Below are 144,179 nucleotides of genomic sequence, written 5' to 3' on the forward strand. Positions count from 1 at the left end.
TTTCCACTCTAAAATAAAAGTTTTTTGTCAAGATATAATGGAAAAATTTCTGGTAGCCCTTCCATTTCAAATTAAAGGCCCTACACTATTGAACAACTATCTCCTTTAACATTCTTTTATATCTCTAACCATTACAAAACTAAGACATTGAGACTGTATTTTAATCTTATGTCTAATAGTTTTTAACTGCCTTTAGCCGTGCATTACTCTTTCCAAACAAAGATGGCACGGATACTAAGATGAATGGTATCAATGAACGATCAGATGAACAGGTTTAATTTTCCCAACATAAAAAACCAAACAATAGACCTTCATGCCCGAGAACCTTGACTATGCCGAAACTTCAGTGTGAGGACCAGTCTTTTTGCGATCACACGATTCACCTGGCAGAGGTTGGTATGGAGTACATATACTTATTCTTTTTGTGACTATGAAACGGATAACCATTTAATCAATAACTCGAGTATATATACCGTATTTTAGAGTCGTGAAAAATCGGTAAATTCTGTTGACATATTTGGTTTGACATTAGCTGATACGATTACGTTATAAGGCCGTTCTGACTTGTGTAAATTTTCGTCTAAACGTTAATACATGTATCCCAAATTTTCTAGAAGGATTCATAAAGATAAGTAGATTATGGACTGCATAAAACATATACATATAATACCTTGAGCATTAGATTATTATCACTCAGTTGAATAATCTAACAATCGTTGCGCATCACATTGTTTGGCTGCAGATAGAATATTAAATAATAAATCATGAAATCAAACCATGTAAAGTCTGAATCCTATCGGATGTACGATAGTGTGTCCACAAAGTCAGGCCACACTTATAATTAATTGTAGATACTCTATGATTCTACCGCAGGTCTATGAAATAAATGTATTAAAACAGTTGTTCGTAAGGTTTTGTTTTAATTAGCTACGTTACGAACTGTTCTCATCTGTGTCTAACTTTATTACGCTTAGAGCCATAATAGCAAATTTGTAAAAGTTGAGTATATTTTGCGAGTAGCAAAGTTTTATACTGTGATTTCAGAGCAGCGTGAGTATCGTCAAGTATTTCAGCAATACCCTTCGGACAGATGCAGCATTTTTTTATGAGTTAAGAAGTTCAAAGAAACAGACACGATATTGGACACAAAGCGGGCAGGTAAAGCTAAAAACAAAATATCAAACCGTTTAAAATATTCAAAATAGTTTTGTAATACGTACAAAAATGTCTGAGCGGTAACATGGACGTGAGTTTACAAAAGCTTAAAAAAACTTTAGTGGTTTAAAACCCCAACTATTGCATGCTCTGAAGCCAGATGACAGTTTAAAGAGTTATGACTTTGCTGTTGTTATTCTGTATGGAAATTGATTAAATAATAATTTTATAAACCGATTTGTTTTTTGTTTTGAGGCTTACGCTTGTTTATAAATGGGAATTGTCGTGACGTTCGTATATTGAACACGTAAAGCAACAAATCAGAGTTGCGACTGAATCAGTTACCCCTAGAAGTTCTAATCAAAATATTTGAGGTAATCTAAGTTTGCTTGGACGTCTATAGGGCGATTCATGATGCTCATGTTGAGCTCAGATAAACTGACGCAAATTTGATTAAATTACCATTGAATCCTATGTTACTCTCACTCTTGGGCTGTATATACTTTCGTATAATGTTATTTAAAAGTATAACATGACTTTATGCGCACATTGTATCTCTAAGTAAACGTCGTAAGTAACACCACTTCGGGTACTGTTATATATAAATATAAATTATATATATATATATATACATTTTTTACCAATTTAAAGTTTTCTTGGGTTTATAATCATTATTATAGATTTATAACTACCGATAAAATTCTCTATTCTAAAAGGTTAAGCAAAGTTCCGCTGAAATTTAAGATTCACCTCGCATAGTATTAGAGTTAAGCATAATAATAAAGATATGCATAGCATACGATAAATGTATGGTTTTAAAATTCTTAAGTCTTTAATAACTAAATATGGTATACTACACTCAATAGTACGTACTAAGTAAAATAGTTATAAATCTGTAACAATGATTATAAATCCAAGAAAAATTTAAATTGGTAAGAAATTACACGTTTGTCAAGGAATCATTATGTTCCATGAGTAAGGATGCAGGTAGAACATAATTAAATGAATGTTTAAACAAACACTATGCGTGACTACATTCTTACACCATGTTCACACACAATCAGATACATAACTTTGTGATGAAGCTATTCAGTTAATTAAAAAGCTGGAAAATAAAAGTTTAACCTGTGATAAATAATTATATATTTTTGCACAAATCTTGATTTTTTTAAATTCAGAAGTTAGTCCTTTAATCCTTATCTAAAGATCTCATATATTAGATAACCGACTTTTAGATTCGATTCACGTAAACAATATACCTTGAGAAAACGTAATATATACAGAGTGTTAAATAAACCACTATATCATACTTCATGATTTGATTTAGCAGGTAGAAAAGGAATATACTTATATACTCCTAATTATTATGAATAAAAGAAATAAACAAATAAAACCAAATTTAAAGATCGATTAGGAAAATACGTATGCATTGCATAAAAATGTATAAAGAATGTACACAATGACAACAATTATCTAGTAATCTTATGAAATAAATGGAACAATCAGATGATTAGGAAACAATAGTTAAATTGCATTAATATATTTATGTGTATTTTAAGTAAGACATAACATTTAGTCGAACCTATACTGGTCAGTTATTATTAGTTATAGAGAAATAAGCTTGGTATCAACATTTCCAGTTAAAGTAACCCATATTTTATTATTATTATAAATTTTATTGAAATATTTTGTTTTGAATGTTCATAGTTTGAATATTTAATATGGTCGCCATTTTGATGCCCGATAGAACTATGCTTAAAACATTTTTCAAAAAAGCATCAATAAATTATACTAAAAGTATTGCAAAAGGTTTAACTTCATATACTTATGTAATTGAACTATACTATTTTCTCCTAAAATATAACTAGATAGACGGATTGTAAAATATGCAAGGTAAGACATATAGTAATATTTTACATTACATTTCTTACTAGTTTTGTCCTGCAAAATCAAATGGTGAAGTTTTGTAGGGTAATTTATGGACATTCTGTATTTTCGGAACATAACTATCGATCTCGAAATACTGGGTCATATTATAATATTACATCAGATGATTTTAACTATGCAATGTAGTGGGGATTCCAAGTTTGATAAAAGAGCTGTATTTTACCAATAATGCTGAAATGTCGTTAATGCTAACTGTAGATAAACTTCCTTGCATATGGGTCATTAACAAATTCTATAAACATATTTTTGTTTAAGCCCCGACGTGGTTTTTGTATTTGCATTCTAATAAGAGAAAAAACAGATTAGTTTCTTTGTACTTATAAGAGTAATAATTAGAGTAATATATTACTTGAAATAATATTATCACTTAAGTATTCTACAATTTTAATATTATCCACTTAATTTTAATATGATATGAGTCATTGGGATGATTTCTTTGCTGCCAATGTTCTTTTTATTTAGTAAATAGATATTTGGATTAATTTAAATGTAACCACAGGTTAATTGAAGAAAGGCTGAAGATCACTGCATGTTACAATATATAACCAATATTTATATTTGTTGTTGTTAAACTTAAAGTATTTAACTTTAATTTATATTTAAAGTTAAGTTTTAAGATGGAGATAAAAATATTATTTACCTATAGAACAAAAACTTATGTTTCCGAAATGAGAAAGTAAAGCACTGATTCTATGGCGTAGGGAAACATCCATATTAGACGGAAGCAGTACAAACAAGAAAATAAATATTTTTTAAATCGATTATTTAGTACTAGAACTTATTATTTGAATACTGCACTAAGCGGAATTATAAAAAGAATTACCTGAACTCCCACAGTCGCTTTCATAATTATTTAATTTATAGCCATTGCTGCGTTTCATGAAACATACTTCTAAGAGTAAAACAACGTTGTATTCAATTTCGGTATATAATAATATTGTTTGCAGAATGTAAAATTATCTTACCTCTTTCAAAGATTGCTATAAAAGCACGAACTGACGTGAATCTGCACCCATTATTCAGTGTGCAGCTGAGAGACTAACAGATTACGTGAAGTGATTGGTATAAAAGTGGTTAAAACTATTACAAATAGGTACTACTTCTTTTGCAAAAAATTTATATTTGGATAGGCGAATCCCCTTTTAACCCATATTATGCTTATCCTAACGGGAAATTAGAATGTCCATGGATCTTATTAAACAGAATAAAGGAAAGTGTCAAAACAATGTAAGGTCTAAGGTACTGTTGAACAGTGATACTGTCACAGACAGGATTTGAATGTGCGCTTTCTATAAATCAGGTCCAATTTCCGATGTTAGTAAACTTATCGCGATCGTACTGTTTTGGTTAAAACTAGATTAATAAATATAATTTTAAAGTAAGGACATTATTTTTCATGTATTCCTTTTTGACCTTGTTATCAAGAAGATTTGAAATAAAACAAATGTGTTAAACTGGATTTGAATATAAAATAAAAATAAGTTTAGGAAACAAGAATTCTTGCAATAAAGGGAATTATAAATATAAAAAATCGCACAGTATAGAATTAGGGATTTGGAAGAGTCATTTCAGACTATCGGTAGCGCATACAAGAGTAAGTTTCTGATTACAGATGAACAAACCTACCAGAATCCATTAAAAATAAAATGTAGTTTTTTGAGAAATTAATGCGTCTCGATAATACATTTTTTGTTGTTGCTTTTTTAAAAATTTAAACATCGAATTTCAAGTAACTTACTAATGAGTTTTGATGAAGGAACTTTGATATAACGGAATTGCCAATAACTTATCTTTGCTACTGCCATTGTCTTAACATTTTACGTAAGTTTAAATTTAAAGTTGGATGAAACTAATGAGTAATTCTGATTTGATCCAGCATTGACTCTACCATGACAATGCCATGGTTTCCTGCAGTGCTTCTCGTGCTCGTTCTAATCCTGCTAGTAGTCTACCTACAGTTCCGGTGGCGCTACAGACATATCCTGGCAACCGCTTCCCAGCTGCCTTGTCCTCCGACATTACCTTTGCTGGGAAACATCCCCTTGCTTCTCTCCTCTAGTGACAGATTCAGTGAGTATCCTCAATTGTAAAGTTAAATGAAGAACCCTAACTGGGTTATCCAAATATTTATTTTTGTATAAGTGTACATTTAATTAATAGAGATGAAAAATATGATTTAATTAAATAACTAAAGTGTATAGTTCTGACATGTGAAAGTAATAGGGACTGATCCAATAGCCTAAGAAAATATCCATTAATATTATACGGAAAGAGTAAAACAATGAAGAGAATTAGAGATTTAAAAATAAATCATTAACATATTACTGGTACTTCTTATTTAAATATTACATGAAACCGAAGTATTAAAAGAATTACCTGCCACCATCTAAAACATTACCCTTTACACTTTTATGTAATCTATACATAGTGAAATTTATGCTACCCGATGATAAATTTCTTAAAAAGTAGGTCTAAGTATAAAACAAAGTTGTATGCACTTCTGGTCTATAATGCTATTATTATGAGAATGGGGCTTTTGCAAATCAATAAAGTCTCAGGATTTATGACAAGATATAACCATCATCTCAAAGCAAAAAAGCTTAATTTTCAAGCCACTAGTGCTACATGATTCTTATACTTCAAGGTACCATGCAGTACGACCCATAAGAACCTCTCCAACGACACCACAAGAACTACAAGTGCAGGTGCAGGTGATTAAATTTGATTTGTTTTCGTGGAAAACCTTATGAGTTAACTTTATTCTATGTTCAGATTTAAACCGTTTCATAAAAACCAAACCTCTGCCACCTCAAACGTTGTCTGTAACTATTCATTGAGCTCATGGCTACTTTGGTTTGAGACCAATAGTGTCATCGGTCCGTGAAAGGTCGTTTACGAATATATGGAAAAGGTAAAGGGGAAATGCTGATTCCTGGGGCTCCTCAAGATTGTTAAATTTCCAGAGAGATTGAAAAGTACTATCATAATTATTTATATAAGATTCTTTGAGTGAAATGTTACTTTTTTATGGAATACTTAGGTTTATTTTAGGTGTAATAAAATTTGAAAAAGGCACAATCCATTCCTTGTTAGCTGAATGGAATTACTTTTTGTACCATACGTAGTAAATAGGTTACTGAATTTCACCACTTAACGTTTTTTGAAATGAAATTCAAACAAAATTCTCTGGCAACAAAATACGATTTAAACAATAATTCTTGGAGAATAAATCCACAGTAAATAGATTTTAATTATATACAGTTAAAATGACATACACTTAAAACAGAATAATAGTCCATATGGAAAGAAAGGCAACAATCAAGAGCAGTGCCAATACTAATACATAACAATAACAGAAGTATAAATCAATATGAAATTAGATAACAGTATCGAACAAAAGTTGAAGGTACAATAAAACGGATGCAGCATAGAAGCTCCAGAGTGTGGTAACGGTATCTACAGAAATGCAGGTGCCAGATCGTCGGTTTGTCAATTTGGAGAATCTTAGTGCTTCTGGTAGACAGTTTCCGCTGGTATGCAGGTCACTGCTTCCGGTTGTAACGCTAATGACGTCAGCACCCCTCCACTTTGCCCACTGCCAATCACTGTCACTGCACGTTTGCTCAGATGATTGCTAGGTTAGTCACAGTTACTTGGGCCATACACATCAGAACGTATATTTAGGAAATTGTCTAATTACAGTGATAATGCTGTAAACAGTGTTTACAAGTAAAGCATTATAGTTTAACTTAAACAGTGCACATTGAACATAAAATTACTTATTAAATAAAAGAATTAAAACTGTGCTGAATTCTGAAATCAGTCTGTGCTGCCAATCTCACATTATAAAGCTTGAGTGCCAAGGACGTTGGGATATATTAAACGTATGACAAAATTCCAGGGCTCCTCTAGAGTTGAAGAAACCTCCATAAAAAAGAAAAAAATCATAAACAAATCAAGATTTATAAAATATATAAATCAACAATAACAAAATATTAATAAAGAACTGTTAATCCAGTACAAGACATTGTTGAATAACAAGCCTGAACTTTAGTCACATGCACAAAGGTAACTTTGTATCACTACAGTGGTTTTATTAATTAATATACAAGCTGGTGAGAACTAAAGCTGATATAAATATTGGGTACGCACATTATTATTCTTAAATTTTAGTGTTCCGCTAATTAAAATATATAGACCGTGAGTTCGTGTATTAGTATTTAGAGACACTGTGTAACAGAGGGAATGTAGTTAAGGATAATTTAAAAAACAGTTCGTATTTCAATGTTTATTGGCGTTAGTATTGTATTTTATACACATTGAATTAGATGGTATTGACAGAAGACCACGGAGCCGAGGAAGAGGATTTAGGATCGAAGTACAGCACAGTGATATTAAGAACAATTTACAAAGGAGGTGAACAGGTTAATGAATATTACCAAAATGTTAGGTGTCCTATCGTTATGATAAGTCTTATTCCTGTGAGTCAGTAAGAACTCGTGTTAACGACAATGAACTCTAATACGGCTACCTTAGCCAAGAACAAATACTCCATTTCAAAACTTAATTTTAAATCGTTGACATTCAATTAAAAATAGTTCTTTTTCGTAACTTTCAGTATGTATCAAGGATATACCTTACAATACTCCTTAAAATTTAAGGAACAAGGCATTTATAGGTATATGTCAGATCTTTGACCTCCAAATGAGAAGACACCTTTGTATGGCCAGTTATACGGTCAACTCAGTCATCAGCTGCAGACCAGATTAGTTTAGGTAAACGAATTTCAACAATACAGAAACACAAACGTGCATGATGGATTTTATAAAATAGAAATTATTACTACGAGCCTTAGTTATATATTATTTTAATATTCTTTAAAAATGTTTTACTAAAGGGATAACACGCTACATATTACTCAAGTGAGGAGCAAGCAGTGGTCTAGTTTCGTTTCTATGCAATGGGAAATGTTTTATTTCTTTGAGCGCTCGACAGTTTTCGTATATTTGTTAATATAAAGGGAAAGAACCCATCCATTATGAACAATTCACAGTGTAGATGTACTACGTCCGGACTGTTAAAGAAAAACTAGAAACACCTAATTTGTAATGTTTTTCAAATAAGCAACTTGGTTTATAGTATCTAATGATCTAGGTGTGACCAAAAATCATGAACTAAACTACTGGTAGCGTAAAGAGAAGTGTGATAAGGGTTTCCTAAATATTTGCCAGGCAATTTATAATGGAATTCTAGTGTGTTTTACGAGGGAATCCGTCTTATAAGGTTTAAATCAAATTACTAGGTTGATGTTAATCAACTATTTTGAATGTAATCAAAATTAATTATTTCTGTTTAGGTAGCCCATATTGGTTGAAACCTGCATTGTTTTACATTTTAACATCCCTCTTCATTTTATGAAAATACATAAAAAAATAGTCCAGATAAAATAAAAAAGTGAGCGTTTATGCCCTCTTGACTTTAACAAATAGTGAAAACAGTTGCGTTTTCTACCATTTTGTTAATACTAAAACCTAACTGTAATAATATTTGTCTGCTTTATAGTGGGATTTTATTCAATTAGATTGTATTTTATACCTAGATTTGGGGAAAGTGTATCGTATGTTAATACGGCATATCATGATATTTTATATACAATGATTGTTGATAGTAGTAGGCTATATTGTTTATCCATCATAGATATTCGGTTTCGATAATTTGCTTCGAACTTTATTCCTTGTTTCCGCTTTCTATATTTTTACATGATTATAATTTAGGTCTCTATTTATTGTTGCAGGTTCGTCAAAGAATATATTTAGGAGCGTGGAAAAGTTCAAGGGCCTATTCTGCATATGGGTCGGGCCATTTCCTCTTTTCGTTGTAAAAGATCCTGCTAATGCTCAGGTAAATTTGCAATGAATTCGCTTATCAACTCTTATATTCGTGTTATAATCCCACAATTTCATGTTTGTTTCTATTTTGTGAGGATTGTTCTTTTGTTATATATAAATTGTTTTACGAGTAAACGTTTATTGTTTTTAAACTACGCATATTGAACGAAATTAGACATTTTTTAGCTATATGTGGCACGTGTTTCGAGTAATTCCTAGAATTAAGAAACCTGATTTTCAAGAAATTCAGACTAATTATTCATCTTGTTCAGAAAAATATCATTAGCTAATATTTGTGGAGGTATACTAAATACCGCATGTCTGCTTCATATATGTGTACAGTTGTATAAAATACATGACAAAAACATGGAATGGTTAGTACAAGTTTGTAATTACATATGTTACAAACGGGATACATGAAACTATGCCGAAGCTTAAAACGTTAAAACATCTAAAAACTATTCATTGCCAACTAAAATTTGAAAAAGATATCATTAGTTAACACATTTAAAACTCTCATGAGTAAAGTATACTCTGTTTAATATACTATAGATGCAAGTAATTAGTTTAAATTAACACAATAACTTTACAAAATAAACTTTCAACCATTTGAGTTTTTGAAATTTTAGCAGATTAGTGAAATATTTTTAGTCAGGCTACTCATTATTATTACTAGATTTAAGAAAAATAATTTGCAGAGTATATTTGTTTAGTTTCGGTGAAATCATTATATTCGTAAACTTTTGAATATTGAATCTTTACATTGACGGTGACCGGAGTAAAAAGTCATCTGTCAATATTGTTTAACATTGCAAATAGGACCAAACCTGTTGGTCACATTAGTAGGTTACTTTTAAAGAAGTGAAATAGTAAAAGTTTGTCAAGGAAATATATATTAGTTTTTTTTACCTGTAAGATAGGCTGAGCTTTAACGAAGCCTCTCACTCATGAGCTGAAAAAATTCCTTTGCGTCAGTCTACCTATCTGTTCGTTTGTCCGTTAGGACAATATCTCTAAAACCAACTGACCTATTAGACTTGAAACTTTGCAGGAATTTACATATGATGAATGTGAGTTTTATGGTAGTGAGTTTAACTCTATAGTATCATTAGTAGGTCTTTATTATTGGTCTTATGAGTAACCATAAGAAAGGTAGATAAAGTAATTTATAAAAACATGTCTAAAGTAATGTAGGATTTTATCACACTTTCATTCATAGAGTAAAATATAATATAATACACTAGAGTAAATGTCAAAATTCAAAGACAGTATTTTAGTTCAGTGGACCTTACGTTGTAGCCCACTTACTAGTTTACCAAAATTTTTATTTAAGTACTGCTATAAAACCAATCTCATTGAACAAAAATGTGAATACATATATAATTATAACCATTAAATGTTTTATCTGTTTCAGATCATTCTTAATAGCTCTGGTACGATAGAAAGAGATGATATGTATTCACTGTTTAGAACATTTTTGGGCAACGGCCTTCTTTCAGCTCCAGGTAAGTTAAGCCGTGCACCAATTGTTACTATTTTCATGTAAGCTTTCATTCTAACTGTAGTGAATGTTCATTCATATAGAATGTTTATATTTATTTGATGTTTAAAGGATTCTTAGGAAGTGAAAATTTATCGTCAAAAATGTTTGTAAGGTGTGATAATAAAACCCAACCTATCTAAAGATAGTGATGTTAAGGTTTCCATGAAAATTATTTATAAATATCTGACCCCAATTACATCATAAAATATTTTCGCAAAGAAATATTTTGGAAGAATTCGTACTAACCAATACAATAAAATATTTCTTTAATAGCGGCTATTCGCGAAGCAAAATATTTAACTCGACGAAACCCTGACGTAGAACCATAGTTTTAATATTTTTTACTATTTAGGGTATTTTTTATAATTATGTTGTATGCTTCTAATTTTCTCAATACCTCTCCAGTTCTTTTGCGAAAAGAAGTAAAAAAGTGTCTTGGAAATCTTAAATTAATTGTACTTCTAAATAAGTTTTGACAATAAGTGTTTTTACTAGTTATTACGATTTCTAATTAGTGGACGTAAATAAATTTAAATCGGACACAACTTTGCGGAATTGTGAACCCAATAAATACCGTAATTCTAATATATTCAGACTGAACTTGGTACAAAGGAAATATTGGTATATATCCTGATTTAGTTTGTTACCCAGTAAAAATAACCGAAATAAGTTTTGTCAATGGTGACCATCCTCATTAGAAGAAAACTTTTACCTCAATCAATTTAATGTAGATCCAAATAAAAAACGAACTAATTTTATGATATTTTATGTTGAATATGAATGAGTTTCATACATTTTAATAAAACTGTAGATCATTTACAAAATTGTGTTATATATTTTTAATCAAAACAAAGTATAGGTATAGTTCTGCACTTCTTTATGTTAAGCTTTTGTTCTAAATTGTTATAAAAACCAATTTTGATCAAATTATTATATGAATTTGTGTTTTTTCATCGAGTAATGTAATTTGTTTTAATTTATAGAGATGTAAAAATTTTTGCATTTAACTCAACTTTTTAGGAACTTTTTCTTTTATAATACTCCATTTAGTTGAATTATATCTTTAAAAATGTATATTTTACCCTATTTTAATCGAAATTTTTATTCGATATACTTCTTGCAAAGAATGAAATATTTAAAAGCTTATTTACGACATAGATAAAACGTATAGCATGGTTGGACTGTATAGACCTCGTATGAGACAAAACATTCATGGTAAGGTTATGGAGCCACTCCAAGTGTCTATATTATGAAAACGTCAAAACCAACAGTTTATTATTTTCATATAATTATTTTGTTACAAAATGAGGATTATAAAGAATATTTATCATATATTACAGCTCATATATGGAAGAAATACAGAAAGCTGATAAACCCCGTTATGCACGCTTCTAATGTGGAAAACTTCCTTCCGGTGTTCAATGACGTCGGGAGAAAGTTGACAGAAAGGTTTGCTGCCAGCACTGCACCATCTGATCACTCAGACGATATTTTTGACTTAGCTTTGGATGCTACAACGAGTATGTTTTTATGTTTTATTATATAATTTAATAGTTTCTTTAGATATTGGTGAGATTTATATAATAATTCAGGCATAAAAAGCTGGCATTTCATTTCAAAAGGTATTTTTAACTTTTGAACTGAAAATAGATTTCATTAGACAAAGTTAAACATATGTAACAAGTTTAAGGTCTATAGGACTTTTATAACAATGTAAGGCAATGTGCGGACAAAGAAACCCCGATTCTATTTTAAAAAAACGCCCTGTTGTGTCTAATAATTTTAGTTATTATATTATACAAGAACATGCGTTTAAAATCTTTTTAATGTTTTCTTGACTTATTAAGATACGCAAAGGTTGTATATTCGATTGATGGACTGTCCCTAAGTAACTTGCTCTGAAATATTAGTAATTAGCGAGTATAATGAAAACTTTTGTATGTATACACTGCACCATTGTTTCAGAAAACTAGGTATAATAAAGAGATTTTATTTAAAGAATTTGAAATCACTATCTTGATGTTTTGGTTAGTTGCTGTATGTGGAATAATTCTTTCATTGTGGTAAGAAATAACATTCAGACACTGAAAAATTTATCTACGTCACTTAATAATTAGTTCCGGTACTATAAACGCTCCACACAATGAATCATTTAAATACTACAATTTTATGAGGGATTTAATTGTAAAATAATTTGCTAAAGATATTCTACAATTAAGTGTCCGAAACAACACCACTTTATAGCACCTTCAGTAAAATTTCATTAATACAATTCTGGAAAAATGGTGAAGAAATATTTAGTATTAGTATTAGTAGTAAATTATTAATAGTACATTTCTAAATAGACGTGTGGTACTAAATATTTCTTCAGCTCCATACGTCCATTTATAAATGTACTATTGGTGATCCTTAACAATTTACATAACTTCTTATGATATGCAGTTAAAAATGTGTTTAGAAAATAGCGATGTATTAGCATAGGAAGGAAGAATCCTAATAACCATAGGAATTTTAAATTGATAAGCAATGGATTAACTGACTATTTCGCTTTAGATTATGATGAACCTCCAAAGACATTTTGTGTATACGTTATGTTGGAATATTAAATTTTCTTCAATATGATGGATTCAATGCTCCATCAGGATAATAAAAAAAAGGTATGATTGCAAATGAAATTTTATGTTAAATATCACATCAAATTAATTATGTTCAAGGGTGTTACAGTAAAACGTTCTCTTTCAATAAGTTACATAACTGACAAATTTAGAGTTCTATTTATTACATTTCACCATTTCGTAATTTAAATATTTATGTCAAGTTTCATGTACGACTCATATTGTCATAGAATATCTCCAAAGAGAAAGTTGTAGATTTGTAAATTGAACTTTTTAATTACAATGGATTGAAGTATTGTACTTCATTTTGTATGATTTAATTAATGATAGAATATGTTGAATATGTCAAATGATAGTATTTTTATATGAAGAACATATCCAGAATAAAAGATGGACTATTGAATATGGCAACCAAAAGTAAATATTTATACGCTAATATTGCCAGTTATGGCCGGAATAATAGAGAGATGCATACCATAGTATTCCTAGTTCATTTCACATTTGTTGATGTGAAATATACTACTTTATTACTAAAAATATAATATTTTCTATTAACGAGGTAATCCCAGTTAGAGTTTTAGAATTTTTTATGTTTTTCAGGAACAGTTATTTCAAAAAGCCGGTATACTGACGAAACAAAGAAGGAAGTAAAATATTTAATACCTAGGTAAGACTTTACAGAATACAACGTAATATTTATTTAATAGTAATATTTATACTCAATTGATTGAGACTTCTTATGCCATGTTATTGCCAAATAAAGTTACTGAAGCATTAGTTTTATTCTAGAGGGTAGGTCGCGTAACAGGCTGGATAGGATGTATTCATCATTTTAAGTCTTATTTCGTTCTTGAGATCTGTGGACAAATACATATAATAAACATATATTTCTTACAAACACCTGGTAGACAACTAACCTTGTGTCAGAATACTATGTGAGGCTTCAAGTGACAAAATGCGTTGGATGGAAATCGACCCTCATAGATTTATATATAAATGAAGTCTTGTGTATATTTAAATCAAATAGGTAATTCATTTCTCAAGATTTGTTATGGATACTTATTCTAAATGTGTTACTATGTAATATGATAAAAGTGGAATGATTTTTCTCAGTTTCTTTACACATTTAATCATTCTGGGATTTGTCGTTCCCATCATGATTACACATAAGACCAAATGTTTGCCAACACTCGCATTGAATGGTATACACTTTGTACTAATTTCGCATAAGTTGCTCTGTTTGCTCAGTAATAGTGTTACGATCTTTTATCAAACAGGATTTAGGAATTGGTTGAATTTGCAAACATACTTCTTGTGCAAAATATAGAGATGTTTATGATGACCTTTTGTTGGAGGGTGGCGCATATCCCAACGCATACACTTCCGCTTAGAAGAAAATGTACTTCCGCTGAGGGTGCGTGTATTCTCCTACCTAGACCTTAAGTTATATTGTTAGATGGTTATATTGGTAAGTATAACATTTAAATGAATAAAACATTACAACATTTGCAAGAGAAATCAGTGATAGTGTTATAACTCTTTTAGCCGTAATGGTGGGTCATTTAGGATATAATTATTCCTTAGATATATTTTACCAACCTATTTTGGGTTATTCAAATCCTTGTGAACAGGTCTATCTCGTTTCTGAAAACGTTGTCATTAGATACAACAACTCGGAAAAATGAGGTAATTAGGTGATTTATACATATATTTATCCACATTTATGTTTATTGTCAAGCTGTGTTTAATCAGATTTGAGGTGAAAAATATCACTACATAATTAGTGAAAGTTATATCTTATTAATATACTGGTACAGGTTGATGTATAGCTTATTCATGTTTATGTTTACGTTAATTGTCTTGTTTTTAAATGATTCACGGTAAAAGCTTTAGAAAACAACGTGGACCTCAGACGTTTTAAACGAACTTTCAATACTGTAACGTCAATGCTTATCTCACTTATTGACTCAGTGACTCAGGACCGCAGATTACAACAAATAGTTCTTGTACTAGAGACTCCAGGCCAGTAGGCATAGTTCCTAAAGTCTGCGGCATGGTTTTATTGATGCACAAAGATTGGATAGAAATGTATTGTATCATTGTTGTCACTAGTTTAGTACCTTTGATGAAGAAGAAGAAGACAACTTTAAGAATGTGAAATATTTTATTAGTATATAAGTATTTACTTTATTAAACTTATATACAAAAGATCTCTTGAAATGATAGATCTCAATAGTTTTGTTTAAATTTTGTTGCCAGAGTCGGAGGAATGTTCATCTTGCGACTATTCAAGGTTTGGCTACATGTTGACTGGCTCTTCAGATTATTGTACCGGAAAGAGTTAAAGGAGATCTTCAAAAAGTACGATTATCTCATGGACATAATCAACAAGGTAGGTAATATTAGGTCTGGGAAATCAAATATTAGTGATTTAGGAACAAATTATTAGACATAGATGTAGCAGTAAAACTGATGATATCGATGTAGCAAAGTTATTTGTTCCAAGGCGTGTTTACTTCAGACCAGTTTATACCTTTCAGTAGAACATATTCTGGGTACAACAAATAACTGATGTGTCACTTTAGTCTGGGCTACAATGGATATCCAGACTGGGCTACATTTCTAACTGCAATGTCAAAATATTGCTATGATAGTGTGGATATTCCTTAGTATTGAAGACTATGGAAAAAGACCTAACCAACCCTTCTTCAAATGTGATATGGTTGATATATATTACCAGCTTTATCCCTTCCTATGGGATCTTGACAGTGGACTTTACCACGCTTATAATTTCGAAAGTAAGTTGTAGGATACGCAAAGTACAATAAAGGTTTGTCGTAAATTAACAAAAATATGTTATTTGTGAACATTAAATAAACAGGTGACTGAAAAACTAAAACTCCATTTTAAAGAAACGAAAATGTACGTTTTATTTTTACTTATAAAATTTATATAATACCTGATAATTTTGCCTGTATATACATTGTTTTGTAAAGGGTCAAATCTAAAAATAGAATAATATCTTAAGTATGCTTATACTTAGTTTAGTTTTTGTTTATTTTTTTACTATTAATATCCCAAAAATATACATTCGAATCCAATTAGTTGGTTCTACTTTTTAGGTGTAAAACCATTATTGTACTAAATAACAACTGTTTGAGCAGTCTTGGCATATCATAAGGGAATATTGCAGATAGCCTATTTAACGGTTTGAAAAATGTAATATTTTAATATTTGTTTGTAGCAAATGCCTATAAAATAGAGCAATTGCAAGAAACAGGAAACATACTGAAACCTAATTTAGGAGATTAAGCAGTCATGTTTCTATCTTCACCGTCATGCCACTACTCGCCAACATTTATTATATTAAAATGTTATGATAAATGTGATTTTAAGATAAAGAATACGCATTTACCTGTATTGGGATATGCTAAGCACAGAGGGGTATTTGTTTCTTCGATAACTGAAATAAAGTTAAAAGCATACTCTAATATACAGGGTGATTCATGAAGTTCTCCCCCCACTTCTACAGCACTTTGTACTAGTAAAAATAATGAAAAAATGTTATATAAACATAGGTCCGAAAACGCTTCGATAGCGAGTTACAGCTAGCGAAAGATTTCGCCTGAATTCCTGGGTAAAGAGTAAAATAAAGCCATACTGAACTTTTGGAAAGGTTAATTAAGTAAGAAAATATCATGGATTCTTATGTATTTTTACCTGATAAAGCTAATAAAATAGGTTTCAGAACTGTACCTGTAGTAGTTTTTTAGGGATTCCAGGGTTAAATGCAAAAAATTGGGGCACGAAACAATGTTTTTTTAAGTTTGATGTACAATAACTTTGTTAAATTGGTAATAAATACATAAAATCAACAAACATTAATTGTAGAGAATTTAATTCTGAGAAAATTGATATAATCAAAGTCTAAAATAAAACAGAAATAAGTAACCAAAAAATCGATTTTAATTCAGTATAATACATTACTAGCTGTAAAGAAATACCTTACTGTATTTAGTTAAAATAAAACAAAAACAAAATGTTTGTTCCTTAATGATGAGATAAATTGAGAAAACAAGATTTAACTGTTAAATAAATTTGTTTGTAAATAAAAATATCATGTTTTATTACGTTGTATTTTTTTTTAAATAAAAATTTATATCAAATGTTCGAAAATAAATGAAGCAAACATTTTCCCATTATTGTTTATTAATCATCGAAATGCAGTTTTTTGTTTTATTAATTTCTAAGTTGGTAACGCACGAATAATAGCTGATTCAACAATGGTATTCTGTACTGTTTACGTTAGAACTGTGTATTAGTGGTGTTTTGCAAGCTACAGCAGGAGATCGGGTTCTGTGAAATTCGTGTTATTAAATGCAATTTTTTTCTGTGAGTTATAATTCGATTGTTTATTCAGCGAAAAAATGCCTTACTTATTTACATCAGAGGAATACGCTGATATGGTTTTTATTTTGGGTTACTGTAATGGTAATGCTAGAGCTGCTGTAGAAGAATATGAACTACGTTTACCCTAATAGGAGGATTCCAGATACCAAAACAATTTCAGGAACTTTTCCTACTCTTCGGGAAACAGGATCACTACCAAGTACTAGAACCAATTATGAACGAGCTGTCCAACTTGATGATGATATTGTTATTAATGCTGTTCATCGCGCAGTCCAGGTGTAAGTACATGACGTATTTCTAGGCGGATAGGAGTTTCGCAGTCAACGGTGTGGAGGTCACTTAATCGAAACAAAATTTTATCCGTTTCATAAACAAAAGGTTCAACATCTACAGCTAGGGGATGGTCCGCTTCGCTTGGAGTTTTGCAACTTTTTGAATATTAATAATCAACTCTACAAGCGTATTTTGTTTACGGATGAGGCACAATTCACTCGGGATGGTGTCAATAACTTGCACAAATGAACACATGGGCAGAAGAAAATCCACATGAGGTAGTGGAACAGAACTTTCAACACCGATTTAGCGTCAATGTCTGGTGTGGCCTTTTGCACAATCGGCTGATTGGACCTTTCATATTACCTGGATGCTGAGTTCTATTTGCATTTCCTTCAAGAAGAGTTGCCGCAGCTGTTAGGAATGTTCCTTTACATCTCAGACAAAATTTGTAGTTCCAGCATGACGGAGCACCTCCCCACTTTTCACGTTGCCGTTTCTGCTTACTTAAATCATCAATTTCCTGGATACTGGATTGGTCGTGGAGGGCCTCACCCACCACCAAGATCACCAGATCTATCTCCATTGGATTATTGCATCTGGGGATGGATGAAAGACATTCTATACAAGACAAAAGTGAATTCTCATGATGAATTAATTGCCCATATTATGGATTCGGCTGTGCAGATACAGGGAAGTCCTGAAAAATTAAGAAGAAACACAACAAAAGCAATACACAAACGTGCTGCAAAATGTATTGATAATGATGGCCTCATTTTTCGAACATCTATTATAAAAAGGTGCGTACGGTTGGCCCAACCTGATTAATTTTGCTTAAAACTAGTAATGTATTATACTGAATAAAATCGATATTTTGGTACTTATTTCTGTTTTATTTTAGACTTTGATTATATCAATTTTCTCAGAATTAAATTCTCTACAATTAATGTTTGTTGATTTTATGTATTTATTACCAATTTAAACAAAGTTATTGTACATCAAACTTAAAAAAAACATTGTTTCGTGCCCCAATTTTTTTGCATTTAAAACCCTGAATCCCTCAAAAAATACTACAGGTACAGTTCTGAAACCTATTTTATTAGCTTTTATCAGGTAAAAATACATAAGAATCCATGATATTTCTTACTTAATTAACCTTTCCAAAAGTTTCAGTATGGCTTTATTTTACTCTTTACCCAGGAATTCAGGTGAAATCTTTCGCTAGCTTGTAACTCGCTAACGGAAGCGTTTTCGGACCTATGTTTATATAACATTTTTTCATTATTTTTACTAGTACAAAGTGCTGTAGAAGTGGGGGGAGAACTTCATGAATCACCCTGTATATATGAGCAAGATACGCATACACAATAAACAATAGTAAGCGAGACCGAAATCAAAGATGAAAACGTTGAACAAACTTCATCTAAGAGGAATACATTTTATAATTTTACGAAACACCGTAATGGGTAAGCGCAAATATTTACTTTATCCTCCTATTCAATTATTAGACTTTTTGTCTCAAAATACAATTAAGTTAAAATTCCACACTCTTTACTCGTGTACCTTTTAGCAGCACAATTATCCCTTTCTCGCACATTTGCCCATCATTAGTTTGTTATGTCTCGACTGAACTCATCCCAGCCCTTCCAGTTAATGGTATATTTGTGGTATACCAAAGATTTTTGACGTATGCTGGTTTTTCTGCAAACGTGGATTGTAAAGTCCTATAATTATTTATAGAAATGATAGTATACTAGTTAATACAATTTTTTACAGTTATTTTAAATCGCTTTAGGTCACGCGTGTAAGGTAAATTACAATATTATTAGTAATAAAATCTGTAATTATTATATATAAATTAATAAAATAAAAACATTTAAAGTGTACTGTTTAATAGTTAGAAATTCTCCTTTTCGAGTTGTTGTTATTATCAATAATCAGACCTGAAAATTGAAAATGGATTCATATAAATTATGCATTTTTTATACAACACTATGCCAATTTTTCTTTGCAGGGATGGAAAGAGGAAGATAATATCCGAAGAGGGATTGCAAGTCCAGATCAAAGTATTGAGCGTGAGTTATAAGAGATTGTAAATAGTTTTTAAGATAAATGAAGTATTCTAGTGAATAAAATTATTGTAGTATTTCCTAAAATAATGATGCAATCGTACAAAATTAAGATTAAAAGAAAACAATTAACAGAAAAACGTCTTTTTAAGCTTGTAAGCCAAAAGTTGTGTAACAGAAAAGGTAAAAATGAAAAAAGTCGAACTATGTTCTGTTGCTGAAATTGAAGCAAAACAGATTTATATAAATTAGTATAACGTCAGACAAACTTTTACATTTATAGAAAATGAAATATATTTTATTTAAATAATCATGGACGGTAACGAACATGATATGTGTAACACCATTTACGCGTAGCCTAAAGATAATACTTTATTAAGAGGCCGAATTTAACGTAAGGTACTTCGTAACGGAAGTATAAATCAACATTTTTAAATCACTTGCCTTACTACAATACCATATTACAGACACTTTAATTTTGTAAATGGTAGAAAGTAGCAATGGAAAACCCAAAGTAATTATTACTGTTTTCATTATGCATACGATGTATATGGGTATATGCAATTTAACGCGAGTTTGTGAACAAGATAACCGCCGTAATTTTTAATCTATCTTGACTAAACTTGAATCGCAAAAAGTACTTGCATACAGCTTGGACGAGTGCGATAGTTAGTCTAAATCAATAAACAGTTTTAAGATAGCGGCCATTCGCATTCGATCAAAAGTTTTGACAAACTTTTATTCTTTTCCTTATTCATATTTAATAAGGTTTCAAGACGGTGGCCATTCAATGTTTGGGAAATATATTATTATATCTCATAGTGAAAAACAAAAAGTGTTTAAAAATTCTCATGTCATTTAAAATTATGTTTGTTATTGCGCGTTTTTGTTTCTGGAAATATTTCTAGAAAGCTTGCGCACCATGTTTTAAGTAGTATAAAACATTACAGGAATATTTTCGTGCACAGATAGTACTTAAAAATAGCTTGTTTAAGTACGTTAGCCAGTCTTAATTCATCTGTGCTCGCTGAAATCATTTATGAACAACGGCTAGTTCGTGCTCTGTACTATCAAGACGTAGTATTAAATTGGGGTCATATGGGTTATTAAACACTAATTATCAGCAAAACCTAATTGTGCCAGCCATAAACATTTAAGAACTGTCAGCTCGGCTAGTTAGTGCTCTGTACTATCAAGACGTAGTAGGAAATCGGGCTCATATGGATTAATAAAGAGTAATTATCAGTAAAACCTAATTGTGCCAGCCTTAAACATTTAGGAAGAGTCCGCCCGGCTAGTTAGTGCTCTGTACTATCAAGACGTAGTAGGAAATTGGGCTCATATGGATTAATGAAGAGTAATTATCAGCAAAACCTAATTGTGCCAGCCGTAAACATTTAAGAACAGTCAGCTCGGCTAGTTAGTGCTCTGTACTATCAAGACGTAGTAGGAAATTCGGCTCATATGGATTAATAAAGAGTAATTATCAGTAAAACCTAACTGTGCTAGCCGTAAACATTTAGGAACAGTCCGCCCGGCTAGTTAGTGCTCTGTACTATCAAGACGTACTAGGAAATTGTGCTCATGTGGGTTATTAAACACTAATTATCAGCAAAACCTAACTGTGCTAGCCCTAAACATTTAGGAACAGTCCGCCCGGCTAACTACTTCTCTGTACGTCGGACGTACAGCAAAATATAGTACATTTTTTAAACAGCCTTTGTACAGTTTAACCTTGTAAATTTATCTATAAACCATTTCTTGATCCATGGATATACAATTTAATAAATACTAAAATTTCTCTTCGGTTATTAAACACTAATAATCAGCAAAACTATTATATTAAACTTAGTAACAAATCGCCCAATCACAACCGGTTGTTAATAAGTAGACGAAAATAGGCCTTTTCTCCAACAAAAAGCAAATAAGTTTATGTTTGTGCATTTGTCTTCATTGAGTAAGAATTAAATGTTTTATTGATAATTTATGTATAGTTGTTGTTTATAGTACGTGTTGCACACATTAATAGCAATCATTAAGAGAGAAGAATAGCCTTGACGATAGCCTTGACTCTAAGAGCATTGTTGCTATACAAAACAATGAGACAGAATGTTAACAACCATCAAGTACGAAATATTGTTTCATAGAAAGCATTTTAGTTAATAATAATAACCCACGGGCAAGAATGAAATTAAGCATTAGCATGTGATAATAGCTATAGTCAATTGTTAACATATAATATTAATATAATAATCGAAATATTATGACCTTAACAACTAACTGTAATAAATGTTTGGTAATAGCACTAACAATACCCTGATTTATTAAAGTATTCGATTAAAATTTCTGAGTAATAAATAGAAAGCTTTCCGGAAATATAAAAAAATGAGAAAACACATTTTATACTCTTATATTGCAGGTAGCTACTCTGCTGAAAAGTATGATGAAAATTTATAAAATGATACACAACTATTATACTAAATCTAAGCAATCTCGTGGAAGAACTAAAGGAAGTTCCATGGATATCAGTGCACCCAAGAAAAGTTTTTAACAAAAAGCGCAATGTTCACTTCTGCTGTAGTGTATTCCATCAATAAGTAACGAAGAGAACTGCTTTTATAATGAGCTTATTAACAATAGCTAGATTTAACTTGTAAATATTTCATGAGTAGGTTTGACTTACTATGAGGGGAAAAACGAGCATGGTGGGATGTGGTATGTATAACGGTTCGAGTTACCAAGTTTAACACAGTAATTTTGATGTTAAACAAAGATTTCATTCCTTGGTATACCTCAAAGGCTTAGTAAAATATAATGTTATAAACTCAAACTCAAATAAATTTATTTTCAAAAACAAATTTCCAACACTTGTACATGTTAATGCATGAAAATTGACAGCACATAGAACAAAGTCTGTGCGTGCTGTCCAGTTCAAATCTAGAATGTACAAAGTATTAATAATAAAATAAGAAATGCTATGTGTTAATGAAAAATAAATAAATAAAAACAGAAATGAACTAAAGGAAACTTTAAATAAAAAATAAAAACTTGACAGTCTATACATAATTTAAAGTATAACATTTAATCAAAATCACACAAGAATTTCTAGAATAAAACACGGCACGCATTCAAATAAAACACGGTAAAAACAAATGAAGATGGACAAACAAAAAATACATTATCTCAGAGACGATGACGCACGGATGACAGTAATGAGTGGAAGTTAATGACTGTATCGGTAAAGTTAGTAATAGCAATGATTTCGTTGTTTTCATTGGTAACGGTAAGTGGGGGAGAGGAGGGCCTCAGCACCGTCCGGACCGATCATACGAAGCCAGGCAGTGACCAGCCGCTTGAAGCCACTAACAGGATCGTCCTGCAGGTCCCTTATCACAGAGGGCAAGTGTCTGTACAGTGTGTTGGCGACATAGTATGCGTTAGTGAATTTAATAGACAGTTTAATTAAAGGGACCTGCAAGCCCACACTCACAGCGTTTCTTGTAGGGTAACTGTGAACAATAGGGGTGAGGACGGCATCTTTATGAGAGTAGGTGTAGACCAGTAAAGTCCTAATAAATAACTGCCTAATTGTAAAAATATCAGTCTCCATAAATAACAGAGTAGATGAATATTGTCTTTGTTTATTAAAAGCTGCTTTTATTATTGATTTTTGAATAACATTTAATGGTTCTAATGTAGTTTTGTAGGCCCCTCCCCATGCGATGATACCGTATTGTAAAATGGACTGTACATACGCAAAGTAAACTGTTTTTAACTCATTATAATATAGAGTTTGGCCTAATTCACGAAATATACAGTATAGATTAATTTCCTTAATTTGGACTTTATACAATTAACGTGAGGTTCCCACTTGAGTTTTGCATCAATAATTACACCGAGATACTTGTACTGGTCCACCCTCTCTATCAGCTGGCAATCACATGCAGTATTGAGAGAGTCACCGCACGAGTGCAGCAGCATTTAGTGAATTTTCGTTAAAGCTATTCACTAAGTCTGTATTAATATAGTTGAATTACTTTATTATAGTTCATTATTTGTATAAATTTATGAAAGAATAGATGTAAATTAGTTAACAAATCTATAAATTTGATAACTCACTTTACCTCTTTACATTCAAATGTACAAATCCTCATCGTGGTAGAGGGTTACTCACCGTGTCCTGGATACGGATACAAAGTCAAGGTTTTCTTGATAACGCTCCTGAGTAGGAAAAAGCAGAGTTGCTAGCAGACTAAAATTATTGGAATAATGCTACTCCTATTATATCAAAGTAGGCAGTATCTGCGAAAGACAAGCCTGTAAGTGGTATTGGGCCGATGCAGGCTTGCTCTGAAGAAGATAAAATATCTATATAGATGATCAGTCCAGATATTCTTATAATAAATCTAAGTAACATGAACATTACGGATATCCCATTCGCTTGAAGAAACTATATCACATCGTACGAGACACATCATTGCAAACCTAGCCATATGGGCAATTACCACACCCCACTTCCCCCTCACCGTGTGGCGTTGCCACGTTGTCATATCAGCTAATTCTCAGTATGAGGTCATTTGACATCATCGTTCCGGTTATTTACATCCATTTTGATCTCCGGCATTCGATTATTTCGTATGTTTTTATTTCTTTTTCACCATCTGCGCCGCAGTGTAAACACGTGTTAATTTAAATCGTGAAGGCAAAGGATTCAAGAAGATAGATGAGAAGTTAAGATGAGCATTAACGATCGCTAGATTGTTAAATTCAATAGTTTATTCAATCACTAGTTATTGGTCCGTTACAGCTGGCAACACTGCGCCACAACCCAGGCTTGCATTGGCATGTCTCGTACTATAACTTACTCAGACATTAATCCAAGAAACGTTTCAGATCGGAGATGTGCCAATTCCTAATTTTCTTTCCACTCTGGTCTTGAAGTTGGTATATGACTCTTGAAAGTTACACATTCTTTTTAAGTGTTCATAATTGTAATAGTTTTTACGCTATTAAACTTTAAACTTTTCAACCGTATTATAATAAATCAAACGTAATGCAACAATCCAACGTTTGCTTTCATTTTTATCTGGCACTGCAACAACACTAATTGTATTAAATGAAAATCTTAGCTTTATCTTGGTTAAAGATCGTTACTGTTTAAAACTTTGATTGTAAATTTAACATTTTTGAACCTAGTATATAATGTACTAAGACTAATCCCCAAAAAAATACCGGACAGTTCAGACACTCTGTATAATATTTTATCGAATAAACTTAAACCTTTTTAGGTTTGCCTGGAATAAACCTAGTGGATGTAGCTTTTGACAATCTCCCGATGACATCAGAGGACCACGACTGGAAGGACGAGTTTTGCACCTTAGTAGCAGCCGTAAGTAAAATATATTGGTCATAATGCGTTATACTTATAATATACTTATGTTATAATTCGGTAGAAATAGCAAACAAATATGGTTTTTTATATGAACTTCCTACTGATTTGCGAAACACCAAGGGGTTTAAAATCGGTTAGAGTGAGAAAAATCATTTAAGAATTTTGAAAAATTTATGTTTTAACTTAAACTTAAGAGTTTTTAATTGATCGTGTTTTTATAATGTCATTATAATAGGGTTTTATTGTAATAGTGTACTTAGGTTTTTCCTATATTCTGATGTGCAATTTTCGTAGGGAACATATAAATAAATAAATAAACCTATATATTTGTATTTTAATAATCGGAGCAACAAGGAAAACTTCTAAATATACTTAATTCAAACCAGAAATGCTCTTACACGTTCAAAACATGATATAGGGGTCAGGAAAAACTGTGATCCTCTTAACGAAGAACACTGGATTTATAAGAGTATATACCTGATGTATGCCTACATACGATTAAAAAATTTAATATGGCTCCATATTATTACATTATAAGTGATTTTGACTAGTTCTTATGCATTTTTCAATACAGAAGTCCCACATACATAATTCATACAGAGGACTGAGAAGCCAGTAAAAAGACATAAATTTTGGCATATGATGAAATACTTATATTTAATATGAAATCACGCTTGATTTCAACATAATCGCTCATAAGGCTTTGTTTAACAGAATTATTTTTGTTTTCCACACTGTAGTCTTTGGATCGTTGAAACATGTTAGTGTTTGTTCTCTGTTATTTCTTAAGCCACTGCTAAATGCCACATATTAATTTCAAATAACTGCCCCAGTTTCGAGTACTATATGTGAAATAATAAATAACTTTATTCATTAAGATTAGTTTTATAACTACGATTAAAAATATTATAGTCAATTGATCAAACGGTTTAAATTCGTCAATGGCGAAATCCGGAGTAAAAAGTTAGATCGTCTCTTTGTATTTCTTATCTGCATCCCTACAGTTCTAAAAATTAAATTATGACTAATTTAACAAAAAGTCTGTTTATTAACATATGCTGCCTTCTAGAAGTTTGGAAATGATGCAAGAGCCTCGCAGAGAATTAGGTTGGTGAGGTGAAAGAAGTGTACCAGCCCTGATGAGGGCTGTCAAGACGGCCGCAATCAACGGGCATGATAGTAGCAAGACGTTAACAATCCATGCAAACAATAATAAGACACACTCAACCAACCCCTGATCAGACTGCCTTCCTGCTGCCTTAATCCTTTACTTTCACACATATGTAGACTTAATAGTTATTATGTCGTGTATCAAATATTTAGAGCTCGATAAAACACATAAAATAAGACCAATAAACCATAATTTCCGTATAAATTATAAGTAAGTTTAAATATTACATGAACTACAATTCATATTGGTTAGGGGTATTTACATCAATATCTTTTTGCCTCTGAAGAATGGATAGAGATGTTTAACCCTTACTACGCATATTACGGGAAATCTAGCGCGGTGTAAGTGACTCCACGCGTATTACGGTAAAGGTCGCGCGGTGTAAGTGACTCCACGCGTATTACAGTAAAGCTCGCACGGTGTAAGTGACTCCACGCGTATTACAGTAAAGCTCGCACGGTGTAAGTGACTCCACGCGTATTACGGTAAAGGTCGCGCGGTGTAAGTGACTCCACGCGTATTACGGGAAATCTCGCGCGGTGTATGTGACTTCACGTGTATTACGGTAAATCTAGCGCGGTGTAAGTGACTCCACGCGTATTACGGGAGATCTAGCGCGGTGTATGTGACTTCACGTGTATTACGGTAAATCTAGCGCGGTGTAGGTGACTCCACGCGTATTATGGTAAATCTCGTAATGGAAGTTTTTATTTTTTGTCGTGAACAATAGTTCGTAAAACTGCTGATAGAATGGGGTAGAATGTCAACCGAAACTCAGACAAAGACTACGCTCTATTCATTGTTCTCGGCCACCCGTTACCGATCCAAAACCGGTTGTCATTGCAACTGAACGCCATTCTGACCTGCAGACTGGCGCGTCTTACGGGATTTCCCGCGTGGTGAGGGCGACAGTGCTGTTCACGAGACCTGCGCTTAAGCTTCTTCCTGTGTTGAGTTCCGTGTTTTAAGTTATTTCTGAACATATTTTACAGTTATATTATTACTTCAAAAATTGTGACTTCAATTTGAAACATTTCATGCTTCGAAGTGTTTCATTCATAAAACTTGGTTCATTTTTGAAGTTGGTAAATTCTATGGTTTTTTTTTGCTATACATAAATAATCTGTAAAAATAAAAAAGTCTAAAATAATCCTTTTTATGTTTTTTCTTCCGCTAATAACTTCAGAGATATTAAATCAAATCGAACTTTAAACAAATTAAAAATTTATTTTTTATGCTATAAAACGCTGGGTTAAAATATAGGAATTTGTATTCAGCGCTATGGGGATTAATAAACGCATTCAAATTTCCTATATAATACTGAACTGCTTAATATTTTGTGTTCTAGGGGACCGACACTGTTCATGAGTCTTTGTGTTTTCTGCTGGTGACATTAGGGCACCATCCAGAAGTCCAGGTAACAATTCCCTATTTTGTTATTTTGTATTTTATACAGATTTATAGAAGTATAAAATCTTGTAAGCCTAGTCTCTCCGCATCAATATTTGTTAAAAACAGCAAAACATGCTGAATGTTTGGTATATGGCTCGTATCCCGGTGCGTAAACAAATTGGCTTAGACCGAAATATTTCAAGAGTACAATTAATATTGTGGAGACAATGGTTCGATATGGTATGGTACGAAAAACATTAATGTTCTTATAAAATGGTCCTGTTTTTCATAGAATACACGGTTATATTTTAGTATAAAATGGAAAATTATTCGCTGCAAATCTTATTATAATGTGACGTAAATCTTAAATCTAAATGAGTCGCTAACACGGTATGCCCTTTATTAAATTATGTAAATATATAAAACCATATTGAGAACGTAGACCGGGACGGCATTACCTCTAATATTGCCACGACTTAATAATGGTTTAATGGGGACTTAACCACAGATCATACTAATGGGTGTTTGGCGGTTGGATGGGTTAGGTAACCAGTGGGATAAACTAACAAGGGGTCAAGCTAGTTAGGAAATGATTACGAGAGGTTTGTATTGATCAGGGGATTAATAAGTAATTTCTCAGTTGTTTTCATGTTATCATTATGTAGAGTGTCCTTAGGCACGAATATATAAGGGTTATACAAATATACATCTTATAGCACACTGGCAGGGAAGTAGACTACATGTGTGTCTGTCACTTTAAAATAGTATATTGAAAACGCAGTTATTGGCTTTAGGGTGGTATAGTCAATTCCATAATCTTGATGCAGTATTTGTACATGAATTCGAAAGAATATGAGGTACCAAGCACAACACAAATCTAAAAATAATTTATTACGAAAATATCTTTGAAAAGCTTAACTTTAGTTTCATTATGTACAGATTCATTGTAAAAACAGTTCAAAATAAAATGTATGCTGTAATTGTGAAATTTCTCCAGTATAGATAATTTAATATTATTCCATAGTGCTAAATGATAAAAAATAATGATAAATTAACATAGCGTGTTTAATTAAATCTAATGGATTGTATATGGCTTAAAACATAGTTTCATGCATATTCAATAATCATGCAAAGTTTTGCAATGCGTTTACTCGTGTATCTGCTGTGTATCTGAAACGTCACAAATACTTTTACGACTGCCATATTGAAATCATATCAGATATTGGTAAGTGTGAACGAACAAATCAATCATAAGCAAAATGAGAATTAGAAACGCCTATTCAGCCCTGCCCCTCTATTTTAGTAGGTCAGCTGTAACTATTCTCTTTTTAAAATAATGAGCAGCCACCTTTTTTAGCAACTAAAAGTGTAACTGGTAAAATTATGTATAGTTGACCTTTGGTATATACTATGTAAAATGTGAGGTACTAATTGGACATGCACTTACGTGTGACAAAATAAACTGTTCTTTAATTATTCCCTTTATCACCGATGTAAAAATTTATTAAGGTTTTCTTATTTAATGTATTATTCATTAAATGTTTATAAAAGTAATTTTGCTAACTTTCTTAACAGTCAGATGCTTAGTAAAAAAACGTTATTCATATTTGATACGTACGGAGCATATGGGCATGTACCAGGATCATTATTGGCGTACGAGAAGTCTTGAAGTTGGCACATATGAGACAACATTGTCTTTTCTAGTCTATTCCTCTCCATACGCCATTTCTCAATGGTCAATGATAAGTAAGAATAGGAAAACTTCATAGCAATACAATTAGTGAAGACTTTAGTGGTATAATTTGTATAAGCTGAATATATAGGCCATAAGGGTTACGCCATATTGTTATATACTTTGTTTGTTATATATTGCAAACATATCTGAGTACCAGTCACCAATTGATTGTGATACCACAGGCCTGTTTTTTTGTGTTTAGGACAGTATCTTTGAGGAGATACAGAGAGTTATGGGTGACCTTGACCGTGACGTCACTGTTGCTGACGTCAGCGCCATGACCTACCTGAACCAGGTCATCCTAGAGAGCATCAGACTTCATGGGAGCATCTCAGCAATTATGAGAAAGGCAACACAGGATACAAAATTGCGTGAGTAAGAGTGTTAAAACATTTAATTTAGTCTATTTTCATTGAGTAGTGTTCACTGTAATGTTTTTAAATGCAGTTAAACACTCCTACTATAGCAGGATCAAAGTAAAACTAGTCTAATCCCTTTGTATTGTTTATTTCGACAGTATTCGACATTAGAGAGAGGTTATAAGTCGATTATGGTACCAAATTTTTAGAAAACTCCATTTTGAAATCAACACAGAAGAATGGAGAAAGCTTTAGAAGTATTCATTGATATGTAGGTGAGAATTTTGACATAAGAAGCACAGATAAAATCTTAACATACATGTAGATTTTAAAATGCGTAAATCATTACAAAAGTATTTTTAATCAATAATGTGTACAGTTGATCATTCAATAACTCACCTAATTTTTATCCTGACAGTGACAAAAAGGGATTATAGGTGAATAGTACCGTTGAAGAGAGAGAGAGAGAGAGGGGAGAGAGAGAGAGAAAGAGAGAGAGAGAGAGAGAGAGAGAGAGAGAGAGAGAGAGAGAGAGAGAGGAGAGAGAGAGAGAGAGAGAGAGACCGCGCGCTGAGTGGATCGGATCGGTTCGTCGCCTCCACTCCATACATGAGCAGTGGGTGGGCACAGTGACCTTTCTCAATAGTCTATTAAGTTTTAATTTATATTTTCAAGAACGAATAACCTTATAAGGAGTTTTCGCTACGCAGTGAAGGAGCTGAGCTTCAGAAGTCACAACTTGTGGTAATACTCGTGACGACTGAAATTGTATTCATAATTATTAACTGTTTAATTTTGTTTATAAACTCCTGCTTCAATATATAGACAATATGTTTATTACTCGTATAGAGTATAAGAACGTGGTAGTTTTGTTATATGGCTAGTTTTAAGGTTATAAATATTTTATTTTTTTTAATACTCGAGTGTTTTATTTAAGCAAACCCGTAACAATACGATACAAATTAAGAATGCATTCAATAACCAATATTACACTTTACAGCTGGATGCACGCTGCCGGCCGGAAGTCGCATATTAATAGCACTCCAAGCAATGGGTTATGATAAAGAACAGTTCCCAAATCCGAAACAGTTTCTGCCTGAACGGTTCTCTCCAGAGAAGCAAAAGGAACGACACAACTACTCTTTCGTGCCGTTCAGTGCTGGTCCTCGTAACTGTATAGGTATAATTAATTTATTATTTTACTGTTAAATTTTAAATGTACGATAATATTATTATAAGTTGATGTTAATATACCCAGTTATTCAAAAGTGTACTAGAAATTCACTAGTGGAATAGTCATCTTAATTATGGTGAAAACCAAAGGATCACTGATAGTTTAGGTTCCAGTAATTTAACACGAAAGCTGCTCAGAGAGTATTCTATCTATTTATTAGTTACATAGCATGTTCTTATAAAGTTTTATTTAAATTTAAAAAAATACGCGGGCTTTAATTAAATTAAGTAAAAAATGGTTTTGGCATTATTGTTTGGAGTAACATTTAGAACATTAAACACAAACTTGAACTTGTCATTAAGTAAATGAATTATATTTATAAGGTATCATGGAAGCAAAATGTCATGGAAAATTATATTTCTAATTTGTAACGTACAATCATTTTCTTAATAATTTTTTTTAGAGAAAATTAGAGTTAAGTATACAATATCAAAATAAAGGTTCTCTTATCTAATATACATGGGGTAATATATTCCACATTCAATGGTGTTTCTTTCAATGGTTTATTATTTTACTAATACCATCTTTATAAAATTTTTTAGGAGTTTTTCATTCATTAGATAACGCCATCCGTGGTAGTAAGATAGTAATAACGAAGTATTTGTCTAATGTAAATCATTACTGTAAAACCAATATAAATATATATATATATATATATATATATATATATATATATATATATGTGTATAAATATTAAACGTAAGGGCTCTGTGGTGTAATGGTATCACATTCATCCGGCAAGTGAGAGATCGGGGTTCGACTCCCGGCGGAGCAAGTACTTTTCGTGATTCAATGTTTATTGAAATTAAATATGGCTATTGCCTCTTATACAATTGAATGTAAATAAAAGTCGTTTGACAGGTATTTGGTCTTCCGATAATTTGTTAGTTTGCTTATTTAAACGCATATGTAACAGATATGGCCAAATACAAAATAACTAAATCGTAAAAAGTAAGGTCTTTGTGGTGTAATGGTAATGTATTAAGTTTACAAGAAACCTTAGGAGAATGTTAAGAATTATTCAAGTGTTATTATATTAGCATTGTGGTTAAACTAAACTATATTCTTCACTATAATTAATCTTAACCTATCTATTACACCTTTAACATTTTTTCTTATATTTATTGATATGAGTAGTGGAAAACGTATTCCTTAGGTTTAGGGAAATTGAGGTTGGTTGACCGTAACCGAGGGCTGGGAATTTTATATTTACTTGCATTTATAATTTTTTTGCTAACTAAACTATACACGTAACATGTTTAAGTGACAGATCCGGGTTCGACTCCCGACGGAGCAAGTACTTTTTGTGATTCAATGTTTTTTTTATTATATACATATAGTTATATTTTGTAAGTTGTATTTTGCAATGGTTTTATTGCAACTTTACGTTAAATTGATGTAATAATGACACACCACATAACAATGCCGATTGTTCGTGTGTGTACTATATTCAGTATACTTAGTATCAAATGTATGGGTTTGGTCTAGGAGCCTTGTGTTGTTAGTAGGAGAAACTTAGTTTTGTTGGAGTGTGGACGGAATTAGTGCCTATAAGTATAGTACATATATTTCTTTATTTATGTAATATACTCTCCCACTATTTGTCCTTGTAATATTGCTCTATAACAGATATTATTGTATCCCCAGGGAAGTCGTACGCAATGATCATGATGAAGACAGTCCTGGTCCATATCCTGCGCCGTCTGCGGGTTACGTCACATACTAATTTGTCAGATATCAAGTACGAAATGAAGGTCGTGATGCACCACAAGTCTCCACTCCTAGTCTCGTTCCATTCAAGATAAACAAGATTTGATTCAGTCTTAAACGTGGGATTCATACCACTACTCAAGATCAATGGTTTTCATACGTCTTAAATTACCATGGAGCGTTCTCAGAAACTCTAAATTAAAAGGAAAACTCCTTAGTAATACTGGTATACGTTAGTTTTTAATCGTACATTCACATGTGCTATTCATATTTTAATAAAATACAATTGGAATAGTATATAAGTTTGAATTTATTACAAAAAAGCTGCTTAATTCACAGAATAATAATATATTCGTCAAGTGATTCTTGAGTAAAGTTCTTTTTAAAGGGCCTACTCATAATGAATCAAGACCTCACCATACTTTCAAGGTCTTGAGTTGGAATAAACTTGTGTGGTTTGTACTGTCAACGTCCTCAGTAATATCTTGTATGATTGGCCTACCATTAGTAAGTTACAAATATACTTATATGAACACTTAAATTTATTTACGTTAGATTGGTTTGGGTTAGGTTGGGTTTGATTGTGTTATGTTAGTTAAGGTTAATATTGTGGGGCATGTGGCGTAATTTAGCCAATACGGTATAGGGTGCTTATTATATTCTTAGATAAATCTAAGAATATTCTAATGATAACAGATAACATCAGTACAAGTGTTAGCCTGCTCGTGATAATCTGTTTGTAGCACATTCATTATTTATTTCTGATAATCATTAAACTTCCGTAGTATATATATTTAAACGTCACTACGTCGGCAAGTATTTATCATTAATACACAATATATCAGTAAATGCACTAAATTTTGTCCCGCATCTCTATAAAATATTTCTACATGTAATCCAACTAGATTGATATCCCTAAAAACATAAGTATAAAAGATTTTTTATCTATACCTACTATATCAAATCGTCACTATAAACGCCTACTCAACATAGCCCAGTAATCTGCATAGATTCTTCACAAATGGTTATGAATGTCTTCTTAACAGACGATACATGAACGACAAAATATAACCTAGCGGAAGTAAGTGGTCAATTATAATTATACAGATCGTTATCTGTGTACCCTACCTTTTATCGTTAGGCTATGGTGGATACCAAATTGCTTCCGAGTAAGATATTACTTAGATCGCTGACATACGTAAAGAGCGAACCATTCTGAGCTCTGACATTAATTTCGTTTCCTTACTTATTATGTTTAAACGGCTTCTTAAAATCTGTTGTGTGGCTAGGTTTGATTGAACAATTTTAAGTATCTAATATTTACCCTTAGCATATTTTATTACACTAGGATAGAAATATCGTGGCTTAGAAACATGAACAGCACACGAAACTCAACCTTGAATATTTCCTACCATACTTCAATTACTAATTATCGTTGGAAGAAAATTGCATCTCTGAAAAGTTTCCAACTTCTTCCTCCATGCCATGTTTCAAAGAATTCCTTAAATAGTGTAATTTGGAACAGTGATAAAAACTGGGAAGCTTCTCAGAGCATTTATGAAATATTTTATAGTCACTAAGAAGTTAAAATCTCTGCACTCACTTCCGTGTCATTGTACTAGGACGTATCCCATATATATTAGAACTATGCATTATTCATAACGATACGTTAGTTACCATTTGTTAGGTAAAGAAGACCATTAGAAAATCTACATCCTTGCAACTTATTGAGTCCTATCACTCCATGTTGTATAGCAAAAGACTTCTACAAGATCATTTTTTGGAACACTCGGAAAAACTAACATTTACCCTACATGATTTATAAATATAATTTTACATCCTGCAATCTGTCCTGTCCCATTGGCTGTGGACGGATTACCCCAAAACCAAACTCGAAAATTATGTATCCATTTCTGAGGTAAGTAATAGTGTTAGTAGTTTTAAGAAAACTTTATCTCTGCAATTTGGTTTGTTTGGCTTTTTATGTGTCATAACACATGCAGCTTCCAATAAGATACTTTGATTTATTTACTCGCATTGATCTAATGATAAAAACCGTGTAGGATCACTTGGGGCCTTAGTTTATAAAGAAATAACAAAAATGGTTCAATAGTTTAAAAAAATATTGGTGAACAAACTTAACAAAGATACATAGAAACAGATTGAATTTTATAACCTTCTTATTATTGCATTCGGTTAATAACTATTAGAAGATTAGATTAGAAGTCTGTTTATTTTGCAAAGTTTGTGACACTGCAATGTAAAAGTTTTCTTAAGATTACAATGTAATTTTGATTTAGCTATTTATCTCCATAAAGTCCATGCTGAATCTTCTGTTCCATTAGATTTAATCATTTCGAGTAACGCAGATAAGACATACACTTTTTAGCAAAATATTTTGGATTTTCCACTCTAGAAGAAACTAAGACAGAAATTTCAAGAAACTACGGGTTTTAAGAATGTAAACGGAAGTGGAGGTGTGATGCTTACATTTACTAAGCATAATGCTTCGTGCTGTATTGGAGGATTAACTTGTAGGGTCAGGGCGGGGCTGTGTTGACACAGCTGATGAACTTGGACTATTACTGCTTCCTGTAGGGCGGTGCCTCGCTCGTTATGTTCACTAATGGAGGAGGCGTACTTAGGAACGGTGAGAGATGTACTGACACAGTTATTAATCTTATAGTAGAAACAATGTACCAGAAGACTATCCATAATTTTATAATAAATGGTTTCCACCCTGAGCTGGTTCAGTAACTAGTTGTATGGTTGTAAATCAACGTGACAAATGGATTTCTAGTTTCCCTGCACGGTAAGGTGTTTCTTATTTCGCGATAGCCAATATCATAAAATCTCGGACTTACTTCAGCAACTCAAGAAAATATATATTACTGTGAGTGTGTGAAAATTAGCTTTTAATTCTGGTTTCCGAATATTCATAAATATTGAAAAAATCTGGATAGTGTGAATCTTTCTTCATGGTGTAAAAAGTCCGGTACAGGCTTTATAATTCCTAAACAACCACAGGTAAAGCAATAAAAGTTGGTACGTAATTACTATACCTAAGTTTCTGAAGTAACTACCTTTTTTCATGACAGGAAAATGGCTCGCAAGGAGTCAGAAGAACATCTTAAATGAGAGTATAGGTCGAGTAGTATATCGAATTAAGGGTTTAATGAATGGTTAAACTCCACTCAGGTTAATGTACACACTGATGATGGTTGAATACCAAAACATGTGTCTGCGAATGAAATAATTTTAATAAGTGTTTTATTTCACCATTCATTAAAATTATACAAAGATGTGAAAAGTAATTTGGAGTTAATAACACCAAACATTAAAGATATTTATTATTATAGTACAATGATATAAACCTGGCTTCACAAAGTCCAGTCTTTAAAGATTTATTCTGGTTTAAAGTTTAACACTTTTACAATATAGGTCCTGTTCTAAATGGTTAAGTATTCTTTTCTTGGCTTAAAGTTGTGAAATGTATACTTAGTAAATGAATAGTGGACTCAAGAAATAGTGTTTAGGGTAGTTATTGACTTTAAATCCAATAGAGAATGGTCTACAAGTTCAGAAAATAATTTAACGTAACGTATAATGTTTTAAAGAGTGAACCTTTTGGAGTCGAATTTGTGGCATTGTACTCTAATAATAAAGTTACTTCAATAAGTAGATTTGTACGTCCATGTACGTAATGATGTAACAAGTTTTATTGCTTTAGCTCTAATCTATCGGGAATGATCAAGCCCACCTTTTTTACACACTGAATAATGCTATATGAGGTTTTTGTAATTATAAAAAACATTATTTACGAAGCAAAATAAACTAAAATAGCTATTATTTTCTACTGAAGGTGTCTAGTTAACATAAATTGATCAAATAGAAAAATATTCACCTCTAAATATTAATTTACAAGATGTATTTTATTTTCTTAGTATGGTGCTGAATACTGTTAATGTATAATCATAGAAAAAAATATGCCCAATCATCCCAGAATTCAATTCCTTGTGTAAGGTAGTAATAATTTACGTAATATTTACTGTTAACCTGTATCCATTTGCAATGATATTACATAATATCCTTTACTAAGCTCGTTTCACAATAAATGTAAATAACCGTCTTCAAGCGAGGCTGCAACATGTTAGTCAGGTGAAAGTGATGTTTGAGCCTATAACAAAATTATTATTTATGTTTGCTAAATGTTGTAGTTTATGAAATGTCAGATCTCTAATTGTTGAAATTATTACCGGAAAGGCTGTATGAGATTTGTCCACTATTAAATAAAATATGATTTGCCTTGAACCCGTCAACATTCAAGAAGCCTTAGAAACAAGCTTTGTTCATTATAACCATACAATGTAGAGTTTGGTGAATATAATTAAACTGCCGTAAATAAAAATTTAAATTAATTCAATAACAATTCAATAACAAATGTGTTTAGAATAGTCGATAATAAACTTTTGTCTTCCCAAATATATTGAATTAACATATGTTATTACTATTCTAAGAAAGACTTTTTAAAGGTTCTAATAAGTGTCTGGAGTGTAACGAGTCCTTGCTCGTAAGCCCCCATGGTGCATATATAGAATATGTCGATTATCACGAGATAACGAGTTTAGCAACGTCGAGCGTGGCTGCTGCTGGTATGGGTGACATCTGATAAATCCTCTTGCAGCAACCCACCTGCCCGATACGATACTACCAATGTTGGTGGTGGTTCAGAAGTTACCTTTAATCGGTTGGTCCCCAGGTTAAGTGATAGAGCGGGGCCTCTTAGACTTCTTTGCCTGGTAAAATAATGCGTTACTTTTACTTTACATCCTTCTGTGCTGAACATGAAAACTTTTTACTGTGTTAATTTTGACACAAAACGGTTCATATAGGTAAACATACAGAAAATCTTTTTATTTGATATTTTGTATTTTATTTTACAATAAAACATGTCGGAAAATGTCATGTCCTTAAGAGCGTAAAGGAAATGTATGCCAGTCATTACAAATATCTTCAGGATAGATCACGCTCATTCACTTGGTATCAATGAACGGATATTCAATCCCGTACACTTCCGCAGCTATGATGACCATCTTATTAAATTATTGCAGCTGACTTAGACAAACTTATTTTTAATTATTTTATGATGGGTCAATTCAAACTAAGTTAGGAAATTAACATTTTTCTTTTAAAGGATTACTTAAGATACCTCCCCGTTAACAGAAATAGTAAACAAATACCTCCACAAGGAATTACATGCAATTAAAGGATAATATTAAGACCTTTTAATTAGGGCTGATTAAAAATTGGGTATAAATTAAAATGTGGACTCGTTATACAGTGATTGTGATGTTTTTTTTTACTTAATTGTAACAAAAATTTAAATTTTCATGAAATACAGTGTGGCGCAAAAAGAACGCGTTCATTTTAAAATGCTGTAAGAAACTTTTTCAAATAACCTCAAATGTTAACACAAAAAAAGCAGTCAGCAAACAACCCGATTTGAGAATCTGACATTATGAATTGAAAAGCACTTAATTTGTTTTAATAACGTCGGAAAGATGGTGTCCTTCTGCGTTAATATATAGTAAATGTCTCTCCCCAAAGGTTTTCATAACTGTTGTCAAAAGTATCCTGTGATACAGAATTTCTTCAAATATTGCAGCCTTTAAATGTGCGATTTAACTTAAATTGAACTCATAGTTAATACTGATATGAGTTTTATGACAATATTTTTTGAATTTCATGTGACCCCATAAGAAGAAGTCGCACAGCGTTGGATCTGGCGACCGTGGAGGCTAATGGAGATCGCCGAAACGTAAAATCACGTGATTAGGAAGCATTTCTCTAACGACTTCCGTAGATGAATTGATGGTGTGGGCTGTATTTCTGTCCTGTTAAACCCATTTTATGACGAACTGATTCCCAAAGCTGCAAAAATGTACCTAGCATTTCCACATTACGCGCAGAGTTAAATTTGACAGTTGTAACACCCTCTTAAAAAAGTAAGGTCCAACAATTCCAATTTTTTTAAACACAGACAAAACAGTAACTTTAAGACTGCAGTAATATATTTTGGATTTCTTGTGGGTTGTTAGCTGCTTAATAGTGATAATTCTGAATGATTACAGATCCATTCAAATGGAGTGAGCTTCATCACTCATTAAAGAGCATTATCATTTGCAACGACATCAATCACTATCTCACAAAAATACCTTCCTTGATAAAAATCGATATTGTAAGGTTTACTGCATCATTGCTACTAAAGGTGGACACTCTATTCTACAAAATGTCATCGCTCAGTAGCCAATGACTGCTCCACTCCACTGCTCAAATCCATGTGTTCATTTTGCACCACCCTGCATAATTTTAGAAAACAAAATTTTTCTAGTATTCTTTCCTCAGAAAATTAAATTTCTGAATGAAAAAGTAAAAATAATGTCTTCTAGTGAACTATTAAATTTTCATATCTTTATCTTCAACAGTTGATCACTTGGCTTGATTGTGACATGTCATTAAATCATGCTTCAGATACAAACCACTATTTTAATAATAATAAAATATCCCTTCTGGCTTAACCGGAAGAAATGTAGATTTCAATGAGGCTGTCATGTAAAGATGTTAAACTGAATATTCCCGCAACGTTGAATACTAGTTAAAGCTTTGTACGCTCTCTATCTGGAAACCATAATATATGTAAATTGAATTGAATTGATTTATTTAGATCCAATTGGTCTTACATAGATTAGGCCCCGCTAAGAAGGGCACTACTTATTAGCATGTTGTTGCATCAATATTTTACGAGTACAAGTGGTAGCTCTACGGTAATGGAACTTAAGTACCATTATTAGAAGTGTAAAAAATATAAAAAAAAACAGTCTTACTAGTTAAGACCATGATTCCCTTCACAAACTTTACAATTATATAACACAATAATGATTTATTAATTTTATATAATTTATGTATTCAAACAAACTGCTGCAAATAAAATATTTATCAATTGAGTATTACTGCATTCAATTTATTTATGTAATTTTCTGCCTCTCCTGTCTATTCTAAACTATTCACTGCGTATGGAAAATATATAATAATAATAATAATAATAATTCTTTATTGATGCTAACAAAACAGATATAAATCCAATACCATTGCAGCATTTAATACAATAATTTTACAATATTATATTATTAAAGCTCGTACATATAAATTATTTTCAGCAATATTAATAAATAAAGCATACATTCAGTAATATATTATTGAAGACATTTTAAACAAATGGTAACACAATATAAGAATGAATTTATAAATAAAATTAGGACATAGTCAAACCAAGCAAAATTTAAATTAGTTTTCTAAAAAATTTCAATATTATTGTAAACAACAAATTCTTGTAAATTAATAGTATAACTTTAAGTTATCCAATGTTGATTCAAAATACAATTCAAAAGCTTATTCAACATACAAATCAGGTAAAATCACTCCAATTCTGCTGACAAAAAGAAGCCAAGGTCGACGAGCATAAATCAATGTTTTGAGGTAGAGTATTACCCAGCCGCATCATAACATTGACAGGAGCGTGAGCCCCGAGACTGGTGCGTGCACTGAATAACGCTTGGACTCTGGACACGGGCCGAGGCACAAGGAAGTTAAGTTGAGATAGGAGTTCACACAATCTATGCGACCATTCATTAAACTTGTGTAAGAAGACAAGCATACCCAAGTTCCTGCGTTTATGGAGGCTGTGAATGTCAAAAAGCGATAGTAATTGAGAATAAGGTATTAAAAAAGTGTACACTCCAGAGCTTTTGAAATACAAGAACCTCAAGAACTTCATTTGAATATGTTCAATCATATGAGACAGGTAATGTTGATGAGGTACCAAAACACTAAATCCAAATTCCAATTTAGACCAAATCAGAGAATAGTATAGAAGTTTGAATGTGTCAATATGTCTAATGAAAACTGTCAGATCTACATACAAATCCCAGGGTTCTATAAGGCCGATTTGCATGATTCAATGATGTGTTGAGAAAAGTACAATTTTTCATCAAAGATCACTCCAAGATCTTTAATTTGGGATTTTTGAGATAAGAAGTTATGTCCAATATGATAGCGAAAATCAATAGATCTCTGGATACGCCTGGTGTACCGCACCACTTCGCACTTATTAACATTAAATTGCAAATTATTCTGACTCCAAACCACCAGGCGATCCAGGTCACTCTGACGCCTAATACAGTCACCTAGAGAGTTAATTTCATGAAATATTTTTCATATCGTCGGCATAAAGAAGAATCCGACTATTTTGAACACAACTAACGACATCGTTAATAAATAACAGAAACAATAATGGACCCAAATTTGAACCCTGAGGTACACCCGATTGGACTAAAAAACTCTTCAGATAAACAATCAGAATATTTTACCTGTTGTCTTCTATTGTGAAGGTACGATGAAAAGAACTGTACCAGGTCGTTTGAAAACCCAAAGTGATTCAACTTGTTTAGCAACTTTAAATGATTAACCTTATCAAAAGCTTTCGAGAAATCTGTATAAATAACATCTACCTGGCCTCCCTTGTCTAAGGAAGAAATGCAAAACTTTGTAAAACTAAGAAGATTGGAATTAATTGATTTTCCTGGGAAAAAACCCATGTTGATTGGGAGATGGGAGTGATATGAGTTTTTACATGATTAAAAATTCAGTTGTACAAAATTGACTCAAATATTTTGGCTGGTGTTGAAAGAAGAGCTACTGGTCTATAATTTTTTATATCATTTTTTGGAACCCTTTTTGAAGATTGGAACGACCTTTGTCAGTTTCCAGCGTTGAGGGAAAACATTGTGAGATAGTGACAAATTAAAAATATGGTGTAGAGGTTTAATTAGAAAATCCGAACAACCTTTAAATATGAAGGAAGAATGCCGTCTGGACCAAAAGATTGCTTTGATTTAAGTTTTTTAATAGCGTGAGAAATTTCACTCTCAGATATGTTGGTAACAGTAAGACAGCTGATATCAGAAGGGTCAGGTGAACTGAGCGCACCGCTTTATCAGTTGATCCAAGGTCAGAGTTGAAGAATCATAGACGGACTTGAAATACGCTGCAAAATGCCTTCGTTATCTCCTCATTCCCCTCCACCTCCGCCCCGTCCAGTGTCATTGGATGATACACAATTATCATTCAACCTTAACTTCCTTAAATTACTCCAAAAAAGATAAGGGATTATTTTACTACATTATCTTCTAAGTGTGAAGGTGTAATTAAAAAAATCATTTTTAATTAATTGTTTGATTCGGCTCTGACTTGTTTATATTCGTTCAACACATCAATGCACCTCAATCTTTTATACAATCTTCGTTTTTTTTTTTCTTTTGTCCTTATACTTTTAATTGTATTGTAAGAAAACCAGATAGGAAATTTACTTTTCTTATGTTGTGAAAGTGGAACACTCTTATCAATTGTCGAGTACAGAATATTATAAAATGAATCCACACTATTTTCCACATTGCAGCTATTCATAAACAGATTCCCAATTAATATTTTCAAATGAATAATAAAGTTGTAAAAAAATTAGCTCTTTTGAAATTATATTGATTTTTTCTGTTTGCGAAATGGAAATGGTACTGATATCCATTTTTTATACCAGTGAGTAACTCAGCCGTTCTTTGTTTTACATTATAATTCAAATACAGCACAAAAAAATTTAAAAAACAAACAAAAGATAAGCAAAGCCTACAAGAAATTTATTTTAATCATTTTAGATTAACTGTGTATTGTAACTAAAGATAAGGGAAAAACTCATTGCCCCCCATAATTTAATGATTGGGAATGCACATACCGGATGTTAACACACGTTGTATATTGTTCTCCTTGTGATGCAAAATAATCTACCGAAATAAAGAAAAGCTATTATCTATGTATTCTGTGTAATATAGGTTAAGTCCGAGTGTTTCTGTGTAAAATAATAATCAACTTGAAATTCAACTTAGTTCGTGTGTGTTATTGTGATGCCTGTCTGAATACATAACATCATATACGTATAAAACATTGGCCTCAACATTGTCACACAATGATTTCATTGTAATTTTATAAAGGTAAGTAGGACAAAGTTTACTATATTTACACCATTATTTAAACAGTGTTGTTAATCATTATATTTATTTACAGTGAGTGTTTAACTATGATGTCATATTTGCTACATATTTGATACTGTATAATAGATACATCCATTGAATATATCAAGTTAGTAGGATGTACTTATTTTAATGTACAAAACTTAACACCTTACAGCTATAGTACACAATAACAAAACTAAACCATTGTTCAGTCTTTGTTCACAGCTAACAGGCATCCTCTGAGTTTTAATAAAATAAGTTATAAATTAAACAATATACCCAAAAAATCTCCCAGGAATTACATGATTAGGGCGATTGCAATAGCCTGGATTCTACGAAATCTACATAAAATATTTTCCATATTCTTCCTGGCTGTATAATTTTTTTATATTAATGGCCTGTAACAAAAATGTTCAAAATTCAAACATAAATTAGTTCATGTAAAGACTGATTTCACAACTTTAATCAAACGAGTTTTAAAATAAAAAAACGCAGGGTTTATACAAGGCTATGCACTGCATTTTTTATACGAAATCTGATTTAGGAACTGGTTATCTATATGTTTATTAACAATTCAACTTAAAAACCACTTAGCACATTTCGTTTACTTACCACTTGGTTTCAACAGCTATTTGCCGTTCCTTTTACTGACATATCGGGGTCCCTTGTCAATAAAAGCTTTGGCCTGAAACGCACTTGATTAACGCACAGGCACTATCTCTTACAACACCAACATATTTAATGCAGAACACTCTTGAAGGACATAATACACAGGAGTTTAGATTGTGTAATGATAAAGACCCGTAAAGACCGATTCTAATCAACCAACTCCTACACATTAAATTGTTGAATGTATGTATCTTTAATTCGTTTGATTAAAGTTGTGAAATCAGTCTTTACATGAATACAGACTATTTAAATATGAACCAATTAAAGATAATCCAGGATCTGTAGACTTTAATAATATTTTTAATCTTGGATTGTAACCGAGTTACTGGGGCAATGAACTACTTTAAATCCTTCCCTCACAACATTAGTTCATTTACCACATCGTATAGATATTCACATGAATATAAGATGTAAAAGTACTAGAGTGTACGAAATTTCGTTACAAGATCAACTTGGATGATATACTTATCTACAAAGGCCGTAAATAATGAATTATGGCACAGAAATAAAAATTGAACTAACAAAAGATAACGATACTGTACACTAATTACTGTATAGCTGTACGACTTTCTGTATATTCTTTTAGTTGTTTGACAGTGATGTCTCTACTGATATTTAGGAATAAAAAAATAGAGAAGGTAAGATAATAATCTATTTATATTTTTAAACTTTGATTCTCTCCCATTTCAACCTCCTTTAATACTAGCATGGCCGGACATTTACCATTTCATGTAGATATTCACATGAATATAAGATGTAAAAGTGATAGAGTGTACAACATTTCGTTACAAGATCAACGTGGATGATATACTTATTTATAAATCCGTAAATAATTAATTGTGCCTCAATCCCACCTTGTGGAAATATAGTTTCGTGAAAAATCTCAAGTTTACAGTTCAATTTCTTCTCAAGATATCTTGGGGATGGACAAAGACACAGGATAAAATGTTGCCGGGCCCCTAAGTAATAGGCATTGGTGCCTCTCAGTAAATAAAATGAAACAATTTTACAATGCACCTTAGAAATATTTCTGAGTTTAAAACTTTTTGAATTGTTAATATTCTTGCAAATGTAAGTTTTATACCAGTTTTTTCTATTTAATAGTGTTCCATATATTTGTTATTCATAATCTGAAATATATACATAATATACTTTGAGGACATGAGTGTCCAGTATATTTAGTATTTCTTATTTACGAGAAAATTCATAAGAATATTTTATGGTGTAAAGTAAAAATATATTAATGAAACACGAAACCGTGGCTTCGTTTTTGTAATGTAGTGATAGACAGAACATATTAACAAGGTATTTTATGGAACGTGAGGTAACGGTAAAGTACTGTTCATTAGACCATGTTCGAAGTTGCTTTTAAACTACTTTCCACCGGAACAAGCACTTCGATTTTCCAGTTTTTTTTTTTTATTCCTTAACAAAACAATATACTTCTTTATCTTTAACAGTGGTCTTCTTTAATACTCATATTGACATTTCACATAAATCTCGGATTTTTCTGTCATACTTATCTGCATAGGGTCACTAACATCACTTCCACTCAATTATAAGTTTTACATCTTGTGTTTCTCCATAAACAGGTCTGGGTTCCTTGAAAACCTTGAACTGATGGTTAAAATTAATGGTACAAGAACCAGTCTCTCAGTGGCTGCGCGAGTGAATTGACATACCAGGTACGTGTACCTTTTACAAATGTTTTACACACTGCTTGCTTATTCATGAATGAAGTATTTTTTATACATTTTTTTGTTTGTTTATGTAATAAGGTTTGTTTTTCTCAAATTTAAAACCTGATATACAAATTCATAACACGTAACTAGTATTTACTTTCCACGTGGGAGGTCTTGCACATAAGTCATTCACCTTTTCTGCATTTCAACGAAATAAAAAACAAATTATTTGGTTTATTTGTTGTTGATCAGGAAAATTGTGTTATTTACTCGTTCCTGAATGCCTTCTTAAATTTAAAGGACCAAGTCAAGGTAATTACTTATTTCATTAATACCTGTTTAAACAGAATTGCCTCAGAAAATGCTTTCGTAGTCACCCTCACTTAAAAAGCTACGAATAAAAAATTGCTGCATTGCAGTTTAACTACAGATAAGATACAATATACCTTAGAAGTAAAAGACCTTATTCCTACGAAATGATTAGTTGGTTAACAAACTTCACTATCCATATGCTCTAATTTATTGGACGCATATATATGTAAGTATTCTGCTTAATAATTGCAAATACAGAGATTTTTATCCAATGTCAAAAACTTATAGTAAACATATATACTTATATACAAATTACTCGGTCACTTATAACCTGGTTTAAATTCCTATTAGCTAATAATTATGGTGGAGCTATGTTCTGAATTTTCAAAACACATTATAATATAAAAAGGTAGAATGTAAAGGACTTAATTATAAAATACCATCTTATAAACAAAAATATCTTTAAAGGATCTGTTCAAAGAACCCACAAATTTCCATTCAGCGGTCTCGGTTTGCTAATGGAAGGAGATCAGACGTCGTGGGAAACAAAGAAGCCTCTTAATTACGAATGCTTTGTCAACTAATGCTTATTAAATACCTATCAATCCCCAATCTTATTATGAGAAATTTCATATTCTATTTTCTGAAATCAAAAAGATTCACCTGAGTTTCCAAACAATTGCTCAATATGAATAAATGTTTATGACGAATTGTCAGTAGTTCTCAGTTACAGTATGTTTTAGAAGCTACGTATGAATGTGTGTTAAAATATTTTTTGGTATCTGGATAAATTAACGTCACTTTCAATTTATAAATATGGTTGCATCAAGCGACTGTTTGTAAATAAAATTAAAAAGTACCTTTAAAACATCTTTAAGTAAAATATTAAAATAGTTTCATACCTCATGTTGTTTGACAGTAGTTTATCTGCCAATTTTATGTATAAAGCAGAAATTACTTTACTGATATTTTTTCTTCATAAGACTTTATGTGATAATTTTCAGACCAGCAATACTGAGTTAATAACTAGAATTTTTCTATGGATTTTTTTTGGAGTCGTAAGCACACAAAAAGGTTTAAGGTTAGGTTTTTAGGTTTAAAATTGTTATTGCAGTTCCTAAACCCCAATATTTGCAAATTTGTACTATTTGTTTAGTTATTTTAACATACACTTTGCACATGAATGTATTTAAATATAGTAATATTCCTAAAATTCCTAAATTAGTATTGTCAGGATTCCTTAGAAGTTAAGTGCCGAGAAGAACGAAATAACTTTGAATCCTACACTAAAAGTAATTGTGTTTGGTAAAATGAGTAAAAAATGGTACAATATGATAATATGAGCTTTAAATTGACAGAGAAAACAATATAACTTTCTTTTGCCTAGGTATGAAGTTCCCAGCACTTCCGGCACTACTCATTCTGATCTCTTTTCTCCTTCTTGTGGTAGTTTATGTACGGTTCCGGTTGCGCTACAGACAAGTTCTGGCTATCGCCACCAAGCTACCCTGTCCTCCGACTTGGCCTGTCCTGGGCAACCTCCCTTCGCTTCTCTTATATGGTGTAAATGTCAGTAAGTGGCTTGAACTATTTAACAAGAAAAACGTTCATTACTTTATTTTGGGATAACACACGGCATCCCAAAGTTTAAGACGATATATTTAAAATGACCCAGATTTTAATATTAGCAGTTTATCCTCAGCTTCCCTCACAATTTCCCCACCACCATTTTTTTTATATTTAAAGCCATTGTAATTTACTATGGTATATCTATTATTTGCCCTATAGATAAGTATTGTATTATGAAACATCAGCTGTGACTTATTTATTCACTGTTTATTATTCAGTTAAAGTCTTTATTCCTTGCTTATATTTTCTAGTTAGTTTAGTAATTGAAGTTTTGTAAATAGTTATACAATTTTACGTCTCAAGAATACGCTGAGGTATACCAATATGTAAAAAGAGTTTACCAATATATAGTTTTTTTTTTAGTATGAAGAGCGGATCTGAGAAACCTATTTTATGAATAAAATGTATACTTTCGACCATTTTAATTTTCTTATCTAAGATGCTTCCTTCTGTTAAAAGGCATCTATATGGGGTTCTTAACAGTCTTTAAGTTTTTAGTTTCAGTTGCAAATTAATTTGACTTTGATATCTGCATTATTGTACTGACTTACCACTGCATAATTAATATGTGCAAAACTGAGTTACAAATACATTTTTTCTCTAACTATTAATTTTCTTACCTGGGTATATTCTTACTCCGTGCTCGTCATTGGCTACAGAAAAGGTTGAAACGAGAAGTGTTATTACTGTCTTGCTTACAGTGAGTTTAAAAGCCTATAAATGTAAACAAGTAGATTATTTAAAATGTTTAAATGTATGTTTATGCTATCACGAAAAAAAATGTTCAAACAGAACATTGATTACATTTAACAGGCTATTTCTACTAATAATATTCGTTTGCTGTAATGCAACATTAAGGGACAAGAAAAGATTTTTCTCTGCTCTAGAGACCATTGGAGAGTATACCGCATGCATTCTGAAATAAAATTAAGACCTGTAAGTAAACCAAGGACTAAGAAAATCCACGTGGAATGTCGGTAAGATCGGTACAGTAGTTTTTACGTGATTGAGTAACGTACACGAACACTCATACAGAAACCATTAGATTGTTTATAATTATATATATATATATATATTATATATATAATTATATGTATATATATGTATATATACTATATATATATATATACATATATTATAAACAATCTAATGTCTATTATAAACAATCTATATATATATATAGAAATAATATTGTTTATAATATACATTATATTGTTGAAATAATATTTATATTATTGAATGAGCAATACCCGTATTATGGCTATCCAGAATAGCAACGGTAAAATCATGGAATAATCAATTTTGTAAATAGACTTCAGTAAACTTGAGTGACATTTAAGACGAAATATTTGTTGGATTGGTTGAGAAAACTTTCGTTATAGTCCATTTATCTGTTTATACTCCCCTGTATCCAATTCTTCCTGCAGAGAGAAGAGATAATACAATGATGGTACATGTCAGTCATGTCAGCAAAGCAATTAGGTCAATATCTATAGTTCTGTTTTAATTTTTGTAGGCCCATGATGGAGACGGATTCCGTCAACCTCTCCTACACTCTAAAAATCTCACCTAAACTTTTTATCACATTGAAATACCTCGGAAAAATAATATAAATGTTTACTTTTTGGGTAGTGTTAATCTAATAATTTACGTGTGTAATAATGTATTGTAATAACAAAAAATATGGAGCAAAATACGATTTTTGTTGAAAACTTTACCTTCTTTCACTTTAACTCAACATTATTTCAAAAGAAATAACAGCAACAAAAATCCTCATACAGCATTTATTTTATGTTAAACAATTTAACCGACATAAAAATTGAGCATTCTAAGTTAATAATCAAAGGAGTAAATATCTTTTTTTTTAACTCTTAAGAAATCGGTTGTTACTTATTATTTTTAGATATTCAAATACTGTATGATAATATAGGTACTGGTCGTGAATACTGATTAGGATTCGTTTGTAACATAATTCCTACTTAGGTAACCCCACGTCAAATATAATGATGGGCATGTTCCTTTGTGAAATTAGGTTAACCTTTATGTAACTTAACATTCCGCAGGATATCTTGGGTTCGACTTCATCTGTAGACTTGAAATGTGGAATTCTAACTGATATCCATCAGTCAGTGGACTTGGAGGTTTTCTCTATTGCCTAACTGGGTGCTGTAATCATTAATTTTCTGCCAGATGGCCTGTCTATTCAAGGACATCTCGAGAATGAAATGAGCTATAAATATTTATGCAATTTCAGCGAGGTCCGTACGCGAAACGTGGTATAGTGTACTCCTGTCTAATCTTAAAAATACCTGACTTTGAGCTGAAATCAATGGGAGTAGTCTATTCAATTTCTATTAAAAACCTAGTTCTATGAAACTTAGTGCAATTAAATTTAGAAGCATTGTATAAGTATGAAACTGCATTTTAAACCTCCATTTTAAACGCGTATAAATTCCTTCTTAATCCAACAGAAGTGGCAATTCAAAATACAGATATATGGCAATACACTTCATATAAATCGACCAAAGGATGTGTCCTAATGTAGTTATAATTGAACATATATATATATATATATATATATATATATATATATATACATTAAATTGTGTAAATGGCAATAGCCTTATTTAATTTCAATACAAATTTAATCACAAAAAGTACTTGCTCCGCCGGGAGTCGAACCCGAATCTCTCACTTGCCGGGTGAATGTGCTACCATTACACCACAGAGCGCTTACTTTTTCCGATTCAATTATTTTGTATCTCTCACATATGCGTTTAAATAAGCAAACTAACATATGATCGGAAGACTAAATACCGGTCAAATGACTTTAATTTACATTAAATTGTATAAATGGCAATAGCCTTATTTAATTTCAATAAATATTGAATCAAAAAAAGTATATATATATATATATATATATATATATATATATATAATTTCAATAAATATTGAATCGCAAAAAGTACTTGCTCCGCCGGGACTCGAACCCGGATCTCTCACTTGCCGGGTGAATGTGCTACCATTACACCACAGAGCCCTCACTTTTTACGATTCAATTATTTTGTATTTGGCCGTTTCTTTCACATATGTGTTTAAATAACCAAACTAACATATGATCGGAAGACCAAATACCTGTCAAATGACTTCTGTTTACATTCATTAAATTTGTATAAGTGGCAATAGCCTAATTTAATTTCAATAAATATTGAATCGCAAAAAGTATATATATATATGTGTGTGTATATGTATATATCGCTTTGTCTAGGGCACACAAATTTAAAACCATATTAATTATGTAAAATATTTTGGGAAAATTACAACAGAAACTGTTGTCAGTTACTAGTATATATAACTCTAATTGAGTAGGGTTGCGATTCTTGATAAAAGGTAAAAATATATTTATAGTGCAAATATATACTTTATTATTTCTTGCATTTGAATACATGGTTTTTCACTCTCCACACTCTATTTTCACTGTTTTCTATATTCCACTTGTCAATTTCTCATCTGAAAAGTCTCAGTTTTGTCTTAAACAGACTAAAATACGCTATATTATGTTTTCTGTTTAAAAATTAGTAAATTACAAGCATATGTTTTTATAATTAAGTAAGTTTAAATTTAGGTCAGATTGAAGTAAATCCAATAAGCACCATTACGATGCAAATTTTATATAGTTATAGTAGTAGAAAATGAAGGGTGCCATACTCAATAATCGAGTCTATTACAAACTAAATTTGTTTACCATTAGGAATGGAAGCATGAACCCTCCCTGAGAATTAGCAAATATTTAAACTAAATAATTGAGTATTAATGTACCTGTATATAGACACATGAAATTTGCTTTTAATATCAACTTCAAATAACTTAAAACTGGTTCTATACCATATTCCCCAAAGAAGTCCTGGCCTGTGTTTCTCAGATCTTGTCGTTACTCCATTACTCCTCCATAACTTCCATTCCTTCCACACAAATATGTTATACAGGGTGTTCATTGGTGTCACAGGGTATTAGTTGCCGTTTCAAAATGTTGGCTTTGCGTACGGGGGTGAGCTACCCCATTTTGAAAATATTTTTTTGTTCTCTCAATTACTACTATACACTCCCGTTTACAGAATTTGATTCTTGGGCTATACGTCTTGCAGTTTTCAAATTAGTACCCTGTATACGCTTTCCAGTCTACTAATCTAGTCTAAGTTTAGGTATAATAAATACATACTGTTAATAAAAATCCATATCCTTAAACTGTTAATAACACAAATATTATAGGCTGATTTCGTGCAGAGGTAATTTAATAATTTATAATATTTTTGCTGTGAATAAAATAGTTACATTGCTGAGTGTTAGTGTAGCCTGTCACTCCAAGGGCTGGAACACTCTTTATCTATATGTGTCTGTCTGTCCATAAGATATCTTGGGAACGTATTATATTATAGTTGAAAATTTTTATAAAGCTTAATTTATATATAAGAAATATTGAGAACCATGATCGTAATCAAAGTGGCTTGAACATTTTTACATTAGTCTTAGGGATAACCATGATGATAGCAAAGAAATTTCAACATAAATAATTGTAAAATAAGACAAATTTACAAAACTATTTGACATGTGGATAGTAACGCATTTAGGTTATATATAATAAACTTTACATTTGAAATTTCCATGCCATCTGTTATGCATACTCACAACTTGTTTCTAGGTATCATATCAGGTTACTTTAGGTGGTAAGAGGTTAAGTGAACAGAAATAAGAAATTCAGCTTCATGGACATGCAATGAGTGTCTCAGGAATAGAGTGTGGTTTCTGGACTATGTAAGTTAGAATTTGGCTTTCGTTTTGTAGTTGAGTTACAATGAATCACAGCCATTACTGTTTTACAGGTTCCTCCAAAAATATACTGAGAATTGCAGAAAAGTTTAAAGGCATTTTCTGTGTCTGGATTGGCCCAGTTCCAATGTTTGTCGTAAAAGATCCTGCGGACGTTCAGGTGAGCATATTATTGTATTTGTTTAAGCAAAAGACTAAAACTGAGTAAATACTTAGCCATAACATGTAGTCTGTATTTATATCTTAGTTTAAGCACTTTATGCATGTATGATTTTATACAGTAAGTAATAACAGCATTTTTCACAAACCAGTTGTAATAATTTATTTACATTATTGTGTACACAGAATCTGTATAGATTGATATATTTTAGCAGCCACTGTTTAGAACACGGTACGTACAATAAAGGTTCTTTAAAAATGATTACAATTACTAATCCACTCAATCGCTTTGTAAAAATTTTAAATTAAGTTTCTCGTGCATTTCACAAATAATGTTAGGACGGAATTAATTTTTATTTATTAGTTTTTTATACATTTATATTTAAAACTTCCGGGTATTAAATCCCCCGAAATATAGAAGTGAAAAATAGATTTTTTTCCTTCTATTCAACACAGTGATTAGTATATACAGTATATGCATATATGCCTTATTGAAATATATATATTTAAATAAGGCAATTGCCATTTATACAATTTAATGTATATATATATATATATATATATATATATAAAGTTTACCATATATATGTATATATACATATATATGGTAAACTTTCATTTAATGTTATAACTTAACAACAGTAACTGATACTGTATTAATGACTACCCTATTATTTACTGGATTTTATGGTTCATTCTCCCTCTGGACAATCAGCAATGGGCAATCAGAATCTTGAGTAATTATACAACTTATGTTTGGGTTTTGCATACTATCCGAAATGAATAGTAAAAGGCGTTTGAATTTCTTTTTTTAAATTTACATATGTCATCCAATCTGAAAAAATTAAAAGATAAACACTATTCACAAGGTTGGGCTGGTCTGTTTTAAATTACTATGTTTTTCATATGGACATGAGTGTACGTTCAATCAACTTCCAATTCTATATATTACGTGAGAATCTTATTATAATGAAGACATAATTAACTAAATAACTTGCATCTTTATAAAGGAACTACAAGTAGACTTTGTAATAACAAAAAAAAACATGTGATTATTAATTCCACATGAGACGGAAAACCTCCACAGTAAGACGAGTACATTATAATAATAATGAGAAATAAGTAAATATAACGAATAAACAATAATATTAAGACATTATTTAATATATAAAATTATTTATTAGTAACGTAATATCCAATAGAATATTAAAATATAATTAATATCACAACCTTAAAGATGAGAGTGAATACTGTCATTCATAATTCTATCGTTAAAGGACATTAAGACCTAATGAGTGTAAAGACCAGAGAATTTTAAGAAGTTTAAAGCCTTAAATGAATGAGAGACGAATTTGGCCATATAATCTATGGGTAAAACATAAATCTTTATGATTGTATGAAAGAAGCAAGAAATAAGTAGCCGGAGATGTTATGTGATTAATCTTAAGTGAACGCAATTTTAACCAGAATGGATTTATTGGCTGCAACAGTATGACGGAGATTGAGATTTCTGGTGGAATTGTTACAATAGATTATCTTACGTTATGAGGGATTCAATGGAAAAAGATGGTTAACCAGCCTTAGAATACGTAGGCTACATAGACTTAAGACTAAATATTGACACTGTTTTGTATAGAAAAAGTAGTGTTTCACTTTTAAGTAAGTTCAAGCCAAAATTTTAATTTAGTATTGTTTTAATTATTATTTGGATAATTATGTTAAATTTTGCTTATATTTCTATGCTCGTGTTCTCTTCTCTGTTTAAAAAAATAATGACAGCAATTATGTCAATAACGACACAAAACATTGGAATACTGCAATTTTATTATTGGTAACGACTATACATATTAAGTTGACAGATGTACAGTTGTAACTGAATACTAACAGCAATGGCGGTCTGAATTGTTTCAGATCATTTTAAATAGTTCCGCAACACTGGAAAGAAACGATAGATACGTAAGTTTTAAAACATTCATGGGCAATGGACTTCTGTCAGCACCAGGTGAGGAGATATTATTCTTATAATGTAAGGTTTGATTTTATCACCATTAGTTTATTTCTATTCAAGTATAATAATGTTTACAAAAACTCGCTTAATATGTAACATTTAACAATCCATAAGGGACCATTTTATCATAAAAAACTTATATATTTTTTTAAATATTCTGAGTAAGCCTTGTTTCTATTAATACAATCTTATAGTGAACTATTGTAGACATATGTTGTCTTATGCTAGTTTACTGGTAACTGAAAATAATATATAATGTTATTTATTGCTTATAATGTAACCATAAAAATGTTATTTTTGTTTCACAGTTAGTATCTGGAAGAAGTACCGGAAGGTAATAAATCCCATCATGCGGCCTTCTAATGTGGAACACTTCCTTCCTGTCTTCAATGACGTCGGTAGAAAGTTGTCAGATAAGTTTTCTGTCAGCTCTCCTCCTACTGACCGCTCGGATGAAATTTTTGACATGGCTTTGGATGCTATCATAAGTATGTCTTAACATATAAAGTCTGATATGCGCTGTTGTATAAATTATGTAGTTGACTTGTTAGGCATAAATGCTTGACCACATAAATATACGTAATTTCTCTGTTTAAAATATTATTAACGAAAATGAAATATACAAGTAGTCAACAAAATTAAAAAAAGTTAAACAATATTGTTTATTTAAGACTCTTGGAGCAATTTCAAAAATTTTAAATATTACTAAATGTTAATAAAAATAATAATTTTCCAAATTGTTAATTTTTTGGACGAAGCCATTCAAAATGTTACCTGATTCGTTAAAAAAAACCATTTGGAAAATTATTGTTTCTATTAACATTTAGTCGTATTGTTTATAATTATATTTTACAAGTAAAGTATGTTTTAATATGCTACGCAATTGAATATATTGTTCCAAAAACCACTAGAATTAAAATAATTTGTCACTGTATGACTAAAGTATGCTTAAATATACCACAGTTTAGCGCTGTGGCCTGTTTTAATTTATTTCCAAAGTTACGAATTGTGTGTGTGTGTGTGTGTGTGTGTGTGTGTGTGGGTGTGTGTATGTGTTTTATTATGTGAGAAATAAAAGAGATTAACTTGTTTTGATGGCAATGTTTGAAAAATTAATTTCAATGAACAGATAAAAACCATTGATGCAATCGATAAGAAGTCTAAGCTCTTTGTTTAATTTGTTTCAGGAACTGCTATTTCAAAGAAGGACTTTCCTAACGAAACAAAGAGAGATGTAAAATATCTTATCCATAGGTATGTTTAGAGATCATATAAGTAAATAAATCATTATTGTTTTAGCTATTATTTATCAGTTATTAAGGTATGAAATAGACCACAGCAAAGTATTACGTTAAGGGCATAGATTTTTAGTTAACCTTCATAATTTCCTATTTAGAGGAATACTTATCTTCTGTGTTATAAAGATGACATAGAAAGTATATAAAGGATGGTTTTCGTGGTGCTTTGCAGTTTGACTGATGGGTTGAAGCTTTGACAGAGTCTCAATGCCACAGTCTTGACTGCTTAGATGGGTTTTGCTTCTGCTTCTTTGTAATTCCGAGTTCGGAATACGTTCATCTTCTTAGAGTTAAAACCACCTGCCAACAAACAAGAAAATTATAGTCAATATGAAGGAAATATTTCGATGTCAAGTTCCGAGCCGGCTGTTACGTATCAGACGATTTGCTCTTCTCCCACATCTATGAAGAATATTATATGCATAATTAAGCTAGAATTATACCTATTAACAAATTGAAGCTTTTAACTTTATGGTAAGGTCGTACCTGTTATTTTTGTATTACAGTAATGTTGAATTTTCCTTTAATATTCTTTGATCTGATCTTGAACCATGATTGATTCTTGTATATTGTGGTATGTTGTATATTGATAGATCTTTGTTTGTTTGATGAAAATTAGTTCATAACAAAAACGATTTAATGACTAAAGAGTTGCAGAAATTACAGATACTACACCAAAATATTTGTAGTATGGGGAGTAATTTTGATGGCGTCTTCGCTGAAATAAATGGTAGAGGTTTGCATTCAGAAATAATAGTATTGTCATTAATATGGATTAACGAAAATGAAATAAAGTTTTACAATATTCGTAACTTCACAAATTACATACAACCTATCGGAGATCAAAGATCTAGTGGTATTGCTATATTTATTATGTCGGGCATTGAATCAATAAGTTTTGATATTGTTAACATTATTTCAGATGATATGTTAAAATTAGAAGTTTAATTGCAATATACAGCCTGCAAAGTTGTAGTAAAGAACTTTTTGAACAAAATTAACTCATATTTTGTGGACAACCATAGCTTTAATAATAAGAGGAATGTTTTTTTACTGGTGACTTAAATCTTAATTTACTTAATAATGACAAAACTATTGACAAATACAATACTTTTCTTTTCCCAAATGGGTTGAAGTGTTTAATAAAAGAACCAACTAGAATTAAAAGGAAAACATTGAAAATTGTACACAAGCTATTTACACACAAATAAGTTTAAATTTAAAAAAGATTACATTAATCACCTTATTGATATACAAATACATTTTTTTACCCATATCTTAAACAAATAAAACATTATTTTAAGCGGCTAGGTTTATTGCAGTGGTATTGCCACAATTGAATTTTAAATAGGGGATTTTATGTGCATGAAAAATCTTTCTTGTCCAAAATGTTTGATGTTGGAGAAGGATCATCTTCAGAGGCTTTGCTTTTGAGGCCCTGCTTATTTATAATAAATGTTATTGAATAAATATACTTATATGTATATTTACTAGAATTATTGTATTACATTTAAACTTGTATAAAGTGTTTATGTTTTATTCATGATAATCTGCGATATTGTATAGTTTGATTGCAGTATTAGGTTTATAAATTGATGTTATTACCATCTGTTTTTGATAAGTTTGTATTAGATTACTTTAGTTGTGATTGATTGTAAATACTTTCAAAAGTAAATAAATTCTTCATTAAATCAGGATTTTCCTGGACAGTAGTTTAAACTTTGATAACTGGAGAATTGTTACAGTGTCATCTATAAGACATTGATGGCAATTCTGTTCAGTTAGACCAATCTGTTGGATTATCAGTTAGACCAATCTGTTAGAGTAAATTAATAAGACAATGTATGCGTAGTTTGTATCACTTTTGTCTGACTGTCTTAGATTCCATCTGTAGAAAATAACCTGTGTAATAATTAGTTTTAGCTAACTAAAACATATTTCATAACTCAAAACTTTTTACGCAATTAATTGTAGGCTCGAAATTGAGAAAATAATCTCGTTTTAAAGATATAATCAATACACATCTAACTTAATTTTTGGATTTTCTGTTAAAGAGTTGTTGTTGAAGTATTTTTTAGTATTGTATAATTGTAGTAAGTCTAAGTAAAACTAAAATATATGGTAGCGTACACCTGACTTACAAATTTTATCAAAATTTTCTTTGAGCTCCTGACTTTAAAATGATATTGAGTAACCATTATGTTGTTAGTGTACCAGATATACTCATGGCACGTATATTCAAGATTTGGCTGCAAATAGACTGGTTGTTCAAGTTATTATACAGAAAAGAGTTAAAGTTGATTTTTGAAAAGTTGGAAAATCTCTTGGATACAGTGAATAAGGTTAGTGGTACAGTATTATGTTTTAACACTAAAAACTTAACTAAATAGTTTAATAGTTAAATATTTAGACATACAAATATATTACATTATAAAATATGAATTAATTAAAATTTCTCAGTCGCATGAAAGTTTGAAATGAGGACCATAACTTTTTAAGTCATCCATAGCAAATTTATGAAGTTGACTAAACTCAAGACACACTTTGAAAAATATAACTAATAATCATACCAATTATGTCTGTAAGGAGCAATAGGATAGCATTTAATGTCAGTATTATTCACTTCCTGGGACTAGACTGTGTATTAAGTATTTTTGTTGTATCACCAAATATAAACAAAAAAGGATACAGCGTAACGTTTCGATCCCACATTAAATTTAAAATTAAGCGTCTGTAACCCAAAGTCACATCGGTATACATGTATCAAGCCCTATCATAATTAAGCATGATGAGATTGGTGTTTTGAGAGTAAGGATATTAATACTTTGTGCCGAGGTAAAACTGTGAGCTACATCTGAGAGTAGGGCAGAGAAACTTAATTTTTATATTAAGATTTATATTGATTATCTTTATGCCATAAAATGCAACATTATACAATTAATGCACTGCGCTAATCTGACCCTGAAGTTTCGTTCACCTTTTTCCAGCATAGTGACCGGAATGTTAGCGATAACTTGAAGAATGTTGTTACTCAGCTGAGCCAGGGTCATGGGACGATCATTAAAAATCTGTTATTTGAAATAGCTCCTATAAAAATAGCTCCCCAAGGGGATAAATCAGACAGCGGTTCTGTCCAACGGAGATAAAATATTATGGTGGTAAGATGTTTCGGGAAGTTTTGCCGCTATAGACAAGCATGCTGTTTCTCCATCCTGCTAGAACAAGATTTCTCCTACATTCACCCCATGGAAAGTCAGCAAGAAAATCTCTTAAATCATAGTCTTAATCCTCCAAAACCACCAGTTCGTTTTATGAAAAATAACGATGGTATAATAATATTTTCTACACCAATTATGTGAAGTTCCTTACCCATGGAACAATAGAATGACTGCCAGAAACACAACCACACGGCGCAATATTGGAACGGGTATGGAATTCACATTGCATATCGATTATTGAACGTCCGTTTGTAAAGTATGCTTCAACAGCAAACGCGTACTCTACCTATAAATAAGAGAAAATTGTTTCAATAAATTAGAAGGTTACAGCATAGGGAGTCTGCGTAAAGACTACCTGATAAATTTAAAAAAACAAACATTTTACGACTATAGGCCTTCAGCGGAGCCAGCCTCTTATCATACAACACAGAAAGAAACCATTTACAAGCACTTTAAGCTCCTTTACTAAAATAAGACCATATAAAACTGTTCTAAAACTTAAAATTGCGTAATATATAAACACATGTATAAAAAACTTTGATCAGAGCTAAAAAGAGAATAAATTAATAAAGATAGTAGAAAAATAACAATTTAAAATAACTTGCTTTGCTTTCTGCCATATTAGTTGCAGTTTATTTAAAAAGTTGATCCTTGATAAAAATAGCAATAATATTTCTGACCCTATTAAAAGAAACAGTAATTGTGTTTTAAATGTAAATAAAATTAAATAAATCATTTGATAAAAGGAATATTTTTGAATACATCTGATTTCTAGAGGCTTTCAAATTACATACATAAAATATTTCTTAAATTACATAATATAGACTAAATTGCTATGACTATATAAAAAACACCCTGGTTGTTTTTCTGCGTTTTTATTATTTTGTTGTAATAATTAGAATAACATTTTACCTATTATTATTTAGCATAAAATATAATAAATAATAAAAAGTTCTTCAACTAACTCCCACCTGTGTTACCAAGAATGCTTTAATATCTACTTAAAACCCTATCCATTGAAATAATTCATAAAATCTTCCTTACACGGTATGGATAAGCCTAACCATATCTTTCTTAGTCTTGAAAATATGGAGCAAACGGTCACAGAAGCAATGCATATTCTATAGCATCTCAGTTATATAGTGAACATTAAAAATTTGGGCACATCAGCCAAGTTTCGTAGTCGAAGGTTAATAAGCTAAGATCTGGTTTTGATAACCCACGAAATAACTTAGATGCTATTGTTATCGGTCAGGAAAGCCCTATCGTTATCAAGTTGGATATCAAGTGTAACATACTGTACTCCACCTATATATACTCTATGTAACTAGATTAAACTGAGTGGATCAACACTCTTACGAGCCGCTCTCATGCATGAGTATGTTCCTACACCCATTTTCCCCACAACAGCAGACGCTTCACGACACCCAATTCAAATAAGCAAATTCCTCTGCCCCACCTAAGGACAAATATCTTTTCAAGTGCTGACATTGCATTATATTTAAAATTACGGGAAAGCACCTTTCCCCTTGCCATAGCTGGGCACTTTATAAGAAATAAATAAACGAAATGATAGAATATGTACAGATTATACATTTTCACAACACATTTAAAACATGTATTTTCTTGCAGAGAGTGAAGGCTGAAGGCGAAATTCGAACTAGAGTTCCAGAGTCAGATGAAATTAGTACACGTAAGTTATTTGTTAGTAGTAAACTATATTTATTATACGCTAATAGTTGTATTAGGGTTAATGTCAAGTATCACAGATTATTAAATCATTATAGTTCTATCAACAGCTGATTTCAGTGTTGTTTGTTGGTTATAATTTATTATTTAAAAATATTATCTTCTTGATTTTGCAATGTAATTTATATGAAGAGTAAGCGGCAACAGATAACATAATATGATTGAAAAAAACCTACATAAACGTTTGATCCACATATTTCAACTAAAAAAGAAGTCCTTTTTGTGAAATTAGCTCAAATTAAGGTATAATATACGAGATCGACCCGCACGAGAAAATATTGTTAAATGGCGCCAATTAATTCTACTAAGTTTTGATATCAAACATTTTAGAATTAAAATAAATTGATACGAAGGGCAGTTTTCAGAAAAATAAGTTGACAGCCTATTTTATTTTCAATATACATTGCTATTTATTACTCTTTGTACGTACCCGAAGGTAAAGAAGGTGCTTCATTAGTAAGCACGAATGAAAACGAAAATTATGGTTGCCTGTAAAGTCGGTTTTACGGGCGAAGATTTTACGTGACAACGTCTTTTTCTCGGTAGAATATTTATTGATATGAATATTATTAAATTGCATAATAGGAACAAGGAATTGAATGAAAATAAGAATTGCACAAATTTTAACTATAGAAATATATTTTGTTTACTAAAACATTGTACATAATTTGAAATTAATTAAAATCTGTTATTGTAAATGGTAAAGTTGAATAAAACATTTACTAAAATTGGAATTTGAAATTCTTGCTAAACACAGTTAAATTCTAACTCCGCGCGTGGTGATTGGTCGGTTTAGTTCGTTTGTTTGGTCGCACTGTTATGACAGGTTAGAGGTTATAATTTGTTATTTTAAATGTTTGACTAGCAATACGCGCTGTTTCTTCTCAATCGACTGAATTACGATTGATTGCAGAGTGATTTAAACTAATAATTTACTTAACACTATCAACATTTGTCAATAGTATGACATAACCTATAAACTCAGTTTCTCAACTTTTGTGTCAATCTAACAATTAATCAATCAATCATAGTTTACGATAATGAAATATCAGTGTACAATTATTTACCTTTATTGTTGTAGTTGTTGTAAATGACGAATCTAAGCACTCCACATTTTCACGAATAAACATAGTTATCTGCTTTATCCCGTGCGGCGGACCCACAGTTATCTGCTTTATCCCGTGCGGCGGACCCACAGTTATCTGCTTTATCCCGTGCGGCGGACCCACTGGACGGGCATCGTAACGTTACCGGGCGTTACACTTTTTCATGAGTGACTCCGAGCCGCAACCTAATTTAAGACGTTGTCACGTCAAAAATATATTTAATATAAGGTATGCATATTAATTAGTCATACATTTCAGTTTCTTTTCAAGAGAAAAGAATCAAATAGAAACGTTGTATGTAGCCTAATTAATTCCAATTGATCAAACAGTTATTTTTTCTTTCAGGGATGTCTGGATTAACGCTAATGGATGTAATTTGTGACAATCTGCCGGTTATAAGAGAAGATCATAATTGGAGAGACGAAGTCATGACATTGTTAGCAACCGTAAGTACAATAAATAATATAATTTCGTACACACTGATTGTTTGTTGGTATACAAAACAAATATGACTAGATTCAATCCTATCCATTGAATATCCATAGCAGTTAAACTTTATTACATCAAAGGAACATGATAACTTCTATTATAACAATAGCAGTTATCTTTGGCTTAACACGCTATTAGATTTGAATAACAAGTACGTAATAGGCATATACATTTTAAATGGATTAATGAAGAATTCGGAAATAAGGGAAAATTACTGGAAAATATTCTAACCTCTTGATCAATTTCAGAATAACTCTCTTAACTCAACGATCAATGTTTTTCGGTTTTGAAGTCAAACAATGAAATAGTTTTATAAGTACCAACAAAATACACAATGTTCGATGGAACATGCCATAGAACATGTCCACTTTCGATTCTTGCAAACTTTTTCCAGTCTGAATAATTCTCTGAGCCAAAGTAGAGTTTGACTGATGATGCAATAAAAAAACTGAGAGGTCTTCTGAAAGTGCAGCCTGTCCACCTCGGTGGTTATTTAAAAATATTTAAGTTACTCTGTCCCAGAACGTAAAATATTCATGTAACATTAAAATTAGGCACGAACACACACACACACACACACACACACACACACACACACACACACACACACACACAGAGACAGACAAGCGCGCGCGTGAGCGAGAGAGAGATTTACTTTCTGTAGATAACCTAATAGAACCATCTGTGACGATGGTTTGGTAAGGAAATACTACACTTAAGTTTAAACAAGCACAAAATTATCTTTTTAAGTCCTCGTCAACTAGGTAGAGACTAACCTTCTTATTTACAAAAAGTACCGTAAAGCTATAAAAAATGGGAAAAATACTTATTTAATTTAAAAAAGTTGTTAGTCCGTAAAAAAATTCACTTGCAGATTCCATGTTGTTATTTATAAATAACAGCTGATATTACACTGTAATATTAGTGTAATGGTCAATTTTTTTTTATTATAGGCGACCTAATGCATAAAATATCTTATGTTAATTCAACAAGCACTAAAGAGGAAATCTTAAAACCAAATTACTTTAATATTGTCAGTGATTGTTTTATTTTAGCGTCAAATAATTTGAAGTAAAAGGCAGGGTTTGCATTCAGTACCATTATTTTTAATCCAATGAAATTTGCATACTATTAGATTTGTTGAGTATTCCTTAGCTTCATATATCAAACCCTGTTTATTATTAAACGAAATATTGATGGAAGAAATAATTTAGTTACTCCTTTTCCAAATCATCTTTCTAGGAATAGTAAATCCACATAAGCTTATAACCATTCCTGTACTGCAGGTCTTCTCACCCTTGTTGAAACATCATAGTTCTATACCTTTTAATTAGGATGTTTTAAAGAAATGGAATTGAATCATAGGTATATTAAAATTCAATCTTGACCTTATTGCAATATTGTGAACTTACTTAAAATATACAATTTAAAACTGCTCTATATAGATTCTGGAGATAGATACAGATTTATTATAGCAATATAATTTGGTACGTCCACCATTATATATTTTTAGTCAGTAAGTAATTACCTGTTACAGGAGGCATATATTTCACAGCCTCCCTCTTGTATGTATCCTAAGTGAACAATAACATCAACCATGTTGCTTAATATTTGATATCGTATTGTTCTGTTCCAGGGAACAGATACTATTGTTGGCTCATTGTCTTTTCTACTTGTCACCCTAGGAAATTACCCAGAAGTCCAGGTAATGTTTAAAAATATGGTATATTTTCCTAGATTACTTATTTTGTAAAATAAAATGTGTCAATAAACGTTTAAAACAATGTTTAATATACAAATATTTACTTTTACACAAACACACACACACACACACAACAGTAATTTGCAGAGGTATATATGTAAAATTGTCCTTAATTGTGATTTTATCTAAAGCTTTTAAGAAAACACGGTCCTAACATACTGTAAAAAAAGTTTATGTACCTCTCCTAATTTGAATGCAGTATAAGCGCCGGTGCCGAAAACCGGTTTTCAATCGTACCAGTGGCCCTCCAGAAACTCATCAACTGAGTGGAATGCCTTAGACAACCAATATCCGTTTCAGACTATCTTTTAACTGGCTGATTTTGGTGATATTTTCAGTACACTCTGGATTTCGGTTGATTAATTTGACACCAGTCTGCAATGGCAGCCTTTAAAAGGCTACCGTTCTTTGCTGTTACGTTCTGTAATTGTCCCTGCCCCTAGTCTCATGGTGATGGAAGTGTCTCGCTTGTGCCATAGCACACTTCGACCAGAAATAGATTGTCACCTGAAAGATGTAATAAAGACTAGGCAAAGTCATTAACTCGAGCTCTCTGATGACACGAAATGCTTCTCTAAATTTTAGTTTTCGTAATACTCTGATAGCTTTCTTCTGGAGCCTAAACAATCTGCCTAATTTATATTTAGCACAACTCTCTCAAACTGCAATTCTATAAGAAAGGTCTGGGTAAATAAGCCCATAATAGGCCATTATTAATACATCAGCTAAGCAATATTTGGCAAGGTTACGCAAGGCGTAAAATCCCGATGTAACCCTGCTACAGACTTTTGGAATTTGGTCGTTCCAGGCAAGACCGCGATCAAGGATCAGTCCTAGGAACATTGTGGATTCTGTTTCTTCCAGGATGATCTGATCAATCATTACCGCTGGTCGAATAATAATCTCCTTTTGTTTCAAACAAAAATAAAAGTATCTAGATTTTGAACTATTTGTTCCAAGATTCATATAAGAAAATCCATGAATGCAAGTATTTAAATCAAAAAAAGTTTTAATTTATATTTCTTACTTTGATTTTGCTTGAAAACATCAAAGTAAGATCATCATCTACATAACGAATAATCTTTTTATTCTGAATCAATCATTTCAGTTGTACATTCAATAAATCCAGAACAGGCTTAAGAAATCATCCCTGAAAGATTTCATGGGTAATTTGTGCTTTTTCAGATACAGCATCCGCAATTTGTACATACTGGCCTCTTCTCTTAAGGTATTAGGTTATCCATCGGTGCGGCATACCGCGGCAACGGCGTATGTAATATAAATAATTTTGCATTAAAATATTAACTAGCAGTTAACTGCGAATTCGCTCGAAATTTCCTGTTGAAAAACAGAACTCTATATTCACATATTCTTTTTATATAACATTCTAAGCAAGTGAGATAATTGATAGTCACTCAAAGCTATTCCAATCTCCTGATCCATTTTAGATTTAATTTTAAACAGCAGTGTTTTGGGACTTGAAGCCGTAGATGAAAACAGTGGTTATTAGATTAATATTCTCTTCCATCATTCCATTATAATTTATTGAATTGCTCCGAAGATTTCAGTAACAATTGACATATTTAATGCCAGTGAGGAGGTATCCTTAAGGCGATGAATAGCAACTAATTATAGAATGCATGATTGGGTTCTGTGCATAAGAATGGAAGTAAGCTTATCTTAGATATACTCGTAAATTATGTTAGTGTCCATGTTTAACAACTTAAAATGATAAGGAAGACTGCTAAAGACCTTTATTTTAGGCTCTGCGTGTGAGTACTTCTGATAATTAATAATTATATTTATATTTTTACGCCGTTATATTATATTTTATTATATAATTATACTTTCTACGCCGTTGTTGGGTTTTTTTTTGCATGATCAAGAAAATATGCAAGAAAGTGAAGACTTATACTCATTGTAGTTTAATCCGGTCTGAGGTACTTCTATTATAATTGTGTATACATACACAGGTCTGAGAAGATATCTAAGTTTGGTTTTTAAAAGTCTTTAAATCTGTAGCAAAAGCTAAATGGTAACATAATCTTTAGTTTCTGCATTACACTACTGATCAAGCGTTCTATACTTATTATTTACTAAGAATTTCAGTTTAAAGTACATTTTACCAAAACTTACAATTTTATTATCTAAGTCACCTATAAAAGTAATTAAAGTAAATATTTAAATGAGAAGAGATTTTTATGTTTCTCTATGCTTTTAATACTATAAATATCATCAATATATTTTACATGGTACATAAGATTATTAAATATATAATTGTGTTATAATATAACATAGAACAGTCAAATACTTTTTGACAGATTCTTTTAATAAATAAAGTATCTTTGCTGCAATGCACTTCTTCTGAAAATGTTCACAACCTTATCACCAGCCCTGATGTCGTAAGGAAAAGTGCCGGTTTGTAACGGCACTAAAACTCCTTTCGACAAGGTATGACGAGGGAAAAGCTATTGTATTGTTGTTGTATACAAGATGTTGTCGGTGGATTACGCAGTGAATAGCTGTAAGTCCTGGTATAATTCTTTTGAGAAGACTTATAAACCCACGATATCGCCCGGCCATTGCAGGAGCTCCGTCTGTTGCCACTGAAATAATCTTTGTAAATGGAATCGATTTTTCCGTAAAAAAATTACTCAGAACATTAAATATTGATTCGCCTTTAGTGTAAGTCTCCAAAGTTCTGGCAAATAGCAATCCTTCGTGAATTTCTTCCTCCATATTAAATCGGACATATGCCAATAATAATGCTTCAGTACCGGGTAACGTTGACTCGTCAAGTTGTATAGAAAAATGAGTTTTTTGCAGATGATCGCATGAAAAACTTTAGATATCAGAGCTCATTTCATCAATGCGTCTTTGAACAGTATTGTTACTTAATGGAATTCTTTTTAGTACGTCAAATGGAGATTTGTGCAAAAACGTTTTTAAAACCTCTTCAACAGCGGGTAAAATTAATTGTTCTCCGATAGTGTGCGGTTTTCCATATTTTGCTATAAATAATGAGATATTTTAAGATGCCCGCAAGCCATCATCGTTACTTTGAGATGTTGAAACGAACATAATGTGCATAGTGGGTCTCTTTTCATATTTTTCCTTCAATGTTTGAAAACATTTTAAATATTTATATATTTTATAAGTATGACACCTTTTTAGATGATATTCGAGCTTTGATGGTTTCATAGAGTCATTGCTCAAAACTTTGTTGCATAATAGGTACATGAGCAATTGTTTGTCTACCTCCGATGGAACAAAACCATATTTCAAATAATCGACACTATATTTTCATTTTTTCTTTGCTGTAGCCATGTTTCGTGTCAGTTACCTTACCTGTAAATAAATGTTTTAGTAAACAAGTTTTTTTCTCAATGTAGGTATCACACCGCAGCCTTTGTCAGCACACGGAAATAGATTTACGGCTTGGAAAGGGGCCAACTATTAAACCACTAAGACAAATACAGACGTTTTCACAAAACTGTATCAATTTTAAAGTACCTAATTTACCACTAACTTTTAATAGTACAAATAAAAATTGGTTTACTCAGTATCGAATACTGATCATATTTGTGCAGGAAAGAAATAAAAGTCGAAATCCAAAAATTTTCCATAAAAACGATAACTAACATTTCATCAAATCAATAAGTTCACGCACTCCGTGTATTTGCGTATTTTCTTGTCTGCGGCTTCATTGTTAAAACGGGACAAACCGGCATCGAAGCTCTAGCCCCGCCCTTTTCCCGTTGCCCGCGCACCGCTCGCTCTTTCCGAAAAGGAATAGTTTTGATAGAATAGTTATTTCAAAATGATTGTGAAATTACTGTTTTATATAGAATTAGTAGTTATTTGCAAGAAAAATTACAAAATTAATTGCTATTGCTTATTCGGCCTTTTTAGAGAGGCAGTGCTTCTCTCGCGAAAAAAAAAATCAATTGAATAAAACGTGCTGTGTTTATCTTCAAATCGAAAGAGGACAATTAAAATATCTGTAAGTTCCTAAGTTACCTATATATACAAGCAGTTGTGATTAACCGGCTAGTACACGTAAACAAAATACTTAAGTACTATAACAAAAAAAGGTAGGCCTATGTACTTACTTTCCTCCGGCACTAACAAACACTGATATAAATTTTCTCACACCTATTTTCGAAATTCCGGAAAACAAATGAATGAGTTTGCCTTTGGCATCAAGTATTTATAGTGGTGATTAAGTTCATGCCTGAACAAGCATTAAGCATTGTCGGGGGGATAGCGCTTTGCAAGTCTGTACATGTACACGAAATTGTATACGTAATATCGAATACGCAAGTTTGGGCAAGTAACAGTCGCTTGCCTTATTAAAATATTATCTGCTTAGTTAGGTACTTAAAACAATATAGGTAGGCCCTTATTAAAAACTATGCTTACATTTTTGCTCTTTACTATCAAAAGCAGATAATTTTTCGTGGACCCCCATTAATATCTTATGGACCCCCATTTTTTGTTCACGACTACGTACACCCCCAGCAAGTCTCCCGTGGACCCCTGTGGGTCCACCTGGACCACTTTAGGAATCACTGTTTTATATGGAAACGTATATATCCTCGACAGGAGCAGTAATGCATCTGTTACATCATCCGATCAATCGCATATTTGAATTATTTTATCCCGTTCTTATCTTTTCTGACATATTGGTTTCACATATTCTCCTTGAATAAAGGAGTTTTAAGTCCTTTAACAGCTCAAAGTTATTGCAATTCTTATGGTGTGGATTGTATTCCATTTAAAAGAGGTAAATTTATTTTCCCTGGTGCTGTTCCAGGATCATAAAATTATTGACTCACTCATAATCAGGTTCTAGTGTAGGACTAGTTACAGGTGAAAAGTTTAAAGCTGGAAAAACTGTTATGTTGACAAAGTAACAGCCAAATAAAACGTCTAACTTTTAAAACAAGGATAAACAAGCAATAATTTGTTTGTCTAATGACCAGATGTAGCACAAGCAGATCAACCAATAAAATAAATATAAATTCACTGTATTATGTAGTTTTGGTCTAGATGATATAAAAACAATTTCACCTTTTCTTAGAAATATTCAGAAATAGATCAAATTTATCATTCTTTCTTGTCTTGAAGATCATTTTAAAGTCCTCCCTGCTGTAAATTATAACTGTTTTCAGTCAAGAGGCAAATGTGGTCCATTAAAGGCATCTATCATGTATTTTTATAAATATAGTTATTTAAAACTTATGATTCATATTTTATTAATTGCATTATTTATTTATGTATAAATCTGCGTTCAGGATAAGATAATAGAGGAGATACAGGGAGTGATGGGAGATATGGACCGTGACGTCACCGTTACTGACGTTAACGCCATGACGTACCTGAACCAGGTAATCCTGGAGAGCATCAGATTGCACGGTAGCGTTTCTGCAATATCGAGGAAGGCAACGAAGGAAATTAAGTTATGTAAGTGGAACTATAGTGACTAGAATTATACATATTTGTATCTGTATGTACATTGTAAAAATATATACTATACTATCATAAAAGTTAACTAACCTTTTCTCAAAAGTCAAAGTAAACAGAATAATCAACAAATTAACTATTGCTATATGAGAATAAATAGGAAATTTAATTATTCTATTTGAAAAATGTACAAAATATTTCTTTCTGTAAATTGTAAAAAAATAACATGTTATATATTAATGTATATAATGTATATTATGATGATCTATAGCCGAGTGCACACTACCCGCTGGAAGTCGAATAGTATTGGTGCTCCTAACCATGGGTTATGACAAAGAACGGTTTCCTGACCCTGAACAGTTCCTACCTGAACGGTTCTCTCCAGAAAAACAAAAAGAACGACACAACTACTCTTTCCTGCCATTCGGCGGTGGTCCCCGCAACTGTATAGGTATGCTGCCATTGATTATATTTTAACAACACACTTTAGTAGTTTAAGTTCATACTGTTATATCTATTTCAATTAAGTTTCAAAGCTTTATCTCATCGGCCTTTAAGGCAGAAAATCACTCGAATAACTGTAATGTGATAACAATTTTTAGAAAAAATTTAAGATTCTTTAGAAATTATTCTAAATTAATCTAGAATTTTGGAATATAATTTTTTGTATAATTTTTTTTTAAATTTAGAATTAAATTATTCTACTCTTTAACTTCACCCCTCCACTCTTTAAATCCCTGCTATTTAGAAATTTCAGATTTAAGGTATGCCGATAATGGTAATAGCCGTGTCCTCTCTTTCCAACTGTACTTCTCAAAAACTCCAATACTTATAACGAAGTTTTCTCGAGTGAGGATTTTGACTTACGTCTCTCTGAAAGCCTACGAGTCTTTCGGTTGTAGTCTAACAGAATATTGTACTCAATAGTGGCCTCTCTTGAAACCAGGTCCATGGCTTGCCACCCTGGAAATATTAAACCCTTAAAGCTTTAGTGTATTTACTTAACACATTGAGTTAATCCGTAAAGTTTAAATAAAAAATCTAAAAAGATGTATTTTAAATAATATAATGAACCGGTAATGAGCAGTTGAAATTTTCAAAGTTAAAAAACTAAGGTACGGGAATGGAAACAAATTATTTTGAAAACATTTGCATTGATTTGAATTGAATTTAGTGATAAGTGAATACCTTGAACCAAGCAAGTGCAGGACATTGATATTTTAGAAGGAATGCAGAGTCTCACCATTAAGAATTACTTAAGTATATACTAAGGTGATAATGGCTTATTTTGCGTAACGTGTTCAACGATTCACAAGAAGATTATGGGGTAGAGATACCCCAATTGGCATATTTTATATCAGGAACGCTTCGAATACAGTTTCAAAATAAGATTACTGCTACTCACTTGTAGAGTAAAAAAAAATATATCCGCCGATATCTTTAAAAATACATAACCATACTACATCCAAATAAATTAATGTAGCTACTTAAAATTTGACTAAAATATAATTAATTTGTAGTTATTTGCCCAAAAATGAGAAATATAACATTTCTTACAAAATCTAAAAAATTGCCTAAAAAAGCAACGTTCTTAATTACAATCAAACGTGCACAATTTTATGCTTAAATATATATGTGAAATAACTTTCATTCAAACAATAATTCATTTTATAAGTTTTATAAATATACTAATTAGAATTTGTTTGTCATAAACATTTATCTTACGACGAATATAATAATAATAATCTTTAAACATGATTTTACTAGACATTTCATAAAAAGAATAGACTTAAAAAGGAATTGTAATTAGAATTCTGAGTTTGAAATAGTAAAGTTATCTTCTATAAATTTTTGATGATTACAACATATTGATAATCCGTATATGAAAACTCTCTTCAAACTGGATTGAGAAATAACTTATATGTATGGGTTGTTCAAACGAAAGGAAATAGTTTTTTCAAAGGTTTAATAAATGTTACAGTAGAGAGAGAAGGTACCATTAGCTCTTCTAGGGGCAATGTCAGTGGTCTGTCCAAAAACTGACGAGAGGTTCGGTTGAACAAGGGCTGAGACAAAATGTACGTATTATTATGGTAAACCAAAAATCCCCCACATTCTTTATATATAACTTTCAAATTTAAAAAAATTTAAATTCTGCTCTTTTAAAAACTGTTAAATATGTCATACTCAGATATTGTTGTGTTTTTAGGGAAGACCTATGCAATGGTCATGATGAAGACAGTCCTGGTGCATGTGCTGAGACGGCTGCGAGTGAAGTCACACACTAAAATGTCTGAACATACAGTACGAACTGAGGGTGGTGATACACCAGAGCTTTCCACTCCTGGTCACCTTCCATCCTAGATAAGCAAGCGTACACTTCTATGTTTTACTTGAGAACATGTCCCATTGAAACTGGATGGTCTTCGAACATCTTTACTTATTTTAAATCGCTCATGAATTATAAATGTGGGTAAACTATTAAATGTAGGCTACTTGTTTTTATAGTGTCAGCATTAATTTACAAAACCCTACCATGTTTACAAAGATTTTGCAGAGTGAGCTAGGGATAATCCCTTTCTTTCTCTTATATCTTATACCTTGTCATCCAAATTGTATGCACAATGAAGGGATTTTGGGAACCATAGGAGATTCAGCAAATGTTAAAAGTACAAAGTTTTGCGTAACAACAAGATAATAAAATCAATGTGGTTAACTTAACTATTGGTTGCGTCCTCATATTTTTATATATTTATACATTCTTAAACAGCTGATCGTAAAATTTGTACAGCTTTACCGACCCTACAATTATTGCAATAAAAATCCTTTTATTAAAAATGATTGGAGTATATAGTGTGAGCTGATACCAAAAAATAAGTGCAGTGAAACATCAGGTTTACCAACCATCTGACTAATAGAATAAAATTTATTTTTAAATTGCCATACAAAAGCGGGTTTTTATCATTTATTTGATGAATACCTCAAGGAAAATATTTTAAATTTGTATTTTTGAAAATCATAGAAAATATTCTTTATTTTAAATTAAAAAAAATGATTTGTTGAGTTTGCAATGTTTTAAATATAAGTACTATTAAGAGAACTGTGAAAGTTTAGACATTTAGACTTAAATACCGTTGTTTAGCTCAGCGAGTGAACGACGCAACCAATATTTGATTCAATCAAACTGATTTGTTGGTCTTGTTATTACTCACAACTTTGCCCATTTAATAGTTGCTGTATCTTTTACGATTTCCAAGATCCCTTCAGTGTGCATAAAATTTGGAACTATATATGGAATTATATATATGTATATATAATATCCATATACCGTGTGTTCCAAATTTTACACAAATACCAATATATATATATATATATATATATATATATATATGTGTGTGTGTGTGTGTGTGTGTGTGTGTGTGTGTGTGTGTGTGTGTGTGTGTGTAAAACTTGTGCTTTTTGTGCTTTATTTAATTCTTCAAGATTATATTAAAAATAATACGGTTTTATTTTGTGCTAAATCCTTATTTTGAAGGGAAATAACTAAATAAACTTTTACGAGTATCTTGTTTCTACTTAGGTGGTCAAACCATATTATAGGGAATTCAAATAATAGGTTTAACATTTCATCCAGATTACTTATACTCTGGTTAAATGTGATGAGATCATATAAAAGGCAGAAATGTCGAGTTAGAACTAATGTAACTCCTCTAAATCACTGTCAGTAAATACTTTTCACGTATCTTATGCATAGAAATTAATTTTAACGGGAAACTTTTTAGCAATTTTGACTCTCTAGGATATAAACTATCAAGAACTATCGCACAAAAGAACGGAGGACGGACAGACGGGAAACGACATGGCTCTGTGTTGATCCTGAAATTATGATATTTATAGATACTACTACAAAGTCCAACCCTGCATGTTATGCAGGACAACATAAACTAGTATCTTCTTGTACTTTTACATGTATGGAAAGTCGTTATCAGAGAGCACAAATCCTCTTCAAACATTACTTTGGCACAAATTATAATTAGTCTGTGTAATTTGGACACACGGGACTAAGAGAGTAAGTCCTTGTTTACTCTGACACCGGGTTTACATCCTCGGGATAAAATACACAGTAAAAATGCAAATGGAGTCTTAAAAACAGATAAGGGTTTGCGATGTTATATGAGGCAATGCATTACTTTATTTTATCAGTTTTGAAAAATGTATTCTATTTTGTTTAGAAATTGAGATAAAACCAAGCATCTATTTGGTTCACTATGACTTGAGTAAGATAATAATGAATTTTTAGATTTTAATATATTTTTGATACGCGCCTTTATAACGTTATACAAATAAATAAAGAGAAGATAAAAAAGTATATAATTATTTTCACACTTTTGATTCACTCGTATTTTAACACTCGTATTTTAACCTCCTTTAACGATAGAAATGGTTTCCTATAGGAAATGTCCATATAGATTTAAAGAAAAAAAAGATAGTGTGTGTATATGTATATTGCTCAATTCTTTTCGAATCGACTATAAAATCGAATTAACACTAAGTGAACATGTTTTAAAGTGTTATTCGCAACATCGTATTTTAAATTAATAATTATACACATTTATTTAAAATTGTTTCAAATATAATTTCATAGCTCGGACAATAAATCCAAATGTGACTTTATTGTAGCATCATATTTACTTTCGATCAGCCTTTATTTTACCAAAAGTATACAACTCTTTTTGTTTTGAATATAAAACTTATTTACATACAACACTAAATAAAAAGTCTAGCAATCATTCAAAACTAAAGGTTCTTCTTGTAATAAAAAATTCTAGTAACATTTTTCCACAGAATACGAGGTGACAAAATCTCTTACTTTTAAATCTTCTTTACAAATTTTTAATCAATCAAGTAATATCAAACAAGTAAAATATTCAATAAATTGCTATTTAAATTTACTTTAAAAAAGAATTAAAATTGAAATTACTTAAAATATATACTTGTGAAAACTGCAAAAAAAAACTATTAAAATATATCAGATGTACTCAAAAAACGTCAAACTTCCATAAGGTTACAAATCCAAAATTTAAAATTACTTCGGAATTCTTCTGAAACCAAACCGTTACATTACATTAAACATTAAATCGCATTGACATACATTAAACAGACACTTCTTACTTTAACATCAAAAACTTATGCGGCTAGAAGACGAATGGAGTTATCTAGTATCATCATTGGACAGCTAGACTACCTCTCCTTTTTCTTCGTCTCATTCTGACACTCTTTATTTAACAATAGAAGCCCGGGTGGGATTTAATAAACAGTGCTTTGACCAAATTTTAATCTTCGCATACCTGTTGTGTTTTTATGTTGGTGGCTGTGGGTACGTATTTTGCAGGTGAGGAGTAAGGATATACAGATTGGAATAATTAGTTTTTATTTACTATAAAAATATACATGTGTCTTCTTCTCTCGATTTAGATGCACGCTAGACAACAAAACACAAGATAACCAACAAGATAAATTCATGATCATGCTATCTTTATATAGATATAATTTATTGCTTAATTATTAACCCTTTTACAACAATAGCTATAAACAACGATTGTGGACACGTTATTGGTTATAATTATACGAGAAAATAACATTTACTTCAATGCAATTTACTTAACTTATAATGTAGTCCATATATGACTACAACGCTTGAGGATAGTTTTGAAATTATCATTTTGTCCCTTTATCGCTTAAAGTCACATTTTAACTTTATATCACTTTTGCTTATCGTCTGACAATATAACTTACCTGCAAGAGAAATAGATATAAGAAAGGGGATATATTGATCATGAAGTCTATTTTTTTCTTTTTCAGTTTTAATTGTTACACGTAGCTTTCTTGATAGTAGCTCCATTTTATCATAAGGTGTATATGAGCTGATTTAAGATATCGAGGCGAAGTACTAGCCGTACTGTAGTTTCTGTGAACTATCTCCATTCCATTTTTATATGAAGTGTGCATCTTATGTTGTATCGATATATCTGTGTTATATCGGGTTATTTGTACTCCTGATTATTTGATGTTGGGTTTTAAATCACGATGGTATTTTTTAGACATATACGGTTTTAATGTATTTTATAAAACCTTGAAGAAGACTGTATGTATATTCAGTTCTCGAAGCCTTGCGTTGTATATCTGCTGTAACGTATAACGATGACAAATGGCTAAAAAAACTCTTATAATTTTTTAATTATTCACAATCTGTGTGGAACATTATTACAAACAGTTCAAAGATTGTTAAATATGTTAACCTAACAACACTAAACAAATACTGGAACTATTTCACTTATATAATGGAGAACACTCAATTAAAATAACTCATACAATATAGGAGTGTTACTTTTTTTAAACCAGAGGACCGGTTCAAACTACAAGAAATTGTAATATTAACCGAGTAGATTTTCAACTAAATCAAATATTACCATGAATTATTACTTACAAAATGTATACGTCCATTAATTATAAGAATAACAAAAATGGTTAGTTCAAAAAATTTACGGTAAGTACACAAAAGTGTAACAGCCTCACTAAATTGTTTTCTTTGTCCACAGAAAGTTTCATTCACAACATTAAAGTTGTTACTCGTGCTCTGAATGATGTCAGTTCTCAAAAGGTGCAACCAAGACAAAGAAAGCGCTTTGGATACTGCCCAACTAAGAACCTTGGCTAAGGGAGTAGTAGTAGAATACCCATTAGTTCAGGAGTAGTAGATAAATCTAATGCCACCTAGCGTACTGTGCGCCATCGCACCACGTTAGTTTTAAATTTGAAATTTGACTAAAATCCACTAAGCATAAATACTTGTTGGACCAATTCCAGAACGCTGTGGACTTGAACAAAGATAGAATCAAGAATTGTATACATTCTTAGACGGCGAGTAGTATCCAGGAAACACGAGGTCGGAACAGCAAGGGCAAATCTCAATAGTCACGCTATACTTTATATCCAGATATAAACTCTGAACTTTCAACAAGGGCGTCATCTGAATTTCAGTTGGCACAACTGAATATAGTAATAATTTCTTAAGATAATCGTCATTTACAAAACTATTAAAATTGGGAAAATTGAACCCTATAACGTGGCGTTCTAAGAAAAGAAGTGTTTTATGAATGGGAAAGGAATTAAAGTCTGCCTTTTTAACTGACCACCAGATTTATTACATCATTTTCCTGCGTCAAAAATGACTTCTGTTGCACTTCAGTAGTTTGAGTGAATATTTTTATTTACCACGGTTATTACAAAATTTCCTAACAGAAAAATTTGAGAAAATAAAAAAAAAACAACGGGACATATTATGTGTTAACATTGAAAAAAAGCCATTATAAGATTTACATGTTACAAAAAAGTACTTACGAGTTGCTATAGGAATAATACTACATGATTGGAATACTAAATTCGTATATCTGATTATATAGATTTATCCACACAATATGTCGAGAACCCATCGGGCTAATTTAAAATATTGATCAAACGCTTCATTTATACATTTAAAACAATAATATCAAAGTTTTACATGTTCGTAATATTTGGCTGATTGCAAAAGAGGGTTGTAAATCATAAAGATATACAGAAGATAAGGTGAATTGTAGATTTTTAATGCTGTAAAAAAACTTCATTTAAGGGGTTTTCCATATGAAGTTCATATTAAACGTCGTCGTAGGTCAATAAACAACCAGTTTTATGATTGGATGTTCGGATATCGGATATAAATGGTTATAAAGTATACTGAATTTCATAATTGTATGTCTATGTATTAGTACAAAAACACGGTGCAACTAAAAATACCCCCACACATACAAGAGAGCACATTTACCAAAGCATTTTTAAATTTAGTACATACGAAGATAGTAATGTTATCATGGATGAATATTTAAATATGTTTAACGAATATCCGTATAAACGAGATTCAGAGGACAAAAAGACTATTTAAAGTTCTAAAACTTACTTCAGCAAGCACTGAAAACAAAGTTACTTGAATAGAGAACTTTTAATTCAAACGCAACACCTTCATTAACTCAATGTTTTGAAATAGCTTTCTTGAAACTTTCAATGGAGTTGATGCCCTAAAGCAGAAAACAATATTTGAATTGTTAATGTTCGCTATAATGGAGGAGCAGCGTATTTAAGTAACTGTCGTGAGTAAATATTTGAGAGCGTAATACCTCTAGGCCACGCCGTGAATGCAGATTACTTCATATTATAATATGGTAAAATGATTTACTCTGTATTTTATACAAAATTACCTTCTGTTGTTTCCTGTGAAATTCCAAACTTAACTCTTACAGTTATACTTTTATTTTTATTCCTAATTCTCTTTAAATATTTTTAAATACTTAAAAATATTATCTATGTGATATTTCTCATAATATACATAATATAAAGTTATGAAAGTACTTTTAAGCTGTTATTACAAAATAATATATCATTTTGAGAGTTAATACAAATTTTCTTATTTTTGCGTTATAAAATTGTTTTTTCCAATTTAGGGTTGAAATGCATATGTTTAATTCCATCATGTGTAGTTATACAAATAAGTATGTAGCATGAAAGGATTTAATTTATTGCAATAACAATATATTTTCATCACTCTTTGTACTATTACGATTAACTAAAAAGGTTTCCTACACACAGTTTCCTACTTTTATAACTAAAGTAGAGGTTTTTATGTACACAGAAATGTATCAGTTTCAGTTATATGCGTTCAGTGAACACATAAATCTTAGATACTTACATCAAATACTTCTGATAATTGTAAATGTTTAAACTATCGCTTTTAATACTAATGTCAAGAAAATGTAATTTTGAAACTCTAAACGTTTCACACAAGGTTATTAAATTCAAAAAAATAAAGTTAAAAGTCGGCAGATTATATTATTTTATTTTTAAACACTTTCATATACAACAGTATTATTAGTTAAAATATTTAAAACTAAACTCTGAGTTGATTTGACTTTTGATAGAACGCCAAATGGTTAGAACTCAGGATAGTAATTATGAATACATTAATAAAGTAATGTATCGGAATACATTCACTGTCAATCAATTTACCTGCACAAGCAAAAGTTTTAACATCTGAAATCGAAAAGTAAATGTTTCTCTAACAATCTTATAACTTGTATTCAAATTTAGCAAGTCAATACTTTTTACTATCAACATATGAATTTAAAATGGGGGTTATATATTTCTCTCTACGCTCGTAAGTTTTCAATTTAATATGTATATTATTATAAATTCTTTATTTGAATTCAAAATCCTTTGACTATTGGTAAAATTTATAATGATCTCATTATGATGAATTTGTTGATAAAGAATCATTTAGTTGATTTATACAAACCTTTTCTAGGAGTTTGTTTCTACTTCTTTGCGCTTAGTCTAAAACCATCAACTCTTTGATGTATCCCTTTATATGCCCGAATATTATGTTTAGATTGAGATGAATTTCATGAAATTTTAGACATATTGCTTTAAGATAGGAAAATGTTTTTGAAAAGTAATCGATTTATTATTTGTTGTTCTTACTGGATCAGGAAACAATGCCTCGAGGAATGAATAATCTTGTGATAGACTAATATTTTATAATGTTAAATTCTACATATTACGGAAGGTGACAGAGATTTTCCAAAATTGTTTACCATTCACTGATAATATTATAAAACTTTAAACTAGCTAAATAACAAATTATGTTAAAGTTTTTAAAACGTTGGTCTATTTCGGATACACAGTTACCACACAAAACTTATATATTACTGTTTTTGAATCGCTGAATGACAATCTTAAAAACCTTTCATAATTTTTCTATCATCTAAAACTACTTGTATTATTTCTTAGGCGTTCTTAATATTTATGACCTGCTATTAAATATTAATGAGGAGCTGCAACAAACGAATTTATTTATTTCTATTTATCTGCCTGTCTGTATTCATGACTTCTAGAAAGTTAAACATTAGCTTTGAAATTTTCCATGAAGCTTCATTTCTTAAAAAAAAACCGTGAGATCAACGATGTTGCATATTACTTCATAGAATTAGTAAAGGGTAAGCGGACACTTTTACATTAGTCTCAAGGATAACTTTGATGGTAAGGAGAAAATCTTTGAATAAAATTAATTGTGAACAGACGGAATATATTCATATCCTGAGCTTTTAACATCTGACATATTGACATATTTAGTCTAAGTACCAAAATAAAACAAAGTTAAGTCAAGAAATTTTGCACTTTTACAACTTAGGAAAATATTTGTTTGTAGCACGTAGTTTTATAATTTATATGTTCCTATAAATCATAGTTTATAAAAATGTTTTTGTAAATTATTCAATACAATTTATGAAATGATTTATTGCCAAAGAATTGATGAAGACAATTGATCCTCTAATAAGGAAGTGAAAATGGTTTAAATGGCCTAAAATTCTAGTGTAAAATAAAAGAAGCAAACACGTCTAAACTGATCCATTCCACAGGAGAGATTAAATAGGATTGAACAATGTGAAGGAGATCCTGCTACGCGCGCAGGCGGGAATCTGCCAGGAAGCTTAACTTGTGTGTTCGATGTGGCAGAAGGGCTTTACTCTAATCTTATAAAATAAACGAAAAACTCCAATTTAAGTTTACGTTCCTCCTAACTGGGCAATTTTCTTTTCCTGTCTTTACAAATAAATTGAATAATTTTTATGTCATAGAACTTTCATACCATTAAAATTTAGTTTAGCTTATTATTCAATTTGTAATATAACATGGAGTTTCACTCCCTTGTTGAATTAAGTAATAATAAATTATATTTAGTAGGAGTATTTTATCCGCTATTTAAATATTTGGCGTAATCGATGAAAGAATAACAATAGTTTAATTTTTTTTATTATGGTTAACTGCATATTGTCTTCTGACTTATGTAGCCAGTGAAGAGAATAAACTTATATTAGAAACGGTTTAGATATCTGAAGTATAATGTGACTTAAGTTTAATACTTGAATTAATTAATGGAAACCTATGCCAGGGATAATTGTCTAACACGTTTAATCGATCATATTACAAGGAAAATATAATATTCCATATAATTTTTTAATGTTCTGCGTCGGTCTATCTCACTGGAAAGAGATAAGTTCTGAGCTAATATTGCGCTGTTCTGGTGTGCAAATATTTGCAATGAAAACATAGCCATAACCGAGCTCAAACAGAAACCCACTGTGGACAATATTCGTGCCGTTCGTTATCTGTCGTTTATTGTCTGTCCATCAGTGATTTAACAAAGCAAAACCGGTGTTTCAATAATAACCGATTGACGGATCACAGCTTTGATAAGAATTATAGCTGCCGCTAACAATGGTTAAAGCGTTTATTTACCGAAATAAAACTGTTCCATTTCCATTTCTTTGTATTAACAGTTATAATAAAGGGCAAGTAATTTGTTATACTTGCCTCATTATTAACACGGATTTCCTTCACAGAGAATCCTGATATTATATATTTCTTGGTAATTGAACCTAAATATCTTCCTTATTTCACACTCGAAGTTAGGGCTATCTTGTCTGCTATTACGGATGGACCAACGGATTAAGGGTGACTTCCTGACTACCACCAATGACAGGACAGGCGGGCTGTTTGCAAGGACAGGAATCCAAACAGCAGTTACGCTCGAAATTGCTTCACTCGGATACCGATAGACTGCGCATTGCCAAAAATACAAAAAGTTTCGTCAAACACTTTACTTCCTCATTATTATAATATAAGGTCTTACTTAAAAAACATCGCTAAGGTGATGATGCATTTTTTCGCAAAAATTTGTATCTTTATTCTGTGAAGTCTCTCGTGAGCACGTAATGCTTGCAAGTCAGCACTAGTTTCCTACCATTTATAGGTATAAATAGACATTACTTATACCCAAACTTCAAAATTTTTCACAATTACGTACAGGTGACAAGATATTCTTTGTCATTGGCTTGGTTTGGTAATAGGACTTTGGAAGTTTTACACATTAACATGTTAAAACTCAACAGTGAAGAGAGAAAGCTAACAGGTGTTTAAAAAAAGAAGCAGGGTTCAAGCGAGGAATTAAACCAGAGCGAAAATCTAAGTATGGCGGAATAAATTCAAGGAACGGACAAACTAATTACACTGTTAAATGAACGATGGTCTCGTGTACAAAATACAAATGGACCAACTAATCAAGAGTAATTTATAATACCTCATGTAGCGTGGGAGTTATTTCCCAAATGATGTTTTCATTGTTTATGTTTCAATTGTGATGGTGGAAACAAATGTTCAATTATTCAAATTTGATTAGTGAACAATGTGTTTTTATTGTACCGTGGAGCATAGCTAGTAACACAAACGCTTACAGCAATCATCGCTAGGCCTGATAATCGTACACGTCATCATGTGAGTTTATTAATATTGCCTGCTGGTTTACGAGTTGACATTTTCACATAAATCTTCTTGTTCCCTTTCTACACTTAATTTAACTTGAGTTCCTTAGGCGTTTCTCTAGCCACCTGATACGAGTGTAGTTTACGGGATTGAACGGCGAGAGATTCATTGATGCAAATTGTGATGTCTTGAGCAAAATTCCTAGTCAGCTTTCAGGCACTTACGTTTGAGACTTATATTTTTGTTTAAAAATCTCCTAATATCATCGTATTTAGAACTGAATTTTCTGTTGCCCGGACCTAGATGACATGGTTTCCCAACTGAAAACAAGCATCGAACATATTTACACTGAATTCATCAAAGTAAATTACCATGGAAACTTTTAAACGAAAATATTCCGTATCTTAATTTTTAGATATGGTACTTTAAGAGGCTATCAAATGATTCCAGTGAGAATACTGGAATAAATCATATACGGCGTTTTAACACGTTTCTTTTTATTTTAAATCTTCATTTTTATTCTCTATCTCTACAGCTTGAGCTTTAAGGGCTTTAAGGGCGTACACGCATTGTTTGGATATCAGCAATTTCGGGACGAGTTAGCTCTAGCGTCTTGCAGATCCTAGTTGGCTAGGGTTTCAGTTTTTATAATGGTTAGGGTGAACTATAAGATATATATAATATATCACCACTTTTTGTGATTCAATGTTTATTGAAATTAAATAAGGCTATTGCCATTTATACAATTTAATGTAAATAAAAGTCGTTTGATAGGTGTTTGGTCTCCCGATCATATGTTAGTTTGCTTATTTAAACGCATATGTGACAGATACGGCTAAATAAAAAATAATTTAATCGGAAAAAGTAAGCGCTCTGTGGTGTAATGGTAGCACATTCACCCGGCAAGTGAGAGATCCGGGTTCGACTCCCGCCAGAGCTAGTACTTTTTGTGATTCAATGTTTATTGAAATTATATATATATATATATATATATATATATATATATATATATATATATTATATATATAAAACAATAATAAGCACTTTGTTAATTTTGAACAGTGCCCACGGTGTTGTGTTCTTCGTAACAATAAATCGCTATATTTGTAAACTTTGCTATCTACTGTAAGAGTACAATATATTACGAGGAATAAATGAGTTACCTCTCACAAAGTTATATCTCAGTGAAATATGACGATTTGAAGTGACAGTTCTTGGAGACATCAGTCATTTCACTCCTGTCACCTTATTTTTCTCATCATTTCAGGAAAAGGAGTGAATAAAAGTAGTTACTTATATACGTTGCTCATTACTTTTACTATGTTTTTTTAATACACCATATCATTTGTCAAGTCATAATAAATAAATAATTTCAATTAGGTCTATTTTGTTAAAACAGCAAATAAATCTTTAAAATTATAACAACAAAATGTACGCATTTATTACTAGTTCAAGCATATATTAACTTTACCAAATAATCTGACTTAAAAAGTCTGATTTATTTTTTATTTAAATCTGATTTAAAATACATTATAAAAATAGCTATAAAATTCGTTTTATTATTCTTTAGCGGAAATGTATTTTAGTATATTATTATTTTACAGGTGTGAAGTATAATCGTTCAAACATAAAGTGAATGACTCGCACTGTTTCTTTATATTACAGTATTTAATTGAAAGAAGGTTTGAACGAATGTGCCCTCACTGAGACATTCAATAGCTCTTAAAGGTAACCTTTAATTTAAATCCTTCCGTAACAGTGTTCACAATATATATATATATATATATATATATATATATATATATATATAATAGTATACGTTTATCTGCACGCGTGTATGATACTTCTTGTCTCTACGAAGCAAAAAGTATATACATTCATTAGTTTCAAAAAATAATTCAGTCAAAAGTATCTAATTTATGCCCTCTTAGCCAAATTCCTTGCTAAAGTAATTAAGGCACCATAGTTCAGGGTTGGACGTAAAAATATTAGTAATTGTTTATAAGTGATATTTTTATTGACACTTGGGTGCAATAACATTTTTTATTTAAACATCATTACTTTGTAGTTTAAGAATTCTTTTTTCAGTGTTATCACTCACAGCCAATGAAAATAAAAATGTTAAAAATAAAAATACAGTATGTGATAGAACATTTTATTCATTTAAGAAACTTAACACTAGGGCCAAAATAAGAAAAACCATTGGACGCACTGTTAAATTTAATTTAAGCTCATGTTTGTTTAAGGTGACAAAATGAGTATTTAAATCAGACAACTTAAATAAAAAGATGTATAGTTATAGAATTTATAGATAAACGATGTTCTCCCTTCCTTATTACACTCTTTTTCATATTAATTTTTTATGATATTTCGTATCGTCCAAAAAATTATCAAATATAGTGAAAAGAAATATAATTCAGTTATATGACTGTTATTTTTACAAATAGTAACCGTAATCTTCGAGGACAACGACACCATCCGGCGCCAATACTCGTCCCTTCATTTTGTCTGAAAATAGCCCAAGTGTGGAGAAATAAACGGGGAATCTGTACGTAAACTTTATACTAAGTATAAGTATATTAACTTTAAGTATACTTACTTATGAAAAATTCTATAATCAAGAAAATGACTATGACGCCACTGTACCCGGTGGCGAATGATATCGATGTAATTTTTATTATTTTTTAAGGCACAAAACTGTGGCAAAATTTTATATTATTTATTGAATAATAAATAATAGGTTAATTATTCAATAATAATAGGTGAATAATATTGAATAATAATTAGGTTGAATCTCAACCTAAGCACAGTGATATTATGTATACATTTGGACGCTTTACTAATAAGATGATAGTAATGTTTACGTTTCAAATAACTTAATTTCATTATATGCATGTAAATTATTTCGAATGAATAAAAGCCGCTCCAAATATTGGGTGTGTAGGTTGACTAAATGACATGGAACGAATATTTAACTTTATTTATTACGTAAGAATATCATATGAGAACACTTTACATTGTTGTATATAAAGAAGTTTGTCGTGTTCTTCAGACTATTTTAGATGCAGTGAACTAATATGTGATGTTGTGTCAACTAACAATATAATGTAATGATCGATTAAATAGTTGAGCAGTTATGTTTGAAGGAAACATACCTTTTCTCAGTAACCACATTTCATAGTTTCCGTTCATGATTTATATTAGCTTATTTATGGTTAAAACACTACAACAGTTTATTGATGAAATAACTTGCATATGTTTAACATAGTTTGAAAGATCTATGATTCTGGTAAAATACCAAGAATATTATATTTACATATTTTTATATCACGCCTCACAAAACCTACATCCGATATTTTGAGTCATGAACATCTGGGTTAAGAAGCTTTCGGGTTTAAGAAAATTCTTTACGGTGTAGTACATTATAGAATCTGAAATATTAAAGTATGTAGAAAGTTCTTCTACTCACTTCTTCATCATCTCCTTCCAATCACTCCTTCTTGGGTTTATTAATCTAAACATATGTTAGCTCACAAAGTCTTAGAAATGTTGGCTACATCATGCTTCTAGCCAATTAGCTCATGAGTCTTTCAGATCACTATAACCTTTAGTTTGTTGGAATGTTCTCGTATATGGAAATCCTTGGGAAGATATTGGGATCTTGGAGTGAATTATCTTTGAACACTTTCATATGTAGGGTTTCCAGCTCTAATAAACTTTTATTTTTGAGTTGGGTTACCGAAGAAGGCTTTTAGCCCCAAAATGATCCTTAATTATATTACTTCCTGGATTATGAGAACCCGAAACATCTTTCTTCAGCGTATTAAAATGTCTACCCGATTTCAACTATTTGCTTCTAGAATCAACCAGATTCTAACAATCGTACAATTTACGGTATTTGAATCCTCCTGGTCTCTTGAGAGATTTACAAAGAACTTTAGTCAAGAACCGGAAATGTTTTGAACAAAACCTCTTGTAATATACTTTAAAACTTGCATGAAGATTGGCCTTTGGTATTAGTTAAGTTAGACTTTTTACTCATTAAAACACATAAAAGTAATATATCTAATCGAGAAAAAAATAAAAATCGTCTTCCATAATAGAAAACATAACATTTATTTACATATTATTTATAGATAAATATATCTAAAAAAGAACATTGTTATTGGTATAGTATTTTGTATATACAGATTCCACTAAGAACAGGCTGCATGTAAGATACATACATATCATATCATATCATGCATATCTTCTTTTGGTGTCTTCATTATCCTCAGGCTTCGAATGTGACAGTTAACTTTAGAAAATTATTGAAATATTTCTTAATAATTTTAAATAATCCCGGTTTTACAATCTTAAAAACCACCTAATTGTAGGGAAAGAAACTAAAACTCGTTATAAGAAACAAAATGTATAGTGTTTATGATTACATTAAAATATTAGTATTTAAATATGTCATGGATTAAGTAACATTATTTCCTGCAAAACCATCTGGAAACTATTGTAATATTTGGATTGTATAAGTATTGGTGTGAGGACATTAAACTATGGATAAAAGTAAATTTAAGTTCACTCGTTTAAACTTGATTTGAATACTACACATCAAGTGCAGTCTCTCCCACTTAGTGTTGACCTGAGAGCAATTAACGGATATAATATATACGCTCCCCCTTTTACCTGTAGATTAAACATAAGTTCAGGTTATTTATGATGTTAGAGTTATTTTTTAAGAAAACATTTATTTTGAGGCTTTTCAATCATGCGTATAGTTTAAATGACTTCAAAAAATATGCAAAATAGTTGAGCAACTTTTTCAACTATATATGTATATTGTGGAAGTTTATCAAGCTATCTTCTATAACCAAAGGAAAGTTGTCACTAACGTAAAAACTATTCGAGCTAAATTTACTTTAATTACTATAATACTTTACAAACTTATAACTATGCCTATACTTTTTTACTTATAATGGGCTTGTTCGTATTTCATCGCGGATGGAAAGAAACTAGAAGTGGAGTCTTGCTGTAGTTCACCACCTTCAGCTCGTACACTATGTCTGACAGTTTAGTGTGTGACGTCACGCGTAACCTTCTCAGTATATGGACCAGGACTGTCTTCATGACTATCATTGCGTAAGCCTTGCCTGAAAATATGATAAACATATTTTTAGGTTTTTATCATATGAATGGGCCCATTCATGTTTTGATGTAAGTACACTGTAACCTTGATAATAGTGCGTGGATAAACAGGTTATCCGGAGTCAGGTGTACTGGTAGAGTTTTATCTTTGAATAACAAAAGTGGGTTAATTAGTAAAATATAACTAAAAGATCTATACCAACAACAACAATAATAATCAAAATCTATGGAAAAGCTTAGAACTATATTTCTACTTAGTGAAAAAAATCTTGTAAATAATAGTTTTATAGTTTTTCACACACACACACACACACACACACACACACACACACACACACACACACACACACACACACACACACACACACACACACACACACACACACACACACACACACACACACACACACACACACACACACACACACACACACACACACACACACACACACACACACACACACACACACACACACACCAAAGTTGTCACTAACGTAAAAACTATTCGAGCTAATTTTACTTTAATTACTATACAACTTTACAAACTTATAACTATGCCTATACTTTTTTACTTAGAATTTTTTTAATATATATATGTGTGTGTGTGTGTGTGTGTGTGTGTGTGTGTGTGTGTGTGTGTGTGTGTGTGTGTGTGTGTGTGTGTGTGAGAGAGAGAGAGAGAGAGAGAGAGAGAGAGAGAGAGAGAGAGCCACATAATATACGAGCTATGTATTCAGTAGAAGGATGGCTTAGTCAAATATATTAAATAGTCCTTCCGACTCGATCGGTAGTAGTAGGTAGATTTTTTGACTACGAAAATATTTTAATTTTTCTTTATGAGATTTCTATTTTAAACGAGGGGTTGTTTAAGGGTTTAGGGGTCATGTTTGGTGAAGTTACGAAGTACTACCTAAAATACTGCTAACTGAATTCACCCAATCGTTAAAGTGCCTTATCATCCTTTCTGTTTGATAACATTTTGTAATGTCCTATATCTCATACGGACAAAGGGAGATGGTCAAGAAAGATGATAGGATTTTTTTAAAAATGACCTTTGTTAATGCAATAGCTATTTATATTAGACTGAAGGATAAAGAGTGCTAGTGCCGTACATAAAACTTTAACCCTTTTTTTAATTTTAACCCTTTAAGACAGTAAGAGGATATAATAAATTAATATTATTGGTCTTGCTATATTTTGTGGATGATAATGCTAGAAATTTTCTCAGTTTCAAAGCGATTAAAATGATTACAAAGTACCACTGCTAGGTAGCTGTATGTACGGTAGCGGTTACAGGTAATTGGGTATACAGGGTGTAAATTAAATCCTGATATTTCTGAATATTTTATGAACATTTATGGGGTAATGATGGTTACTTTAAATTTTAAAATTGCAATCAGGTTTTTGTGTCATGCCATTTTCAATAGGAATAAAGGTAAATTCAAAAGAAACACAATAAAATGGACAAAACATTTCTATGAAGATCCTAGCGAAAGTTATGGGGAAATAATGCCTTACATTGTAATGCCATCTATAAAAAAAGACACCTGTTACCTAAACTTTTGAAAATGAGGGTTTTGTTACCCTCAAAAACAACCGAAAAGAGTAGTTGAATAAGTCCAGTGAAGGTTTTACATTGATATCTATTGGAATATATCTGGACGTATTAGCACTTATTATACAACCTTAGATGTGAGGGGTTGTTTGCCCATAACTTTTGCTAGGATCGTCGTAGAGATGGTTTGTTCATGCCATTTAGTTTATTTTGAACCTACCTCTCAAATTATACGTCACAAGATAGGGGTTGCTAATTTAAAAGTTCAATTTACCCCTATTTACTCCCTTTTAAAACAGGGAGGAGATGATTATTATTATGCTTCATAATGTCTTACAAAATATCTTATAAGTATAGTGAAGGGTTTACATCGTTATCTCGATCCGTTTGGAATATATCCAGGCGTATCAGGACTTTTTACACCCTGTTTATTCAAGAAACTCACCGATACAATTCCGAGGTCCAGCACTGAACGGCTTGAACGCGTAGCTGTGCCTCTTCTTCTGGTTCTCTGGAGAGAATCTATCCGGCTGGAACTGATCAGGATTAGGGAACTGTTCCTTGTCCCACCCCATCCCGTGAAGCATTATCACCACTCGACTACCCGCAGGCAACGTGATGTTGGCTGTGGAATGCAGGAATTGAAACAATGAATAAAATAATAATCATTTTAAATAAATATACATGATACTAGTGGTATGTGTGGTTTATTCATCTACTAAGTGATTCAAAGAGTAAATTCCTGTTGAATCTATCGAAATAAAATTTATTTTTATTGAATCTCGCGTGAAAATGCCGCCAATATATTTATTCATGTCACAATTCTCATTTTATATAATTACTAAAACCTACGATCCAGTATTTAATAAAAGGTTATTAAAATTATAATGTTACACTGAAGAAATTTACCTACATTATTGGTAAATTATGTATAGAAAATAAGAAATGTTAACGACGTTTTCAATTAACTTACTTATAATATTGCATCTGACATATCACTGCTTTTGTAAATAGGCATAACAAAATTGTCCCCATTATACCAGACTTTGAATGGATAAAAAATGCAATCAAAATTTCATACAAAAGGATCTGTCTCAAGTCCCCTTAAATTCAAATTCAGGAAATAATTGTATAGAAAAAAGATTTATCCACATAATATTCTTTGAGAACACAATTTTATTTGATCGCGTATAAAATGTTATAGTATTTCTTATAAATGAGGTATAATGTAAAAATTGTAATAAAATGAAAAGTTCCTAAATATTTTTCTGGTTTCTTGAAATTCACAATAATAACAGTAAAATAACTACTTGATTGGGCTGGTTATACCTTTGCAATCCATACTAAACCTCTTACATCCAAAACAAACCATGTCTCCATAAGTCTGTCGATTCCATAACTTTCCTCCGGTTACAATGTTTATAGTATCCTACTCTATGTGTGTATATACCTGTAATACAGAAGAATATTCGCAAAGGTTAAGTAGTTGGTAGTATTTCCTTACCTTTTACAAATGACAAAGCGAGACTACTTATCACTTTGCTAAATGTCATCATTTTATATAGTTCGTAACGTTTAATACAGGGTTAATTAGATGTTTATTTAATGTTTTTAATTTTATGGATTTCGGTAGAAAAAACTAATTTTTGCCTGTGTAGATATATATATATATATATATATATATATATATATATATATATATTATATATATATATATATATATATATATATATAATATATATATATATATATATATTTGGACAATTTAAAGGATGCTCCGGATAGATAAGATTTTACACACATATGTTGAGTAGATTTTATAAGATAGGTGTGATTTTGTCAACAATATTTTGTCCGCTTCTTATAATAAAGTGAGGAGGCTCACTTTGTAATAAAAGGCGGTATTGCTATACCTGAGACTGATAAGGTATTGCCCTATGCTCAGGCTGCACAATTCGACAGATAAAAATCAGGAAAAGTTAAAGATGGCCTTATTCAAATGTGGCAGTGGTTGAGACTATCCACTACCAGAGGTAATAGTGAAAGTGGTTGAGAGTTGGCTACCTGACGTAGCCGCTATGTAGCCGTCTGCATGTAACATAGCGCGCATTCGTGTTTAACTTCGTAACTGCATGTGTACATACTCAGTTTAGTGTCTTTCGTAGCTCTCCTCATGATGCCGACTACTGTGCCGTGAAGTCTGATACTCTCCGTGATGACCTGACCAAGGTAAGTCATGGCGTTGAGATCTGCACTTGTCACATCCCGTTCCAGGTCTCCCATCACCGCCAGGATCTCCTCAACGATCTTGTCCTGAACCAAATAATATTTAAAATAAAAGAGTTTAATACATTTATAAATGTAGTAGTGCTTGATACCTATCTCATTGAACATACTCAGCGTCGTAAGTGAAAATTATATGAGATTTAGGGTCATTAAATAAATTTGTAGTCTTTCATATTATGAAATATATATTTTAATTATAGAGACAGAAATTTTCACGTTCAATGACATATGGATGATCATTCACAGGGAGATTAAAAGATTTGTGGCAAAAGAAAAGAGCGTGAATCGTTGAGAATTGATATTATTTTAAAGATTCTGTTGCTGTAGTGCCAGTTTTCTATCTGCAATCGCCCTTTTTATCTACAATTTTTAATTCATGGACGTATAAAGCAGATAATTTGTAATTTTCTGCTTCCTTCTTCTATTAATACAGTTTAAAAGCTCGTAAATTAGAAAAACGTTATTCATTTAGATGTTTTGTAGATTAACTGGACAAAACATTAAATTTTCTTGAAATCCAATAGTAGTGACTGAAATAAAAATATGTAGTCATAAATCTTGGTTTAAATTTTAGTAAACAAATTAATTTCTATGATGAACACAAGATTAAGGTCTAATTAAAAAATTCCAATCTAGATCTAATACTTTGTTTTAGATGTTTTACGTCTAACATTGAGTATAAATAACGTTTAAGACTGCTCTTAAATTATTAGAACATTCCAGGGACTCCATCATCTCTCTATTTAATTAACACCTTCAAAAATTATTGATCAAATTATAAGAGAATTATATAGCATTAAAGTGCTACGATCCATCACAGTCAAGTAAATGTTATAACCGAGAAGTGCTTCTGAAGAATAGCTAACATTAAAGTATTTTTAGTAAAGCTAACGACTAGGTATGTTCTTGTCTGCTTGTAAGGAAGCGTAGCGTTGTCCATGCAAATGATACTATTACCACGAACTCCTCATTGGAAGTCAATTAAGGAAGAGCTCAAGGGCTGGATCATGTTACTTTTTCCTTATTTAATTGACCTCTTGTTTCATCAGATTTGTAAATAAAGCTACAAACCTTACTTTTGAAGAGCAGTATTTTTACTTGAAACACTCGTATTTATATTTTTGTACTGTCTTCTCTTATGACGCTCTTAGTGAAAATTAAATTAATTCAATAACCATTGTCTTGATCCACTATGCACTATCCTGTCCAAAAGTAAACAATAAATACTGACTATAGTAGAAAATTTACCATATCAGAAAACGGAACATCTCTGTAAATATTAGCCTTCCAGATGATTGAAGAAACATTTTCCAAAGAATTGTTTTATAAAAGCGTTCACAGTATCAACTGTTTTAAAAATTAGCTAATGTTTTATATTGTGTGGGCACTTATTATATGTATTGTAAATTACTTCTATTTTTATTACCGGGCTAAATTGCTTCCAAAATGATAATATTATTATTATTGTACTAAAAGTGCACATAATAAATCAGCAGCTATAATAATTATAGCATAAACATAGAAACGGCAGCTAGGAAAGTAGTATGGCATTTTATATCATTACACTTGGATTAAAAAAACAAAAAAAATACTTTTTATAAACTAAAATTATTATATAAATTCGTATGTTCTTGTGAATGAATCTAACAAATAAAAACCACTATGAGCAATATATTATGCATACACAATTCTAGAAAATCATATGATGCAAATTTGCTCAAGGATTATTGATTGTCATAAATATCTTTTATAATGCACATGTACAGTTTGGTAGTTTTAAGCAATTTCATAGTTGGAAACATTCTGCTGAAGACAATATAAATTTTCTTACTTTGCCTATCAATTGTAAAGATTGAACCATTATAGAAAGGGCTCTTTAGATAGTAAATTGTACGAACATAATTATTCATAAAAAGTATTCAAAACTTGTACGTAATCAGAAATTAGATTTAAAATTTGTCAGTAGCTACAGGTTTAATGAGAAACAACATAAATTGTTTACTTGCATAAACGAACTAAGAAGATGGACTACCTTTCTGTTATATTTTACCTGTATTTTATTTCTTATAAATTATTTTGCCCTTATTTACTTTTATGGATTGTGATTTTACCTGTATTTCTGGATAATGTCCTAATGTGGTGACAACAAGGGCCAGCGACCCAACAACTGTGTCAGACGCCTGAAACATAGAATAAGAAATAATAAAAAAAAGCAGCAAGTATTTTTTTTAGTAAAATAATATCAATACGTGCTGTCTATGCATTGCCTCATTGTGAGGAAATATTCGCATTATACCTTATGCATTAAATTTATATGACATATTCAAACATCTAGTGCGGTACTTATTAAATTATTACTAATACAAAAACATTTTTAAAGTTTTGTGTTAAGGAATATCTGGCGCTTTCTATTTCTAGCTAGTATTTAAGTACTTATGACACAGTGGTGTTTTTAGAATTTTGTGGTGCAGAATTTTTGTTATTACTACAACACTATAAAAAGGTAAATTTTAGAAGTTAGTGCAGACTCTATTGACCTCTAAACATTGAACCAACGTGTTTTTTTCCAAAATTTTGACTATGCTGTGGACACAAAATACTTCTGCAGTTGTTTGAGCACAGTTTCGTGATTTGGTAGCATCGAAGTTCAGAGTACTAAGTTCGTTGGAGTCCCTTATCATATTATTGTTTTTAGGAGTTGCTAGTATAATCTCTTCCGGGAATATTCCGGAATATTCTATTTCAGAAGAAAGGTCACATATGCAATTTTTATTTTAAAATATGACACTTACGGCGCAATAACCAACCAATACATAGTTGTCTTAGGGTAATTCGAACGAACAAATGTATTGGTATAACAACTCTGTTTGTGCGGTAAGGTAGTTAATACATGATTAATAGTTTTTTATACCTGTCAATATGTGCTCATAGGTCAACAATGGTATAAATGTGAAAGCCTACTAATTTGTGGAAAATAATAATATACTTTAAAGGAATAAAAATCTTTTCACGAACATTATAAATTGTAATATTAAAACACACTAAGACAAGAAAAAGTGTATTATAAAAGGTCACCATTCTGAAACGTACATTGAGTGATTAAATATGTTTAAATTAAGTTTACATGTCTCTTAATACGAATACGATATGATTATATGTAATTTTAACTAACCTCCTAGAGTTCTGGTTTTAATTATGTTCACTCATAACTAATTTATCATAAAATAATCATAAAATGTTGTGAACTATATGTTGCTGATCCATTGGAATATTAAATCGCAAAAATACAACAATATTTTATATAGGTAATATTAGTTACAATATTACTTATATAAAATAGTAATCGTTAGATACTACTCTTCTCTGCCATGTTGACAAATTTAAACGAAATACAAGAATGTGTGATCAGGATACTTTAAAATATAAAATTTACTGTTCTATTTTTGTTGATGTTTTACAATATCAAATGTAAAAACCTTAAGCGAATGGGAATGAAAACCATTTCAATACTGTTTATTACATGAGGCTGGCCAGTCAAAAAATTATAGGGAATTGTGTAAATACTAGTTTAAAATAGTTTCTAACTACCTTTATATAATATGTGGTAATTAATGTTATTCACGAGATCAGAATTTGCCTAAAATATACCACAACTTAATAACTTATTTAAGTTCAACCATGCAACATATCATAGTAAATAATCAATTACATTTACTGAATGCAATGCAACTCACCGCAGCTATCATAGTTACAACCTCGTCTCTCCAGTCGTGGCCTGGCGATACTACTGGCATATTATCAGCTATGATGTCCACTAGATTTACACCAGGCAGTCCTACAAATTCCAGAAGCAACGGTCCATTCATTAGTCAACTTTTGAAAGGACTATGGTTTATATTTAAATCGTAATAATCACCGATTTTTAACGATCCAGTCAAGAAGCATATTTTGAATGTCATGATATGAATAATTTTAAAACAAAATCTAATGGATGTAATCTAATAATAAAATCTAAATATCAAATAGTCCTGTTTAAATTTAAAAACAATAAAAACCCTTTTCAGCCACTTACACCATATAATTACTTCTATTTATGCTCAATATAATAACAAAAAACAGTGTATGCATGTATTACTGTCATTATCTTATGAAGAACATTAATTTCCTAGTAAATCTGGCATTCTTATATGGTACAAACCATATTTTTACAATACATATCAAGATATTGGTAATACAATACTTGGTAATCTTATTGGATGTACGAAATCATTATTTACCAAGCATGATATTCCGTCATGATAATTAATTGTATGGAAATATCATAATAAAAATGTACTTTTTGCATAAGGAATCAATATTTTGTTTTAATGTACATTCTCATTATATATTGTATTACTTACGTAAGGTTTTTTTTAATTTTCAAAAATGTTCATATTCAATAAATCTATAGTACATACGACACGTAATGGAAACATATTGAAATGTGTTTTAATACGTTGGGATTGGGTAATTTTTCACTTAAACGTGCAGCCACAATAATTTCCGAGTATTTAATTGAAAAGAAAAATAATTAAGTACTAGAATTGATATAATGAAATACGTGCACTTATGATATCCCTATTTAATCACACCATTATAATCTTTCACTAAATTTTGGGATATTTTCTAGTTACGTTTAACTTATATTGTAATATTTAATTTAATTTGTGAGAAGGTCAGATTATTTCTACAGCTTCTATATTATATTTAAATTTCTTTCTTTGTCTAAGCTATAGGTACAATTATAGCGTATTTAAGTTTTGTGGAAAAGGCAAAACAACTATTATTACTGTTTAATCGCAACATGCATAAACTGATAACATCGAAGACTCATGCCATAATCATCTAAATCAAACTTTAATCACCTCCAAATCAGTGTCAATTCATCTAATTGCTGCTTGAAAATTAGCAGATGGATATGGTAATGCAGACTGCTGATTGTCTGAATGTGAATAAGCAGAATAGTACCATAAACACTCTCTAGGCCCAGTGTAAGAAAGGACTTAATAGGCCTAACTTCGCTTATCGTAATAAAGAGTTTAATCAATCAATCAAAATTTACATTGAATACAATAGAGAATGGGTGCCAAACGATAACCTTGACGGACCCCAGCAGTTATAGGGAGTACCAAAAAATCTTTCGTATAGACCACCTAATCGAGATCTCATTGAATGTATAATTCCTGAACTACTCGTATTTGTCTAAATGAAAAATTAGGACATAATTTAAGCTAGTCACTTTACCTCAAACTCTTATTTTATAAATCTGTTTAATAATTTTTGTCTTCTCTTTTAAGCCTCAACTTTAGCTACGACGGCTTCGATGTACATTGGTTTATTTCCAAAGTTCACACACTGTCGTGTCTATACATGATGAGGACAATTTTTACAGTACAACTACTTTATACACATACTGGCCGTGTGGAACAAAATACTCACGTTCTGTGTCATCCTCTGGTGATGCAGTCCTTATTCGCTCCTCGTCCTTCCAGCCCTAAAAATGTTTGGATTAATCATTTAATAACCATTAGAATATTTATATTTAATATATCCTACGACATTTAAGCAGTCAAAATGTTGTTTGTATTTAGGTTATCTTATTAAATCCCATTGGAATTTTTTACTCATAAATAGTTTAAGTTATTACTTTGGTATGGTTTTTGTATTATTGAGTTTGAAAAAATACAATTAATTTCTAATGCTAAGAAAATCGGTAATCTATCTGATTAAAAAAAATTGAATTCTGCCCGTGTGTTTGTATGAGCTTGTGAATGGTATTCAATTGCATAAAAACTACAGGACCGATTATAATGAAATTCTGTATGGTCATTATTAGAGTCCCTGGTTTAAAATATAGCTGCAGACATATTCGCATTTTAAAAATCTCTCCGGACTACCCCTCAAATAGTCTATACTGTTGCGACAAAATCACATATAGGTCCTTAAAGTTTCATTTCAGCAAAACTATACTATTAATTGAAGAAACCTGTTAAATGTAATGAGCTACTTTGTTTAAACATTGTTTTATCCTGCCGCTACTAGACAAACTCCACATTTACGTTGGAAATATGATTTACAACCTAGATGTAAAAGATGTACGATAATACATTAACAGGTTGTTAGTAATATTCAAGGAAATTACGTATACATGTCATAGTTAAATTGTATATTCTTACTGTTGTATTGTTTATCTGTTATATTAAAAGAGTTCTTTTATTTCTTTAGGACATAAATTAATGTAACATTACAGTGCGTTATCATGTTCTATAATTTTAGTAAATTCAAGTTATGTAGCTTAACATCAGTTTTTCATTCAAAACTTAGAATTGAAAATTCGTTAACGGAAGTAAACATGTATTTAAAATACCCGTAAGTACCAAAAACATTTATATTGAAAACATTCAGTTCTCTTAAAAATGTAATGTTAAGATAATAATATCAGCATAGCTTTAAAAAATGTGAAGTAACAGTGTCTAATATGACATTACGCTATTTTGTAATACAATAGTATAATGGTATAGTAAGATTTTAAAATGAGAAAATGTAGAGTCATAGTTATTTATTTTCATATAAGACGTTTTACTAGTTAAAAGACAAATAACTCTATAAAATAGGGTAAATCAACACAAAAAATATAATATTTAAGAATAAGATACAGTAATGTGTTGTTTTTTTTTCAGGAACATCTTTTTAATAGTAGGAACTGTCGAAATATTAAATTTCAACCTAAATAATTTATTAAAAGGAAGGATTTGTTTATACAACATATACATATAATATACTCGTAATTTTATACGAAAAGTGGAATGAAGTATTGACAGAACATATAAGATACGTACCTCATTAACCAAATTCATGATTTCATCCATTTTTTCACTAGCCTCTTTAATTTCTCTTCTATAGATCAAATGGAAGATCCAGTCCAAGTGTAGCCAACATTTCACAATTCGTAGTATAAATATTCTACCTATGCTGTCAAAAAACAATGACTTTAATGACAATAACAATTAAAATTAAAATTTTATTTTAGTATTTTAGTGATATTGATAAAAGTAAATATCATAGTTTTAATTGTTAAATGCTCTAACGTCTCTGTACACAGATGATTAGTGAAATACAATAAATATTTTTTTCAGAATTTAACTTCAAAGACACATTTATATGAGAACAAAAATATTTATTTATAACGAACATTTCTTATCGTGCACTATGTATTTATAAACCAATAATAAGATAAAATGAGAAAACATTGCATCGATTTCTCAGGTTAAGACTATGAAGCTCTCAATAACACTTAACTTTAAGCGAAACCTACCTGTCTATAATGAACTTCACGTCAGCTTTTGTCTCAGGAAGAACAGGCTTCCTCGAAATGACAGTTCCTAAACCAAAAACCAAAAAGGATAAGAAAATAGCTGAACGTATATGATTATATATATATATATATATATATATATATATATATATATATATATATATTATAATTAATCACATTAGTATAACATATAATTATTCTGTTTTAGTTAACATAGATATATATATATATATATATATATATATATATATATATATATATATATATATATATATGCTTTTTAACGAACTGAGTACAGCCTCCTGTTTAGGCATGAGGAAAGCAAATATTGCAGTGCTTATCCTTTTCAGGTTACTCTAAGATATGCAGATTCTATAAATATATGAGACCGTTAGAAAAATGCCTAGTGTTTGTATTATTACAGTACTGTCACTGATTATTACCTTAAATCAACAGTTTATGCTCCTGTAAAATTTCTTTAACGTGTCCAGCTAATTTAGTCAGACAAAATACAGTATTAAAAACATTATTAAATTATTACGTAACTAAATAAAAATAGATTAAGTAAAAAAAAATATTAACAGCATACGCATTATTGCATCCATGGCTCCGTCAAATATAGTGTATGTGGGGTCCATGGGACCAGAGGCTGCAGCTAGTTCTTGAGTGATCTTGTTGCTAACTTCGTTGAATACAGGAAAGAAATTCTCCACATTAGAAGGATGCATTACAGGATTTATCAGCTTTCTGTACTTTTTCCATGTGCAAGCTGTAATAAAATTAGAAGTTAAAGTGTTATATTTTTGTTAGAAAACTTTAGGAACATATATAATCTACATGAAGGAACAACAGATTATTTGTAAATAGAGTACAAAAAGTAACAAATTAAGTTCAGACAAATGTTTTGTTCACGTTTCAGGTTAGGTGAGCCAACGAAATTCTGATTATAATTTATTTTGTAAGTTGTATATCATTGTGATAGTCGGTGTTTTGATATTTTGTCGGTTTGTTGGTGATTGATTGATAACGTGATTATTTCCGGTATTGTAAACACCGTTCTTTCAGTAAGAAACTGTATCCTGCTATAATTACTCTTACTTTGTCACAGGTACATCAAGACGGGTTTGGAGTTGCTTCAGTTAACTGCATCGAGTTCTCCGCAATGAGGGAAATGTTACAAATGTCTTGGCAAACCACTGAACCCCTCAGCATAGGATTTCAGTACCATGGACTGTGTATGTGTGGGTTGCAAACTTTTTAAAGGGCTGTACCCTTTTATCCTATTTCTACTCATTTTTAACAATTAATTTGGATGCTATTGCTTAAAAAATTTTCTACTTCAAGTGACAGGGGACTTACCAAAAATATTGTTACTATCGGAATTTGGAAAAATGAAAATTAGCTGTTGGGCTTAGGCCTATTTCCGTTTTTTATTTACTTGAAGTTCTATGTAATATATGTAGTTTGTGAGTGTATATTATTGTTTTATGTGGTTTGTGCTGGGAGGCAGGGATTTCAAGCCATTGTTTAAAAATTCTATTAGGAGTTCGCCATATTAGCAGTTAGATAGGGTGGATTGAAATTCTTTGTGGTTACTTGTGACCTAGCTTGAAGGACAAAATTCTTTTTTGACTATGACTTCGAAATTTATATATCCTATTTCTCATTGTTCTAGACCAAGTGTTGGTCTGGATCTAAGCGTTGTTCATTTATATGTTTCATCTTGTGAAAATGTATGTTAAGGTAAATTAGTTTAATTTTTTACAAAATAACAGGATCAAAAATTAATTATAAACGTTCAGTCTTCTTTTCACATTACATTTAGTTTATTGTGAAAGAACAGGATTTTTTTAGTCATTTTATATATTTCAGTGATAAAATACAAGCAGTAACGCTACGTACTTTTGTTTCCTATACAATCCTTCCATCATCAAATCCAACTTAGAAAAAATAATAGTTTATTGTCTCTTGCCACTAGTTGGATTATTTCCCGTAACTGATATTTCCTTATGTTTAATAATTTTATCAGTTGATCAGTTCTTTGGATCCTTGGACTTATTTTTAAAATATTTGTAGTGAAGAAATCTTGTATAATAATGGTCAATATGTTTTTGTTTATTACACATGTTTACTTTAGATTAAATGTAAATAAACTGTTTAGATGTATCTCAAAACGTGTAATGTTTGTATTCAATTATTAAGTAAGCATTGACTACAACTCACACATTTGCTACTATTTCAGTTCTCTTAACAACAATTTATTTACAAATTAACAAAACATACCAGGGGCTGTTAATAATCCATTGCCGAAAAATATCTTCAGCATAGAGTACACCTCGTCTTTCTCCAATGTGTTTGTACTATTTAAAATTATCTGGAAAAACACAGAAAATTATTTTTATTGTAGACTGTAACATTGTTCCAAAATAATAGTAAAATTAAAAATAACAACCTGACAAATTACTTATGTTTGTTAGAAGAGCGGAGTTGTTTTTATTATTAAAAAGAGTAGTATTAAATTTTAAATTACATCAATATTAAAATAGTGTACATTAAAATTTTCATAAATAGATATGAATAATGCATTTGTAAGAATTATGGAATCTATATTGTTTAGACACTGATAATAAAAACAATAAGTGCTATGGTTATAGTTTTGATTCCTCAGTAAACGCCATGCGGAATGTAAACATCATAGATTGAAACGGATCTGGGTCATTTATGGATCCAGCACATAAAACATATGATGTACTCCTTAGAACTCATTCCTTGCTTGTAATGTAGGTTTTCAACGCATGAATCAGATTGAAAGCATATTGTTACTGCAAATAACTCCAGTACATACTTGAGCGTCACCAGGATTTGTCACAATAAATATTGGGACGGGGCCGATCCAAACCGCGGAAAGCCCGGTGTAGTCCGTTGCAATTTTAAGGATGTTCTTCGTTACGCCTGAAAATAAAACAAATAAAGTTAAGAAAAGCGTAGTTTTTATGTGCATTTAATTGTCTCCAAAAGTTACCAGTCAAAGCATTTGCAGTAGGTACTTTAATGTAAATATACTACTTACTAATAATGTCCCCGCAAAAAAGAAGCGCGTTGCCAATCACGGGCAAAGCTGGAGGAGAAGGCAGCTTTGCGGCTGTCGCCAGTACGTGTCTGAATTGCCATCGGAATATTAGGTATGCCAGCAGCAGTAGAAGACAAACAATGCAGACAAGAACTGGAAGTACTGGAAGTTTCGATTTCTCCATTCCTACCTGGAACAGGTATATACTTTTTATTTTTTTTTCATATCATTATCTGAGAAGTATCTCCTTTTAATCTTTAATTTTCTTTTCAAATTCGGATTCTTAGGTCTTAAATATATAAAAGTATAATTGCTTGTATAAATATAAGTTTATTTTAGGTAAAATGTTCAATTCAGTAAGTGTGGCATTGCAATTATAAAAAACCTCATTGCAATAGTGAATATTGTAAATCTCTAAGTCTTACTTGGTGTTTATATAGTAATATAGTATATAAAGTTATCATGAAGTGTGGTATATTCAAGTTTTATAATTTGTAGCACTTGTGGTGGCAATTGGAGCTTAAAAGTAGATCATTTCATTCTTGATTCAGTTTTTGTGTGTGTGTTTGTTTATTTAGATTTGCTGGACACATATTATATTGCTCATTGTGAACGATGTAACGTGGACCCTAATACATAACACACTGTTGTATAGTTGGCCACTGTATCTCTTGGTGTTCATGAATTAAGTCTATACTTGTTCTTTAGATATTCTACGGAAGCATACGAAAAATTTACTGACACCCAGCGTAATCCTTTAGAAGAATTGCACCATATTAGAACTCAGTGTTTATTATATAGAAATGAAGCTTGGGCAAGTTGTAAGTTTATATATTAAATCCGTGCCCAAAATATCCGCCTGAGTGGAATACTTTACTAACAATAAGCATAAGCCAAACCATACGGATGTACGAGGACTAGAATCGAAATGAATTGTACATATCTAGAAAAGCGTGTTGGTAGTTTTGTTTTAGAGATATGCCATGGACGAAAAAGGAGCAGAGAAAGAGGACTACAATTTTCCATCCCTCTGAGTGGTAGCAACATTTCCGTACCATGTTCTCGATTATACGTAGCCGTAATATAAGGATTATTCAAATATTACCCGTGTGGATATTATATCTACTAAAATTTAGTAAAATAAGCATTGCTATTGAGAAATGTGTTGGTCTGTTACTAAAAGAGACACATACATCTTAATCGATTATTTTACACGCTGGTATATTTAATTGCTGTAACTATGTGTATATCCCTCTCCCGTAGGATATCTTGAGAATGAGTTTAAAAATCAGGTACAAACTTGAAATTTTGCATGAAACTTAATTCTTTGTACAAACACAAGTTATAGTTTGGTCCGATTTAACTCCTAGCATTCTGCAGGATATTTCGAAAATAAAAATTCAGCTATAGTTAATCATTAAAAACAACAGAAAAAATCAGTAAAATAAAATATTGGTTTAATATAATTTAACATGACTGTGGATATATATTAGTATGTTATTTAAGAATAATCTATGCCTAAATGATCCTAAGTTTATTTTGGGTTATTAATCGATATTTCAAAAGGATACGTCGATTTAGATGTAACAAAGGCCGTATAAATCACTCCTTCACTACGTTTATTCTTAGTAGTGCTCATTATAACACAAACATTAATCATATATACTTTAGGCTTGTCATCATTAGAAGGAAGGCAGGAAACTACAGCAATATATTTATTAATGCAACAGGTTATTGAACTATCGGGGTCAAGTTGAGCTAATAATTCAACTAAACGTGTGTGTTGCGGCTCACTGTAAACAAACAAGACCTTGAGCTTGACCGGTAGTGACCAAAGCCCGGTGACCTTGACAGCGTCAGAACAAGGAACGCGGGCACCAGTATGTGAATGAGTTATTTTTCTTGTACAACTCACTCTCGGCTGCACTGCTTAACCGCATTTCAATAATCGGAATTATTCCACTTATTTTATGCTGATACAAGATATTCCGAAGAATCACTGAATGAATTGGAATATTTCTATTTTTATTATTGGATATTTACGCTTAGAAGAGAATCTTGTAAGGGTTTCCATCGATCCTTGAAAGATGGGCATTACTTCAGAAACTTGTGTATTTTTAAATTGTAACCTCTAATTTTCATCTATTCTTCTTTGCCTACTTTCTTGTGATGTGAATCGTTTAGTATTAGTCATTGAATAATTAATGATAAGGGCCTGCTTAAGTTGTACGACATATATTAAAATTCGGTACAAAACGATGCAAAAGAATTATACAAAACGTTACGCAGCCATGTTGAACATATACACTTTTAAAAGGTTATACTAACAAAACAACAAGATGAATAGTTAATTTGGGTAGGTATAACCGTGTAAGGTAAAAAAGCTATTAAAAGGGTATGGAGCCAATAATAAGGGAAACGTAGCTTTTATCTGATACTAAACTCCGACTAGATCTCCTTAAGTTAATCTGTTCACCTATTGGGGTAATCGAAAAATCCAGCGAAGAAGTGTCACAATTAGTTTCGCTTTTATGGATTGCAAATTATTAGAAAGAAAAGTTCTACCAGAATATATTGCAAATGCATTGCATAAACAAGGCATTATACTATCAGAGGTATTTTACCTTACATTATATTAGGTGCCTAAAATTTATTAATGAAAATATTGTTTTATTTATCAACTCTTATATCAACTGTATCTTTTTCCGTAACCGAAATGTTATATACCATCAAATTAAAATATAAAAACTGCAAGAAAAACACATTTTTGTATTTTAAGGTTCTAATGGTTACACATTCTTATTGTGTGTCTTAAAAAAACTAAGCTTGTCAGTTTTCAGGAAATATGGTAAGTTTTTGTTGTCTGTGTTACATTGCCATTTTGTATGTAAAAACTTATGAATGACTTTCTAAACCAAAGGTGGACAATCCACTTATGACCTTTATAGGTTTTTTTATTCCAGAAAGTTTTACAATATGAGTTTTCCAGTTTTTTGAAAATCATTTCATAAAAACTTGTTGCACTTTAAAATAAACTTACATGAATTTCATAAAGTGCAGCATATTCCCCTGATAAAAATATATCTATAACAATAATCTAAATATATTTCCAATGAGTAATGTTTACAATATTTTGTTAGTGAATGGAGTTGCTAGGCTTTACATAAAAGTAACACTTTTTGTTTTCAGATTTCTAAATATTTATTCATTTGTTGTAGTAATACCCATGTAACTGAAAGATCTAATGTTTTGTTATAAAATATATAACTTACTATTTTAATGGATTATATTTTATATTTACAATTTTGTAATGCAGTAACAGGTTTATTATAATAATTTGAACAGAGTGTATTGAAATAATGAGTAATTAATTGAAATCCCTGAGCACTCAATGAAATACAAATTTTGTTATTTGTGGATGTTCTTGAAAACATGATTTTAAGAGTTACTTAAGCTTAATATTGTGTATTTCAAATTTCTATAACATAAGTAATACGTTGGTTATTGCTATGTATCTTAGGTTCCGATGTAACATTTCTCATGACATACTGTATATTACGTACCGTTGAAGAAGACTGGGAACGAAGTAATCGCTTAACGTGCGGCGGCGGCAGGTCTACGGCCCGCGAGTGTGTGTCTGGTCAAGGTGGGACCAACAATCCGGCGATTTTTGGGAGGAAGAGGTGGGGGGGGAGACCACGGTGGTAACAACCGGAAGGCACAATGAATGCAAATGTAGTGCGCGTTAATGAATAGCTGTGGTAAGCTTTATTACTGATCCATCTGTACAAAATGAGGTTAGAACAATGATCTTACTGCAGATGTGAATTAGGAATGCATTAATATGCAGAAAGGCTGGTTTCCGGAGCAAAAACTTGTTTGATGTAAACTAAACCTGATTTGGACCGTAAAGATCTTATCTTTTTTGCTTAAAGTGCTTTTTGCTAGCTTCAGTACAGTAATATTACAGGATATTGCTGTATTGTTGTAAGAAGAATTTCTGGAAATTCGGGAAGTAAACTCATTATGCTAAATCTGTATTATATATAAAGATAGGCAGAATAACTCGAAACTTTAATAATGATATTTGAGAAATACTTGCATCATTTCAATGTGATTATTGGACTAAAAGAGGTAACTAAGTACTAACAGAAGTAAAATTCAGATTTTCTGAAAATATATTATGAGCGTAGGTAGTAAATGATGCCTTCAACATTCAACATTACACTAGAATGCTAGAATTTAACTAAGAGTAGTTTTGTAAATTTAAATCTTATTAAATCTTGTAGGCGTGATATGATATAAATTTAAATATTTGGTATTGTTAAAATGAATATCTATGAAGTATGTAAATAGACCTTTAATGTAAAAAACTAAATATTTAGTCTATAAATGTGCTATTTTTCACAATCGAAATTCTTATAACTACAATAAAACATGCACATTCATATGTTTGGTCCTCACGTGTTCACGGCTTTCACAGTGAAAGACCATTCAAGTTTCCAATCAGTTTTTTACGTCACTTATTACGTCAAATTATTATGTCACGTTCAGTATTCACATACGGGAGGCAAGGCGTGCTGCAGGACCAAGACCACATTCATCATCTCAATAATTGCTATGAGCGAAGGTTTTTGGCAGCAGTTTGAATATCTGGTTTACTGGCCCTAAGGGCATACCTGAAACCATAATTGGCCGATTCCGGGATTCCTTTTTTGTTATGCTGCATTCCGTTAAACATCCTCACCCTAGATTCAACATCACATAGCCTAATATTTCTTTTAGTTTTTATGTTTGCTTTTCAAAGATTAATGAGGTTCTAGTCTTTCCTTCAACAATTTCAGATTGACACCACACAATTCTATGTCTATCTAAATCTTTTTCTCTTGACCATCAGGTGGTGAACTATGATTTTAGTAGGAATTTAATTAATTTAAATTAGCGTTAGAATTGACATTAAACAATTTTCTTTCATTTTTAACAACAATAATTACAAATCTTATAGAGATAGCGTTTTTATACAAATAAATAAGGGGGCCAAGAAATGAGATTACTCAAACGTAACATAAAGGTCTCGTTACAACAATGGTACATTTACGCACAAAATCTACAAATTTAATCTGTGATATCTACAGAGTAGTCTAGTAGTGACTTGATAAGTTACAGAAAGGCAAACATAATTCTTAAATAATTCAATTTCATTAAATTTTCATTTTCATTAAATATGGTCGCATTTATATTATACTCTAAACATTTTATTGTAGGATTGTTGTATAGACAAAATATATCAGTCTAGGTAGGCTACTTCAGAATATTTATAATTATAGTAACAACAGTGTCGGTTTGTGTTTACACGATTTAGACAATAAGCACTTAACGGATAAGGGATTTTTATTGATTTGAGAAACAAAATACCGACATTGAAATTATGATGTCTTTCTTTGCGTTTGACTGGCTTCACTGTCGGACGTCAATGTTAGTTGCCAGTGAGTGAGAATGTCCTCATCAATCGTGTTAGTTATCGGAGTGTGCGATTATCTTATTCTAAGTGTGAAGGGTATACTCGTATCTTCTATCTAAACTCACTTTAACAGATTATAGACTTTACCAAATAAAATGATCAATAGTCTTAAATCCATCTTGGCTCGCATTACACGGAATCGATTTCATATTGGATTTAAGGGAAAATCAGCTTTGAAAATTAAATTTTTACCTGATTTTGTTTTTAATTGATTATTATTCTCCAGAATTTTGTATTTCCATTGGTATATAACATGAAATACGTAAACAAGTAGTTCGGTAAGAAGAAAATAATTTAATTAAAGCTTACAATCACTTTTCACAGAACATTAAGAAGCGGTCTATGTAATAGTTGTACTGCTTTGACACACACACACACACACACACACACACACACACACACACACACACACACACACACACACACACACACACACACACATATATATATATATATATATATATATATATATATATATATATATATATATATATATATAAATTATAATGAATATTTGAAAAAAACCTTTGAACAAGAACACAACTGTTTGCGGTTTTACTGAAATAAAAGCGTTAACCATGAAATGAAATGAAAAATGTCTTTATTAGAGGCGAAGTTAGGACTATAAAGTCCATGACCATGTTCTGAACTCAATAAAATTTATTTTGTATATAACATTTATTTAACGGGATCAACTAATACGTGATATAATACCTAAATACTGTCTTCAAATTTTATGTCATTCATTTATAGATCATATATACACATTCAATGCACTTTCTCTTACGTCATTTTATATAGTGTACCAGTACAGCTGCTTAAAATTTGCCATTTTCGTGGAACTAGAGACCTGGTTTGACCTGTGAGTGTTGTAACATATTTATGATCCATGTCTGGTTTTGAAGTCCGTTTTAGAAGTTATAAAGGAGAGGAATCCAACAAAACAAACGACAGATGTGAGTCTAACGTCATGAATTACAGAAGAGATTGAGGGTAAACCTCAATTTAGTATCCATATGGTTGTATACTTAATTGATTATCGTAGTGAACTAACAGGCGTGTTGTAAAGTTTTATTCAGTTTGGAAGTATTCGACCTTTCTCTTTTGGAATGATAAGACTGCGGCATGGTAAATTTGCTTTTAGATGTGGAATGCTGCTGATGAAACATTCATTTGGAAAACGGTTTTTTAGCAGATATATTACATAAAATTACTGATTCAAAAAAAATTCAGCATTTTATAAGTAATTATTTGAATTACGAATTATCAAATTTATATAATATTAAACATTTAATAAGAGAGGAAAATTAATATACGGTACCTACATCAACGTTATTTCCTTATTATGGTTTTCAAAAATTTCATTGCAAAGCAGCTAATTTTTTATATAATCAATCTTAGATAGTAGAATATGTAGATCGTATGGGGTAATTATATATTATAATTATGTTACAAATTTGTACATAAGTCATACAATGATTTGCATATTAACTTATATGCTATCAATGGTATTTATTTAATTGAAGATCCAGTAGAATATCCCATACAAACGGTAATTTGGTTAATTTTAGGAAGAAAAATGCTATCTGAAACTAATGAGAAATATTAACCACGATAATGTATTCGGTGTTTAAACTAAAAATCAGACATTGGTTTTGGATAACAAATTTTAAACAATTTCTGCTTGACCATGTATTTTTTACATTTAAGTTAAATTTAACATTGTTTCTTATTTTTGTAAAAATTGCAACTATTTTAGTTAAAATCATATACGGTTAAACACTAAACAGTAGGAAAAGGGATATTTCAAATATAGTCATGATTCCTAATTTTTGGAGATAAAAATAATTGAATATAAATTATTAGGTTCAGATGTCTTATTTGCACAACTCTGAGGGTACAATAACTCACAACGTTCGAATTTTAATATAATCCCAATACTTTTATACATTTATAAAATCCATAACCTTGAAAGCTTACAAAAAATGTGATACAATCATATAAATTCATTAGTGAATCGATTTAGTCAAAATTAATCAGAAGTTTGTTAACATATTTACGTCCAAGGAATCAATTTTATACGTATATAGCTTTAAAATGACGTTTAAAATGACGTCTTAAAATGACGTTTAAAATGACCTTAGAAGGTATAAAAAAGTAAAACAAATAAACGTTGCTACAAATTATTTGACAATTTTAAGAAATACGTAAATTTGTATTTATGTCATAAAATAAGCTATATAAAGTTTTGGCTCAAACGATAATGACCGCCATCTAGAAACGTTTTATTAGTTAATACTTCCTAAAAAAACTCAACCAAGCTATGTGCAAATACTGTCTCAGCCCCAAGTGTTTAACAGGTTTGTATCTGTTAATAACTACGGTAGTTATCGTGTTCAAAGTTATACTTGAAATATTTACTTCTTAAAGCTTCTTTCACCCAGTATCTGGAAATCTTATGAGACACCGTAAAAAAAAGATTAAATAAAAGTTGTTTGGAATTAAATAATATATTTAAATAATGTATTGTTTTGCGTCATAATGGGAAAAAGTCGAGCTAAAAGTTTTGCTCAAAAGCAAATGAGAGACATCATGGAAATTTTGATCGATTAACACTTAATAAAATACTCATATAAGCTATGTGAAAGATATAGCTTTGTACTAAGTTTAGTCAGGATGTTGTACAAATTACTTTATTTATCGTATTCACAATTATTTACCGCATTCGGTATGCTACTTAAAACCTTTAAGAAACCATCCAGAAATCTTACGAGGAATTAAATAACACGTACAAATGTACCGTTTTGGGCCTTAGTCAAGAATTAATCAAGATAAATGTTTTGCTCGAATGATGATAGAAATTCGCATTCCTGAAACTTGTTACGGTTAAGACTGACGAACGAACAGTAATAAGCCACGGGCAAGTACTGCATTTTAATAAGTTTAGTTTAGATTCTTTTAAAATTACGGTGGTTATCGTGCTCACAAGCTTGCGTGATATCGGAGCCAGCGTAAACTCCTGGCCGGCAGGTTGTTCCCCACCACCATCGTTACGTCACGACCGGTGGCTGACTTATCGCAGCAGGCATCTACACCTCCCATGCTTGTGTATTCAAAAATCTCAACACAACAAGTCATTGACTTCTGTAGTATGTTGTTTCATTAGTGACTAGGTAAGTAAACCAATGGTTATTATTTGTTTAACATGGAAGCCTTTTATTACTTTACAGTGACGTAATGGTAAGTAAATACGAGTATTTAATATGACGTGAAAGTTTCTTTCAGTCTGCAATTCTAGTTATGACGGAACAGAACTAAATTTGGTGTTTGGTTCTCACCAAATAGTTGTTTCAGGTAATAATAGATTACATGTTTTCATGAGGTATTCTTTGAACCTAATAACAATCCTAGTGTTTGTGAAGATAATTTTGTTCATTACGATTTATTTATAGAAGATTGTTTAAACAGAACAGATGAAACAGTCAATACCTCTAAAAGTGCAGATGGATGCATCGTTAAATTTCGGATCTTTTCCTACTTAGTTTAAAAATCAATCCAGTTACATGTCACAAACTTTATTAAAAAAAACGAAAACGCCTGAAGAGAAACAATCCATAATTAATTCAAGAAAAAGAATGTGAAGAGACCGAACAGAACAAAATTAGTACCTTTTGTTATTTTAGTGAGATTCTTGACAAGATTTACAGTAAGAGGCATTATTATATTCCTGTAGCAAATGGGAAACAATGGTATTTCATTTTGTAAAATCAACAAACCTATTAAGGAACCTCTTAAACTAAGTTTGTCGGTTTGCGTTAGTACATATTATGTACAAGTTAATATGTATTTGAAGAATTTTAACATTACAAAAACTGCGTTTATTTTAGTAAGAAATAAAAGTGATATTTGTTGTAAGTCATTTACAGAGTTAAATTAAACTAACAATATCTCTCCAGTTTGTTGATTTGCAACTACACCAATCATAATGAGTTACAATATAAATATTGGTTGAGAAGAGCCAAATCAATATTAAAAACCTGTCAGAGCATGGTAAATAACAATAACGCACTTAGAATAAAAATACTATGTTCAAAGATAAAACCTGGATTCATTATCGTACAGTCCCTTACTATAGTTCCCAGAGTACTAGTATGGGCACCTTAGAAACATCAATTTTTTAACATTGTCCAACAACCATTGTTTGAATACATTTAAAATGAAATAGAGCTGTCATAGGTATAGTCTACGCAATCAGCAATGTGCCTACTTGTAAGAAAGGAAGCGTATATTGAATTCTATATTAACTTCATTCTAGATGGGTTTTGCGTAAGACCTGACGTTACCTAAATAGGGATAATCGAGGGTGTGGTAAACAATTGGTGATCCTACAGCAACAGAAACTGCTCAAACTTTTATGATTTCCTCAATTATGTCAGACTATAAAGATATTGTTCAACGTTTCCCACAAACACAGTGTATGTGGTAATGATCCATATCATGTAACAACGGATTTACTGAAGCTTCTGCCCTCGATTGTGTTTCACATGGTGTTATTTTATCTGACAATAATCGTGTAAACAGGAAAATGTTTGAACTAATTGTTGCAGGGCCAATAAAACAGTCAATACAAAATCATTAAACGATAAAGATACTATTTTTATATATTTTAACACGATACACTTGCTTAGATCCATACGGAATAACTAGCTGAATAAGCGTGATTCTGAATAAACTCAAGCATTTCCTGAACCTGAAGGTTTTGTTATATCAATGGTCCATACATAACCTGATCAGATAAATATACTTTACCCTCAAAATTGTATGCAAACCATGTAAAGGATGTTTACAGAATGGAAAAAAAGTTGTGAAGCTCCATCTTTGCCTCAAAAAGTGCTTTACCTATGCTGTATAGAGTGGTAAAGTCCTAAGTCTTTACCACTCTCTCGCTGCGTTTGTCCTAAGTCTTTTGATAGAAATGTTGAAGCTGATCCACTGATCGTTGCAGGAGAGATTTTATCAATTTATATTATTATTATTATTGACATGGTGGAGTATAGTAAATACAAAAAGTAAAATAATTGAACTCAAGTTAAACAATATTTTCATAGAGACAACTGAATGTTAAAATGGTTTTCTTATGGAATTTTTAAGTGATATAATGAATAGGTTGCATGTTAAATGACAGGTGAAACCAAAAAAAAGGATAACTTTTGCTGCAAGTTTAGCAACGATTCGTATTCCTCACTTTGGAGGTCATGAAGATGCAAAAATCTCCCTGAAATTCCGCCATGAAGATGATTGCAATAGGCAGATTTCCATAAAGTCTCTCACAAATTACAAATGTGGGTTCTTGAAACTACTTTTAAGGTGCTCAGTTACAGTGTGTTGTATGCCAAGTCAATAATACCAATGATTTGAATATGTTTTACTGTCTGGCTTCCAGATTTTATTCTTTTGCATTTTACATAGTGCAGTTAAGCATTTCGGCCACTGCAGGTAGAAAGCGAAGCTCTTATTGTATAAAGGAAATATTTGGAAGATGCAATATTAGAAACAATTTTACGGCGCAGCATAAGTCTTGAGGGATAGGTATATAATGATTCCAAGTTGCTGATCCTGGAATTCTAAATGCTGCATACGTACGAGGCACGGTGTTTTGTGTAGAGTATCGCTGATGCATTGTTATGTTTTGTTGAAGCTAAGGATGATATGGAATCAATGAGTCATCAATAACACCCTAAATAAGGTTTAATGTAAAGTTTAACACTTGTGGGAAAGAAATACAATATGTAGTAATTCTTTTACTTCGTAAAATAATTCTAGTATGTGAGTTATGGAATGCTTGGCTCTCCAATTTACAAAGACTAATCCAGTATTACTTTTTACTCTTATGAGAGAACTGGTTACAGTTTTCTCCTTTAAACTTATTTTTTTAAATAGAACACACGGTCTCAGATATTGTACGTTAGTTAAGTTATATATTTAACTGGTTCCACATATTTATTTATAATTTTGATATTGAGCAAAAATATAAAAAATAAATGTTTACAGAATATATGTTTTTGTATTTAGACTGTCCCTTATTGATTACCAAAATCAATGATGTTTGTAAACCATAATCTAATTATTGATAAGTCTATGTACTATTTCATTCAAAAATAATTTCGACAATGCTCTTACAGAAGAAAGATAACGAGTTTATTTGGACTTGTACAACGTGAATTTACGCCGACTTTAGGTTTAGGAGTAAAGTATCACAGCTTTTAATGTACATAGTGGTTTTATTAAACATATACTATTACAACTTTGATTATTAATTTACAAGTACTATGGCTTAGCATAAAATATAATTTAACGTGTAGTAAATATTTTTGGAAAACTACAAAACAATATTTTTCTAAATAGTTGGTTAGCGTAGACATAGTTTAATTTGTCAATAATTCAGGAACGGCTTCGTCAAATAAACATACGTTCGGATCCTCTAGGGAGCGTTGTGATGCATACCAATTAGCATATTCACCGCGGAATAAATTATCTGACCTTGCACAGCCAAACTTGTTTGTTTGATAATATTTTGAATAATACCACATATTTTGATGACTCACCTTATATATTGTAGAAATAGCCACAATTTATTCAATAAAAGCTTCATCAATTCTAAAACTGCCGGATGTGGTTACGATTCTGTAATGGATTTAAGACTTTCACTACAAGAACATCGCTTCTCTGCGAAGAAAGCTCGTTTCATCATTCAATTTTAAACAGAATTGGCTAAATGGCGTGTCAGTTTTGCAGAAACACAGAGATACAGGCACAGGTGAAAGTTGCATTTTGTTGGATGTATACCCTTTCACTAACATCATCGATTATTTAAATTGGGCTTGACAGTTGGTCATCATTAATCAATTCCAATATTTATTGAACAAGTTAATTAATTGGAGCAATTCTCACAAACAAATATTAAGACATTAACCTTCTACTAACGGAAGAGACATGATTTAAGAAAAATATTCACAAAGTTTCAATATAAACTTAGTTAATTTTACAAGTATTCCCTCCAAGCTTGAGGGTTCTAAGATATAAGGAATATTTGTACAGGAATATGTATTACTACTAGCACTTACCAGCGAAAGCAATGGGCTTCAAACATTTTGTGTTATTCAAAAATTACATTTAGTGTGTGGTGTATTGCTTTGTGATTCCACCTGCAGTTACCAACAGTTTCACACTTACTTCCGTATTCTTTGCACGTGTGTGACCAATTCCGATTCCAGTGAATGATATTTCCGACGCCAATGTTGGGTATGCCTTGTTCTCACGATCATGAAAAAATGTCAAAAAGTTTATATTTATACCCATTTTAACTTACTTCGTTCTCCGCATATTTTGTTCAGCAGTTTATTTTACTGGTTCACGATGAAGTAAATATATATGTATATATATATATATATATATATATATATATATATATATATATATATATACTACAAATGTTTGAAAATTCTGCATTACTCATACTTGGATTGGTTTTATAAAATGTTTAAATTTAGAGTGAAAGTCAGATGGTAGCTTTGTCTTTTACATATGACAGATTGTTTGCTATTACTATTTGATCAAAACGTATTTAAACTATATTTTTACAAGTTTTAATTTTCTTATCTATATATTCTCTCACTCTGTGCTAAACAGTGGTTGCAGAAAGGGTTTAAAAAAGAAGCGTTGTTGCTATCAAGCCTGCGCTAAGCTTTCACGCTTTAAATTAAAACAATTTTAAAACAATGGTTGAGTTAATTAAACATACGATTGTGCTGTCATAAAACCAGGATGGAATATTTCACAATTGTATAGAACAATGGTGCGTAGCCCGGAGGGGTTTTCTAAACTCGTAAAATAGACGTTTATGTTAGCCAGGGACGGTAAGAATACTCGTTTCTAAGATAAATTTTATGATGTTCGGTTTAATAGTTTACGCGTGACAAATAGAATACTCACTTTTGCATTAAAAAATTATTAGTGTTAGGATGTTAAAGGTACCGTAGCAATATTATAAAACCTTAAGGTTAGGAACATGTTACAAAATATATATTTATGAAGATGGATTTTTATATACGAGTAGATTTTTCATTACATCACCTTTTATCAGTCATACATTAATTTCCGGCTACGGTTGGTACAGAATTCTGAAATTGTTTCTCCTAGGACAAGGAGGTTATAAATTGACCTTTAAGGACCTTTGCGTTCCTTCCGAAGTGGTAGAATATTCTGGATGAGTTTAGTTTGGGGGAGTCTGGGGTAATGAGCCGCCTCCTATCGAGATCCGTACGGAAGAACTCAGAGCACTAATCCCAAGTCATGTCCCCTCGAATGGGAGGCCAGTACTGAAACAGACTCTCCAGTAGCAGGTTGGGACTGGCACGCCCTTATGTCTAGGCTAGAAAAAGCCTTTGACATATGGCGAACGAACCTCCAACAGTCATCTCCCACAGTAGACTAGACCGATCGAATTACCCTTGAGCCCCATAATCTCAACATTTGCGGTTAATGATTTTCTGCTCCTTGACACCACAATGTTGCCCAGTGCATATCGGTTTTTGGTTGTGCCCAGTGGTAGGATCAACTGGAAGGTATAAACCAGCCAGAAGAGATCACTGCTGGGTTCGTACTCTGATCTACAGCTGAACTATTTTTGATCCTGTTAGGACTACCTGAATCAATGGTATAGCACTATTTTTCTTAAACAAGTATTATGGGGCACTGAGTAAAAACGAGGTGCAAAGGATTAGTTTTACAACTGTCCTGGGCCATAGTCGTAGTTGAATCTTCTTTCTTCTTCTTCTAACTTCCTTTTCTGTTGCCACCTTTTAATTCTTCCTTATTTTACAGTGGCTTCAGCTACGTTTTCGGCCTTTGGTACTCTCGCCTTGTCGATCATTAAACTTGTCTGAGATAACAAAATTCTCAAAACTGCTGCTGTCCTTATTGATCTATCATAAAATGAAAATACTGCATCCTTGACACCAAAAACTTGTTTATTTTAGGTAGTTTGTTATATGGAATCTACTCCATTTTATATTGTTCGGGCAGTTCGGGTTCTTAGCATAACCATTAAAGAATGTTTAAGCAGGTCATCTATTGAGAGAGGAATACTAGTTATGTTTATAACAAAGAGAAACAAAATAGAAAGATATGATCTAAGTAATTATGGAAGATATACTTCAATAAGAAATGCGTTAAGAGTTTTTATCAGCTATATACTGTATGTGTTTGTAGATCGTTGAAACTTGGGATTTTGGGGATTAGGTTGTAAAGTCAGAGCGAACAGAAGCTCCCAATAACCAGAAGGCTCAATGTCAGAAGGTTTCTTAAGTTTGATGTCTCGTTTCATTGCAGAAATTATATTTTATCCATTTTAAGTGCTTCACTAGCCGAACGATTTCCAATGAAATTGTAAAATATGAAACTTATACCTACTAACTTATTTCTTATGTAAGTAAAATTCTATATGTAAACATATGGATAAATTTATATATAAGGAAATTAAAAATAAATTATATTAGGCCTCTTTAAAACTACTTATATTATCACTCATACGTCTGACTGGTGTTTATAAAAATTTAGTAACTAATGTAATGTACTATAAATAAAACTCTACTTGGAGATACAAGGTCATTTACAAAACTATTTTCTTGAGAACTTCATATAGCATGCTCGAATCTATTGATTCCTAAAACCAAACGATCTCGTTACGCATTTTATTCACAATACACAATGGTTACTCGAAAGATTTTCGAAGAATTCAAACTAAATATTTTTTATGGTAATTTAAATTTTACTCCTTAATAGTACGAAGAGAAAATATAGTGGTTTCTTTTGTTTCAATCAAGGAGATAAATTGTAGATATGCGCAGTCGAGATTTACCGAGCTATTACTAGAGTACGTTTGATGGTTTCCTAATCTAACAATAATATGGAAAGAATTATTGTGAAGAAATGTAATGGTGAATTAAATAGATTATGAATCGTAGTATATGTAAAAGTATTCAATATTAGGGAACCAATTCATGAACTGTGTAAGTATATTTTCAACCTCGTTTTCATGTAAATGGTTTAGGAGTAGATTATGAAAACCTATGCGTATTTTACTATACCTTGTCTTGGTATGATCCTAGCATAAATCAAATTACGAGTTATACAGTACATTCTGTTGTAATGATTTGCAAGAACTTTTTATTCGTTTCAATCAATTACCATTAAGAAAATTTATAAGGATGCGAAGGAATGCATAAGATATACCTATATTAAAAATGAACAGAAAAGTTCTGTACTATATTAAGAATAAAGTAACGAATAGAGGTATACAAAACGTTTTAATTACTTATTTTTATTACTATTTTTATTATTTTATAACTTTATTTATGAAATATACTAAGTATCAGTGTATGCCTGATTATGTGGAAGATAAAAATATGCATTATTAAAATTATATACATATCTAGAATAAAACTATCTTGAAATTGTAATAATCTCCTGATAGTGTATGATAATACAGTTCTGTAAAAACTCATTACTTCGAAAATAAATACACTGCAACTAAGAATTTCGCAACCAATTTCAGTTTAATGCATCCCTTGTGTACACGCCTAATTTAAAGTTGGGTGTTGCGAGAAGTTGGTCCGAGAACTCGTTGCAATGTGTATTCGTCAAACTTATATTTAAAGTTATACAATATGTTTTATGCAATAAGTATACTTTTAGTATATTTAAAAAGTTTTTGGTTTTTAAATGGAATTTTTTTAAATTACTAAAATAAAACAACTCTGTATAAGGCTAATTACAAATATTACTTTAAATACAAATTTTAATCACTACAAAGCAAAGAAAATTATTACAAATAAAAGTACAATGCTATGAATTTGTATAAAAGCACAGTAAGCAGTGTTTGAGTAGTTTTTAGTTAGAGTTATACACAACATAGTGTTACGAATTAGTTCTGGAGCTCTGAAAGAACTACGACCTTTCTTATCGTTTACTTCGACTCAATGTAGAATTAATCGTATGGGAGTGGAATGCTTTACGTAAAACTTGCAGAGCGGCCGTTCACATTCGTGACCGGTCCCAGGCGAAAGTAACCTGAGGGAACGAGATAGTGACTGCCGAAATTACGTCCTAATTGGCCATGGGTGGCAAGCCAACACTCGAATTCATCAGGAGATGATGAGGTGATAAGAACCTAGCCCTCCCCCATTTTTGAGTGCTGAAGAGCATGCTGCTTCCGTAAAGTAATATAGATAGATATCTTAACGATAAGAAAGTTGATAATGTCAAACCACTCTTAAAAACACACATTGCTCACGCAAAGGCTTATATAAGATAGCGTTCACTAAATTGTATTAGTTTTTCATACGTGAAGTGGCCAAAAGTGGTTTCGGCTGTTAATTTGAACGAAATCTATCCGTTGATTCCTATAATGAAGGAAGATAACAGAGATATAGAGAGAGAAAAAACTGATATTTGTCTATGCCTAGGTCTTTTTTCCTTTTACATTTCCTTCCATTTCATATTCGACTTCTTCACGCATGTTTCCTGCAAATTGTAAAATCCAATCTCTTGAAAGCCCTCTCTTATATAAGAAAGAAGAAAGTAAAAGAGAGGGGGAAGAGAGTTAGAGAAGAGTGGGGGAGTAGGGTATGAGAAAGGGATGGCAAGAAAGAAATGTTGAGAGCGAGTGGGAGAGAGTTAGGTGGGAGGAAAAGAGAAGATGTGGGTTTCATCTGAATACTAAATTTTTATAACACTTTGAAGTATATAACATAGAAACACGTCAAGAGGCCAAATTAAATTATATTATGTTGTTAAAAGAGCAGCAACTCGTCAGAACCTACATGTTCTGTTACATTATAAGTTTTTAGTGTAAACTTAACTCCTTTTATGGGGGGAGAGGAGTTAAAAGCACAAAATAGGTTTCAAAACGTGCGTTAATACCTGTTTATGTACAAAATAAATAAATAAAAATAAAATGTATTTTATATACACAGAATAATACAAACACATATACTTTTAAAACATACATAATCAAAAATAAAACAAAATTAAAATTGAACATTCAGTTTGTGTATGTACGAGTAAATTTTGTTTCTAAGCGTGTTAGCACTATTATTAGTGATAATAGTTTTTATTTTATTTGGGAAGTTTTTTTAAGTAGAATTAGATTTTTAGAATTAGATAGATAGTTAAGTGTTATAACTAAATTAACATTGATATTATTTCTCTTTATTTTTAAGTATTGTGAACTATTCATATAAATTTTAAAATCTGAAACCTTTTCACCTTTCTTATTTTATTTCCTAAAATCTATTGAGCGGAAAATTTCACACCGTTATTCCCACACTTTTCATATCTATGTAATCCCCTAACATTATAAAGAACGTACGATTTCACATATTCATAAACTCTGCTATCTCAAACTCTTACCAACAGCGAAAAATTAGTGCTCTTTTCAACTGACTTGATTTGTTATCAAGAGATATGTCCAAAATATATGAGTAAATTTTTATATTTTAATTCTTAAAATATTTATTACAAAATAAATAGATATCTCTTTACATTAAAAAAAATTAATTGTATTATTTTGTGCACGTCGAAGCAATTAGGCAATAAATAAAATGTAAGAATACATTTAGGACTGTTAAATAACATAAACAATATAGTTAAGTTTATACGAAAACTATTAGAAAAACAACATATAATGGTCCTTTTACCAAAGGGTGTTTAAATAAGCATTAATTGGACGAAACTATTCTGAAATATAATGGAATTAGTCTGAATTTGTTAATACTAAGACTATATTTGTGTCTTATTGTTAAAGTAATTACTTATAAATTACTTAGTTTTAAAAAATAACCATAAATAATAATGATAATTTTAGTATTTTCATCACAACATCCAATTCCTTGTAAGTATTTCTTCCTACAAATAAGCTCCCGTTATAGCAATTGTGGTTTTTCATTTATTCTGTTATTGTACAACTAAAAACATGTAATACATATTATGGGGACGTATTAACTCGAGCTCGTTAAATACGCGTTAAATATTGCACAGAGAGACTGACAAAAAGCGATTCCAGCGCGTCAACCGGTTGTCATAAATTGTTGAACGGTAATTGGACATTAGTGACCCAGTCTTAACCGGTTCAGAACACCGAAGTTTCGTTTTTTTTAAGTTTCCTATTTTTACGTCCATTCCGAGTTACTTTAATTTATTACTATTATGAAAAATACTTCTGTCTTCATGACAAGTGTTCTAGAACTTAGAAAATACTGCAGTTATAAGCCCAGAGTTATTTTAAGATTACAAGTACTTGCCAATTCTTTCGTCCATGATGAGTGTTACAAAGCTTCAATTTTGGTGCTGAAACACGAATTCATTGTGAAACTGATTGAGTTGAAATCCACCCAGAGTGGACGCCTTAAATATTAGGACACTACACTAGTACAGGCCGTTAATCAAGTATGCTTTACCAGGAAATAATGTTAGCTGAGACATAGGGAAGGGATATGTAATTAACGTATCTGACCGTAAGCTGGTTACATGGTTAGGAACTGCATCGTTTTATATGATCGTATCCAGCAAAGTAATCTGACCTGATGGTAAACCGCACAGTGGTTTGATGAGTGAAAAAACCTCCGCAATCAAAGATTTCCATTCCAGCTCAAAATTATGTGTTTGATTCGAAGATAAATGTTGAGTAATATAATTTGTCTGGTTTCTTTAGATCAAGACTGTCAATGATACTGGCTTCAAGAGTAGAATTAAATTATTATATTTAAAATTTTTTAAGTTGATATCGTGTATATATATATATATATATAAAACTAGCTTATATGTCTTAGTGATATATCCCTCTGTTGCGTCCAAAGTCCTGAAAATAAGAGACTGCCTCATCTCTTAGGAGGTCCATTACCCACGGACTGTAGACCGGGCTCGATAGCAGGCCTATCGGAAGTTTAGCTTACTAGTACGCATCCTTTGGTATACTGCATTTTTTCCTTTGCTATACTGTGCCTCAGTTTTCATATTTTTTCCGTGTCCACTACAACATTGATTTCTCTATTATAGATTTGGTAAGGAGAATTAAATATCACATTTATCTATATAGAATTATTATTACAATTTACGTGGAAAACAAAATCACATTTAAAGTATTATTTTAAAGATTTTTTAAAAGTAACATGGAAGTGTTTAAATAATAAGCTCAATAAAACATTCAACTCTAATTTCTATCATATTATTCCAAATATGTTAAACTTAAGATTGAAAAATAATGCAACCTGTTGTGGAACTTATGGAATTTAGATCTGTGAAATGAATAAAACGGCGAACATGAGTTTTGTTTTACTTAGTTAGTTCTCTTTAATGTCGTGAAATATTTTTTATTCAGGAGCAATGACTTCTTTACTTTCACTTTCGGCCCTACATCTATAATTTGCTGAAGCGGTTTGCGGTTGTGGGACGTGCCGCACATGTTGCCTTTCATTTCTTTCAGTACAGCTAATCGCAGGAATAAATTAATTCTAGTAAATCTTACATTACAAATTTAGAAAAAACACTGCCCTATTGCAATACTTTCCTCACAGTAACACTTAAGAATTATTTCTTCATAACTTACCGAACATAATCTTCAGAGCCTATAAACCACATCACTTGTTCTAAAATTCACATACAGGGTGCTTTACAGCTTTATTACGTTGTTCATAAAAAAAAAAAAAAACTAATAACAAGTAATACATGATAAAATGTGATCTATGTAGCTTAATTTAGAAGTTATCTGTCTCTATCTGTGTTTTTAGAAAATATTATTATCCCATGGATGGTTTAAGATAAATTCATGAAGCTTTGCAGAAAACGTTACCGTACTGATTTACACATAACGCAAAACTGTAACTTTTGGGACATACTCTTCTGGGAAAATGGCGCCAGTTACAAGTATAAACTTATAAAAGCTATTTCTTTTTTAATATTTAAATTGTACAAATAAATTACAAACTATGAAGCTAATTTCAAGAAATTTGAGTAACGGATCAGATTTTATCATAGAGTCAAGGACAATAGTTATCTTCCCTGATTAATAATAAAAAAGTATTATACGAACGATTTGTTTTTTTATCTGCTGAAGAGCACCGTATACAATGCAGCTATAACTGGGTACGATAACTGTTCAAAAACACAAGCAAGTTGAAACTTGGTACAAAAATATATTATATAACTGTCTCACCAAAGTTTCTTATCAAGCTTTATATGCCCTTTGATTTGGCGGCCATTTAATGTTTTCAGACGCTGCATTAAGTGAAATTCTAAATGGGTTTAAACTCAATATTTCTTGGCTCCAGTCTGTAGCAGGTCTTCGTTTCTTGGGAGCTCTCAGCTACTGAGCGGTCCTGGCTTCTTTAGATGTTGGCCTCAGCTAAGTGCTCTGGATGATACCCACCTCTGGCAGTCCTGGCTATAGGGATCTCTTATAGTCTATAACATCCCGGTTAATCACTGGAAGATACCGTACTCTAGCAGATCGTCATCTCTGGCATCAGGGATCTCTCATCCACTAGTACATCCCAGCCTCCGGCAGGTCCTGGAATATTTAGGTGTTGGTCTGTGCTATGTGCACTGGAAGGACTAGTAGACCCTATCTCAGGCTGGGAGCGCTCTTTGGAAATTACTCGTACCTGGTCTGTCCCGGCTTCGGAGATCTTCGGCATTTAGCTGCTCTGTTAAAATGTAAAATAGCATCTGTAGATTTTAATGTGCGGTTAATTGTTGTTCAAATGCAATCGTAAAATATACTCAAAATTATAAAATTGTTCAGGAAAGTAATTTTTCTAACGTATTTGTAAAACATTATACTACTCTTATATTACAAGATACAGCACACATACATAATTTACTATAATAATTTTTATATTAGTACAACCAATAATATAATAGTATATGAGAAAATATTTTATAAGTGTATGAAATGTAAAAAATAAATTTTTCGCAATGTGAGCTAAATATATGAAATACTTTTGTTTTTTATTCCATTGCAAATAATCAAAGGCTGGGTAAACAATTGAATTGCGTACACTATTGCAAGGTAGGAGTACAATATACATTTACAGGCTTTGTTAAGTGAGGTTGCATTAAGTATTTCAATTAAATATTTAACTTCAATCTTAAAATATCCTGTTACAGCCCCGGAAAGACAGAGGAGAAATGCTCTACGACTATTGAATGATAGGCATCTTTGGCGCTCAGTACAGTGCATGGGTGGACATGCACCAACATCGAATGCTTTCTTGTCTATCTATCGACATCTCATGCAAAAATGACCAATGGCTAATGATGTCTTCAGTATAGTTAGGCTGCGAGAACGCTTAGCCAAATCTAATCAAGTTACTGCCCGTCATCAGACATCACGTTACCTATTAATAAATTAGGTTACATTGAAATTTCAACGAAATTTTTAAATTACTTCATGTATACGGAGCGGGAAGCAGAGACGAAGACAGATATACTAGCAGAGAGAAAGAAGAAGAATTTTTCCAGAACCCCTCGTGATAGCTAAGCAGTAAAAACTCTGTTTCAATTACCTCAGTTCATTATTTAGGTATTGCTCTGAGTTAAATTCTTTAGATTTTAAATCACTCAGAAAATCCGATGGGAGGAATTGAATCATAGTGGAATTACATCTTGCCTATATACATAGAAACTAATAATGATGTGATATGGGAGTATCGAGTTTAATGAAAAGAAAGTTTTACCTACAGATCTAACGAATATCAATTTTAAAATATCATATGAAGAGCTCAGTCTGCCTACGAATGTTTTCCCCTGTGACTTTACGTTGGTATAGGTATTAGCCGTAATAAAAATGTTTAATGCACAATAGTGCTGAGCAAAATCCTATCGAGCAACTTTTTTAAAATTTGATGTTGCGTATATAAAAATGAAGATACGTGTAATACTCAAAATCCACAGGTCAGCATTATAAAAATATCATGCGAACAGACAGATGAAGGAAGTCGCACCAGCTTTACTGTATTTTGTTCATAATGTGATGACGAGAACTTGACACAGTTTTGTGCCCAGACTTCAGACCGGTCAATCTACTTTTTGTGGAATCAGCCAAAAATACGCGATGATCAACACAGACTCGTTTGATGGTGTGAACAAGAGTCTCCTCTTCCGTAACCGGTTATTCAAGTATTACATGTGGTCGGGAACTAAGCATGGGTTCCCTAACATTTGTTATCAATTAATTTTCAGCTATGGGATTGCTTACGTATAGGTCAAATCCACAGTTAAACATTTAAAAATAATTTCAACAAAATAATGAAATATGGCAATTATGTAAAAAGGTTTCAAATGTACCTTAATATAATATATGATAAATAGTTAATTAGTTTTCCACATTATAATAAGTGAAAGATCTTCATTGAAATTTACTGTATGTATTACAATAGTTCATGAATATAGGAAAATGTGTTCTTATAAAGACATAATAATCGTTTTATATATCCTCAGGTTAAAACACAAATTTTTAATACCTACTTTTATTCATACTTAACAGGGAGATAGATTCTAGAAACAAACGTCAGGAACATCTATTGTAATTTAACAAGGTGCTATTACAAAAAAATCAGTAACCTTTAGCAGGCTTCTCTGAGGCTGCGTACAAGATTTAAATTTTACATTTAAATTTGTTACTATATCTAATGTTATGACGTAACGTAAATTGAGGTTTTATTGAATATTTATTTATCCTTCGATTTTCTCACTATCATAATTATTATACAAATAAATTCATCGAACTAGATTTTTGCATGTATAGAAAGGAAGATCATTTGGGTCGGAACTGCTCCATATTTCAAGCCGAAATCTATGGTATCCTAGCCTGTGCCAACCTAGGCCTCACTAGAGGGTACCAGGGAATGAACATCTGTATAATGTCAGACAGTCAGGCAGCTCTTAAAGCTCTTGACTCCAACAGTATCTCATCCAGGCTTGTGTGGGAGTGCTTTAACACTCTCTGCAAGCTTGGATCACGCAACTTGGTGCGTCTTGGTTGGGTACCGGGCCACACAGGCATAGGTGGTAACGAATGCGCCGACAGGCTTGCCAAAAGCGGAGCAAGCATGCCATACACCGGTCCAGAACCGAGTTGTGGTATAAGCAAGTCAGCCGCTTACCAAAGTATAAACAAATTGTCCAGGAAGACACACACCGCTTGCGGTGGCAGAGTCACCAAGGACAAGCACTCGGCAAAAGACTGCTTGCTGATTCTAGCTCCGGCTTCACCAGATGGCTGATGGGGCTGGGCAGAGATCGGGTTAAGCAAGTGATTGCCTTGATCACTGGACACGGCCACTTCAGGAAACACCTAAACACTCTAGGTTTACGACATGAGGACTCGGAGTTTAGACTCTGCAATAAGTCTGAAGAGACTGCAAAACACATAATACTGGACTGTGAGAGACTGGGAGCAAGGAGAAGGGCTCTTTTCGGTGATAAACAACCAGGCGACGAACCAGATGCTAGTATCGGGGAAAAGCTTCTTAGCCTAATTAAGGGCACAAAGATAGGCTTACCCCTCTAACATCAAAGGGGCACACAATAAGCTCAGGTTGACGTGTGAGGATCTGTGAATCCACCCCAATACCCCAAAGAAAAAAAAAAAGATCATTCAAGCCTACAGGTCAATTAATATGAATAAACTTAGCAGCCGTTAAGACTGACACACAGATAGGTGTGCAGTCAGATATAGAAATTAAGTTTTTATAATCCTTCGCAATCGCTTAGCCAATTAACATTGGAAGATAGTCATACCAATAAGTAATCTTACCTTTGAGCTCCGTCACAGTGTTCTCCATAGGGTTAATATTCGTCCAAGGCGAGCCTATTTTGCTTTATAGAAAATTTCTTTTGCAATGGGAAAATCATTGCAACCACAAAGCTTTTATTCCATTTCAATAGAAAATGCTGTAACGTTGAGCCTTTGTTGTGTTCAATCCAATAGTCTTTTCAATAACTAAACAAAGTCTCAAATTCCTCTTATAACCTTAAGTTAGCGAAATATAGGTATTTTATAATTAGATTTCATAGCCAACTACGTAATTCAATATTATTTAATCAAATTTAAACAATCTAAATATACTTAATTACGTTTAAGCATATTAACCAATATTTAAAACTTTTATTTTTGTGAGGCCTTTCGATATCAAGACTATCTTAGGCAGACTTTAATTTGTGATGTGTCTGACGAAGATAGCCTTGCTATCGGAAGGCCTCACAAAAATAAAAGTTTTAAATATTGTTTTATGTGTTTAAATGTAATTAAATTAACAGTAGCCAATACAAGCTCCATCTACAATTATGTACAAATATTTAATGCTTTGTATCTTTGTCAGAATGTTCAGAGAAATGATTTGTAAATACTGTATGGAACATAAAAAAATCAGATATATTTGTTTTAATAATATTGATGGGTATATTGTTAAACGTAGGTGTTTTTATATCTTAAAAAATTAAATTCACCCCATCCCTGGATGAGATATTAACTGAAAAACAGCAAAGCCTGTCACTTGAGTGGCTGGAAAATATTATATTTCTGTCAATCTGTCTTATTGTTCGCACTGTATCTCGAAAATAAATTAAACTATAAACTTCAAACAAAATAGAACATGTTATTTCTTGGGATTTGATTAAGCGTTAGCGAAAATGTTTACATTGGTCTAATGAATAACCATAATGACAACTAGAAAATATAATAAAATAGCAGAATAAATAGGTTTTTAAACACATTTTGTACAATTTATTTGAAATTATAACATGAGATGTCGTATCGAATGTAACTGTAAATTTTTCCAATAGCCTCAGTAAAGCCTGTTACAAGGTATCCGGCGTGACACGTCCTTAAAAAACTCAGTATACAGTAAATAGATTTTAACATGTGGCACGTGTGTCTTAAGTATTCCAACACATCCGACATCATTTTATTTTGAATTTATGTGCAGAATTTTATTATTCAACCATTTATATCAAACCCAATTTAATGAAAAAAAAATGTAAATTATACTTGGTAAGATATCTTGAGAAAGATATGCATGAAACTTCATTTCTACATAGAAAGTAATGAGTTCTATCGTATTGCAGACCCAGCCATGGTATTTGACTAATTGAAGTCTCCCTCTATGTAGGCTGATACAATTTATCTTTGTTTGCTGAGGGAGTGAAAACATTTCTTTGACCTTTAGATTATCATCATGAAATAATCTATAAAATATCATCATGAAATTAGCTATAGACCATTTTTATGAAATAAGCTATTAACTAATATCATAATGGAATGTGCTATAGTAAATCCTCATGACATGAGCTATTGACTATAGATATGTGGTGAGTAGTAATCATATCTAGTTTTATAAAAAGATTATGTCATACTGTACGTTCCTTGACATTTGGTGAGTTAAAAATTATGTATATAAAAAATAAATAAAACCAGAAAACAATGTATTGGTGTTTTTAATAAAATGGTCTCATATTAAAAACGGATGTAACTTTAGAGAGCACTGTTGTTTCCTGTCCTCAGTAATAAATTAATAATTAGTATTTTATTAAAAAGTTTAATATAAAAAAAAATCTCCTCTTGGCTCAAATTGTAAAAGTTGAAAGAACAGTTGTTTACAGAACAGTATGAAAGAGATTCGTCCAGAAGTCCAGGACGTGTGCTTGTGCCGCACTCGTTTAGATAATTATAGGGTACGCGTTGAGACAAAGTAGTGAAATCACTCTCTCTCTTTCTCAACTTGACCGTTAACCACCGATTAGATCGGGCCCATCCAAACCACTTTTTACGTAGTCTCATATATATCAATACCAGCCCGCGGCAACGCTGTTTTGGCTCTGTGCGATTTATGTAAGAGGGAGCGACGGCAAACGCGTTCGTTCTCACCTTTTACATAATTTATATCGTTACCTCACGCTGTAAAAATTACTGTAAATATTTCTCAAATCATAACTTAATATTAAACTAAAACTTTTGCAAGACATTGCGATTATTTTTTTATTATATGGTAAAAAGTAATTCTTTATTAAGGAATTCAAGATGTTTAGCCTAATATAATATTTATATGTAGTAATTTGATTTCAAGTTCAAATTATCAATAAACTTGAGCCTAAGAAGAAATACCATTGAAACCTACGCGCCCTTTTAGGACCAACCATTTTTTCAAAAATTTGGTTACACTATAATTATTTGATTGGTGATTAAACATAGGAACAATAAAAAACTAAACAAGACAAAAAGGAAAAATTTTACAGAGGTTTGGGAAAATGCTCAAAAGATAACTTAGAGTTAAGTTAACTCTATGGATTTGGTATTTATTTTTGACAGTAAAGTATACTACAGGCCTAGCAAATATAAATACATTTTTAATTGTATATTTGCAACAAATTCAAGAAAGTAAAAATTTACAAGTGTAGTAATAACATGAATATATTTCAAAATTTGTACGCCAAGGCCTTGGAAGTAAGAATAATTTAACATATTCCTACGCTGAACATTTTTCTATGAACGTGCAATGTTATGCGTGTTTAGTAAAATCAAGCAATAGGTTGCTCGGTCCGAAGATGCTGAAGCATTTCAATAATAAACGTGGTGGATTCAATGCGCATTCTTAAATATAATTCATAAAATCATATAGAAGCATAAAAAAGATTTTAGTGTTATATTGAGTCCTTAGTTGATGTTATAAAAAAGTAAAATGAGAGCATAATGTGTGATAACTGGAGTTATCATTGTAATTAAAATGTTGAGTATATATTGTATAATACCGTATCCGTACTAAAAGGTATACTGTAGAATGTCCATAATTTACCAGGTAAATTTAAAGCTATAGAAGCCTCTCTAATACTTACACTGGATTTAAATGGCTCAAAGGTGACTTCCATACCACCACCAATGGCAGGGTAGGCAACTATTAGTAAATATGCTGATAAAATATTAACGCTAACGTTCCTATGGATGGATAAATAATTCGATTTGGGATATTTGCCATCGTTAGTCTATATACTACAAAAGGTATGTCACTTATGACGTATGTAATGTTTTAAAGTAAGTACCCTTTTTAAATTACGCCTCCGCAGCGCTGCAATTGCCGTTTAAACGCATGCGCGTAGTGTAGCTACATCAGTTGGAAAAACACAGACGCCATCACGACGCCGTTTGATAGAGTCTTCGTTTGTTTACGTGATTTTAAAATGCCGCTGACTATCGAAAATCCCGCCGACTGTGAAGTGCGTGGTGTAATTCGTTTTCTCTGTGCTAAAGGCTTAAAAAATTGACATTCATCGTCAAATCAGTGAAAATTATGGTGAAAATATTATGAGTGAAGAGAATGGTGCGGAAATGGGTTAGGGCCTTCAAATATGGCCGCACAAACCTTTATGATTAGGAACGAAGTGGGCGATATTCAGTCATTACCGATGATCTCATTTAAAAACGTGGACGGTAAAGTGAAAGAGAACAGACACAGACACGGTTCACAATTTAGTCCTTAGCTGAAAGATTTTCTGCTGTATCAAGATGTGTTCTCTACGAAATTGTGTCCGAACGTTTAAATTATCGGAAACTGTACCGAAAATTTTGAATGATGAGCACAAAACCAAACGATTGGGCAGTGCATTGAGCTTTCTCGAGCGTTACAGTAACGAGGGCGATGATTTTTTTAAGCCATATCGTTACAGACGATGAAACGTGGGTAGCCTACGTTACCCCAGAATAAAAAAAAACAGTCAATTAAATGGCGGCATTCAACATCCCCTAGGAAATTCAAATGCAAGCAAACAATTTCTGCCCAGACCCTCATGTGCACTGTGTTTTGGGACAGACAGGGTGTGTTGTTGGTAAATTGTCTGCCTCGTGGTGAAACGATTAATGCAGCCGCGTACTCTGAAACTTAAAAAAAAACTGCACCGCGCAATTCAAAACAAAAGACGTGGCATGCTGAGTGCAGGCGTCGTTTTACTCCACGATAATGCTCGTCCACTTCAGTAAATCGAAAGCAAGACACATCACTTCATTTAGATGGGAACAATTGGACCATCCTCCATACAGTCCCGATCTAGTGTCTGGCGACTACCATTTGTTTCTGCACTTGAAGACGCATTTGGCGGGGAAGCGTCATTCCAATGATGAAGAAATAAAACGTCTGTGCAACAGTGGTTGTCCAGTGACGGCAATTTGACGACGGCATACAAAATGGTCCCAAGATACGAAAAGTGCCTTAATGATAATGGAAATTATGTAGAGAAGTAGAGGAAGTATGCTCTTTCAGTTTGAAAAATTTACTTGCTGATTTTTTTATATCTAAACTATACTTAATTGTAAAAATACCTCGATTTTACTTAATGATATCCAGTAGGGGCACACAACGAACTAAAAATTTAAAGATATTGCATTGGAACTTTATGGATCGATATGGAGTGGATGGAGCTTCTATAGTTTTAAAGACTATTGCTGTGATCCACCCACTTGACTAAAACTTGGTCCCTCCTTCTTCCATGGTGATATGACTGATTTAAATCCCACTATTCCTCTTCATTGAATCTCAACACGAAGTGGTTCCTACCGCTAACCTTACACATCTTGCATATATCTGTCATTTCAGAAGCAAGCGCACAGATCCCTTTGGTTACTAGATACAATGAAAGGTTTCTCAGCTTCTTGAACTATGTGAACGAAACAGATTTTTATAACATTGTAGGTCAAACGGACACGTTTCCTTCATCTGGTGGGGCTGCATCTTGGCTACAAATATTGAAAAGTCCCTACTGATGTAGTGGAGGAGATGCTGAACCTATAAACTCTGGAGTCCATGAGATTTATTCACGATCTCACTTGTTTCTGATCTTATAATTACAAACATTAACTGTCCCTCTGTCCTTGAATTAGTCAACAGTACAGGGATCCCTAGCAGCACCCTTTCTAGGATAATTTTATAAGGGACAACTACCTCTACATCTTATACGGCCAACATAATGATGAAAGCCCAGCGGCATGGCAAAACATCAATAGTAAATATCTTCTTGCGTTAGTAAGTTAGCACTGTCAGGTTTTCGGTATGATTTGTGAGGACTGTAAAATTATTTATGTTATCTCCAGGTGTAATAATATTGCTAGTATTTAAATTATAATATTTTCAATATTTTTGTAATGTTTAACTATTTATTTATTGATTTTTAAGCACTATAGTTACAAGATTATGCATATCCACTGCTTTTCGTCTCTTGAGGTTTAGATATATTGTTTAAATAATCTATAGCATATGTTGTGCTTAATTTTATGTTGTGTTATTTACTAATTATTATGGTAAGTTTTGTTACTTGGCTAGTTACCTAGGTGATCGATAAAAATCCTAATTTTGTAATTCTTGTTAATTGGCACAAAAAATACCAAGAATTTGAATTTGCATTTCTGTTTTTTCGTTTTCTCTTGAAAGTAAAGAAATAAGCGATTGAAATTTATGAGGCATGTAAAACACTATTACACCAGCAGGTGTATAATACTCTTAAATCCGCAGTAGTGCCATCCTCATCATCAAGGTTTGCTGGTGTATCCGAGTCTAAGAATTGCCAACCCAACTCAAATGGTTACAAGCTTTTGGCCTCACTATAGAGTGCCATCATCTGTCAATAAATGAAATCCTTGATAATAATTAATTCTCAATCACTTTTCTATGGTGCTCAGTATTTGCAAACAGTACTTTTACGCCTACTATCTACAACCATATGATATTTTCATAAATAAATATTTAATAATATTACAGATTACCAAAATTAACTTCTACGAGATAGTAGACGAGATTTTAGATATATATAAAACTATCACTATCAGCAAATTTCAGTTCCATATTGCTTATTGTATAATATAAATTCATAACTTACACTGAACCTAGTGCCCAGCCTCATCATTAATTTCATTTAGATTGGCCTGCAGACGGAACACTCTTAATAGCCGAGTATTATAAAACTCCAATCTTGTCAAATTTTAATTAGTACGATTATTAGGCACGGTCTGCTTGTGGTTATGATTTATCTTCATCATCAGATTATCTTATCTGCAAGTGATCAAGTGCGTTTTTCTTCTTGTTGGTCTTTCCCCATCTTAATTCACGGGCCTAATGTATAATTATGTGTAATTTAAATTTTCTAACGGATATTTTGGGACCTAGAATCGGGAATCGGACCTGGTTTGCTGACAGAAGGGTTGGCAGTTAATATAAAAAGTACAATTTCTCTAGTTTACTACTAAAATATATTTTTTAATGTAAAATGCAAGAAAAGAAACGCAAAACATGAGGTTATTATATATTTTACTACTTTGAATGCAGCTTATATTTAAAGCATTGTTGAACTGTATTCAAATTTCCCTTATTTAATTAAGTTAAAAAAAGTTAAAACGTTAAAAATATTTCATAATAAGTAAATATTCTCAATACTTTTACACCCTAATGTTATTTGCATTATGTATAATAATGAAGAGCCTATTTCATCCCACAGTTACAATATAAATATTTCCCAAAGTACGTGTACAAGAGTATTAATACACATTTTTCCTTAAGTTAGCGTGTATATGTATCTACAAAAAATTTACGATATATTTCCTAAATCCCAAATTTTATACGATAACCTTTTTTGCAGTTCTCATCAAAAGAAATATTTATATTATATTTAAGATTATCAAACTTATTATAGAATAATAAAAGTAGCTACATCTGATTTCAAATATAACACCTCAAATATAAAAATCGACGAATCGGTAATGTAAGTATAAGCGTCATGCAAGGCAAAATTTATATTTTTGATGTTTCTGACTCTATTAACTACAAGTTACAAGTCTCACACTGTAAGGCTACATGATTTCTTTACCGATGTTTATGTTTTAAGAGTCAAAATATTTGTAATTTTAAATTAAATTAATTATTCTCTTAAAAGTTTTATCATTTTATTATTTTTAATGTCCGTCATTTAAAAGTTCTGTATGGTAATTTCATATAAATTTTTGTGTTAATATATTACTGAAAGAGTTATAACTGTATAAGACTTGAGTAGTGATATAAAAATAAATCTTTAAAGAACTTACAGACGGTAAACGAAATGAGATAAAGCATTGCTTGCATTTAGTTTTAAGGTCTACTTTGTCTATGAAAAATCACCTTAGGTTTGTTAGATAGTTTTGTAACACTCTGTATATTCATTTTGTATAACCTTATACATAGAAGGGGATTGGAACGTGGGTTATTTATTTGGTAATCACACGTTTTCCAAAATAAGGAAGCCAGCTTGGGAAGAGGTTTGGCCCGCGGAGTCCGCCCAACTTTCGTTTTCAGGAGAATCCACCAATTAGTGGCAAGAAGCGCAGGACGGGCCAGGGAACCAGTAAAACAAAGATCCACGTAACAGTTTTGGAGGTGGCACCCACGTGAGGCTTCACAGTCCGTATATTTAACACTCAGTATAATTAAGGCAACAAGCGTGCGGAAGCCCGGTAAAACTGTCATGGTCGAAATATTAATGAGAACGGCGGGTTCACTGCCTGCGGCTCGCACGGAGTTCACGCTTGGGTAGGTGGAAAGCTTGTCACAAAATACGTTCACATAATGTTTTTTGTTTTTATCCGTAAAAAACGGTGATAGACCATATTTTCATTTTGAGTTCTTGCAATTTTTATCCAGAAATATTAGCTAAATTTATTTTATATTAAAACTCCATAGGTCAACAGTGTTTTGTAACGTGAATCATATTATCATTTTTGGTTCTCATTTGGGTTACCTGTAATAGATAATTAACCAGAACTTTTGTTACGTCCCATTTTGAATTCTATATTTATACGTTTTTTAACACCGTACGCAGCACTGGTCTGCCAATGGTAAGGGATTTGATAGCTCTTGTTGTTTTATTGGTTGTTCACTTCCAGTAGTAGTGGAGGAGAGGTTATGTTTTATTACTTAAGTGTATAGAATTTTTATTTAGGTCACCAGAATTGTTGAAGTTTGTACCGTAAATTAGTTAATTAAATTTCATATAATGTAAATTTCGCAACCTAGTCAGCCAGTATAATTTAATATTATTTTTATCCAATGTTCCGGAACTAAATTATCGGCGGAGTAACTACCTAATTGGCACGCGGATGAATATGTTCTTCTAACCCTTTGTAGCAGCCCAACTACGTGACCGATCAGACCTCGCGCGCTTTGTCCGTAGGTAAAATTTATCTTTTCGTATTATTAAATTAGCCCTTTGATGCCAAACATATAAAAATGAATGTAACGTAAAGTAAACTTGTAAATAGTAAAGTTACTTACTCTTGAAGATCTTTTATTTGCTTGATTGAGATAGATAAAAGTTGTGGCGTCGTCCTTAATGGTGAACACATTGTTATAATAAGTAATTTGTATCATTAAATGGCTAATACCGTCGCGAATTAGTTTTAGGCGAGTTCACGTAGCTCACGTACCTGATGTATCTCACGTGTTGTTTGAGTAGATGGCTACCAGTTTCCCAACTTCTACTCCTCTTCTAGAAATAACCGTTCTTAGACTACAGCTTCAATGTCTCGTGCCATGACGCCGACACCCGGGTTGTGAGTCTACATATCGCGAAGGGAAGTGAAATCTTATTGTTTTATAAAGTAGAACATCGTAGGCATAATTCCAGAGAACATTATATATTTTAGGCCCACTTAGAAGATATTCGTTTTTAGTTCTTGTGTTCTAATTGGCAGCAACGTGGCATTACATACTTTCCCTTTACCATCTAAAAGTGGTGCTTGTAAGTTTTTCGTAATTAAACTGAACTTATAAGTAAACTTTGCATTTCTAGTATTTATTACTACAACCTCAGAAGTCACCACTCTCAAGTGTTATCGTCCAACGGTACAAGTTGTACGGGTTTCTTTTATATTTGTCATCAATGAATGGCAGGTACGTCACGAAGAAGATGTAACATTTCACCGGTGGCCGATTATTAGTGAAAGCTTGGCTGTGGTTTGGCGTGAGCCAAATAATTATTTATTTTTGACTAATATTGAAGGTTATTAAAAAAGAAAATGATCAAATTGACTATCCTAATGTACCATTTGCAATTAGGCATGTTCCTCATTGGAAAGGCCTGCCGATACCTACACCTCCGTTGGAATGGAGTTTTATTGAATATCTAGATCTTACTGGTAATGAGGTTATTGATGCTTGAAACTGAAGATCTGATTAATGATACTGTTGGTCCTAACTACGAACCCGGACTTGTAGCAAAGGACCTTATATTACCCCAAAAATAAACTAAATGAGTTGGTTCGTGATTTACGACTATCTAATCAACAAGCTGAACGTCTAGATTACAGGTTACAAGAGTGGAATCAAGATAGAGAATGATCAGGCTTCAAATATTTGGTTTATCTTTTCCCTAAGTTAAGTGAAGCAAAAATGGAAAGCGTTTGTCAAAGTGCTTCAAGATTTTCTGGGCGGTAAAAAAAAGATGCATATACAATGTCCTCGTCACGTATCAAAACGCACCTACTTCTGCAGTATAAAATCGACTTAAAAATATAGAGACAGAATAATCTCATCAATAATCTTTCCTACTTATTCTGTAAGAGCGATTACAAACTTTCCGGAAACACAACACAAAGAAAACAGGTAATGTGAACATGGGTTTGAAATGCTTAGTTTAATGATTTCTTTAAAAATGTGTTTTCAGTTCCTGTTTTTATTTAACATAAGTGATGGAATTATGGGAAGTGAAAAAAATTGAAAATTGAGAAAAATTGGGTGTGCCACTCTATGATGGATAAAAACATATTATAATACGATTATGGAATAAAATATAAAACTAAATATACAATGACATGTTATTAAATATATAAAAGGCCTTAAAGTAAGTTCATTGATGTATAACATTACTTATTGTAGTTTACCTTCCTCTATGTTTTATACCTGAGTACCTGGAAATCCTTATAAATAAATCAACATTATTTTCTTCTCTCTCACTTTCACCCATGATATAATAAACAAAATAATAAGTAACCATATATTACCTCAAGTTTATGATGATTACATAGAATCACTTTGGTGTTTATTTCATCAAATGGTTTTGCAATGTTAGGGATAATCTTATAGGAACATATGATTTGCCAATGCATCTAAATTATTACAAATATAATGCTAACTTAAACAAAAACAAAATATATTTTGTTTTACAGCTAAATAATAGTGATATAACATTACTATTAGATATTTTAGGAATAAACTTTGAATTTGAGCTTGTTGTTCGTAAATGTTTTGTCGATGTACACGATATTGCAATATAGTTTGACTTAAGAGACTTACTGTAATAATATTTAGATTGTAATTATTAGGCAAATAGGATAGTTTAAAAAATGTTATGTGGTTATTACATGAAATGTTATATACTCATTGCATGGTTAATCACATTGCATCAATTATACCGCACCGTAACTGAACATTAATATCATGATTACAAATAAAGTTATATAGTTTTTTGGAAGAATAGTGGGAACTGAGATGGTGTGCATATTTTAAGAAAGCCAAGTTCCACTTGAAGTACTGGACATCGTATAATTCAGCTCGAGTGCAACTCCTGACATTTACAGCTCGATAAGTATGTTTAGAGCTGTTAAATTATCTCTAAAGCCGACTCTGTGATTAGCAACTAAACCGGTTTACCGCGTGTCGGGGCGCATGCGCCGTACTTTGCTTTTATTACAGAGCTGTAATGTATTCTCTGCAGTACTGTACAACACTAGAGTGACTTCATATAACAGTATTATTTTTACAAACTACTTATACTTTACTAACCTAATGTTATAAATGCGATCGGGTCCTTGTTTGTTTGTATGCTTTCAAGCGTAAGCTATTTAGACGATTGTACTGAAACTTTATATGAACATTCTTAGCGTCCAGGTATGAATATAGGAATATTCGTATTTAAAAAATCTTTCCAGGATACGCCCCACTTGGTCTCTAAAGTAAAGGAAATCCTATCTTGGTCACCAAAGTTCGGATTTATTAATAGAAAGAGTCTATTAAATGCAATCAACTGCAGCACAACCATATTTTCAAATAATTTAACCACCATTTTCAATTTGTTTACATTTATAGTGCGAAACCACATAACAACACATCTTATTTTAACCATTTACGCAACCGCTGTTGAGCACAAAATAAAGAAATATACTGATAAAAAGAATAAACCTTTTTAGTATAAATATACTTCGAACTGCACATTTTTAGCAAATATTACGTATAAGATATAAGAGACATGGTTAATATCTAACTTTCATTATAAATTTAAACACAATTATATAACTCATCTTAGTTGTTTTTTGAAAGGAGTCACCTTAGACCTGTATTTGTATATGATTTTCATGTTCGGGAAAAACAATACAAAATCAACGATGAAACAAAAAATAACTAATACCGGAGTAAATTGAAATGTCCACAAACGTACTTTTTGACATAATACGCTTGATCGTGGATTAAAAAATCAACATTGTTGATGGACATATAATTCACTCGAAACAGTAGTGCGCATACAAGTGCAAAGCCTACAAAAGTGCATGCGAAGCCACAAGTTAGTTCTACAATACATATAGAAGTTCAAACAGATCAAATGCAATTTTTTTAACATATGTAGTCATTCGAAATATAATATCCTAACTTACGTTCATATGAAAACTTATATGTCAATTTTAGTTATAAAATATTTGTCTGTAACAGTTTTAGCAAATACTTTTAAAAAAGAGAATCTTACTTTTCTTTATGCTACCTCACTATCCTTAAAAGGAAATTAAATTATTCCATTAGTACAAATGTACAAATTATGTTCATAATGCATATAAACAAATTAACATAATGATCATGATTATGTTGTAATTATGTTCATGGTGTGTAATGTGTGTTATGTTTATGTTATGTTGTTGTGTGTGTGTGTGTGTGTGTGTTTTTATTGAACCATAGCTTGATTTAGTTTAAAAACTTATAAATTACTGAAGATAATCATCCTACAACGATAGTACTTTTACTTTCTAAAACTTAAAATTAAGTCAAGGAATAAGGCGAGTTGACATTGCAAAGTTCGCATGCTTCTCCATAAAAATTCAATATTAAATTTTAATAAAGAAGTTTTTGATGTTAATGTTGTATAAAACTGATTTCGACACACAGCACACGTTTAGCTTAACCTCTTTTCAAGTTTTGAATTTTACGGTGTTTTTAACGCTCGAGCTGCAGTTATGGAATAACAGTTGTTATAAAGTACTGCATGTGACCTTTATGACTTAGGTTGCATATCATACGTCAGGTTTTATGAGTATTACACCTTATAAGGCAGGATTAATGCAGTCCAATTATAAGCTGAAAGCTTGCAATGTAAACCCATGTAATCCCGGATAGAAAGTGGTGGTATTCAATCGGTAACATTCCTTATCCAATCGACACCATAATGCAGGTTTTGGAGGTATGATAGAATAATTATCTCTGTCTTCCGTGGTTAGTACGGAAGCAAGAGCAGAACTGCATTTTAGCGTAATATATAAGGAACATATTCAGGCTATTTAAACCAGGCGGTGTTTTGACTGATTGAAAGAAAGCATTACATCACAACATGGATAATTAAATTTAATAGCAATTTTTATAATTGATTTCATGAAGAGTAATTATCCAATATATTGTGACGTATACGTCAAGATACTACCTGCAAGGGAAGTGTGTCAGTGTAGATCTAAGCAACGAAATTATATGATGTAAAGGGAATTCATTTGTGGTCAAAAGGCAACCATATTTTGGAAATAACATTGCCGGAGCACCAATATAGAATCTAAAAATCTCACTCGGGTTCGTTCTGATAACTTTGGGTGACTTTGAAGCCCATATGTAGCCTTACTTTACCAACCTTATTAGATGTTTATAAATATGGCACATTAATGGCATTATTGTGTATCCGTTATTACTTCTTCTTAATTATCAGTTTATAACTTTAGAATGTCAGTTACAATCAAATGAATAGTTCTGTAACTGATATAAAATGTGTATTTTTAAGATGAGTCACCTAGGAACTATACATCTACCAGCAAAATATAAATAGAAAAACTTTCCTTCTTTTTAGAGAAATTCATATATATATATATATATATATATATATATATGTGTGTGTGTGTGTGTGTGTGTGTGTGTGTGTGTGTGTGTGTGTGTGTGTGTATGCGTAATTCAAACTGTTAGAAACCACGGCTTTTTCCTAATATAACGGTCAACTATATGTTTCTTAAGGAACTCCCTCATTTTTTTTACGGTATAATAAAAATTAATGCTTTTCTGGATTGCTCCTTTTTGGATTTTCCTCAGTAGCAGATATATGACAGCTCAAATTATTAAAATTCCTTATGGAGATGAAAATTACAATAATTTCTTTTTATATAACCATTCATTTCAACTTCTAAACAAAAATCTAACATTTTATATTACGAAATGTTTTTGAACATATTTATAAACTTGTAAACGGGAAAGGAGATTTATTTGTGTTAAAAGGTATTTGCGTTTTCGTTCTTTGAAAGTTTATTATTATATATTATGCTCCGCTCAATTAAAACTTATTATTTTATTTTGAGTTTTGTTTATGAAAAACGTAAATTTGTTAACGTATATATCAATGTTCAAATAATAAAACATTAATCATTAAGTCACCATAAACAATGTTGAAAATATTGAGTCAGTTATGCTACATTTGATAATAAGTTACACGTTAAATTCTTTTATGAGTTTGTTTATAAAGTTATTTCTTCTGCTATTTTATCGTTTCCATTGTGGTTAACCATAATACCAACGAAATATATTCGGTAACGCTCAGCCAAATGTCAAAAAGTGACATGCAATATCATTGGAATCGGTGGTCCTTACATAGATATAAAGCTTCATGCACAATTTCCACACTATAGGTCAGTTTGTTTTCAAGGTATCGTGCTTACAGTCATATTGACAGAAATGAAACATTTCCAGCCCCTTGAGTGAGATGCTTCACTGACGTTCAGCCAATCCAAGCGGTAATTATTATATTGAATGTTTAACGGAATAATTTAGATTATTAGATAATAGTTGATTTAATATGAAATTTTAATGCAAATGAAAAAGAACGTGCTGTAAAGTTCTAACTTTGCTCAAACAAAAGCAGTTCCACTGCATTTCACCATTTATACATTCCCTTTGACGTTACAGCACAACGCAGTCTATTTGTCCTCCGATAATATTATTAACTGAATATTTCAAACAATCATCCTACTATTGGACTATCGTTAATAATTAAAATATACTTATTTATACATAAATAAAACTACATTTTATTTAATATATCTCTATCTCTGGAATAATTTCTGAACCAGTGCGTATCTATTTTTAAAGGCTAGTTAGTTATAGTCTTAAATTCGAAGACTAAGCGTTTTTTTACTGATTATGGCCACATATTAGTGAATGAATTATGAATGTTTACACAAATTCTCATACTTTGTACACCTAAAATCTTACTAGTTACTGTTGAAACATTTTGGGTCTCTGATTTCAACACCGAATACCATGCCTTGAATTCCGAGACCATGGTATATTCTTAGAGGGCATATTGCAGATATATACTTTATAAATCACAAATTGAAAGGAAGCTTTAAATTCTGACAGCGAAACTATTGCTATATGAGCATTTATTAGTATGTTCCGAACATCCGTTTAAAATTCCAATAAATGTACATAAAGTTAATTTTAGTTCTATATCTATCAAAACTTAATAAAATTATGATACATATTTAGTTCTCCACGTATCCTATACAAGATAATAAATTAGTTATGGTAGGCTTATGTATATTAAGGAATCCAAGTCTAATGACCAATACATTTCAAACGCGCATTTTTATCTTGTTTGTAAGTGCTTCTAATCAAATGAATTATTTATATATTTCCGTTGAGTTTATATTACTACACCGATTGAAATCATACGTAGAGAAAAGAAGCCTAATTGGGTTAAAAGGCTTATACATCCGACCTAAGGAATGGATTGATCCCAACTGCCAGATGTCCCTTACCATTCGATAGGAACAACTTTAGTGATAAAAGTCTGTAATGTCTGCACATAAAACGAGAGACGTCTAATATGTTTCTCTGAAATGCAATAAGTGATTTTTAATAATGAAACATTTATAAAGACTATATAAAAATAGAGAAATTTATATTTCACCTAATTTATGAAATACCAGGACGAAATTACATGAATTATGTTATTGAAGATATTGTATTTAATTAATAAATTTCACAACAAATATCTTTCTACAAGAGGGATTCATGACAGCTACATCTGGTTCTTATTTTTGTCTAACTTTATAATTTACCTTAATATCCAGTGGTTGGGTGACACTGTATATGTACAACAAATTTAAGGAAGTGCTAAAAAAGTTTATAAACCTATGGGAAATGTATTTTTAACACATTGACTGCGATGGACGCAACTCCTAATATTAACGCTGCCCTAAAAGTATTATACATAAAAGTAATATACAAAAATGTCTTCTTGACAAATAACGTAAAGTTTTATAATAACACATTACACTCTACTCAAATAACTCTAAGAAACGTAACATTTAGGCAAATTTATAAACATTTCTTAAAAAGTGCCAGTTTATCTTTGTTTTTTAACGTTGAAATTTATTGAATAACACACACACACACACATATATATATATATATATATATATATATATATATATATATATATTTATATGAAGTACTTAAGCCCATAGCTACCTGCTACACAAAATTGAAACATGGAATATCATTCTCAGTCTTATTCTTTATTTATTTTACGTCCATTGTAATGAATTATACGTTAAAAAGATACTTTAAATCTATTTCATGAAGGGTGTTTTTAATTAATACCTATAAATTTAATAGCTGGGGTTTATAGCAGATGTGATAGCACATAATGTAAATGTAACACTATTACTGGAGATTGGAAGTTTCAAGAAGACTCAATTATGACTAATACAATAAAACTAATGGGTCGAAAGTCCAGCCATTTCTAGAGTTTTTCATGCATATACAAGTTTTATTTGTAAAAGTGTAATAAGTTTGAATGTATTGTACTATATAACGTTTTTATAATATTTTATCACAAGCATTAACCTCCTCATCCTAAATGAAATATTTCATTTGGATTTAGCAAATTTTTATATTTTTTTGGATACTATGCATTGTAATGAATCCCAAAAATGCTAAAAAATTATATCAGTAATACTATGGAATAACTAATGTCGACTATTATAGTATAAATTTGGGCTAAGGCCCCATTTTCATTTTTATGTATTTTATTGTTATTATGATTTCTGTCCAGTTTTAGAGTAAAAAGGATAATTAGGGCAATGAATCATGTACTGAAAGATCTATTGATACAACAGTCAGTTTCAAAGTAAAGCTATTGTTAATAAAAAAAATGTTTTTACGAAAACCTGTAAAAGTTCGTGATAGAGCTGGAAACAATTGTTGTATGTTACAGTAGCACTAGTAATTACAATTACGTTTAGCAATAAAACGGCTAAAACCTGCCAATCTGTGTTTTTATATCATATGTTCAAACTGCTGTCCCTGGACAGTTTGACAATGTCCAAGCTTGTTGTAGAAACTTTAAACGGTGAGCTGTATGGATTCATGCGGTTTTCTTCGAATTTCTACTACTATTCTGTCCCTAAGGTCATTAATGCATTGGCGTTTCGTTTTATAGACATTGTTTATAATGTGAACCCAAGTGCTGTTCAAGTGTAGATGGATCTGGCGATCTTGGTGGCCACTCGATACCTCCTCTTCTGCCTATCCTGTGATTTGGAAAAAATATTGTTTAAATACTCACGGACGTGCAAGCCATAGCCACATCCAGTGCTTCATCCTGCTCAAATCAATCTTCATTACAGCTGTTGGTTGCTACTGTATACCTGTATAACATTTCCTGGTATACCTCTGCATTAAGATTTCCATCAATAAAAAGCCCAACAAACTGATTCCTCAGAATGAATAGTCTAAAGTTTAATTTTTATGGGTTCTGGGTATATTGATCTCTCATCCAATGATGGTTAACGTTGGCCCAATAACGAGAATCGTGTCTGTCAACGTTACCGTTTAACACGAATGTTGCTTCAACTGAAATAGCAATGTTGTTTGATATAATTGTATTATTATCAATTTTCTGCATCATTATTTCACAACATTCTACTCGACGATCAAAATCGTCCTCACGTAGCTCATATAGGAATAGTTCCACTCTCAGACTTAAAGCTTCGTCCCAATGTACGTCTAGAAAGTGTATATACCCTCTAAGAATCTACCATGGTCTACGAATACAAGGCTTGGCTGTAAAAAGTTTGAGTTTTTAAGAAAGGTAGTTTTCTATTGGAAGTTAATTACCTTTTGAATGTGGATGTTCATGTTTTGCCTTAACTAAATTTTAATTAATTTCAATGAGCTGCCTTTTTGTGCTGGATGGTGATACATAGCTCTAGTTTCCACTTTTATTCTTGTTTTATCTTTCAAATGAGGTGCCACCTAATGGGTCTTTACTTTTAAATATTTTAGCCGCCCCCTCCTCTCCATCCCCCAAATCCCATTAGGGAAACGGGAAAAGTTGTAACAGTGAGTAAAAAGTTCCCTTCTATTTCCTATAAAAGATGTGTCACGTTCCATCCTTCCATCTTTAGCCATCAAAACCTAAATAGAGAATCTCCATACCCTTAACTCACACTGTATTCTGCGTAGCTTTAATATAGTAATTACAGTAGCTAATTTAAGTCACTTGGGAAAGTTTCATTTTAAATTAAGGAATAATTAACGCGAAGAACAATACTGAAATGTGTTTGAAACAGTGCATTAGCAATTTCACAGACATGCAATTAATGCTGCAAATTTTATTTAATTGAAGTGTCTGAATAATGCTGGCTATTTTCCTGTCATTAACATCAAGCAGATCTAAGTATAACATCTCTGCCTTTCCTTTCCTTTCACAAGACCTAATAAGTGCAGATTAGAGAGGAACGTATTAGATTTATCATAAATTTATTACCTCTTATTATGTTATGTTACTACCTGTCATTATGTTTACCAACACAAGTTATGATACTAAACAAATTCGTCTATTGTTGTCTAAATTACGTATAACATTGCATAACTGTTCTGAAAATGTTCAAAAACTTATTTCAATCCAAATTGTTTAGTAGTTTTAAGATTTTATAAAAACATAAACAATGTTATTACTAACCAAGGACTATTCTGTAATCCACGTATTTTAAATTGCTATTTGATGTTGACTGAAATTTCTGAATAATATTACTGAGGCTGATTG

At 31.4% G+C, this 144,179-nt stretch overlaps 4 protein-coding genes across 4 annotated transcripts; 2 read left to right on the forward strand and 2 right to left on the reverse strand.

Annotated features, from left to right (window-relative positions):
• The first annotated feature begins 359 nt into the window (after positions 1–359).
• LOC124366760 (cytochrome P450 4c21-like) lies at positions 360–33,190 on the forward strand. Its single transcript, XM_046823361.1, has 13 exons — positions 360–392; positions 4,979–5,172; positions 8,897–9,003; positions 10,405–10,495; positions 11,874–12,053; positions 13,749–13,815; positions 15,408–15,540; positions 19,846–19,906; positions 25,189–25,289; positions 27,812–27,880; positions 29,793–29,961; positions 30,950–31,129; positions 32,831–33,190. Exons 2-13 carry the CDS (start codon positions 4,992–4,994, stop codon positions 32,986–32,988), a joined length of 1,497 nt encoding a protein of 498 aa, XP_046679317.1. The 5' UTR covers positions 360–392; positions 4,979–4,991; the 3' UTR covers positions 32,989–33,190.
• Positions 33,191–44,226: 11,036 nt separating this feature from the next.
• Positions 44,227–71,888, forward strand: LOC124366536 (cytochrome P450 4C1-like). Its single transcript, XM_046823126.1, has 14 exons — positions 44,227–44,318; positions 45,273–45,365; positions 47,062–47,247; positions 52,184–52,290; positions 54,201–54,291; positions 54,606–54,785; positions 55,485–55,551; positions 57,805–57,937; positions 60,446–60,506; positions 62,014–62,114; positions 63,794–63,862; positions 69,217–69,385; positions 69,657–69,836; positions 71,595–71,888. Exons 3-14 carry the CDS (start codon positions 47,064–47,066, stop codon positions 71,747–71,749), a joined length of 1,497 nt encoding a protein of 498 aa, XP_046679082.1. The 5' UTR covers positions 44,227–44,318; positions 45,273–45,365; positions 47,062–47,063; the 3' UTR covers positions 71,750–71,888.
• Positions 71,889–86,568: 14,680 nt separating this feature from the next.
• On the reverse strand, positions 86,569–97,775 carry LOC124366537 (cytochrome P450 4c21-like). Its single transcript, XM_046823127.1, has 7 exons — positions 97,649–97,775; positions 96,249–96,303; positions 94,505–94,605; positions 92,882–92,950; positions 90,629–90,797; positions 88,930–89,109; positions 86,569–86,934 (listed from the first exon to the last, which is right to left on the reverse strand). Exons 1-7 carry the CDS (start codon positions 97,676–97,678, stop codon positions 86,777–86,779), a joined length of 762 nt encoding a protein of 253 aa, XP_046679083.1. The 5' UTR covers positions 97,679–97,775; the 3' UTR covers positions 86,569–86,776.
• A 345-nt stretch (positions 97,776–98,120) lies between these two features.
• Positions 98,121–109,817, reverse strand: LOC124366761 (cytochrome P450 4g15-like). The gene is made up of 6 exons (XM_046823362.1): positions 109,710–109,817; positions 101,195–101,384; positions 100,970–101,076; positions 100,408–100,498; positions 98,714–98,893; positions 98,121–98,191 (listed from the first exon to the last, which is right to left on the reverse strand). Exons 1-6 carry the CDS (start codon positions 109,815–109,817, stop codon positions 98,121–98,123), a joined length of 747 nt encoding a protein of 248 aa, XP_046679318.1.
• Positions 109,818–144,179: the final 34,362 nt, after the last annotated feature.

This window comes from Homalodisca vitripennis, chromosome 7 (assembly GCF_021130785.1).
Source record: "Homalodisca vitripennis isolate AUS2020 chromosome 7, UT_GWSS_2.1, whole genome shotgun sequence".
NCBI classification, from domain to species: Eukaryota; Metazoa; Arthropoda; class Insecta; order Hemiptera; family Cicadellidae; genus Homalodisca; species Homalodisca vitripennis.

What these genes read in the sequence shown, in the direction of transcription:
- LOC124366760 (XM_046823361.1), top strand. Translation starts at nt 4,992, where the DNA reads ATGACAATGCCATGGTTTCCTGCAGTGCTTCTCGTGCTCGTTCTAATC. An exon ending in CTCCTCTAGTGACAGATTCA is followed by an intron (nt 5,173 to 8,896) that starts GTGAGTATCCTC and finishes TTATTGTTGCAG; the next exon opens with GTTCGTCAAAGAATATATTT. An exon ending in CGGCCTTCTTTCAGCTCCAG is followed by an intron (nt 10,496 to 11,873) that starts GTAAGTTAAGCC and finishes CATATATTACAG; the next exon opens with CTCATATATGGAAGAAATAC.
- LOC124366536 (XM_046823126.1), top strand. Translation starts at nt 47,064, where the DNA reads ATGAAGTTCCCAGCACTTCCGGCACTACTCATTCTGATCTCTTTTCTC. An exon ending in CTTATATGGTGTAAATGTCA is followed by an intron (nt 47,248 to 52,183) that starts GTAAGTGGCTTG and finishes ACTGTTTTACAG; the next exon opens with GTTCCTCCAAAAATATACTG. An exon ending in AACGAAGGAAATTAAGTTAT is followed by an intron (nt 69,386 to 69,656) that starts GTAAGTGGAACT and finishes GATGATCTATAG; the next exon opens with CCGAGTGCACACTACCCGCT.
- LOC124366537 (XM_046823127.1), bottom strand. Translation starts at nt 97,678, where the DNA reads ATGGATGAAATCATGAATTTGGTTAATGAG. An exon ending in GACATTATCCAGAAATACAG is followed by an intron (nt 90,798 to 92,881) that starts GTAAAATCACAA and finishes TATTTGGTTCAG; the next exon opens with GACAAGATCGTTGAGGAGAT. An exon ending in TACGAAAGACACTAAACTGA is followed by an intron (nt 89,110 to 90,628) that starts GTATGTACACAT and finishes TGCATTCCACAG; the next exon opens with CCAACATCACGTTGCCTGCG.
- LOC124366761 (XM_046823362.1), bottom strand. Translation starts at nt 109,817, where the DNA reads ATGGGAGGTGTAGATGCCTGCTGCGATAAGTCAGCCACCGGTCGTGAC. An exon ending in TACGCTGGCTCCGATATCAC is followed by an intron (nt 101,385 to 109,709) that starts GCAAGCTTGTGA and finishes TACCTGTTCCAG; the next exon opens with GTAGGAATGGAGAAATCGAA. An exon ending in CAAATCCTGGTGACGCTCAA is followed by an intron (nt 100,499 to 100,969) that starts GTATGTACTGGA and finishes GTGTTTTTCCAG; the next exon opens with ATAATTTTAAATAGTACAAA.